This window comes from Cibotium barometz, chromosome 6 (genome assembly GCF_041138505.1).
Source record: "Cibotium barometz isolate CiBa-2024 chromosome 6, ASM4113850v1, whole genome shotgun sequence".
Lineage (NCBI taxonomy): Eukaryota > Viridiplantae > Streptophyta > Polypodiopsida > Cyatheales > Cibotiaceae > Cibotium > Cibotium barometz.
Genome location: NC_141051.1, coordinates 15,578,895 through 15,723,073, shown reverse-complemented (window position 1 = coordinate 15,723,073; position 144,179 = coordinate 15,578,895).

Here is a 144,179-nt window from a genome sequence, read left to right as displayed (position 1 = left end):
ACCTATCGTGCACACAAATTAGGAAGGGGGGAGATATGCTATGCCTACAGGGATCAAGGAGAAGGAATCTGCACAAGATCAGCAATTATTCAAGGCAAACGAACAACATCAACAGGGGACTAAATCAGGTGTATGCAAATCTTAATCTTTATTTCTTTAAGTGCTCTTATCTTTCGAATATATGGTTTGCATGTACACAATATTGGCTGGTTTGAGTTTTTGATTTGTAGTTAAAATATGGTGAGTGAATTCTAGAGTCTTAGAAGACTTAGTAAAAGATATGTCTATCCAAAGACAGTGTAGGATATATACCAAGGGAGTATGCCAAGTACTTATGTCTTCAAGGTATATTAGTTATCCCTAGTGGTAGTTATCTCTTAGATATGAGCTAGGTGCTACGAGTAATAAAAATTTATGAAAATATACCCTACAAAAATATATATACAAGGTGAATTGCGACATGAAGTGTCTACCGCCATGCGAAGTGCTTGGTAGGACCTGGGGATGTCTCAGCACCTTGGGGCCGATGCCTTGGTTTCCATGGGGTGAACACTGATGTCTAGAAGCTTCAATAGAGGACCTTTGAGGAATCTATCGCCTTGATAGATGTTGGTAGGACTCTGGGGTACACTATGGGCCCTTGAGACCGATGCCCTCATCTTCAAGGGGTACTCCTTAGGTCATAAAAGAAAGAAAAAGGGTCTGTCGCCCTTGAGATACTTAGCGGTCTTTAGATTCTCTTGGCGGAGGTCTCTTGGCCATTGCTCGGGTCTCATGGGGATAGAACCTTAATCTTTATCACCTTCTACACACATATCAAAAAAAAAAAAAAAAAAAAACAACAAGAGAGAGCTCCAATCACCTTTGCTCATACTTAGGAGTAGGGTTGCCACTTAGGAGTAACTTACATACTGATAGGACATTGAGACTGCGGTCATAACCGGAGGTGTACAAAGACACTTGCCTTTGCATAGCATTATCTACTACCTAAGTCTCACTTTGACTAGTTTTTACTCACCTCTTTTAGTACTCATTAAAACTTTAATCAGCCTTGCACTTGTATGCTCACGTGTGTAATTATTATTGCTGATTTTTCTTTTCTTTTCTTTTTATCAATAAAGGACTTTACTTGTATCAATTGTTTTTTTGTTGCAGCTCTTGCTACTACCGCGCTCGAGGACGTGCGCAAAATAGGAAGGGGGGAGTGTTGCTTGCAAATGAAGATCAATACCAGGATGCAACAAAAAGGATACTTAGGGCTCTTGAAAAGAGTTCCACTTTGTAGATGAATGTGGGAGAGGGTTTGATAATAATCCCACATGGGGACTTATGGGAGTCCTAGAATTTTTGTATAAAAGGTGGCTCATTTGAGAGCTTTACACACTTTGGGCTTAGTTCATGCAAGAGCTCCTTTGAGAGACCTACTCTCCCTCTTCTCCATAGAGGTGAAGACTCTTCTCTCACCCCATCTACATCTTTGTATGAGATAAATCTCTTCATTGAATCATTAGCAATGTCATGAGTCATTCTCATCCTCTACTCTAATCATTTTACTCTTATGCATGCTTTTAGTATTTCATTTTTGAGTACATGGATTGATTTGAAGCTTTCATGGAAGCTTGATGCTTGAATGTGTGCATGCTTGTAGGAAGATAGGAGTGGAGTGAGGTCTTTCTCTTTGCTTGAGTGCATAGTGATTGTATTCCTCTTGCTTGTATTTGTGAATGAATGGGTGTGTAGGAATGAGGACAAGTTGAGCTTGTGTGTATGCTTAGTCTAGTGTCAAGTGATGGTAGCCATGAGCATTCTCTCCACTTGTGGATAAGCTCTTGTGCACCGGTACGGGTCGAATCCCTAGCTCCGACAGGGATGCAAATCCCATTGGATTGCAACAGCAATTTGGCTTCCAAAATGCCATGGATTGCTAAAGGTAAAAGAGTGTTTCAGAAAGGTTCCAAGAGCCTCCCTTAATTTTCCCCGGCAGCGGCGCCAATGGAGAGACGGAAAACTCTCTCACTTGTAGTAAGAGGAGTACGATCCACGTGTAGCTCAATCCATTGGATTGAGCTACACGTGGATCGTACTCCTCTTACTACAAGTGCAAGGACCCATACAAGAGCAGAACATACCCGCAAACATCTCAAAACTAATCACTAAGTTCGATGTGGGACTGGAGACCCCATACCACATTTAGAGATGTTTAACCAGATCTCTGAAGCATTTGGCCATGTAGATGCCCAAGTCAAGGTGAGCGCCTTTGGCCTCACCCTAGATGGTGAAGCCAGCCAATAGTTTAGGTCTTTGAAAATAGAAGATAAGGTTTCCTTCGAAGAGGTCTTCAAGGTTGGATATTATCGCCAAGGAACTAGATGGAGTCTTGTTGAGCAGCTACATAATGTTGAACAAAAGGATGGTGAAACCATCCGAGATTACATCAAGAGAGTCAAATATCTCCACTCGTGTTGTAGTGCCAGGGAAACGTTCTCTGATGAAAGTCTAATAGGGAGATTTTTGGAAGGCCTAGAGGATGTACCCATAAATAACTCCTTATATGCTCTGGCCCATACCCCTCCTTTGAGCAATGCTATAGGAGTGCTATGGACTTTGAGGATAACTTCAAGGGAACACATTCCTGAGAACTTCATGAGGGTACATTCAAAGCCTCATTCAAGACCACCAACACCAGATCAAAAGGAAAAGGCAAGGATTCCACCTCTAGACAACAAGTTGAATAGTTGGTTACTACATTAATGCATCAAATGACCCAACACTGAAGAACCGGCCAAGGCCGAGATTGGGCTAGCCAACCCCACCTCTATCCTAAGAGGAGGTAGTGTGGTGCCCAATTTGCCAGGCTAACCATACTAGCATGGAATGCCCACATCTACAATACTGTCCCACCCTCTACTGTACATATTGCTAGAGCAGGGGCAACCACGAAATCACCGACTGCTTGGGGCAACCACGAAACCACCGATTGCTTATTAGCAGAGGTCTGCCCAAGCTTGAGCTCTACCTCAAGCCCTGACAGCAAACCCAAGGCAACCATTGGCCTTGCCAGCATGGACGCTTCACAACTTACCTCAACCAAGCCAAGAAGTGGCCCAAAGAGGAGTCCTTAGGGTACTAGAAATGCCCTTACCACCCCCAGTACTCCCACCTCAACCCCCATTACCATGAGTCACCCATGTTCGCTAGCTAACACTGATAGAAATTTATGAAGACAAGGACAAGAGGGAAGCTGCTAAAGGTCCCACATGTGAGCCTCTGGAGCCAAACAGTCCACCCTCCCAAATTTTAAGCCACTATGTGATGGAGGGCAACCAAATGCTCCCAGTATACTTAGCTGCCCCAACTCCATGGCGATGAGACATTAATGCTATGGCCAAACGACCACCCATACAATGCTACCATTGCTTAGGACCTCACCGATTAGCTGAGATGACCACACGTATAAGGATTTTCCACTAAGAACAGATTCAGTAGGAAAAGGTCATGAAGCTAATCCCAGTACTAGCATTAACTTGTTGAGTGTAAGAGATGGCTTCATCCATACGATCCCTCTCAACTCCATGACTATATTGTAGAATAGATAGAGGGCCACAGCTCACGCTGCAGGCACAGGTATCAACCTTGCAAGTTCAAGGACAAGAAAAGGTCTTATCTTCAAAGAATGTCCCTAAACAAGCCCGAGAAACTAGATGCTCGAGAAGAAAACCACAAAAATTGCAAAGGGGATAGCCGAGTAGTTATTATGAGTGTTTCGGAAGATGGCACTACCACACATGCATCAATTTCTTTGGTAAGAAGAAGAACAAATTCTACCTTCATCCACTCGAGCTAGGGAATCGATTGACACTAGCCAGCTCCCTAAAAAGTTTGCTGAATATCTTAATCCCAGCAAGGAAAAGGAAAGACCATCTTGGCTAGCCCATCCCCGTTGGCATGGTCATCAATCGACCTGAGTTCAAAACAAGAAAAGGAAAGACTCTTGGCAACCCAAGAATTGGTCCGAGACTACCAAGATTAGATTGAAGATGAGCCTCCAACTGCTTGCCTAGAGCCATGCCCTTTGGTCTCCAATGTGCAATCCACAACCCACAGATGAGGCTCAAGTATATCATAGTGAGATTCCAAAGCAGTCACCCCCTCATAGGAAGAAACAGACACACATGTCCCCATCCACATACCTTCATCCACATACCTTATACAGATAAGAGCTTGAGGACAGGCCAAAAGGACCTTCCTCAAGGAACAACCTCTTCTCCCACATACATTATTGGTATCTCTTCCTTCCTCTCTTCTCAGGTCTAGATCTCCATTGGCAACTTGCTTCAAGGTAGCCCAAGCTTATGGAAAGATCTGAAAGATTGGATGGAGGGACACCTAGGAGCAAGCATGCAAGAGTCCATGGAGCTAGGCAGCTCTAATGTGATCAAGGAGGATGAACTTATTGAACCCCACAAAACCACTGGCACCCCCACAGTTTGAGTCAATAAACTCAAACAATATTTTGAAGGTGATGAGGTTGCCAGTAAATTTTGATGGCCTCTAGGTCACAATGATCCTAGATGGGGGGCCATGAGTGAGCATTGTTACCAAACAATGTTGGGAAAAATGAGGAGCACCAGCCATGGATAACACAACATTACTGGTAAAACTCAGTGATGTAGCGATAAACTGCCAAACCCATTGGTCTATTGATGGATTTGAAAATAAAGATCCTTGGAACCACCTTCCACCACACTTTTGTGGTGATGAACTTTGGTTGTTGTCAACTAGTTTTATATGAATGCATCCTTGGATGACCTTTTGTAAGGGAGATAAAAATGATCCATGACTGGGATACTCACCACATCTACATTAGAGAAAAGACCAAACAATCAAGATCAGCCACACATGTCCCATCAGTGGTGGCAAACCCTTCGTAGAGGACTCAGTAATAACTACCAGATCCACTACAGCCTATCTGTGCCAAACGTGCCATAAAACATTAGATGATGAAAAGGATAGCAAGGATTGTGCCCCTCTTTTGAAGCCAGAAGAGTCCGAGAATTGAATGTATATCCTTGCCACCTTGGCTTCCAAGGTGCATGGGAACCAAGTTTGCGACGACAGCCGATGGGAAGGAGATCACATCTCTTTACATGCTTAACACTGCATACCTTTCTTGAGGTTTCCAGTCAAGAATCAAAAAAGGTTGATAGGAGGGAACCATCATGGGGAACACGCTCACACAGAACTCTCAAACTCGATGGATTCCTTGGGAAGGAACACTATGTTTTTCCTACCGATTTAGACACTCATTGGTTAAAAAATGTAGGGGGGTTGAAGCACATAACCACTTCAACCAAATATGGCAAAAGGAGTTCGCAAACAACTCCCTCCTTGTCCATATGACCACCTCTAAGCCAATGGAACCCATTGAACCCAAACCCGAATCTGAAAGGCTTTGCCGCTCTATGCTCAAGGCATGCAACAAGAAACTAACACTCATGGAGAAATAAGCCAAGAAACTAGCACGCATGGAGAAATAAGCCAAGAAATTGGTTGAAGAAGAAAGAGCTAAGGCCAAGGAGACCAAAAAGGTCCCAAAGAACTTCAAAACCTTTCAGGTGGCCGATAGATTTGTGCAATATGACTCCGCCCGAAGGTCCCACAATGGGCAGCTAGGAATCTCATATGACGGTCTAGGAAAGGTGAAGGAAATTAACCCAGCAGGACTAGGTGAAGGCCCGAGGCCAATATACATCGGAGATGACCTCTCTATAGAGGAAGAAACTGAGCTCATCTCTCTACTCACAAAATCGAGCTCATCTCTCTATAGAGGAAGAAACCGAGCTCATCTCTCTACTCACAAAATTCCAAGATTGCTTTTCCTGGAAGTACACGGATATGAAAGGTGTACCTCCAACAAGCACACCATTTGATGGTTTATTGTGAGCAAGATGATCGGCCAAACAAAGGGCTTACCCTATGAATCAGAAGTATTCCAAGATGGTATGGAAATAAGTAGATAGACTCATTGATGCCGTTTTCATCTATGAAATAGAGCACACAGAGTGGGTATCACCCATAGTGATAGTGCCCAAAAAGATTGGGAAGGTAAGAGTGTGTGTGGACCTCAAAAAGGTCAATGCCACCGCCGTACATGGGACCACTATCCCTTTCCCTTTATGGAGCATGTTCTTGAACGAGTTGCAAGAAAGGAAGCCTACAGCTTCCTTGATGGATTCTCAAGTTACAATCAGGTGTGGTGGGGCTGATCCCAAGGATCAACACAAAATAGCTCTTGCTATAGAAAGGGGCATATATGCATACCACGTCATGCCTTTTGGGCTGACCAATGCCCCTGGAACCTTCCAGCACCTAATGTGCATGGCTTACAAGGAGTATGTTTGGAAATTCCTTGTCTTTCTGAACGACCTTTGTGTCAACTCCTCTTTGAAGGCACACCTTGATTATTTATGTAAGGTGCTAGAAAGATGCAGGCTATACTGCATTTCTTTGAACCCACTTAAATGCCATTTTGGGTTAGGCATGGAGTAATCTTGCGACACATTGTCTCCCAACAGGGAATCTCCATGAACGATAGCAAGGTGTGGCTTATCCTTGAGCCCAACTTTAAGGGAGTCCAAAACTTTATGGGACATGTTGGCTATTATCGGAGTTTCATTTTTATGTATGCTGATATAGCTTGACCCCTTTACAGACTCTTGATCCTTTTTGTGTGGACAAAGGAATGCCAACAGGATTATACCACCCTCAAGAAAGCCCTTGCAAGTGCTCCTATTCTAAGGTCCCCCAACTGGGACATTATCTTAAATGTCCACATCGATGCCTTTACATTTTCTATTGGATGTGTGCTGGCCCAACCTAGTGAACACAAGATGGATGTTCCCATCAGCTTGCCAATCACCAACTAAACGAGGCAGAGAGAAATTATACCACAACTGAAAGAGAAGGGTTAGCCATGGTTTACACCATTAAGAAGTTTGACCATTATCTTCTCATGACCAAATTTGTCTTCTTCCTAGACCATCAAGCTCTTCTCTATCTAGTAAACAAGCCCTCTACCAACAGGAAGAATCACAAGATGGCTGTTTGCTGATCTTTCTAGAGTTCGACTTCACTGTCATAGTGCAGAAGGGCTCACAACATGTTTTGGTAGACCATATGTCAAGAATCCCCAATGGCAAGCCGCCACCTCATTAAACAGGCGGCCCCCTACCAACTTATTGTAGGACAACATTAAAAGCAGGGGAAAGATAAGACTCTCAGATGTTGTGCCTGAATGGGGTGCGAGGAGGTAGCACATTTTCTAGCCAATGGCTTACTAGTTGACCCCCTCCTAAATAAGGACCGTGCCCCCGCCGCCTCATTAAACAGACGGCCCCCTACCAACTTATTGCAGGACAACATTACAAGCAGGGGAAAGATAAGACTCTCAGATGTTGTGCCTATGAAGACAAATATGTCTTCCTTCTAGAATAGGCTCACTCTGCCTATGCTGGTGGGGGGCACTTCACGGTCATCATCATTGCTCACAAATTTCTCACAACTGAGTTATGGTGGCCCACCTTAATGGTAGATACAAAAAATTTCTCACAGCTGAGTTATGGTGGCCCACCTTAATGGTAGATACAACAAAATACGTCAAGTGGTGTGATGAATGCCAAAATGAGCAGCAATCCCCTGCTTCAAGGACAACATGCCCCTAAACCTTGTTATGTCCTTGAAACCATTCGAAAAGTGGGAAATTGATTTCATTAGACCCATTAGTCCCATGGCTAAGTACACTCAAGCGGGATATATCATTGCTACCAACAATGGACAACTACACAAAATGGGTCAACCCGTAAAGCTAATGCGTGTTCTACCGTAAAAGTCTTGTATGAGTTAATAATCACACGCTTTGGTTACCCCCTTGAGCTTGTGAGTGACAATGGAACACACTTTATTACTGAGGTAATCTAGTTCCTCTTACAAGAATTCCTTAAGTCACTCATAGAAAATCTTCCCCCCTATTTCCTACAAGCTAATGGCCAAGCAGAGAGCACCAACAAAGTTCTGTGTTCCATTCTCACCGAGACTATTGAGGCCACCTACTGCAACAATTGGGAACAAGGGCTGATAGAACATCCTACAAGGTAGCTACCAATGCCACACCCTTTAGCTTGACCTATGGTACTTAAGTGGTTATGCCAATGGTGGAGTTCTTGGTCCCAAGTTTGCGAATTGCTATACAAGAAAAAATCATGGGAATTTCCTAGGCTATCACCTATTTGAGCTTGAAAAGCTTGACAATACACGCCTCCTAGCAGTATGTAGCATGATTGTGGAAAAGCTAAGGCCTAAACAACTGAAGGATAAGTAAATGAACAAGGGAAAAATGCTCCTCCTTTTTAGTACAAGAATATATAAAAAGAAACTCAAGCTTAGAGGCGTAGGACCCTTCCTAGTCACTGAGATAACCCCCCAGGGTGTTGTGCGCATTGAGACACTTGATGGTGTCAAAATGGCGAGATACTTCAATGGTAGCAAGTTAAAAGGCTGTTATGACCCACTAACTAAAACTAGCCTAAGGGCCATTCATGACAAAAAAAAACAAAAAAAGAACCATGAAGGTATGAAATAAGAATCCCAACAAGAGGCTAAAGAGAGGCAAGCCAAGCTTCCGTAGAGAAATGTAGTGGTCAATATGGCCCAGATGGTTGACCTCGAAGAAGAAGATTGGGATGTAAAGCCTACTCGATTATGGTTAGGAATGACCACCCCGACGAGCTTTTCCCAAAAATTAGTTCTTGAATATACAAGGGATAATTACAATATAACGTCTAGCTTTCCCTCGGGAAGCCCCCATTGAAAGAAGCTCTTGCCATGGTCACAACAGTGGCCTCTTAAGTTGTGCACTATTTAGACATAGTCACACTTTTGTTCCACATTGGCAATAATCTCTTGGAAGGGAAGCTCTTTGTGATGCCTGCAGGAACAATGTGCAAAGAGATCCTCCTCAGAAGGGGTTGGATGGGACATAATTGGTGCAACATAGATTGGGATGCAAGGATGGATACCCTATAGCTAGCCTCCGACCAAGTTACAGTCCTCATGATAGATGAAGAACCTGTATCTAATGCTTTCTCATGCCAAGAAGTTACTCCTCCACTCACCGCCATCTTTCCACCCTCCAATCCCCACAAATCCATACCACTAAAAAAAAGGCTACTCATAACTCCAAACACCCACTACCTCACACATCCACCACTCCACCACCCCACTTGGCAGTGGCACAATCCCACATCTCAAAATCCACCCAGGCTGCTGACCCACCACAGAAAACTAACCGTAGTAACACTTCTAAGGCAAGCCTTCTCAACAAAAACACATAAGGCAAGCCTTCTCAAACAACAATGGGTACCTAAAAGGCTCCTAAAGGTGCAAGGGTATTATGAGGGCACTTCTACCTTGTGGATCCAACTATCATCCTCATACATCGGAACCCCAAGCTCCTCGTCCCCCCTTGCAAGAAACCACTTTGATAACCACAAGCCCACAGGGAATATGACAAATGCTAGGCCAAACGCTCTCCAAGTCCCAGCTATCCTTATCACACCCTCTTACGTGCCCAACAACAACCTCCCAGTGGATCCCAAAACCTCTACTACTGGCTCAACATTTCTATGAGGGAAATCGCCCTCGTCACTCCGCAATCACCTACTCTTCAATGAAAACCCAAGGTGGCCTCCAACACAACGAATGCATAGGAGAAGGGGAAGCAAGTGCTTCACAATGAACCCTTGCCCCCCCAACCAGCATCCAACAATCCTTACCAAAGATATACCCTCTATGTTGGCTACTCCTCCACCCATCATTGACCGGCTACCTCGGAGTACTCTCAATCAACCATCAATCTCTTTAGTCTCAGGTACTCCCTCTGCCCTCCCCAAGGAAATCCCAACCTTGCCATCACCTAATTGGAACCGACTACTCCATTTGGCGAATTAGGCATGCAATCAGTACAAAACCCGTAATGGGGTGCTTGCAGCATAGCCCACAGGTACAAAACTTGTTTTCAAGGTGCCCTAACAAAAAAACTATTTGGCACGGCCGTACCACGGCCTTGCCAACCTCCACTTGAAGTGCCACGACCATTCTATTCTCATTCAGAGTTTCCCATGGCTGTACCATTCTCCTGTGCAATTGCCACAGCCGTTCCATCTTAGCTCAAACATGCCACGCCCAATTCATCTTCAACCTCAAATGCCATGACCATTCCATCTTTAGTCTCAAATGCCACGACCATTCCATCTTCAGCCTCAAATGCCACCGCTGTTCCAAGAAAATGCCACCGCCATTCCAAGCAGATGCCACGCCTATGCCATAAAAAGATCCAAATGGTATTCCAAATCAGATGGTACACCTATGCCATAAAAAGATCCAAATGGTATTCCAAATCAGATGGTACACCTACTCCATGGGAATGCCATGCCCATACTATTCAAGTTTCTATGACAGTGTCCTTTTAGAAAACTATATATATGGGCCCCACCCCCTCTTTTCCTTACTTTTAACTTTCAGCCTACCAGAACGCCTGCAAATTTTTTTCTCTCAAGTTTTCCCTTTATGCCATCCTCTCTCACCCATGACCGACACATCTAAATCCTACCTGGAAGTCCTCAAGCACCCTATCCTTAGGAAGAATCACATAGTGGGGGGTGGAGTACGGCCGCAACCCGACCCGATTGTCACACTTGGGCAAAGAACTTATCATTAGAGATGCCCTCCATCTCCCTAACCTCCAGTGCCATTAAAAAAAAGGTGGATGCCTTGATGGACACTACGCGAAACTGCCTAGCCTCGCCAACCCTCCCAAAACCCTGTACTAGCACCTTGACCTCCACGACAGGAACCTGCCTCAACCTCCTACAACATAACATCTTCATCGACAAACCAATCACCCGCACCACCTACACATACATCCTCACCAAACTCCCCCTCCACAACATCGCCCTCCTCACCCCGTTCTTTTTCCAAGGCTTCATCTCCTTCACCCACCCCCAAATTTTCTTCAACCTTCCTACCCACCCTCTCCAGGCAAACATGATGAGTTGGTTGCACCTCCTCCGCTTTTCGGCATGCCCCGCCCATACGACATCATTGATCTCTCAATCTCGGACATCCTCTACCCATACCCCTAACCACCCCAAAAGATGCAGAAGCCATTACCTACCTCTGCCAACACAAGGGTTGGGAGATAGTACATGCTGCGCTTATTGCTCCCTCCGCTGCGCGACAAGCTCCCGCCTTACTCCGTAGTTGGCCTCCTAATCCTCTACCGTCAATGCCACATCCAGATGAAAGTCATGGAAGCTAGGAGCATCGTGTAGTTTGATGACTTGCATGTGGCATTCCCCATAGACTTTACCCCATAGGAAGTTGCGGAGGCCAAGGCCTTCTTTAGAGCACACAGCCCAACATACTATAATGAAGAAGGCACACTAGCGACCCCGACAATGATGACGGCGCTCTAGGAGCACAACTACCCCAGCCTCAACCACCCTTGTCTCCCCACCCTCAACCTCCACCCCCCATTCCCTCTGTAAGATTCCTCCCTCCAGCTTTTGAGGTGTGCAGGTGTAAGAAGCTTCCCTTCTGATCTTATAATTATTCCCCTCTCTGAAATAAAAGAAAGATCTTGTTTTACCCTCTTTTGGCCCTGGAGAGAGAAAATGTCTAGAGGGATGTAATTCAAAATTGAGATATTTTTGGATATAAAAATCCTCCTAGTGTCTAAAATGGTTTCCCATAAAACAGAAATTCAAAAAGAACTTTCCAATGTGCAATTGGAATTAATTGAAAATAGGTATAAAGGACCTTAGCCTAAGGGTCCAAATTTTTAGAAATTTTTAGATTATGGTCCAATTAAGGGACCTATTTACGTATGAAATATGTGTTCAAGTCCACTCTGAGTGGGAAGGCTTCTCGATGGTTGGCAAAATACCCCATGGATCATTTTCATACTTTTGAGGCAGTGAGGACGGCATTCTTTACGACGCTTTCACGTAAGGAATTTTAGATAGATTTATTTTATGATAAAAGGAGAATTCCCATGACATTTGGATTGCACTCATTAAATGAGAAAAAGAGGAATTTTAAGCTTAAAAAAATGGATAATTGTATTTAATTAAAAGATGAATTTTTATGATATTTAAGTAGAGAAAGATTTGAATTAAATTTTAATGACAAAAGAGGAATTTTCACCATAATTCCATCTAGGAAATTAAGGTTGAGAAATTAAATGGTAGAAAGAATATCTTTAGATATTTTATGTGGTTAAATCACCAAAATTGGTATTTGCCCAAAAATAGATTAAATGGAAGAAGAGTATTTCCATTAAAACCTAATATTCTCTAATAAAACCATTTCTTAATCTACTATGGAAAAGAAAGATTGAAATTCAAAAAGTTAGAATTTCCTTACAATTAGAAGTTTAGTAGTTGTTTATCTGAGAAAATCCTTATTAGAACTAAACCGAATGATTTTGGTTAGATTACGAGAGGGACAGACAGTAAACCTACTTGTCCATCTCTTGATCTGAATCAAGCAAAAACTTTGTGACCAATTCCAGTTCTTAATACAAGGAATAGACTGCCGTTGAATTAACCTAGTTTTTCCTTGACCGAAATCACCAAGAATCTAGTTGGACAATTAGACAAATGATGGGTAGATTACCCTGATGAGAGATCAAGGATTCTCATTATGAAATTGGGAAATAAGGAAAAAGGGGTTTTGTGGAACCAATCTCAAACTGGGAATTTTACTTGTAGAGAACCTCTGTTTTTCATTTAAAGGACTGTTTTACGCTTGAATGCTAGAGGAAGCATTTGGCACGTGTTTTACTAAGAGGAGGCTCGTTGCAACAGCTAGTGGGGAGTCGTCGAGTGGGACGTCACTCGCAGTAAAGCCTACCGAGGTCTTGTGACCAGCCTTAGTACGTTTAAAATGGTGCACTTTCGGTACAATGGGCGAGGACCGATGAAGCGGTCCTTGAGTGAAGTGCTAGGACACCTATGTAGGATCCTAGAGGGTCCTGACTAGGTGATGCATGGGCTCGCAGTTGCTAGGACACCCATGCATGCGTCGAGGAAGATTCGGATGGACTAAAAAGAATGACTTTTGTGAATTAAATTTTGATATTGGATCTCATTGGTTGGCCAGCTGGTCTTCAACAGAGAGTCTAGAGGACACATTTTTTAATACAATGGACTCATAATTTTGGAGGATGATGATCAGTAATGTGAGGTCCCTATCCCCACCGCACAACGAATTTAGGGGTTCTAGCAGTGGAAGTAGCACTTCTTGCGTGGGGCAGGGTCCCACACTCAGGGCCTCGCCACGGATACCCGAACAAGAGACTAATCCCTCGGATCTTCCAAAACCAAACCCGAAAAAACTTCCCTTGCCCGAAAAACACGGGTGATTCCTCCAAGATAACTTTTCTCTAATGTAGTCAAAAGCCTTAACTAACTGAATTGATCTGACCAAACTCGTAAGTCCTATAGTCAGATCAGGGAAAAGATTGTACTTGGATCATAGACACCAACGCTTTTTTCCTCATTGAGAGGCACAGCTGTTGATTCTTTTCCATAGAACCATTTTTTTGTCTAGAATTTACTTCATCTATTGAACCCACTATAGTGATGGGATCCAATTAAGAATTTGTTAGGTTTTGTCCCAGGTACCAGGGAAAAGAGTTCCCAGGCTCCCTAGCCGGATATTCATGCAACTTAAAACTAGTCACACCACTTACACACCCAATATGAAATTGCATTTTTCTTAGCATCAGGTATCTTTAAAACAATCATTTAATGAAACCATTCTATCACTGATCACAATCCTCAAAATCTCCGGTTGAATCCTTATTTCCAATCATTCCTTCATCGATGTACCTATGGCATCATTGGCAACCAGAACGCTCACCACCTGTTCACTCAGGGGCCTTTTCGATAGTTCCTAGCTCATAGTAGTAACCGGCAATATATTCACATATCAAAATGGAATCTCCGTTGAAGATTAGCAAGATCAACCAACAACGGATCCATATAAAAGAGCCATGGACTCATCCGTTGAGGACCAGCAAGGTCAACCAACCAGATCCACGCCTGAATTCAGAAAACAATTCTTACTCCTTGTTCCAATATCTTCCCCGACGTACGTGTGGGTATCCTCGGCGACCCAGAGCCCAAGCACCGTATGGTCAGCACCCTCTAGGATCCTTCGCAGGACACCTAGCGCTTCACTCATAGGCCGCTTCCTTGGTCCCTCATCCACTATACTGGAAGCTCACCATTTAAATCAAACCGAGACTGGTCAAGTCCTCGGCCGATCTTGCTACGCGAGACGTCCTCCGTTGCCTCTCCGTTCAGCAGTTGCAACTTTAACAGATAGGCCTCCACAACCTCATTCACAAGACGGTCAAAATGCTTCCCCAACATTCTTGACATAAAATAGTCATTTAAAAATAGATTTTACATACAAATACAGTTCTAACAATATTTCCATCTTTTCTCATCACTCCACATCCTATTCACATTAGTCTCCATCTTTTCTCATCTTCCCACAAATTTTTTATTTCTTCATCGATCCCTATCACATCACATCATTCCCACATCAAATCACATCCAATCGCATCATCCATACATCAATCCACATCATCCATACATCCATCCACATCATCCACACCAATCCACATCATCCATACATCCATCCACATTATCCACACATCCATCCACATCTTCTATACATCCATCCACATCAATCCACACGTCAATCCATATCATCCATACATCCATCCACATCAATCCACATTATCCATACATCCATCCACATCAATCCACATTATCCACACATCAATCCACATTATCCATACATCCATTCACGTCAATCCACATTGCTCACACATCAATCCATATCATCCATACAGCCATCCACATCATCCATACATCCATCCACATCAATCCACATTATCCACACATCCATCCACATCTTCCATACATCCGTCAATCCACATCATCCATACATCCATCCACATCAATCCACATTATCTACACATCAATCCACATCATCCATACATCCATTCACGTCAATCCACATTACTCACACATCAATCCATATCATCCATACATCTACTACCACATCAATCCACATTATCCACGCATCCATCCACATGTTCCATACATCCATCCACATCAATCCACACGTGAATCCACATCATCCATACATCCATCCACATCCATCCACATTACCCACACATCAATCCACATCATCCATACATCCATTCACCTCAATCCACATTACTCACACATCAATCCATATCATCCATACATCCATCCACATCAACTCATCCATCCACATCAATCCACAATACCCACACATCAATCCACATCAATCCACATTCATTTCATAAGTACTCCCATTCTCATCTAATCACATCTTTTTCTATCTCATCACTTATTTCCTTATATTTAATTTAAAAGAAGAATTTTTATGATATTTTAAGTAGAGAAAGGTTTAAATTAAATTTTGGTGACAAAAGAGAAATTTTCACCATAATTCCACCTAGAAACTTAGGGTTGATAATTAAATTGGTAGAAAGAATATTCTTAGATATTTTAGGTGAATAAATCACCAAATTGATATTTACTGAGAATTAGATTAATGGAAGAAGAGTATTTTGATGGAAACCCGATATTCTCATATAGAACCAATTCTTAATCTATTATGGAATGAAATTCATAAAGTTGGAATTTTCCTTATGGATAGAAGTTCAGTAGATTCTTATCTCAAGAAAATCCTTAGGAATCAAAGTTAGAAGTAAACTGAATAATTTTGGTTAGACCATGATTGCGAGAGGGGCGGCCAGTAAACTACTCTCCCATCTCTTGAATCTGAATCAAGCAAAAACCTCATTGATCAATTCCAATTCTTGACATAATCTTGACATAAAGAATAGACTAGCGTTGAATTAGCATAGTTTTTCCTTAACCAAAATCACCAAGAATCTAGTTAGAAATTCAGTCAGATGATGGGGTAGATTACCATGATGAGAGATCATTGATTCTCATTAAAAAAAATTGGATTAATGAAAAAGGGTTTTGTGGAACCAATCTCGAACTAGGAATTCTACTTAGTACATAGAACCTCTATTTTCTTTTAAAGGATTCTTTTACGCTAGAATGTTGGAGGAAGCATTTGGTATGTGTTTAACTAAGGAGAGACTCGTTGCAACAGTTGGCGGGGAGTCGTCGAGGGACGTGGCTTGCGGCAAAACCTGTCGAGGTCTTGACCAGCCTCGGTATGGTTAAAATGGTACGCTTTCAGTACGATGGGCGAGGACCGACGAATTGGTCCCTGAGTGAAGTGTTAGGACACCTAAGTAGGATTCCAGAGGGTTCTAACTAGGTGATGCATGGGCTCGAGGTTGCTAGGATACCCATGCATACGTCGAGGAAGATACAGATGAACCAAAAGAATGACTTTTGTGAATGGAATTTTGATATTGGATCTCGTTGGTTGACGAGCTGGTCTCCAAATGGAGAGTCTGGATGATATATTTTATGATATATTTTGTAAAACAATGGACTCAATATTTTGGAGGATTATTATTAGTAATACTATGATTTCATTGAAAGATTGTTTTAAAGACAGTCGAATCTGTTAAAATGGCAATTTCATATTGGGTGTGTAAGTGTAATGACTACCTTGAATTTTGCTTGAAGCACTAGCTAGGGGGCCTGGAAACTCTTTTCCTCGGTACTCGGGCAAAACATAAAATTTTTATATATAAAGGAATCCCACCAATACAGTGGTTGGGTGGTTGGCTACTAACCCATGGGCCGATAGGCTGGATCGGGGGATTCTTGATTAAGTTACGTTAGTTAGAATAAGTCGTAGGAAGTCCCTTGTTCTGTGGGAGGGAATCAGCGGGGCTGTGCCTTGCTAAAGGAGGAAAAAAGTGGTGATTCTATGGACCAAGTGCAAGTCTCTTCCTTGATCTGACCACCATGTGACTTTTGGGTTTGGTGAGATGAGTTTGGTTAGTTAAGACTTTGACTTGTTGATAGATCAATTCTCCTGTTAGATGATTTTCCTGGTGGAATTGCCCGTGCCTTCCGAGCGAGGGAAGTTTTTCCGGGTTTGGTTTTGGAGGAACAAATGGGCTATCTCTTGTCGAGACATCTGTGGGCAAGGCCCCGAGTGTGGATCCCTGCCCTGCACGAGAGACTGATGCTACTTCCACCACCAGTGCCCTCGGAGGGGGCATCATAGAGGGGGCGAGGGTCTCACAGCTGGTATCAGATCTTTATTAAAAGCTAATAAGGAAAAATGAATTCTTATCTCAGAAACTTATAATAAAAACTCAGAAAGAGCATTTACATATCATATTTTCCTTCCTTAAGCTTCACTAATAAAGATTTTTAATCAAAGAATTTGGTTTTATAGATGGAAGTTCCACACTTATTCGGTATTCGCGATCTCACCCAGTCGCAAGATATGACTGCTTTCGCCTTCAAGCATCTCATCTCTTCCGCTACAACTCAAACGAGGCAAGCAAGACTCGTAAGCCATTTTGAGGATTTATATTTCCTAGCATTAGGAACTCAATGGAGTCTTCTTGGGCCCTTTAATTTGGACGTTTAGTGAAATGCTTAAAATGCTAATCCATCTTTGACCAAGCCTAGAGGCCTAGTCCTAAAAGCATATATTTGATTTTTCACAAAAACAAAGAAAAATAAAAAAAGGAGATATTCTTAGATCTGGCCACCTAGGTGACTTTAAAGCTTTGTAATGGGCTGTCAGTCAGTTATCATAGCCTTCTCTACCTTTTCGAACTCCAAACATTTCAAAAATTTGTCACTTTCTTCCTCCCTTTTTTGTGTGTGCACCAGATCTCTTTCTCTCTCTAAATCCTCTCTCTAAAACGCCCCGCACTCCTTCTCCATGGAAAAAAGCATCTTTCTCTACTCCAAAAGCCATAGCTAGCAGATCTGTACTCCTAAATGAGCCTTCTCTCTCCAAACCCACAGTAGTAGCCATGGCTTGCAAGGAAGAAGCTTACCATGAGCATTCTCTCTACAATACTTGGTCCTCTCTCCATAGCTAGCAGGTCTGTACTCCTAAATGAGCCTTCTCTCTCCAAACCCACAGTAGTAGCCATGGCTTGCAAGGAAGAAGCTTACCAGGAGCATTCTCTCTACAATACTTAGTCCTCTCTCCAAACCCATAGTAGTAGCCATGACTTGCACAGAAGAACCTTTTCATGATGTATTCTCTCTCTATATTGCTTAGCAGCCATAGCTTGCACAAAAGAAGCTTCCCATGATGCATTGTCTCCTTTGCATTTTCGTCTCACCATTGCCAACCCTCTCTATGTTTCTTTGACTCCCTTTCTAGCTTCTTTCTCTATCCACAATGCAGCTCTAGAGAAGCAACCGTCATCTCCATTCTTTCCATTATTTTTGATACCATATCTTGCTCCTTCCACTCCTATTCAACCCAAGCTTACAAGCCTACTTTCTTGTAGATGGCACTACAAGACATCACCAATAAGCCTTCTAAGATCCGCCTTCAGGTTGATTTGGAGACAGAATACGCAACCCTACGCAGTAGGCATGTTGCACCCAATATTTCATATGATCAGCTTCAAATGCAAGGAGCAAAGGCCATTGATCTTTGGATTTTTGAAGGAAATCTTTATCCACCAGATCCAATATCTGGTGCCCCTCCACCATTCAAAAGCATTATAAGTTTTTTTAAGTTTGTTGGTGATGGTTTCAATGGGCTTCTTGGCTATTATAGGAGATTACACATGTTGTGGCTAGATGAGGCAGCTGGAAAGAGGCAAACACAATTTGCCTTAAGCGGCATCGTCTAAGCAGATCAATAGTTTGATGCAGAGGATTAAAGAGCTCTCAGAGGAGCTTGAGGTGCAGAAGAATAATTTAGCAGATCGTGTGCGCACAATAAATCAATTTATCGATAATTATGTTCGTCTTCAATACTCCACTCGTAATCTTCGGCGTCGTGTTCACCATTTCACTCACCTTCCCATTGGATATCACGCAAGGCAAAGAAAATGTAAAGCTGCTGGGTTACTTTCTAAGACAGCAGGCACATGCAAGAGGCATAAACAAACAACCAGGTAAAATTTTTTATAGGAATTATAGTAACTTTGAGAAGCAATTAATGAATAAAGCATCTCTCATGGGTGACTCTTGCGATTGTAGGGCATGTGCAACAGCTATACTAGGATGTAACAATGCTGAGGACAATGTTAATGTCTCCCTTCTTCAGCATGTCCTTCAGGAGAAGGATATCATGGAAATGATAACAGGTTCTGGTAATGATATGTTGCGGGAGACCCTTCGTCAACATTTCTTGAAGGAAATCAAAGAAATTGTCACACCCAAAGAGATGCTTGATATATGTGACTCAACAGCAGGTATTAGCTAGAAAGGTTACAGATCAATCACTTTAGGGTTGCAAGCAAAGGGAGTTACGCAATCCTTGCTTCCAACACTTTATAGCTTACAGATGGCAAAGAAGTGTGCTAATGGTGATATTGCATCCATGTTTAATGGTGGGTACAAGTGGGTGGAGGATATTATGCCAATGCCAACAATCAAACCCTTTGAATACAATGCATATAACAATGTCTACATTGACATGGAAGTGCTACAAAAAGCAATGATTCAGTACTATGGCCTCACACTTGAAGAGACAGGTGGAAATGCCGTGTTTGTCTTGAAGCTGGATGAATGTCGTGGTTAAAGGTCAAAGACTGGAGCATGTTACTTTAACCTTGATGAGCCGAGCACTTAGAGGAAAGCCTTTAGAGACCCAAGAGTTGGATGCAACTGAAGACAGCAACAATAGGGGTCAAGGGCATAAGCAAGACTACTATGGCATTCAATCAGAGAAGAACATCTGGTGGCAAGCAGCATGGGTCCTCCCAAAAGAGAACCATGATACCTTGAGGTGGTATTTTGAACGGTCTGGCATTCAACATGTCGTCTCTTGTCAGGTCAATGGTCAAAAGCTTGATGTTCCCGGGATAGGCTGCTTTTGTTAAGATTCAAGCTCGATGTCAGTGTGAACCAGCTATGCTATGTGCTGGCATGTTAGGTAGGAACATGTGTGTGAGACATAAATGACCGCGTGTCCAGCTGGTCATAATGTGTTGACATTAGGTAGGGTTAGATGTGTGTGGACACAACTCATAGTGTTGTGTGTATTATGGATTATGGCATTATGCTTTGTGTGAGAGTGGAGATGGCTTCCCTCTATGGTTAGGTTTTGCAATATACATTAGGGTTTTCTCCTGTGTGTGTGTCTCCTCCCCCTTTACCATTCTTTCAATATGGTATCAGAGCCTTGTGCTGTTTATTAGGGTTTATGAGTGAGTGAGTGAAGAGGGAGAAGAAGCTGTGAAGCTTGCCATTGAAGCTGTGAAGCTTGGAGCACACCGATTACTATCAGATCTGAGAGCTTGGCCTACCGGGTAAGGTCTTCTAAACATCCTTGAGCAGATTGCAGGTGATACAGGCAAAAACAAAGCAGTTTAGAGCAACTCAAAGCAAAGCAAATTTCTAGTTTTTGGAAGCTTTCCATTAAAGCTTGGAAACATTGATGTATGGTGGAAATACATGTAAATCTGGAAAAGCAAACATGTATCTGACAATGAGAGATGTATTGGCAACTTCTATGCAAGCCCTACTGTGATTTTGGAGCAAGTTACATGCATTTGAATGAGTGAAATTACTGGTTTTTTGAGCTCTCACAAAACAGAGAAAAGGGAGTCAAGATTTGATGCATTTGGAGCATATTTTTAGCAAAAATCCAACCATTGACTGGTTGCACACATACCTAGGTGTCTTGGGCACTCAATACCATCATCAATTGTCAACACAAACTCTCCCAAAACCCTCTACAGGCGGCACTGGCTGGACAGCAGAAACAGAGAAGATTTTGATATTTTTATATTGAGTGGAGGACCCAATTACACTTTGGTGCTTGATGATTTCCAAAATTACTTTAGAAATTGGTTAATACACATACTTGAGAAGAAGGATATGTGATTGGATTGATGAATTATGCCTAATTGAGCTGGGAATGAGCTGATTAAACAGGCTGTCCACTGGTTGCAGAGAAAGAGAGCAATTTTAATTGAGCAATTAATCTTTGGTCTTATACAATTGGATAAAATCCTCTTACATGGACTTTATGGACACTATTGCTAAGCTAATGAATGCCTAGTTGCTCAATTTGGACAAATATTGAAGAAATTAGAGCCAAATTACTACTGGTTTTTTTGGTTTTTCTGTTTTTTCCCAAAATAGAGAAAGGGGTTTTCAAAAATTGATATGTACACATGTCAGATGGTGTTGATACTCTACATTGAGGCTGTTTAGGTGTCAATGTAAGTTTCCCATACTTGATTGCACCACTACATTGTGATTTGGAGCCTTGGAAAGTGCATCGAAGCAGGGTATCCTGGACTGCGTGAGCCAGTTCATCTTAGATGCATAGAGGTTGATTTTCCACATCAAATTTGAAGATTGTTGGCTACATTGGAGTATCTGGAACATTCATTGGAGTGTGGTTGAGCTGAGGAAGGCTCATTTACAGATTTGAAGTGTGCGGAAGGTGTATGCATTGAGCAAATATGTCGGATAATCCAGTTCAGATTGTTGGTGAAAAGCTGGATAGGAAGAACTTCCAGGCATGGAAGTGTAGGATAAAAAGTTTCTTGAAAGCAAAAGGTTTTTGGAATCTCATTACAGGTGCTGAGCCAGAGCCAGATCTACCTCGATAACCTACACAGCAGCAGGTTATTGCTCATAAGCAATGGTCAGAAAGAGCATTCAAAGTGCTGCATTATCTGTCTATATGTATTTCTGATGCTATGCTCATACACATACAGGATGCTGAGAATCCCAAAGATGCATGGGATACTTTGGTCAAGATGTTTGATACAGATACGAGTGCTCGCAAGTCTCAGTTTGCAGATGCATTGGCCACAATAAATGCCCCCATGCCTGATGATGATTTGGTGGATATTACCTTGCGTGGTCTTGGCAAGGAATATAAATCTTTTGATACATCTATCTCAATGAGGAGTACAGGTGTACCAAACTTTGATGAGTTGGTTTCACTCTTGTTGGTTGAGGAAATCAAACTCAGTGATTCATTTCTGGATGCATCTACTAGCCATGATGATAATGGCAGAAATCAGGCTTTCCACCATTAGGGGAAGGTTGAGGTCTATAGGGGCCCTTTAAGATGCCATGTGATTAAAAGGTTATTAAGGAAAAGAGCCAATCGTGTGATGCCATGTATACAAAAATGTTGGGTGATTAAAGGTGGTCAAAAGATTCTCTAGAAGATGCCTTTTTGTACTTTTCATTTCCAAAAAGTGGGGGGGGGGAAAGTTTTTGAAATTTCAGACGTCCATAACTTCTACATATGAGCTCAAAATTTGTCGGAGATTACAGATCCAGGATCTACTCGTCAAGCTCTTTCCATAGATATGTCACATGATATAGTTTTGCTCGCTCGATTTCAAATTCAATTTTGGCGAGAAACTTTGAAATTCAAACTTCTAGCCACTTGAAGAACAAGAAGGTATCTAAAGTCAAAGAGACTTAACGTTTTAACAAAAAGTCATTAAAATCATAATATGGCAGCTTAAAGGGTCCCTATAGATCTCAACCTTCCCCTAATGCTATTCTCAGAGAGGTTTTAGAGGCAGGGGGAGATTCACATCACGTGGACGTGGTGGTAATGGTTGTGGATGGTAGGACAGGTCATCACAACAGAATTTTCAGCCTTCATATGGTGCTAGAGGTGGGCGTGAAACATGAAACATGTTGTGGGTTCTATGACGACAAATGCTGAGAATGATGACACATGGTATATGGACTCTGGAGCATCAAACCATATGACGTGTCATGGTGAATGGTTTGAGCATATGAAGCCTATGGATGTCAAAGGCTATGTGGAAACAGGTGATGATACCCAGCATGTCATTACACATGTTGGAAGTGTACCATTGGTAATGCACAATGGTCAAACAAAATCTATGTCTGATGTATTGTACGTGCCTTCTATCACAAAGAGCTTGGTCAAATGGTGGAACAGGGATTACAGGTTCGTTTCAACGAGCATGGTTGCTTCGTTTTGAGAGGACTTCAAACATGGATGTAGAGTCATTGCTAAAGGCAAGAAAGAAGGCAGATTGTTTAAGCTGGATGCTGGAATTCCTGAGTTAAAATCAGCCATGTTCTCTAAAAGCAGGAATGTGGTACAGGACATTAATATGTGGCATAAGAGGATTGGACATGTCAATATACAGAGATTAAAGAACATGCAAACAAGAGGCATTGTCAGTGGATTGCCTAGATTCAAATATGATGGGAATATGCATGTTTGTGAAGCCTGTCAGTTTGGAAAGCAGGCAAGGTTGAGGTTTCCTAGAGAAGGAAATATGAGTAGCAGGCCACTTGAGATAATACATAGTGATGTATGGGGTCCTGCACAAAACCCATCTATCAAAGGCAGTTTATACTATGTGACATTCATAGATGATTTCAGCAGGATGACATGGATATACTTTCTCAGAGAGAAGAGTGAAGTGTTGGAAAAGTTCATGGATTTCAAAGCTTTTGCAGAAAAGCAATATGGCTATTGGATTAAATGTTTGAGAACATATGGAGGTGGTGAATACACCTCAAAGGCTTTTGAGCATTTCTTGAGGAAGCATGGAATAAGAAGACAGTTGACTTGCAGGTATACACCTCAGCAGAATGGTGTGGCTGAGAGAAAGAATAGAGTCATATGTGAAGTGGCTAGGGCGATGCTTAATGAAAAGAGCATGCCAGATTATTATTGGGCAGAAGCATGTGCCACTGCAGTGTATATACTGAACAAAACACCTACAGCAGCCATTCATGGAAGCACGCCAGAGATGCGGCTTACAGGTTACAGGCCAGACATTGGATATCTCAAAGTTTTTGGATGCATAGCTTATGTACATGTGCCTGATGAAAGAAGAAGGAAGTTGGATCCTAAGGTATAGAAATGTGTATTTGTTGGATATGCACAGGATCGAAAGGCATACAAATGTTATAATCCACAAACTAGACAAGTGGTCATCTCACAAGATGTGGTGTTTGATGAGCTTGCTAGTTGGTACAAAGCAAAAGATGAGGGAGTCATTGAGTCACTTGAGGCTGATGTGCCTGTGAACTTGCCACAAGCAAGTTCTAGTTCTACTACTATGTCTGGGCCAACAGAGCAGAAGCTGAGAGTAGCACTGTACGTCCATGGTCAGGACGTTTGAGACATGAGAGTGTGAGCACTGGGAGTAGTGCTATGGATAAAGGAAAGAAGAAGGTCGAAGAAATTGGAATTATAAACACTATATTCGTGAGTTTGGGAATTTCCCAACTCCCATTTTTCGAATACTAAAAAGGTGGGACCTGGATAACATGCCTATAAGTTTCTTAAAACCATATCATGTGACCTATTGTTGGAAAGCGCTTGGAAAATGGAATCTAGTGAGCTATAGAGCGCTCAATTTGGAGTAACGGTGTTCAAGGTATGATTAATCCAAAGATTTGACCACGTGTCCCAAACTACTGGGAAATTCCCATATTCCCCAATATGGTGTTTATAGGTTATGAGTCATCTAGAGAGAGTTTGGATGAGGAGCTTGGCATACCTGTTTTACGCACACCTGGTGCTAGGCAGGACAGATATGTGCCACCACATGCTATAGTTACAGGTGTACAGAGTGATCCGCATGCATTGCGGAGATCCTAGAGAGTCAGATATCCTGTGTGACAGATTGACATATCGAGATTTTGCTATGCACTATGCATATATGACATCTATGGTGAAGCATGTGGAACCTACATGCTATACAGAAGCTATTGGAGAGCATGTATGGGAGAAAGCAATGGATGTTGAGATGGACGCATTGGTCCATAATGATACATGGGATTTGGTTGCACTACCAAAGGACAAAAATGTTATTGGATGTAAATGGGTTTACAAAGTGAAGTGCAAATCTGATGGTTCTATTGAGAGACATAAAGTAAGATTGGTAGCTAAGGGTTATGCACAGACCCAAGGTTTGGACTATGATGAAATCTTTAGTCCAGTGGCTAAGATGGGCAAAGTGAGAGCAGTCATTGCTATGGATGGCTGGGAAATGCATCAAATGGATGTCAAGAATGCATTTCTAAATGGAGATCTACAAGAGGAAGTGTATATGGCACAGCCAGAAGGGTATGTACACCCAAGATATTCCACTCATGTATGCAAATTGAAAAAAGCATTATATGGTTTGAAACAAGCACCTTGTGCTTGGAGTGATAAGATGAGCATATATCTTATCTCACTTGGTTTTCAGATTTCTACAGCAGATTCTTCACTCTATGTGAAGAAGACAGAGCATGGGATTGTTTTACTCGTCATCTATGTGGATGATTTGATTATCATAGGTGATCATGGTGCAGATGTGATGCATGTCAAGAAAGCTTTGAGTGGGCAATTTGACATGAAAGACCTTGGTGAGTTGAGATACTTTCTTAGAATTGAAGTGGTCAAAGATCATGTAGGTACATGGTTAGTACAGCGCCAATATGCATTGGATATGTTGGCAAAGTATGGCATGATAGGGTGTAAGCCTATGAGTACACCTTTGGAGCAAAATGTGAAGTTGCGGGCTGATTATGGTGATGAGTTGGATGATCCATCTATGTACAGAAAGATGGTTGGTAGTCTCATATACATGACTATCACATGCCCGGATTTGAGTTATGTTGTGGGGTTAGTAAGCCAGTTTATGCAGAGCCCCAGGAAACCACATTTGGATGCAGTGAGATGCATCATGAGATATGTGAAGACCACTGCACATTATGGTCTACTTTATGAGAGTGGTAAAAGCTTGGACATACATGGCTACACAGATGCTGATTGGGCAGGTAGCTCATATGACAGGAGGTCTACTAGTGGTTATGCTTTTACACTTGGAAGTGCCGTGGTGAGTTGGAGTAGCAAGAAGCAACCTACAGTTGCTTTATCTAGTACAGAGGCTGAATACAGAGGTGCAGCCATTGCTACTTGTGAGGCTATATGGTTAAAGAGTCTCTTGATAGATTTTTGTGAACCTCTTGATGGCAAAGTTGTCATTCATTGTGACAACATGAGCAGTATACAGTTGGCAAAGAATCCAGTGTTTCATGCGAGGACCAAACACATAGAGGTCCATTATCATTTTGTCAGAGAGAAGGTGCTAGATGGTACAGTTGATCTTCAGTATGTGAAGACAGGTGGCAGACATCTTTACAAAGCCACTTAGCAGGGAAAAGTTTGAGTACTTCCGTACTATGTTGGGAGTACATGGGATGAGCTTGAGGGGGAGTGTTGAGAGCCTTGATATCCCAAGCTCATCTACATCTTCATCGGCAGTACATCATGAGCTTGAGAGGGGCTGTTGAGATTCAAGCTCGATGTCAGTGTGAGCCAGCTATGCTATGTTCTGGCATGTTAGGTAGGAACATGTGTGAGACATAAATGACCGCGTGTCCAGCTGGTCATAATGTGTGGACATTAGCTAGGGTTAGATGTGTGTGGACACAACTCATAGTGTTGTGTGTATTATGGATTATGGCATAATGCTTTGTGTGAGAGTGGAGATGGCTTCCCTCTATGGTTAGGGTTTGCAATATACATTAGGGTTTGCTCCTGTGTGTGTCTCCTCCCCCTCTACCGTTCTTTCAACAGCTTTAACGTTGAATGGCACTTGGGTGGCGATCTAAAAACCTTAAAGTGTATGTTGGGTTGTAAAACAGGTGCGAATACTATATTCTCATGTGTTTACTGTTGTCATTCCAAGACAGCAATAGACTCAAGAGTAAAAGGGAAACAACCTACCAAAGGCAAAAGTCAAAAACAGGTGGGTGCAAAAAAAGCAATCATTTTTTATGCTGAACAGAGGAAAAGATCAAAGGTATGACATAATGGCATATTAAGTTGTGACTAGAGCAAGCCACCTAGTCGTGACCAGGAGGACAATGCTTGGAACCCAATCTTGGACATTCCACTATGTCAAGTGCATGTGTGCACATTACATGCAAGACTCAGGATTTTGGATAAGCTATTGATGCTCCACATAAACTATGTCTGGAACATGGAGCCCGAAGATCGACGAGAAGAGTCAATACGTGCACTAGAGGGTGTACTTTCCTCTATTGGATTACATGCTGGAGCAGTGGTCTTGACAAAGGACAGAAAATCAAACCCTACACAAGACAACCCTAATAAAATTTGCATGGGTGGATCAAAGGCAAGACACTTGCTATCAAACCACTTGGGTTCTCATAGCCACACTAACTTTGAAATTTGGAAGAAGATATGTGATGTTACGACATATCGAGGAAATGATGCGAGGCTTGGCCTAAAACGTGCACGTGTATGGGAGGTGTGTAATAAAATGGTCGATCTTCTAGAGTGACCTCACCTGGATGACCATGGTATTGAGGCACTTAAACAAGCTACTTGTAGATTTACAGAAGAAATGGTCGAGGCATGGGGAGAAACACACATTACTCACTACATGGTAATGCTATATTTCTTGTCCTTGTAGTATGTTCTTCATACTGTTTGTTGACTTTTTGTAATTTTCTATGCAACATATATTGTATGCACATGGGCCATACTTTCTCGATAGATATGGCTCTTTAGCACTTTGGAGCAATCAAGGCATGGAGAAATCACATTACCAAGCAAAGGCCGTGTATTTTAAGGGCACTCGCCATGGTGGTGGCAAAGTCAAGAGTAATGCGCTCCATGAAATGTTCAACTGGTTCTATCGCGTTCTGGTTGTTGGCAAAAAAAGGCAAAAATCTCGCAGTAATTTGTCTCTTAGGCATCAAATAATGAAAACTATTAATGCAAGAACAACTGAAGGATACAACAGATCAAATGCTAGGGAGAGACTACGGCAGTGGGTAGCAAGCAAGCGTCGGTGTGGTTCCTCATGAGCTTAAACTCTCTGATTATAATCTTTTTGTGTTTTTAAATTTTCTAAAAGTTTTAAAAAATTATATTTATAGACATATTTAAGTCATTTTTCATTTATAACCACCACATTTCAATTTCTTCTTTGTGCTCTACTCTCTCCTGCCCTCCCACTATCTCTCGCACACGTACATACCAAGGCCATGCCAGAAGAACAGGAGCAAGACTTGCGGTTTTTCGATCAACTCGGCCCACTACCTGCTACAGCAAAAAGGACAAATCTGCCTATAGTAACAGAGCAAGAGGCAAAGGAGATGAGAGAAGAAGAGCGCAGGAAGGAGGCTGAAGAAGCGCAACGCAGGAAGGAAGCTGAAGAAACGGAGCCTAGTAGAGAAGCGGAAGAAGAGCGGCGTCGAAAAGAAGCCGAGGAAGGTCAAGGGCAATCACCGGAGATTGTTATTGAGGCCGACACCCTAGAATAGCTAGAGGTTATCTTACAGAACAGGGAGGTCGAGCTTTTGTCCTATGGCATCACGAAAGATACCATTGACAAAGAGTTTGCTCTTGTGATGGCGGCTTGGGAGAGAGAAATGCAAAAGAGACAGCAGCCCAAAGAGGACGCAAGGAGGGCAAGCCAAGCACAGCCACAAGCAGCCACAACATCCAGACGTCCAGTCTAGAGGTGTGGCAAAAGAATGGAGGGCAAGTTTTGAGACCAACAAGAAGAGGAAGAGCGTGTACAGAAGAAAAAGAAGTTCAGGTCTTAACGACCACCGTGGGAGAATCAAAGACCACCACCGCCTCCACCGGTTACAAAGAAGAAGAGAAAATGGAGGCCAGGGACAATCGCGCTACGAGAGATTAGGAAATATCAGAAAAGCATAGATCTTCTCATCCCCAAGGCACCATTCTCTCGACTGGTGAGAGAAACAATGGAAAAATTTACTGACAGGGTTGACCGCATACAGAGCACAGCTCTTGAAGCTCTTCAAGAAGCTGCTGAAGATATTGTAGTTTCTATTTTTGAAGACTCAGTGCTGGCTATGGTACATGCCAAGAGAGTCACTTTGAAGCCTGTAGATATGTCCCTAGCCCTACGCCTACGTTTAGAGCGTAGCCTTCTACCTCAATAGGCTAACCCACTTTGTAATTCTCCCTACAAGCTTTTGTAATGTTCCCAAAATCCTTTGTAGCATTTTCAAACATTAATGAAAGCTTTTTGAGTTGTGTTACATTCTTTGTTGAGTCCAATTTTTTTTGTATGCTCAGCGCCAATGAACATTTCATTAAAAAAAATATAAAAGCACTATACACACAGGAAAAAACACACAAAAACACACACACACACACACACATATATATATATACATATACACACACACACACATATATATATATACATATATATATATATATACACACACACACACATATATATATATATTTATATATACAAAGAAGGTAGAGTCTATAAAGTCACCTAGATTGAGGGCCTTATGAGCCTGAAGACCAAAAAAATCAAAAAAAAAAATGCCATGTGCACTACGGCGCGTTAATCGCCAGTTTGACCAGGTCAAAATACTGATTTACGCGCCGTAGCGCACATGGCATTTTTTTAATTTATTTTTAAATTTTTTGGTCTTGTGAGGCTCAAAAGGCCCGTTAGGTGTCCTAATAGCCCCAAAATCTTATATATTTATATAAGATATTATATATATATATATCTTATAATAGTCCCAAAATCTTATAATATCTTGTCTTATATGTATATATATATATATCCTATATATCACGATCACATTTAAAATGAATCCTAAAATTAATGATGGCTGTAGGCTACAGCTATCCTTTTCTATAAAAAATAGGGAAAAAATTCATATACGTATAAATTTTTTGAGTTTTAGTTGATTTTAAAAATTAAAAAAGAGCCTATTTAGCCTATTATTCTAAGTTTGACCACTACCTTCTAGGTTCTTACAAACCATTGGTTTCAGTCCACATGTAATCTCCCTATTTGTCTATTTCTTAATCACCTCCATTAGGCAATGGCAAATTAAAGGGCCCAAAAAGACTCCATTGAGTTCCTAATGACCCAACGAAGAGACGACAACACAAGTGGTATTAAGGGCAGTATGTCCACACCTCTTGCGACCACCAGTGCGTGTTGCTGAGGGAAAATATCTCGTTGGCCATGATTCTGATGAGGCTAAAAGTGATTCATGGTGTTATTTTATATCACCCTACGCCTCGAGATTTCAGACTTTCCTACCATATCTACAGACTCCTTAGCCGATTTATTCTAAAAGAGAAGATAAAAGCTCCCTTTTGACAATAAGGAAACTTTTGTATCGGGGCATGTCTGTAGCCCAGTATCGCCATCTTATGCATTTTCTGAGGAGGTTTTGATTTTCTGGAGTTGAGATGCTCTATGTACATATTGCAACCTTTATATAAATAAATAAATGTTTTGTGAAAAAATTTCCTATTGTATAAGTGATTGTTTATTATATGACGAATTGATGAAGCAAAATTTGTTACTCAGACATATGTTATAGATCTCTAATAAGATCGTTTATCTTGTTTAAGAAATTATTTTATGAACCTCTTAAGTCTCAGGATCTCATTAACGAAATTAAAATAAAAATTTAATAATGTATCATTTTTGGTAGAATCAGGAGGCGAGCGAATCGTGGCCGACAGCCAGATCCTCTCAGTGATGTGGAAGAGCTTGACCCCGACATTCGCAAGGCTCTTCATAGAACTCAGCCAACCAGGACCCTTCTTCAAATGTGAAGGGGAAAACTTGGGTGAGGCTGTGGAGAAGTGGGTTGAAGCCATGGAGGAATATTTTGATGTCACCGGATACAACAAGAGGAGCAAAATGGCTCTCGCTAGGCTAGAGATTGTGGAAATAACCAGGGTGGCATGGAGAAACCATTGCGACACCAACCATCTGGATAGGAATACCCAGTCCTGGAATGATCTCAAAGCCTATCTAAGGAAGAGATTTTGTCCCCCTGGATTTTTAGAAACCTAGATGAATGATTTCTTAGAGCTAAACCAGGGAAGCAAAACTATTGAAGAATATCACCAGGCATTTGCTCTTCTCCTCAAGTATTCACCACCACTAGACGAAGAGCAACTTATGGCCAGGTTCATTCAGGGAACGAACAAACCTTTAGACACCTTGGGCAAGACAAGCCAGTTTCCATGGCTGAAGTTGTAAGAATGGCGAAGGACTTCGCCAAAGCCTTCATCGCTCGTTAAAGTCCCGCCAAAGCGATCTCCCTCATTCTTCAAGAGATTCTAGACACCAAGAAGTTCTTCCAACCTTCCGACTCCAAAGAGACACCAAGGTCCCAACCAAAATCTGGAGTGAGGAAGTTTCAGGAATGAAGGAAGACCTTTTTCTCGAAGCTCTTTCTTAGGAACTCCGGCAGATATTAAGGCAGCCCAAGATAGGCAAAAGAAGTATGTAGATAAAAAGAGATCAGAGAGAGAGTTTAAAGAATCAAATATAGTCTTCATTCAAGTACAACCAAAAAAAAGTTCCTTATTTTTAAGGAGGAGAAGAAGATCTCTCCTAGATACTGTGGACCATATGGTGTTATAAAGAAGAAGATCTCTCCTAGATACTATGGACCGTATGGTGTTATAAAGAAAGTAGGCGATCTAGCTTATAAACTTCTTCTGCCTCCCCATCTCAAGGTACATAATGTATTCCATGTGAGTTTGCTTAAAAAATATGTACCCACCCCAGCCCGAGTCACGTGCTTGATTATGAACAATTGATTTCTCCAACTCAAGGCCAGATGGTACTCCAGCCTAAAGAAAACCTTGATGTTTAGGAGATGTTTCTTAGGAGCAAAGTCCTCAGAGAGTTTTTGGTGAAGTGGAAGTTCTTCCCTCTAGTAGATAGGCCCTTGTTCTGTGGGAGGGAATTAGCGGTTGTGCCTCACTAAAGGAGGAAAAAAGCGATGATTCTATGGACCAAGTGCAAGTCTCTTCCTTGATCTGACGATGTGACTTTCAGGTTCGGTCGGATCAGTTTAGTTAGTTAAGCCTTTGACTCGATAGATCAATTCTCTCGTTAGATGATTTTCGTGGTGGAATCGCCCGTGCCTTTCGTGCGAGGGAAGTTTTTCCGGGTTTGGTTTTGGAGGAACGATTGGGCTATCTCTTGTCCAGACATCCATGGGCGAGGCCTTGAGTGTGGATCGCTCCCTCGCACGAGAGACTGACGCTGCTTCCACCACCGCCAGTGCCCTCGGAGGGGGCATCGTGGAGGGGGCGAGGGTCTCACAGCCCTTGTTTGGCAAAATAATAGAACTCTATGCTATCTGCATTTTGATTTCTTTGCCAACCATCTCGGCCTCTTTGGCTCCCCCTGCCTCTAGATTGGTCTCGTCCACCTCTCTATGATTAATATGAATCATTGGACTATTGTTGTCTAGAGAATTTTGATCTTCTTGTCGGCCACCACCTTGGCCTCGACCATGGCCTTTACCTCTGCCTCTACCTCAAGTAGAGTAGAAGGCCAGTTCCGATGTGTTCTTGCTTTACGAAGAAGACTCCTCACCTAGTGACTTTTCCTCTATGATCAACATAGACACCAAGTCCCAAAATTTGGGAATATTTTCCTCGACTACAATGGAGGTCTTTAATGGCTTGTACTCTTTGCCAAGCCCATTCAAACAGACACTCACCAAATCATCATCTTCCATCGATACATTGATGGACCCAAGGGATTTCACAATGCCCTTGATCTTTAAAGCATACTGATTGGAAGACATGCTTTTCTTTTCAATAGTATGTAACTCTTGCTTTAGCTGTAATTTCCTTGCCTTTGTGTTGGTCTAGAACATTTGCACACCAGATTTTTCCACGTAACTGTTGGAATGTTGGAATCCTGTATGTGTCCTATCATCGTGTTTGTGACACTAATGGAAAGCCAATACATGACTTTCCTTGCACCCTGGTTCCAATCCTTGAATGCCTTTGTCTATTGGAGTGGCATTCTCTTTAGACAACTCTAGAGACTCCTCATTGTCTCCTTCAACATAGTCCCAAAATCCTTTTTCCATAAGGAAATTGGTCATTCTAAACTTCCAAGCATGGAATTTGTTCTTGTCTAGCTTCTCACTGACAATCTAATTGATTCCGATATATTTTCCTGGACAATAATAAAAAAACTACAACACAATTTTTGTATGCAACCTAATAATATCTTCTGTGACTACTGCGTGATACTTCAAACGTAACTTGTAGGTTACTAGATATGACCAAATAACATTTACATACACCCAATGTCAACAATACATGTGCAAACACTATATGCACTACCAAAATGCATTGCTGCACTATAGTAACTCGATTTCGACCAAAGACAATTCTCAACCATAACTTCCCAAAACTGTCAAAAAATACCTTGCAGTGAATCTGGGCCATCTGGTTGCAATGACCGCTCAACTGTGAAGTCCAGGGATTTCATTAACGTCTTCACAATTTCGTGATCACGTTAACAAAACCTATTGTTAACATATTAAAACTTGTGATCACATTCTATATTCACATGACCTGAGAAATGACCTGCTGGAACCCACTATTCCAGTAACACCTCCGAGCTTCTATCATTCCCGACGGGCCCGCCGGGATACAGAGTTTTCCCGGCGGGCCCGCCGGGAATGATAGAAGCCCGGCGGGCCCGCCGGGAAAAACAAAAAACACCGGCGGGGTATTATTCTGTATATAAACACTGCCCGACACCCATCGTACAACTTTTGGGAAGATAGTCCTTGTTTTGGGGGCGTGATATCTCTCCTCAAAGTACTTGTAGAGCTCTCGAGTTGCTAGAAGTGTCCTCTTGGGAAGAACGTCCTTATTTTAGGGGCTGTCGTCTTTCCTTGTAGGCACTCCTAAGGCTATTGGGCCACTCATCCTTAGTTCTTTGAACTGGGGGCAGGGTGTGGTTCGTAGCTAATACTTGCGGAGATTTAGGGACAAATTTGGAGTCATTCAGCTTTGCATTTGAGCCACGTATGTAATCTACCTCATTCTGCTTTATGAATGGTTTGATGGAGCCAAGAGTCCTGCTTAGGGGCTTGTATTGGTTCTTGATACTTGATATAGTTTAGAGTAGACAAGGGTCTATTGTCCTATACTAGAGTATTGGGCAAGCATAGATCTTTGATTTTTTTTGTGAATGTTAGAGAAGGTCTATTGTCCTATACTAGAGTATTGGGCAAGCATAGATCTTTGATTGTGTAAAGTATCCTTAATTGGGTACAAAAGGCATCCTTCATTGGGGGTGCAATGTGCATGATAGTTTCGAAGTAGTTTTGTAGTAAGACCTTGCAAGATAGTTTGAAATAGTTTTGTGTTATGTGATGATCTTTTGTATTTGTCAAGATAGTTTCGAAGTACTTTGTCTGCAGATGTATGTTTTGTTATACGTGAGTGATTTGTTGTTTTTTCATTTGTGTATTCATTGTTATATGCTTGGTTGAATAGGTTATTTGTTGAGATGGAGGACAATGTTGGATCCAGTGATACCTCCAATAGAGTCCAAATTTCAAATAGCAGGAAAAAAAAGGCACCTGGGATAGAGTGGCAATATGCAATTAACGTTGGTGATCGATTCATAGATTGGGAGTGTAAGCTATGCCATGCAGTAAAATCAGGTGGGGCGCCTCGACTAAGAGAACACTTTTTAGGCGGAACGAAGAAAAAGTCATGTACCCACCCCTCTGCACCTATAGTGGCCAAACGCATAAGAGAAGAAATTCAAAAGAAAGATTCAAGAAAACATCACACTCCTATCGTTAATGTATCAAGGCAGCAAGAACACTGTTGTTCTAATCATCAAACTCCCGCTACATCGCCTACTTGTACCCCGAACGGCAATATGCAGCCAGAAAGTAATCTACCCAGTGCATCTTCTTGCAAGCAAAACTTTGACGTAGGAAATATACCCATGCGTCAAACTTCATTGCAAGAAAGCCTACGTCAAGGTCGACTCGATGATGCACAACTCGTCCTTGCTGAAGCGATTTACTTTTCTGGGAGTGCTATGATGATGGTGGACAGTGAGCATTGGAAGAGAGCATGGAAGAAAATTGATGAGTTTGGACCAGGATTTTCACCGCCTACGTACCATGCTATGCGAAATGATCTATTAGAGAAATGTTATGCGCAGGTAAAAGAACGTGTACAAAGAATAATTCTTAGCAATATAGAGCTTTCTGGATGTAGTATAGTAAGTGATGGATGGTCTAATGTGCAAAGAAAACCATTAATTAATGTAATGGTTATTTCACCTAGAGGTGAGACTTTCATCCGTGCCGTGGATTCAACTGGTTCAATCAAAACTGGGGCTTACATTGCTCAAGTCATTAGCTCTGTGATAGAGGAAGTGGGTGCCAAAAATGTAGTCCAAGTCGTCATGGACAATGCAAAAAATTGTAAAAATGCATCCAGAATCCTACAGCGACAATATCCACATATTTTTCCGGTAGGCTGTAATACTCATAGTTTGAATCTTGTATTAAAAGATTGGTATAAATCTGATGATACCAAATGGTTTGCCTCAATCGTCGACACTGCTCACCAGCTTGTGAAATTCATGCTCAAGAGACAGAGAGTTTTGGATATGTTTCGACCTCGCATGTTAGTTATGTTAAAGCTTCCAGCGGAGACTAGGTTTTGCACTCACTTTTACACTTTTGAGTCTCTTCTTAGAAATAAAGATGCAGTTTGTGAAACATTTACATGCATGGCATTTCATGACTGGGAGAACACTCAACTTGAAAAAGTGAAAGAGAAAATCAAAGTCTTGAAGGGAGCGCTTACGAGAAGAAGTTGGTGGAACAGTGTGATGGATGCATACCATGTAATGATGCCTGTTATGTATGCTGTACGAAGCCTTGATCAAAGAGCGCCTAATCTCGGAAAAGCATGGATGCAATGGTGGACTGTCCAGCGGAGTTTGGAGTGTCCTGAGAAATTAGAGCATTCAGTGGTGGAAAAGCAATGGCGTGTACCATTCTCCAGTAGACAAAGAAAAGTTCTGTTGAAGTACTTTCATGCTAGATGGATTGGAGCGCATTCACCACTGCACAGTGCTGCTTACATGTTAGATCCTGAATATTGGAATATGGATTTGATGTCCAACGTTGAGGTGGTGCAAGATTTTTATAAAGTGGTAAACACTTTCTATAATAATGATGATGATCGTGTACAGTGCATAAAGGAGATGACCTCATTTCGGTTGAAAGAGGGTTTATTTTCCAACTCCCTTGTTTAACAAATGGCTAAAGAGCAACCTGCATGGAAGTGGTGGATGATGAATGGTGGTGAGCATTATGCTTTATTGCGCAACCTTGCGATGAAGGTTCTAAGTCAGTGCTCTTCAAACTTAGGCTCAGAAAGAAACTGGAGCATGTATAAATATATTCATAGTACTATTCGCAATCGACTTCTTGCAGATCGAGCAGATAAACTTGTTTACATGTACTGCAATGAAAAGATCTTGCGAGACATCGAAAGCGAAGAGTATGAAGAAGATATGCCCAGATGGATGTACAATTGTGAAGATGTAGTAGACGAGAACTTTGATGTTGGACGTACGTTGTGCACCACCCTTGAGATAGAAGACAATTTAGACATTGACTTAGATGAGCTTAATTTAGCAGACGAGAGAGTAAACGGTGAAAGAATTTTGGAGCAAGATACTGACATAGAGGAAGAAGTCACTTCATTAATTTAATAAAAAGTACTTGTACAAATGATCATATTTGGAGAAATTATCAATACAAAAGTAGAATTTGTTTTTCTTAGCTCTCATCTTGAAATAAATTGCGAATTGCACTAGGAGTTGCATCTAAAGGTCCTGGTGGTTTATATTCGCTAGCCATGCCGAACACTGTATAAATACCTTGATTTATTGGGACATTGCACAATGCACATGTGGAAGTATTTTGCATTTGTCTCACTAAACATATTAAGTGGTAGTAGTGTCCACATGGTAGTATATACTAGCCGCTCCACCCATCGAATACTTTGTAACATACAGGACATTGGGGGGTGGAGGAACTTGTAGCCTCAGCAGAAACTCCCACAAGATCAGGATGTATCAAAAAATGAGAGATGTGGTTTCCTTGGCGCACAGGAGCAATACGTGAAGAGATGCTCTGCACATCTTGGCTGATCTTTGTTAGCTGCTCTTGAATCCCTCTATTGGCCGGAGTTGACGCTTGAGTTAATCGGTCAGCTTCTTTCTCCTTCTCTGCTAGCTATGCCCCTAAGCTTTCTTTGACCTGGTTTAACTCCAGTCCGGCGCCCTCCACCATGAGAGCAAGTTCTTCTCTTGTGAATGTCACTGTCTCTTCACGTATGTCGTGGGTGTTGACAGTGGCCTCTCTGGAGACGAAGTCCACTGGAGTTTCCAGGATAAAGTGAGCATATAGCATTTTAGCAAAATAGAGTGGAGCGTCGGCGTTGTGGAGAGGACGACCGTACACCTCCAAGAAAATGCGCTCGGCATTAGTTTTGATATCATTGTGAGTGCAACGAGAAATCTTCCATCTTTCCTTCTTAATCTCGCCATCTGGACATGGCCATATTTCCTTTATCATCTCTGTGGTTACGCGTTTGTTTATGTCTTTCCATTGGGCATAAGTTGGATTTGTCCATTTCGATAACCTGCACGCTGTTCTTGTAGCTTCGCGGGCTGTCAGGCCATGTGCAAGGGCCTTCATTCGCTCGTATGCCTTCTTGGCTAACTCTTGATGCTCGTTCGCTTGCGCCTGCTCCATATCTGCATGAACGTAAACGACTTTAGGATTTTAATGAGCTATAAAGATCAACGTAAGATAAATTGACCATTACTCTCAAAATCTTGAAGTCAAACACAACGAGAGGAGATATGTATTACAAAGACTCGATGAGAAATATCCACTTGACTCCAAAAACACTTCAAACAATGCTCGCACAGCAAATTTTGAAGAGAAAACATAAACTTAAACACCACAAGAGGAGAGAGATATTGCAAAGACTCAATGAAGAGAGAAACAAAATTTTGAAACATTGGACACATCAAATTTTGAAGAGAGAAACAAAATTTTGAAACATTGGACACATCAAATTTTCAAATTCCAGAAACTTCATCTCTTGATACTGTATCATTACAAAGTTGGGGTGAATGCCACCGATAGCTCTACAAGAGGACGTTGTGCCCTCGTAGGGTCAGTATTTAGTGATCTAAAAAATTCAACTACTTGCAAAATTGATTTTCGCTCATCGCGATTAGGCAGAAACATCCAATTTTTGACTCTATGAATAATAGTATCCATGGTAACTTTGTCATGGGAACTATTATCCATCCACAACTCTTGCACTTTCTTCCAAAAGTCATATAAAGTTTGTAATAAATATCCCAAGGCAAAAACATCAGATGCAGGAGTGTATGCATCTGCCAAAAATGGATCATAAAGCTCTGGGGCTATCCACGGCCGTTTATTTCGCTCTCTGTCTGCGTAGGAGACTGCCTGTGCCACCTTCTCCGGGTTCTTGTCTGCTTCAAAAACAAAATTGAGAGACACCCGTTTTTTGGGCGCTCTCAGCAGCAACCCCCAATCGATAATACCTATGCGTGGCTTTAGCTCTTTTGTATAATCCAACACTACATTAAAAGGATGTAGGTCGGTATGTACAATACCTGCCATATGCGCTGCCGCTACACCTTCCACCAGGGCATGCATAATATGTGGCATGTTTATTACTACCTCTTTTATTTTTGAAAGTTCTAGATGACCTAAAGGGATATTATCAGGCGGGGGTTGTCTCCATCCTCGATCCAAACAAAAAATGGCTCTGGTGAACTCACTGAATCTGAAGGGAACCTTCAGAAGAGTATCACCAAGAGCGCCGCCATTATAGTACGGGAAAATTGTGATCCAAGGAGCCTCTTTTGTAAAGGCAATGCATCGGACAATCGATGGATGTAGCACTTGCATACCCTGCTCTGCCTGGAAGCTCTCGAACTTCGCGCTGCCTTCTCCTTTGTAGTGCTTTCCGCAAAAAGTGATGTGCTCCGGTAAAAATGATATACCTTTAATTGCATACTCTTTTACTGTTCCAAACACACCGGAGCCTATTGTTCGTCCTTCGTGAAGAGCTTCGTGCGGGATGCCAATAAGATGTGTGCACATAGAATTGTAGATGGTACGATTAATGACACCTGTACCACTTGCATCTGCCTGACTGGACGTTGCAGCGACGTCCTGGGCAATTCGCACTCTTTTGGGGAGGGACTCTGCATCCAACGCCTTCATGCGCTTGCTCTTGGCTCTTTGCTCGCTCCATACAACGTCCCATAACTGTAGACGTTGCATGTTGGCTTCAGGCGGGGCAGCATCTCTAAGATCACTGCATGTTACTCGCATGCTCCCCAAAATGGTTCGTGTTATGTGCTGATGGTTGAAATCTGCTATCTTCTGTCTATCTAGCAGCTCAGCGTTGCCTCCGCTTCGAAGCCGACGCTGTGCATTTTCCCATATTTGGTCTATGAGATCTCGCATGAGTATCTCAGACTCATTGATCTTTTTGACGACATCATCAGTACATTGTGATACCGTGATGACCGCTTCAACGCGAATTGCTCGCAGAACAATTTTACGCTCTTCGGGAGAAAGCATGTTGATCGTCTTTGTAAATCTAGCAAATATCACTAAACACAAAAAAACAGAATATCAAACATTACTGAAATAAACATCAAGCAAGCGTGAGAGAACAGCAACAAGTATATCAATATCGTCAATGTTCATACAAAAACGGAATATCAAATAATTTTAATGAACTCAACATCATCCAATACATCATCAAACGTGAGAAAACAGCAATAAGTGTATCATTACTTATCAATGATCAAACAAAAACAGAATATATCAAACAACATTACTGAACTCAACATCATGCAATACATTATCGAACGTGAGACAACCGCAACAAGCGCATTATTACTTACGAAGTGTATACATTATCGAATGAGAGAGAGAGAGAGAGGGGGAGGAAGAGAGAGAGGTGTGACAGATAGAGAGAGGAAAAATTAAATGACATTTTTTATAGTTTTGTGAGTTTCTAAAGAGAGAAAAATAATGTTTTGTAATCCTAAAGCACTCCTCATCTACATACCTATCGTGATAGAGAGAGATGTGAAGTGTATCATGAGAGAGAGAGAGAAAGAGTTGTGAAGTGTATCATTGCGAGAGAGAGAGAGAGAGAATTGTGAAGTGTATCATGAGAGAGAGAGAGAGAGAGAGGAGAGGAAGAGAGAGTTGTGACAGATAGACAGAAGAAACATTAAATGATATTTTTAATGTTTTTGTGAGTTCCTAAAGAGAAAAATAATGTATTGTTTTAATTTTTAAGTAAATAGAGGGAGAAAAAAGAAATTATTAAAAATTATGTATATTTTAAGAGAAATAAAAAAAATCATTATCTACACATCTATCGTGTTGTGAAGTGAATCATGAGAGAGATAGAGAAAGAGTTGTGAAGTGTATCATGAGAGAGAGAGGGGGGTAAGAAGAGAGAGATTCATATTTTTCGAGTTACGAATCACGATATTATAAAATAAAACGTTTAGACAATATGATGTAAACTTTGATCCATGAAATACTAATGCCGCGTTAGCAACCAAGTATCGCATGGATCAAACACAATAAAAACAATACAAGTCAAATCAAACAAATTTATGATATTTATTCGACCGCGTTAACGATCATATGCCGAAATACGCAAGCAAATTTACGACACTTTTTCGACCGCGTTAACGATCAAATGCCGCAATATGCAAAAAACATTTTATGCACTAGCGGACGACACCAACTTGCCGTGTTAACGACAAAATGCCGCCCGATTCTATGGGAATACCAATAGGATACGAACATACACTGGCCGCGTTACCGACCATATGTCCGCATTTGACAAAGGGAAGGGAAGGGAAGGTGACATCGCCATAACGATACTATGCTTGCCGCGTTACCGACTAGTACCGCTACGGCGTGCCATACTTACCATAGGACACAGACTAGCCGCGTTACCGACTAAGTGCCCCAGGGTAAGCACCATTCCAAAGAATGGCCTTACACACACACACCAGTCGTGTGGCGGGCCACCCAAATCCTGCCGCGCATTGCGACAATGGGCGGCTGCCCGCACGAACTCACCCACACACACATCCCTCGTGTGGCGAACCACCCACATCCTACCGCGCATTGCGACAGTGGGCGGCTGCCCGCACGAACACACCCACATACACACACACACACACACACAAGTTTTCATTACCTGTGTATGCTGTCAGTAATGAAATCCCAAAGGGCCCCCCGGGCCCATATATATAGAAAAATGTACCCCGCCGGGATATGTGACGACCCCTCCGGGACCCGCCGGGCAAAGCAAAAGCCCGGCGGGCCCGCCGGGGTATAGCAAAAACCCGGCGGGATTTTTCCCGGTTACCAGATCGCTTGCCACCGGCTTTTTTGTGAACATGTTAATAACATGTTCACACATGTTATTAACAAAAAAAATTTTGTGATCACGTGAATATAAAATCAGAGGTGAAGTCCAATATAGTCATTTGGGCCATTTGGTCGCAATGACCACCCAATTGTGAAATCCGATATAGTCATCTGAGCCATCTGGTCACAAAAAAATGACCGCCTGACTTTGTGCGCCTGACTTTGTGAAATTTGATACAGTCATATGGGCCATCTGATCGCAATGACTGTCCAATTGTGAAGTCCAAGATATCTAGCATCGTTGCTATCCAATGGGTCATGTGGCATCGTTGCCACCCAAATACAAATCTTGCTCCTTGGGCTATCGTTGCCACCCAAATCCAAATCTTGCTCCTTGGGCTATCGGGCATCGTTGCCACCCAAACTAGAGCATGTCCAAGTAAGCATTATATAAGTAGAATAATGATCAATTCATGTCCAATATATATACAATGAAGAGTGCTAGAGATATAATCCCTCCCTCTTGAATTTGTCTTGATCGCAAGACGTCTATATTTTTACTTCAAATACATCTAGACCAACCACGTCCTCATAAACTCAAAGTATATGTGGACAGTCCTTGAAGTACTTCTCTCACATCCATTTTGCATCCAATAGTGAATAATTCTCGAATTCCAAGAGCAACTTCCACTGTCTTTCCTCTTTTTCTCACAGAATGAAACTCAATCTGTTCTGGCTCTTCCACTGGTGGATCCTTCAATATAGGCTCCTCTAGGGGCAACCCTGGACATGGTTCCAATAAACTATAAAGGAAGGCATTATGTATCCTCCAATGTTCTGGAAAGTACAACTGATAACATACATGGTTGATCTTCTTGGTAAACTAGAAAAAAAAGTCCATATACAATCATTTCCATTCCCTAACTTGGGAAATCCATAGCAATACTCTCCCATATCATATTCAATGGGTGAAATAATGCTGCTAGCTTTTGTTGATTGATCAAAACTTGACCATCTGACAAAACCAAACATTCTAGAACATATAGCTTAATGTCCTTTCTATTAGGCCAGTAGAAGTAGCTTCTCCCAAACTTGAGGTGTAGTCACTTTTTGGCTCAAAATCCTTTGTCTCACATAAATGTCTTTGCATCATAAGTAACCCCTTTTTTATGACATAAGAAGTCACCAAATGTTCATTTTGCAATCTATTCCAAAACATCTTTGAAATCCTCTTTGGTAGCATAAAGTGTTGAAAAATATATCATCTCCAGATGGTCATTTCTATGAGGCCCTGCATTAATATATCTAGTAGACATCATTTAGTATTTTTTTGGCATTTTATGAGTGATTTTTAGGCTATTTATGGCACATTATGCTTACTGTTGTCGGCCTACTACACTTGGTCGACTGGCTCATATGGGAGATATATAAATTGTACTCGAATTTGCTCCACGCGGAACCACTTCCCACTGTTGTTAAAGCTTGTTTTGGCAAGCAACCTACTGCATGCATTTGTCCTTGAATGCGTTGGAAGCACGTTGTAGTTGCGACTTGAAATCGCATTATTAGTTGTGCACTGCCTACTGGGTGGAATCAAGCATGCAAATTGCAGTGTATGTAGACTCAGTGATCTGCAATGTTGCTGAACAACAGCGATCTGCAATGCTACTCAAGGACATGCAATCTATAGTGCCGCCCCGTCTCTCTCGTTTGAACTGCCTCGCCCCTCTTGTTTGAAATTCAAATTTCCCGCCCCTCTCATTTGAAATTCAAATTTCCCGCCCCTCGTTTGAAATTCAAATTAGCCATGTTCCCACACCGTGAAGACACGTCCCATCCATGTAAAAAAAGAATGTCTCGCCTTAATTAGAAACAAAGTGTCCAACCGACCTCGCGTTTGAACCAAACAAAAGGACTTGCGAACCCTAAACATGATTCTGCACCCAAGGAGATTGTGTGTGGTGAGTGTACAGTGCTCGTAATTGCCATTGCGCACGCCATCGTATGCAACAATCATCTCTGTTTCCTGTCTCTGAAGTACTCGCTCAGCCCTGCGTCCTCCTGCGTTTCAAACAGTTTCTTTTCCTTCTGTAAATCGACACGTTTGTGTTGGTTCTGACCTCTGTTTCCTGCAAAACCATCACGCCCACACGCCATCGGAGACTTCAAGCTTCCATCACGTTTGTGCGACATCGGAGACTTTCGTATGCCCATCTGCATTTCGTGTGTTCCCTCATCTAATTGAATACTTTACGCAACAAGTCCTTCTTTAATTGATTACAGTAATCAATATAAACACTTGCTTGATTGCAGGACGCTAAGTGTGCCATTTGTCAATCGTTGCTCATTGTAGATTGTTTGCACTTCTTGTTGCTCTCTTTTGTATCTTCACATATGTCGAGAACCTGTAAAACTGATCTTTGTGCACATTATATAATCTAAATGACAAGGGTTCCCTATATAAACCCTTAACGCTCGAACTTCAGATTGAGCCTTCGTTCTCCATGCTAGTGCACCCCGGTCTTAAGGCTCGAACTTGAGTTTCAGCCTTTGCTCTCCATGCTAGTGCACCCCGGCGGCCTTAAGGCTCGAAATTTAGATTGAGCCTTTGCTCTCCATGCTAGTGTACCCCGGTCTTAAGGCTCAAACTTGAGTTTGAGCCTTCGTTCTCCATGCTAGTGCACCTTGGCCTTAAGGCTCGAACTTCAGATTGAGCCTTCGCTCTCCATGCTACTAGTGCGGCCTTAAGGCTCAAACTTCAGTTTGAGCCTTTGCTCTCCATGCTAGTGCACCCCAGTCTTAAGGCTCGAACTTGAGTTTGATCTTTTGCTCTCCATGCAAGAGCACCCCGGCCTTAAGGCTCAAACTTCAGATTGAGCCTTCATTCTCCATGCTAGTGTACCCCGGCCTTAAGGCTGGAACTTGAGTTTGAGCCTTTGCTCTCAATGCTAGTGCATCCCGGCCTTAAGGCTCGAACTTTAGATTGAGCCTTCGTTCTCCATGCTAGTGTACCCCGGCCTTAAGGCTCGAACTTGAGTTTGAGCCTTTGCTTTCCATGCTAGTGCACCCCAGTCTTAAGGCTCGAACTTGAGTTTGAGCCTTTGCTCTCCATGCTAGTGCACCCCGGCCTTAAGGCTCGAACTTCATATTGAGCCTTTGTTCTCCATGCTAGTGTACCGGCCTTAAGACTCGACTTTGAGTTTGAGCCTTTGCTCTCCATGCTAGTGCACCCCGGCCTTAAGGCTCGAACTTCAGATCGAGCCTTCGTTCTCCATGCTAGTGTATCCCAGCCTTAAGGCTCGAACTTGAGTTTGAGCCTTTGCTCTCGTTCTCCATGCTAGTGTACCCCGGCCTTAAGGCTCGAACTTGAGTTTGAGCCTTTGCCCTCCATGCTAGTACACCCCGCTGTTAAGGCTCGATCTTCAAATTGAGCCTTTGTTCTCCATGTTAGTGTACACCGGGCCTTAAGGCTCGAGCTTGAGTTGGAGCCTTTGCTCTCGATGCTAGTGTACACCAACCTTAAGGCTCGAACTTTAGATTGAGCCTTTGTTCTCCATGCTAGTGTACTCTGGCCTCAAGGCTCAAACTTGAGTTTGAGCGTTTGCTCTCCATGCTAGTGCACCCCTAGTATCTGAGTGCACAACTTGGATATAGACCCCACCTTAAGATCGAACCTCCCCTACATGGAACTTATGTGTTAAGGCTCATTCTCCATGCTTAACTTTACATGGAACTTGGCCTTAAGGCTCCAACTTGAGTTCGAGCCTTGCCTATCTATGCTAGTGTATCCCTAGCATATGAGTGCACAACTTGGATCTAGGCTCCAGCTTAAGTTTGAGCCTCTCCTACATAAAACCTGGCCTTAAGGCTCAAACTTGAGCTTGAGCCTTGTCTCTATATGCTGGTGTACCCCTGTCATATGAGTGCACAACTTGGATTTAGGCTCTAGCTTAAGTTCGGGTTTCCCCTATATGGAACTTGGCCTTAAGGCTCCAATATACTAGTGTACCCCTAGCATATGAGTGCACAACTTGGATCTAGACTCCAGCTTAAGTTCAAGCCTCCCATACATGGAGCTTTGCCTTAAGGCTCAAACTTGAGTTTGAGCCTTGCCTCTCTATGCTAGCGTACCCCTAGCATATGAGTGCACAACTTGGATCTAGGCTGCAGCTTAAGCTTCTGTATGGATTAAGTAAATGCAAATGAGGCCCCCGCTATTCAAGAAAATGAAGTGAAGCATCAATAATTGTAGCATGCATTAAGTTTCTTAAGTTTGATAGGTTTTGATTTGATATGTAGCATTTAAATCCATTTTTTCTAAGGTTTTGAAACTTTTTTTGTGCTTCACAGGAATGGAAGCTAGCAAAGCGCCCGCTACCTCGCAACCACATGGTGCACCAATCTTTACTTTGGATGCTCTCAAAACAAAAACTCAAGCTAAAAGTGTTACTCCTAAAATTAAGGTGGATAAAACCTTCGAATTGAGTAACAAAGAAGGAGTAAAATGGTTTGTGGATAGCTACAATGCTAGTGCAAACTTCAAAGGAGTCCTCCATTTGTTTCTTTCTCAAGGTGATACATCATATGGAGATATGGGGATTGTGGTAGGTGCTAAAGTATGATGTGGATGCAAGAGCAAACCCATGCTTCACATGCAATGTATTGCCAGAAGGAGAAACTACAAAAGCAAAAAAGTTTTGCTTATCATTGGACACTTTTCACCCAGCAGAGATGACTGGCAGTAAACTAGGAAAGGACAATTCTATTGTAAAGCTAGGATTGAAGATCATTGACTTTTCCAATCAAGAAGACTCAGGGGTGGATAATGTGGAGGACCTGGTGAAAGCGGTGAGGCATGCAAAGAAGGCTTTGGATTCACGAAAAAAGTCCATACCTGAAAAGGAGACAACAACCACTCAAGTTAGGAAAATTGTGGAGAAAAAAGGCAGGGCCATAGTGAAGAGTGCACTTGAAGCATCTAGAAATGCTGGTGCAACTTCTTCAAAACATAAAAAGGAGGGTGACAAAAAAAAGTCCTTAATGTAAGCACAATAGCAGCTGAAGACATGGCAGGCTCTCAGGTGCAAGAAGAGGAGCAAGCACTTGCAAATAAGAGAAAGGCAAAGCACTCTACAAAGGTTCAAGAAATCTCTTCAAAGAGGCAAAGGACAAAACTAGCAACAAGTGGTTCAAAGGAGATAGATGCGTCCGATGACGAGCTAATGGAGGTTGAGACTCCAAACAAGGGCAGCAAAGCAATGATCTCATTAGAAATAAAGAAGGGATATTATCCCTTTGGTCTAAATGAGGTCTTCAGCATTGATGTGATGAAATGTTATCCTGCTCCTTCAAACTATGTGTATAGAAGGTTAAATAAGGATTGGGTTCATATTTTGACCCAAGACTTTATTGAGGACCCAAAGCAAGAGGAGATACTTGCAATTTTGATGCCCTGTAATCGTGCTACGAAACAACCCCTTGATAAACTCGCAAAAGAAGATATTCATAAAGTTAAATATTGGATTATCTCTGGTCAACACTCCATTAGTGCTGCAAAAAGCTTGCAGGCTCTAAATATGGCTAAAGTGACCCCTCAACTGTGTCACCAATTTAGGTTCAGGAGATCAAAGATAATTGTAAATTGCCCGCCGAAGATTTCTCGTGACATTTCCAAGGATGGAAATTTATCTGTTGCAAAGTCAATGCAAAAGGAGCCATTCCTCGATCAACTTCTACAAGCTCGAGCATAGTGGCATGCAAATGCTTGTCCTAGTAAACCTTTGCCTGGTGTCAATCAACCCAAGATGGACGAACACCATATTGGAGAATATGGGAATTTCCCACAAGTTTGGGACACGTGGTCAAAAGTTTGGATTAACCATAACTTGAACACCACTAATCTAAAATGAGCGCTTTATAGCTCTTTAGATTTCATTTTTCAAGCGCTTTCCAACGATAGGTCATATGATAGGGTTTTGAGAAACTTACAAACATGTTATCCATGTCCCCTTTTTTAAGTATTCAAAAATGGGAATTGGGAAATTCCCAAATTCACTAATATGGTGTTGACGAGTCTTGGAAGGTACTCTTTTGATTCTTTGCTATATCTTGGTAAATCATAGACATACATTACTTCTTCTTTACTTTTTATAATATCTTTTACAGATCTATAGTTTCAAGTGTAGCAGTAGCATAAGAAAGATGCATGTGAGGCTTCTTCTCAAACTGCATAAAATTAATAGTTTGGTTTGAAATCGAGCTTCAAGCCTCACCTCTCTGTGATGGTGTAGCACTTGCATTTCTAATTGTGGCTCGAACTTAAGTTGGAGCCTCACTTGCAAGTGCTAGATTTGTATACGGAGGTGATGCTCAAACCTTAGATCGAGCATCACCATTATATACTAGTTTAGCACTAGCAAGTGAGGCTCAAACTCAAGTTTGAGCTCAAGTTTGAGCATAAGCTCCAAATGATTGAAAACCCATAGATGCATGATTCCTCCTAATATTTTGTGATATCTATAGTAAGGGGGCTAACTTCTTACTTTGCAACTTTGCAGGCCTTTGTGGAGACCACAGAGCACACACTACATAAGAATTTTGTCAAAAATGATTTACACTTGCTTCTATGTGATGATGATGTATGGCAGAATTGGGTTAAGATCATGAGAAAGGCTTGCTACCAAATACAAAGGGCGAAACTCAAACTAAAGGTCTTGATCAAAATCCCAAACTTCCAACTTTGAAGAGGGGGCAAATTCAGCAACCAGGAACAGTCACGCTAGGCCCAACGTTATTTAGGTGCATTTTAGGCCTTCAAAAGAGTGACGTTTTGGACATTCAAACAGCACTTCTTGACAATAGAATATTGCTTAATAAGGGAAAGTAAACCCATCAAAGAATGGATATGGAGGAGATGGCTTGAAAGCTAAAAACAGATCGAGTGCTCAAAGATGCAATAACCGCCTTCTATTTTGATCTGACAAGGGAAAAGATGACTTGGGAACAGGTGTGTGAGACATATAAGCTAGGGGAGTTTGAGTATAATCGATTGAGGAGCTACAGCTAGTCCTCCTTTGTTAGGGACTCCTTCACTTCCAAAAAGTGTAGTAACTTTACTCAATCACCTATATAGAGCATCTATGGGTATTGTATCTCAACAAGAGTCTATTCCTTCAATAATTAGGGAGGTGGGTTTTGATATGACAAAGATTATAGCCTTCTGTAGTGAAGAGCATGTACCATTTCAACTGGCAATCATGGACCTACATGGTACAAAGGAGCAACTCTCGTCAGAATTTTTCTCCACATTGGCACTTGCTTTGAACACACTAAACTCACAACATGAATATATTGTTGTGTGTTTTGTTGATTTCATCACCATTGGAATGCTTATTGAAGGGATTTCTAGCCATTCAACAAAGGTGCACTATGAATTTGGCGTGATCCACACACAAAAAGATGATGCCTGGACATCTAGAACAGTTGAGATTGCAACTGTTAATCTTTTCATCAGCAAGGTTGACAAGTTTGAGGCCATTGATAAGGTTCTCACAAAAAATGTATTCATCTCAGGCTCTAGTGGCCAAATAAGAGAATTCATCGGACGACAAAGGCTTTATTGACGGTCTCATCACAGGGTTTTGTCCTAAACACAGCTATGTTGTAGAGATATATTGTGGTGGAGTTGTGCTAGAGGAGAGCTTGCTAAAGAAGAGACGATGTATTGCTTTATGCAAAGATGATTTGGAAGCGATGGCATTAGAATCAGAGTGCTCTGCTCTTTTAGACGGTCACCCGTCCTTGCAAGAGTGGTGTGGTGCAAGTGGCGGCACAAAAAAGCAAACACTAGATGATGCAGAAAAAGAGAACCTTCAAAATCTTCACATTGACGACCTGCCAAGTACAGAGGAGGAAGACGAAGGTGATGATATTGACAACAAAAATGACACAGATGATGATAAAAAAGTTGGGGATGCTATAGACTTTGAAGATGCAGGGCAAAGGAATGAAGAGAACCAAGGGAATGATGCTCTATTGAATGAGGATGCCGAAGACAATTTTGAAGATATTGGAAGGCATGAAAATTGTAAGATTCTTCCCCCAGCCTCCGAGGTATACAGGAGTAAGAACCTCCCTTTCTGATCTTATAATTATTCTCTCTCTAAAATAAAAGAAAGATTCTGTTTAAAAAAAGGAAGAACCTTTCCCCAGAATACTTCTCAGGAGTTCCACCTGTTTTAAGGATTCAGAACAATGAGTTCAGAAGTGAGAATCGATGTTTTGGATATCAAGGTTTTGGTCTTCATTCGAGTACGGCCCAAAAGAAGTTCTTTATCTCTTAGGAAGTATAAGAAGTTATCCCCCAGATATTGTGGACCAAAGAAAGTAGGTAACTTAGCCTACGAACCTCTTTTATCTCCTCATCTCAAAGTTCTTAATGCCTTCTATAGAAATATGTGCCAAACCCAAATCATAGAATGACAGTAAAACTTCAGTGGCAAGATACCGTTGGCTTCTAAGTTACGCTAGCTCCTTCCTTTATATAAGTCGTAACTTTTACTTGTCGCTCACATTAATCTTACTCCCATCGATCTCCTTTCCTTCTTAATATCCTTCATGGCTTGGCAACAAGAATTAGTTTTATCCATGATGATTTCTCACCTTCAAGACGCAAGCGAGTATGTGAAGAAGGATTTTATAGAACAGTATGAGTGCTCACTTTTCCCTCACTTGGAGACTTCTGTAGCTCAGACCAAATGGCGGACCTATCAAGACATAACTAGGGTAACACCCTGGTGGAATGAAGGGATGTAATGCATGAAAAATATGAGTAATCACCATGTAAACATGATGCCTAAGTGTGTTTAGTCTCTCACCAAGAGAATGGAAATAGCCTTCCACAAGCCAAGAGAGAAGCCATGAGCTCCAAGAAACATAAGTTTCCATTTCTAAAAATGATCATCAAAAGTTACAACCATGGTCCAAGTCCCCTCTTTTATACATGGACTTGTCCCATTATTAACCCTATTGAATAAAGTTCCTACTTTATTACAAACCATCCCTTCCCAAAGATTTTGTCCTCAAAATCAATAACATGTACAATCTCAAAGTATGAGACTCTAATGTAATCAATGGGAAGTGGTTAAGAGTTCTCAAGTACATCCAAAGCACATATACAATGAAAATCCGGATGTATACAAGTCCACAAAGCTTCAAGCCCAAAGTGTATGAGTGGGACTGTTATGACAGCCCTTCTAGTCGATGAAGACCCTTGAAAATCCTTCATTTAGACTCCATATATTGGGCTGAAAATGATATGTACACTCAGCCATATGTAGCCCACATCATAATCTTTCATTAGGATACGCCATGAAGCTTGTTGGAGTAGAAAAATAGGCCCAATAGTAGACCTTCCCAAAGCTGTCCAGAAATTACAGCATGTATACTTCTCCTCATATTACCCAATTTGCTCAAGTAAACCATACCACTTGGTCACGGAAAGTCATCCACAAGTAAGCCATGTTGTTGGACATACTCCAATGATTGCCAAGTAGCCTCATCCATGGGTAATTGCTTCCATTTGACAAGGTATTCATCAATATTCCGATTCCTCAACTCTCTTGTCCTCTTGCCAATAACCCTCTCCGGCTCATAAATGATCTCACCTTCTTCATTCATGGGTGGAAGCTCTTCCATCTCTTGAGGCAAAGATCCCATAAACCTCTTAAGGTTAGATACATGAAACACATTATGGATCCTTGTCGAAGAAGGCAAATCCAACTTGTAGTCCAAATCACCAACCCTCTTGATAATCAAGTATGGTCCATAATACCTATGAGCCAATTTTGAGTTGGTTACACCTTTGAGAGTGTTATGCCGACTCTTGGGAAGCTTCAATAGCACATAATCACCCTCTTCAAACTCCACATTCCTTCTATGAACATCCGCATTAGCCTTCATGACATCTTGAGCCTTCTTCATATTGTCCTTGCAAAGTTGAAGAAGTTGTCTCATTCTTTCCAACTCTTCTTTTGCCAATGGATTGACCACTTTGTCTTCATGGAAGGCTATCGATGGCACATGTACTTGATATCCATAGAGAGCCTCAAATGGTGACATGCCAATACTCAAATGCTTGCTTGAATTATGGCAAAATTCAGCAAGATAAAGCCACTCATCCCAAGATGTTTGCATGTCATGACAATAGTGCCTCAAGTACACCTCAAGCCATTTGTTTGTGCACTCCGTTTGCCCATCCGTTTGAGGGTGATAGGCCGTAGATGGAGTGATTTGAGTACCCAAGCTCTCATATAATGACCTCCAAAAAGTCCCCATGAACTTGGTATCTCGATCACAAACTATGTTGAGTGGCAAGCCATGTATCTTGAATACATGTTCCAAAAATTGCTTGGCAATATGAGATGCTCCATAAGTGGTCTTTGAAGCAATGAAATGGGCTGATTTTGTAAGCCTATCAATCACCACAAATATTTGATCCCATCCATGCTTTGTCTTTGGTAGACCCGTGATGAAGTCCATAGAAATGTGAGTCCATTTACCATCCGGAATAGGTAATGGATGAAGTAAACCACTTGGAAGTTGATGGCTATCCTTATTCTTTTGATAAGAAGCACATTCCATCACAAACTTCTTCACATCTCCCCATATACCTTTCCAATAAAAACTCTTGCTCACTTTATCATAGGTTTTGAGTACACCAAGATGGCCCGAAAGTGGTGAAGAATGCATCTCATGAAGCACCTTTGGTATGTAGAATGAGGTAGGAACCAAATACACCTTATCCTTGTACCACAAGAGACCATTGTGAAGCTTGTAATGAGGAAACTCTCCACCATCACCTTGCTGTAATTTGGTATAAATATGGGCAGCACCTTCATTGATGAGGTATTCCTCTTGAATCCCCTTGATCCATTCACTATATACCTCCATGATTGAAGTTGTAGCGCATGCCCACATTCTAGACAATGCATCCGCCACTACATTGTCCTTCCCGAGTGTGTAGGATATCTCAAAATCATATCCTTGAAGTGTGGCCAGCCATCTCTTTTGCTTTGGAGAAAGATTTGGTTGGGAGAGGAAAAATTTCAGCACCCTATGATCACTTCTCACCTTGAAATGAGCACCATAAAGATAGTGATGCCACTTCTTGATGGCATGAAGTATGGCTAGCATCTCTTGCTCATAAACATGAAGCCCCATCTCCTTTTCGGTACGCTCTCTGCTTTCAAATGCAATGACTCCATGCTCTTGATACAAAACTGCCCCAATTCCTCTACCACTTGCATCCGCCCTCACATAAAATGTCTTTGCAAAATCCGGACATACAAGTATAGGGGCTGAAGTGAGCAACTCCTTGAGCTCATTGAAGCTCTTGTTGGCAATGGAATCCCAAAAGAAAGCCTCCCTCTTGAGCAAGTCGGTAAGAGGTGCCGCAATGGATGCATAATGTTGCATGAATCTTCTATAGAAAGAAGATAACCCCAAAAATCCTCTCAATTGAGTTGTATTGCTTGGTGTTGGCCACTCTTTGACACATGCCACTTTCTTAGGATCAGCCCTTATGCCATTCTCACCCACCAAGTGTCCAAGATATTCCACTTCATTGACCATGAATGTGCATTTGCTCTCCTTTGCATAAAGCTTGTGCTTCCTCAACACTTCAAACACTTGCTTCACATGACATAGATGTTCCCCTTTGCTCTTGCTATAGATCAAGATGTCATCGAAGAACACTAGCACAAACTTGAAAAGAAGGGGAGCCAATATCCGATTCATCAATGCTTGAAAAGTGGCCGGAGCATTTGTAAGACCAAAGGGCATCACCATGAAGTGAAACAATCCCCTTTCCGTCCTAAATGCTGTCTTCTCTTCATCACCTTCCTTCATCCTTATTTGATGATATCCCGATCTCAAATCAATCTTGGTGAAGAACTTTGCCCCTTTGAGCTCATCAAGAAGATCATCAATGCGAGGTATGGGATACCTATTCTTGATTGTGACCTTGTTCAAGTCACGATAATCAATGCACATGCGAAAGGATCCATCCTTCTTCTTCACCAAGAGAACGGGAGATGCAAATGGAGATTGTGAAGGTTGAATAAGACCCATAGCAAGCAAATCTTGCACTTGCTTAGCCACTTCCTCTCTTTCTACCTTAGACAAACGGTAAGGAGGCTTGTTGACAACCTTTGCATTCGGTTCAAGTACTATGGCATGGTCAATCTCCCTCTTAGGTGGTAGACTCTTTGGCACTTGCAAAATATCTTCATACTCCTTAAGAAGAGTTGCCATTTCCTCATCTATGTGCTGTCCACTGCCTTCCATCCCCTCTTGGGTAACATGTAACACATAGATAGTGCCAAAAGCCTTAATCTCTTTCTTGAGTCGCCTTGGAGTGATCAAAGAGAGCTTCTTAGGTGCATTTGCAGCAAGTACCACTTGTTGCCCATGATGTAGAAAGCTCATGAAACCTTGTTGAAGGTTCATGTGAATGTCACCAAGTGAAGCCAACCAATCACACCCCATGATAATGTCGATGGGACCCATATCCAAAACCACCAAATCACCTTCCCAAGTGTATGAAGAGGATAAAACCACTTTTGTAGAAGGGCAAACCAAGCTAGTCTTCTCACTTTCCCCATTTGCCACTTGCACTTGGAATGTTGTAGGTGTCTTCTTTGTGTTGAGTTTGAGAGAGTTGATGGATTTAGAGTTGATGAAACTATGAGTGCTCCCGGAATCCACAAGAATATGTGCAACCCTCCCATTGATGGTCCCCACCAACCTTAGTGTGCTTGGGTTCTTGCAACCCGCCAACAACTCTTGTGAGATAGAGCATATGCAAGCTGAAATTTCTGCATTTGTAGGCATGTCTCCGTCCACAAGGCTTTCCTTAACTCCACCTCCCGGATCAAACGGAAACTCACCATCCTCCGTGATGAAAGAATGGTCTTCAAGTGACTCCTCATGTGCTTCTTCATTGCAATCCTCCCATTCCTCAATGTCATGAGAGTCATCCTTGTTCTCTTCCTCATCCATGAGGATCATAGTGGCCACAATCTTCTTTGATTTGCACACATGCCCGGGCGACCACCTCTCTTTGCACTTGAAACATAGCCCTTTGCTTCTCAACTCCTCAATCTTTGGATCATCCATTCTTTGAGTCTTCTTGAAGGGTTGAAAGGGCTTCTTCTTCATGAAGTCACTACTCTTTTTGGCATCAAATTGATGTATCCCATTCTTTGGCTGTCCACCCCCAAATGATGTAGGAGTTCTTGGATTAGAGGATGGTAATGTAGAGGTAGGACCTTTCCCAAAATTGTAAGAAGTAGTGGTTGGTTTGAGTGTGTCTTTGGTGAAGGTCATGGGCTGAGACCTCTTGTACTTTGGCTCATAGAGTTCGGCTAACCTCATAGCTTCTTTGAGAGAGCTAGGCCTTTGAGCCGACACATCCGCCTTGATGAAGTGTTCAAGCCCATGCACAAACTTTTTCATCTTCATGTCTTCACTCAAGCCTTCCACGTACATTGAAAGCTTCAAAAATCTCTTGATGTAACCTCTCACCATCATCCCCTTTTGAGAAAGCTCATACCATTCTTCATGGTATCGGTCAAGCACTAAGGGTGAAGGCCAAGTTCATCTCCCGCTTCAATCCTTCCCAAGTTGATGGCGTGTTCCCTTGTTTGACCAAGTGCCTCCACCATTGATGAGCATAATCTTCAAGATGTAAGGAGGAAAATTGTACCATATCACGCTCACTTTTTGGGTAAAGTTGGAAATAGGTGTCAAGCTTGGTAGCCCACTCTTCCAACTCTTGCGGAGATGACCCGTCACCTTTGAACTTTGATAGTGAGATTTTGTCTTTGACATCCTTGGAAGATATGTGGGATGGGTTATCATGTTGGGTAGAGGGCTTGAATCTTTGCATCTTCGAGTATGACTCCATAAATTGTGCAAAGTCTTTGTAATCCCTCTTGATGATATTCGATAATTCCATCCACTTCTCGTGAGCATCCCTTTGTCTTTGGGCAAAGGACATTTGATTCCAATCGAGTGCAATCTCCTCATCATTCACAAACACCCCATCCTCTTCCCTTGAATGCATTGCCCTAGAAGAGGTAGGACCCTTTGATGCATTGAGGTGAGACAAACCCGAATGAAAAGAAGGAGGAAACATCTCCTTGACAAGAGGTCTCCGTGCATCCGCCATGAATCCCCGAGTGGATGCTCCCACTGGATCCTCTTGTACGGCCTTCATGGAATCCTCATTCAAAATGCCCTTGCCTTTTCTTTGCTCATAGTCACCATAATTCCCATGCTTTTCTTGTGCTTGAGACTTCCCAAACTTGTCCTCCATCACACCAATCCGTGAGGATAATGTTTCAAAATGAGAATCAAGCTTGGAGTCTAAGGTCTCCAACCGTTGTACAAGCATTTGCATGAGGGTGTCATGGTTAACTGCCGCTTGTGTCCCTTGAGAAATTTGATTATGTACATTGCCCCCATTGTCTTCATTGATGAATGCATCCCTTGCATCCATATTACCTTCCATGTCCTCATCACCAATGATCATTTCTTGCACAACATCCCCACCCTTGCGAGGTCTTCCCTTCGGCATAGTGAAGAAATGCAAGATGTTGGTAGAATGCCCAAATGATGTCGGAATTGGACAAAAGAAGGTTCTATGGGTAGGTAATGGTGTCTACTATCCTCCCAAATGAACACAGTAAGAATTAGGTGTGGGCAAGTACTCTCTGTTTTAGGGTTTATGCGGGACAGCTGAAAGTAGTAATTTGGCTCTAAAATGCAAAATATATGTCGGAATTAGGATTTTGACGGTTCTATAGAAAGCTAACGGAAGATAGAACCTACCCCTAAAAGCATTTTGATTCAATCAAAGTGGAAGTATATTCTGTTTGACTTTGACCAGAAAGTCAACATGACTACTTTGACCGAGATTGTGATATCCGATTAAGGGGTTCTATGGCTCATTTGAAAACTCTCAAGGAGTAGAATAGAGTCGTGTAATCACTCGGACCTAATCCCAAAAACCCTAGGACTGAATTAGGGTTTTGTAAAATCCCAGAAATTCCCAAAATTCGGTCCCAAAGCTCAATCCGGCTACAAATGATTGGTGTTTCTCCCCTTGGTAGTTGTGAATAACTCTTCAAGTGTATCCATGGGGTAAATCTCCAATCAATAAGCTTGTTTGGCTCCCTTCCGCCAGAGTCTCCTTTGTAATTGGAACCAAATCTCAAATGAAAATGCAACTTCTCAAATCACAATGCAATACTCTTTGTATCCCACAATGTCATGAAAGATCATATGCACTCTTTGTCCATCCAAGCATTTGCAATATCCACACAATATGACGGAAAAGGGGCCCCATTGCCCAAATGCATCCACAAAGTCGATGGTGAGGATTGTTGAGGACGCGCGTTGAAGCTTGCCGATCTCCCAGCCAAGCTCTTCTCACCCCTTCACCGAGTTTTCCTCCAAGGTGAAGGTTGAGGCCATTTCTTCACACCGGTGTACCTAATCCCCCTTTGTACCGCTTTTCCAAGGCAATCACGGCACAAAGAGTTCAAGACATTCTCCCCTTGGCCTCTCCAACCAATGCCAAGGTACCCTCACACATTGCTAGATTCTATAGAAACTTGCAGTGGTAGCAATGGTGAGTGTAGGTACAAAATGATGTGGATAATATCAAATGATAGAACAAGTTTGTTGGCTTACAAGTATTGAGCATGACTCATGCCCTTTTACAATTTAGAACTCACTAATAAAGCATGGACTCATGCCTCAATCCATCATCCAAAAGCTCCAACACAAGCCAACAATTCACAATGCCCTCACCATGGCATTTGCATAAGCATTTGTTAACCACAATCAAGGCATTTGCAATTGCATTCCAACAATCCCTTTCACATCATATTGACAAATGCATGCTTCCAAATGCTCCCTTATGCCCATGTGTAAAACATAGCATTGGCATGGCTATGTATAGCATCCATAGTGTCCATATGGCATCAAGATGAGCATGAGGGACTCCAAAAACATTGCATAAGCTTGCTATTCCATCAATGGCATGCCAATTGAGACATAATGAAGAAAATCCCCCAAAAATGTGATCTATGAATTGGCCAAGCTCATGTGGAATCAATTCCTTTCACCATTGCCATCAATAATGCATGGAGAAGCAATATTGGCATGTGAATGGTCAAGCTTTAATGGTTAATTTCTGAAAATTAGGGGAGTTTGAATGTGTCCAACCCTAATCCATTCCCAAGCTCCACCAAATGCTTCAAACTTGCAAGAAATTGATCAAACCACTCACCAATGTCATCCGGAAAGCTTCAATGGTAGAAAATGTTGAAGAAGCCTCTTGTTGAAGAAAAACGTAGCCTCTCTTTGCTCTGAAATTTGCAGCCAAATAACACCTCCCATGTGCTTGAACAAAGCTTGAAAATGTGCTCCAAACAATGGCTAAGAACCCTATTGAAAGGCTTCCAACTCATGAGGTAGTAGAGCTAGGCTTCACCTAGCTCTCCCTCCACAAATTTCAGCGTAGATTTCAGGCGTGAGCATGCTGCAGCCTGCCGTTTTCTGCTTCTTTGCCTCCTTCATGAGATGATTAGACCACCAATGATGCCTATGAAGAGTGTACAAGCTTAGCAATGAAAGATATGGTTCATGGAAGGTAGACTAAGCTCAACTTTCAGCCATGGAGAAATGTTCACAAGCTCCCAAATCTTGAGAAAAAAATTTGCAAGAAGAGGCTCAAATGAAAGATCTCAGTGAGCTCTACAAAAACCCTAAGGTTTGGCATCAAAACGGGTAAAGGAAGAGCATCCCATGGCTATGGAAAGCTTGAGGAAGAAGAAGATGATTACTAAACATGATTAGCAGAAAAGTTAATTGCAATTAGTCACTTGCCCTAAGTTTTGGCCCGACTGCCCCAAATTTTTGGTCCAGAGGCCCAAAATTTGGTCCAAAAATGGTAAAATTGGCCAAAATCACTCAAAATTCAAGCAATTTCCATGATATGCTCACCATCTCCATGAGATTAAGCAAGATTAGAGAAGATTTGTCAAGAATCACTCAAGGATTACAAGAAAATGAGAAAAAAAATGAAAGAAACTCAAATTTTCAAGCAAATTTTCCCAACAACCCATGCATGTCCATGATGATTTCTCACCTTCAAGACGCAAGCGAGTATGTGAAGAAGGATTTTATAGAACAGTATGAGTGCTCACTTTTCCCTCACTTGGAGACTTCTGTAGCTCAGACCAAATGGCGGACCTATCAAGACATAACTAGGGTAACACCCTGGTGGAATGAAGGGATGTAATGCATGAAAAATATGAGTAATCACCATGTAAACATGATGCCTAAGTGTGTTTAGTCTCTCACCAAGAGAATGGAAATAGCCTTCCACAAGCCAAGAGAGAAGCCATGAGCTCCAAGAAACATAAGTTTCCATTTCTAAAAATGATCATCAAAAGTTATAACCATGGTCCAAGTCCCCTCTTTTATACATGGACTTGTCCCATTATTAACCCTATTGAATAAAGTTCCTACTTTATTACACCTGGGGGCAGCAGCACTTTCGTAATAATGTCCACTTGGCCATGGTTATTGAAGCTTTGGGTTTGGGTCCCCGATACTACTGCGTCATGAGATCAAGGCATCTTGGGTTTTCTGAGCGGGTCTTCTTACTGGCGTGTTTTCTTCCTCATCAGAAGATATGCCTTTATCTCATTTTTGGCTTGCCTCTCAGAGGTCCTTTTGTTAGATCACCTCATACCAGTGAGATAGGTGCGGCAATAACCAGCAGAATTATTCCCATAGATGAGCTACCTTATACTTGTGCAGCTTGTGAGTGCTGCTTTTGTGACCATATGATGGACGGGCTTATGGAAGTGTAAAGAGTTCTTCTATCTTTACTGTATAAGTTCCGAGAATGAATAAAGTTTAAATCTTGTTCTTATCTTGAATCTTGCTCTCTTTGAGACTTTTCTTGGTGGTTAATCTTGATTAAAATTTTTCTCTAAGTCTCATATTCGTGCATCTTGCGAAAATACCCCAGTTTGCGAGATGAGGACATCTCGCGTTTTTCAAGTGGGAGAGAATGTAAGATTCCTCCCCAGCCTCTCAAAATGTCCAGCATATTCCCCTGTAATCAATCCCTCTTCACAAATATAAAGACCTTGTTTCTAACTGTTTTAACCTAGAGAGAGAATATATTCTAGAGAGAGAATATTCAGATTTTGAATATTTTTGGATAGAAAAATATCTCTTATAATTAAAATGAATTCCCCTGAAACAAAAATTCAAAAAGAACTTTCCAATGTGCAATTGGAATTTATTGGAAATGGGTACAAAGGACCTTAGCCTAAGGGTATAAAGGACCCTATTGGAATTTATTGGAAATGGGTATAAAGGACCTTAGCCTAAGGGTCTAGATTTTCAGAAATTTTTGGATTATGGTCCAATTAAGGTTCCTATGGGCCAATAGCATCAATCCATGTGTAGGGAGGAGATAAATCCAATTTGTAAAAGAAGATACCCAAAAATGAGTAAATGCTCACATAAGATGAAGAGCTGAAAATGTACAAGGTTTATTAGTAAAAAACTATGAGCAATATTATAAATATGAGATATTTTGGGTATAATGATTCCATTTTGACACATATGTAAGGACGGGGAGTTCTTTAAAGGAGGTGCATATTTCACATGCTTGAATGAGTTTTAAACTAAAAAATAATGTGATATTTTTATCTCTCCTCTCTCTTGAACCAAACCAAATCAAAATGGAACCAAACCGAATCAAAAAGTAACCAAACTAGGTTCAAATCTAGTCCAAATTCAACCAAACTGAATTTGGAAAATTCTAGAATTCAGTTAGCTTTGGTTAGAGCTTCCCTCTCCTATAAATAGAACATGAGTCCTTTGAAAAAAATAGAAGAATTTTACTATACTAGAGTTATGCTGAAATAATGCTAATTTCTACTATTCTCTAAAATTCTCTCAAAATTGAAGAAATTGGAGCTTCCCTCTTTCTTCAATCCCCATTGGTGGCTCCATCAACATACTTAACCAATTGATTGGTTGGGGGCCTCTACCGTGAACAAAGAATCAAGCAATTTGTAAGGTAAATGGTGAATTTTGATCTTTTCTATAATTTCTCAATGCTTCTCTCTTCTCAACCCCTCTCAAGCTTGAGAAGCTTAATTGGAATGGTTTTTGAATGCTATTGAAGTTAATTGATGAATGGTAGTGAAGAGTTACATAATTTGATGAATGCTATTGAAGTTAATTGATTAATGATAGTTAAGAATTACATAAATTTCCATTTATGCTTAATTCAAATGGTTTTTATGTAATTTCTCTCTCTCACTCAAGAAATGGTCATACTCATGACCCATTCTCAATCCAAATGAAGCTTTTCATAAAGCTTTTCCTTAATCCAAGATTAATCTATGCTTGAGGCCAAATTAATGGCTTTTTTCTATGCTGTTAGTTTATGTATTTCATGAATATTGATGATTCAATTCATTATGGATTAATGATCTAATTAGAGATCATTCTAATTATTTCCTTAATGATAAGCTTTATCCCTTAGAAAAATTGAGATTTATCAGTCATAGCAGTGGAGCTATGGCAAAATTTTTATAAAAATTACGCATAAAATAATTTCATTCAAAGCATAAAAAGAGGACTTCCTACCATATTCTAGGAATTATCATCCTAGATTAATTGAAAGATATTCATTGTAATCATAGAGAAATTGATTTTTATATTATGCATAATTGATTTTCATGCATAGAGGTATGCATAAAAGTTGATTATTTTATTATAAAAGTGTTACTTTTATCACAATTGAATTTCATGCATAGAGGTATGCATAAAAGTTGATTATTTTATTATAAAAGTGTTACTTATATCACAATTGAATTTCATGCATAGAAGTATGCATAAGAGTTGATTATTTTATTATAAAAGTGTTACTTTTATCATATTTGGATTTCATGCATAGAAGTATGCATAAAAGATATTCTTTTTATACTAAAAGTGTGATTTTCATCATAAAGGGATTTTTATGCATAACTTAGATGCATAAGAGAAATTCTTTTATTCTAAAAGTGCAATTCCTACCAAATTGAATTTATGCATAGGAAGATGCATAAAAGATTGATTCAAAAGTGTCATTCTTATCTAAATTGAATTTATGCATAGGAAGATGCATAAAAGATTGAATCTTAATTCAAGTGTCATTTTCATTTAAAATGAATTTATGCATAGGAAGATGCATAAAAGATTGATTTTTACTTCGAAAGTATTAATCTCCTTAAATAGAATTTATGCATAAATAAATGTGTAAAGAAATCTTATATCAAATATAAGAATTCTCTTGTATTCTATAAATAGATATGAGATGTGATAGGATGTGATAAGAGGTGTATAAGATGTGATAAGAGGTGATAAGATGCTTATAAATAAGTTAGGAGGTGATAAGATGAATTAAGATGTGATAAGATGTGTATGGGATGAGGTAAGGCGAGAATGGATGTGATTTAAAAGATTAGATGTGAAGGCATATGGGGTTATATGAATGGGAATGTGGAAATGGATGTATGTATGTGGATGTGTGGATGTGGAGATGGGAGTGTGGATGTATGAATGTGAAAATGGATATTTACGTGAAGATGTATATGCATAGATGTGAATGTGGATGTAGATGTGGATGTATAGATGTGAATGGAAATGTGGATGTATAGATGTGAATGGGAATGTGGATGTAGATGTATGTGAATGTGGATGTAGATGTGGATGTATAGATGTGAATGTGGAATGTGGATGTGGATGTATGTATGTATGTGGATGTAGATGTGGATGTATAGATGTGAATGGGAATGTGGATGTGAATGTGGATGTATAGATGTGAATGGGAATGTGGATGTGGATGTATGTGAATGTGGATGTATAGATGTGAATGTGGAATGTGGATGTGGATGTATGTATGTATGTGGATGTAGATGTGGATGTATAGATGTGAATGGGAATGTGGATGTGGATGTATGTATGTATGTGGATGTGGATGTATGAATGAAGACGTGATAATGGATGTATGCATGTGGATGTGGATGTATAGATGTGGATATGCATGTGTATGTATGAATGTGGATATGGGATGTGGATGTATAAATGAGGATGTGAAAATGGAGGTAAGCATGTAGATGTGGATGTATGGATGTGAATGTGGATGTGGATGTGGATGTATGGATGTGGATATGGATGTGAATATATGATATGTGATGTGAAGGAATCTGAAGTGAAGAGATGGAAAATGATGTGATTGGATGAGTACACATATAAATGGAATGTGGAATAAGTAATGTGGATTAATGAGGGATAATGTGGAAAAATGAGAGTTAATATAGAAAATGTATTTGTAAACTGTTTGTAAATGGCTGTTTTATGTCAAGAATGCTGGGGAAGCATTTTGACCGTCTTGTGATTAAGGTCGTGGAGACCTAACTGACAAAGTTACAACTGCTGACAGAGAGTCAATGGAGGACGTCTCGCGTAGCAAAGTCGGCCAAGGTCTTGACCAGCCTCGGTTCGATTAAAATGGTGAGCTTCCGGTACGGTGGATGAGGGACCAAGGAAGCGGCCTATGAGTGAAGCGCTAGGTCACCTGCGAAGGATCCTAGAGGGTGCTGACCATACGGTGCTCGGGCTCTGGGTTGCCTAGGATACCCACGCGTGCGTCGAGGAAGATATTGGAATAAGGAGTAAGAGTTGTTTTCTGAAACCGAGCATGGATCTGGTTGACTGACCTTGCTGGTCCTCAACGGATGAGTCCATGGCTCTTTTATATGGATCTGTTGGTTGATCTTGCTGATCTTCAACGAGAGTCCATCTTGATGTTTATAAGTGATTATATTGCCGAGTATTATGGGCTAGGAACTATTGAAAAGGCCCCTGAGTGTGCCAAGATATTTGCAATAAGAAGAATACATTGCCTATTGATGATAGTTCCCCTTTCAAGGGATGCGTTAATCCAAAAGACAAGTATCTCTTCCCTAAAAGTTTTCAAGGAGGGCACGACTATGTACTGTGCAAAATGACCTTCTACCCTACCTTTTAAATCTAAATAATACAAATGACATTAGGTCTATTATTTTGCTTAATCGGCTATGTCAATCTCCTATCACACATGGTCATAATTTATTTATCGATTTTCAAGATGTAATGGAAGAATGGCTCCAATTCACCTCTCAATTTTTGCGAGAAGAGCTCAACGAATATTCAGATGAAGTGGAAAACTCATCTTGTGCATCTTCACACTTACCATTGTATGGTGATAAGCTAAAGTATGTCCAATCAAGAGGGGACAAAAGAGAAGTAGAATCCATAAGCAAGGATCTAGCAATGTTGGCATCCAAAGCTGGAGTACCATTACTATCCAAAGACTAGCTAAGCTTGTTAAAAGTGTGTTACAAAACAAGGATTTTGAGTGATCAACACACTATTGCTTATGCTACTCGCTTGGGATATGATCGTGGTCATCTCATAAGTGGAGTTGCAGCAAAAGCATACATATCAAGGCTTACTTGAGCTTATGGGTAGGATAATGTCTGGTTTCATTAAACATTGAGTGACAGTATAATCAGATTCCAACCTAACCCATACTAGTTGTTGCTGCAGGTCAAAGGAAACCATTGCTGAGGTGTAAACGTGCAGTTTGAAGTATGGGATTTGCACAAATATCAAGACTTGTTGGGTGCAGAATGTTTGGAGCCATTTTGTACTATAAGCCCATAAGATAGACTTAGGCTTTGGCCAAAACAATGTGCTTAGATGGGTTTAATTTTTGGATTGTACGAGCCAAATCTTTACACTATTGTATCAAGCAATCAAATGCCATTGTACTCCAAACTTACTGTCATTTGATTACCTCTTTTGTTAATATTTGCAATTCGATTGCAATGAAGATGTGTTTGTTTTTTAATGAAGATATTGCCTTGTCAAGGTGTAAGACTATGAATATTATAATTTAATTTGGATAGACTCAATTATCTCAACAGTGAAAATCTTTTATACATCATATTCAATAAATTTGATGAAAGTTAGCATTGACAATATACTCGCTCTTTTTTTTTGGTTGAACTTCTGAGGTATTGGAGCATTTGTCTATGAAGGTTTATGTAAGATCCCTGTCCCCACCGCGCAACAATTTCAGGGGTGCTAGCAGTGAAAGTAGCACTTCTTGCGCGGGGCAGGATCCCACACTCGGGGCCTCGGGCGATTCCTCCAGGATAACTTTTCTCTAATGTAGTCAAATGCCTTAACTAACTGAACTCATCTGACCGAACCCGTAAGTCCCATAATCAGATCAGGAAAAAAGACTGTACTTAGATCATAAAGACCAAATTATACTTTTTTCCTTATTGAGAGGCATAGCCGTTGATTCTTTTCCATAGAACAATCTTTATCCACGATTTACCTCATCTATCGTACTATACAGAAATTGAGTCTCGATTTACAGATCCATCAGTCCAGCCTAATCCCATCCAGTCCCATGGGTTAGCCAACTGCCCAACCACTACAGTGATGGGATCCAATTAGGAATTTGGTTAGGTTTTGTCCCGGGTACCAGGGAAAAGAGTTCCCAGGCCCCCTAGCCGGATGTTCATGCAAACATAAAACTAGTCACACCACTTACACACCCAATATGAAATTGCCTTTTTCTCAGCATCAGCTATCTTTAAAACAATCCTTTAATGAAACCATTGTATCACTGATCACAATCCTCCAAATATCTGGTTGAATCGTAATTTCCAATCATTCCTTCATCAGAGTATCTATGGCATCATTGGCGACCAGAACGCTCACCATTGGCGACCAGAACGCTCACCACCTGTCCACTCAGGGGCCTTTTCAATAGTTCCTAGCTCATAGTACCCGGTAATATAATCACTTATAAAATCAAAATGGAATCTCCGTCGAAGATCGGCAAGATCAACCAACAAATCCATATAAAAGAGTCATGGACTCATCCGTTTGAGGACCAGCAAGGTCAATCAACCAGATCCATGCCCGGTTTGAGAAAACAACTCATACTCCTTGTTCCAATATCTTCCACGACGCACGTGTGGGTATCTTCGACGACCCAGAGCCCGATCACCGTATGGTTAGCACCCTCTAAGATCCTTCGCAGGTCACCTAGCGCTTCACTCATAGGCCACTTCCTTGGTCCCTCATCCACCGTACTACCGGAAGCTCACCATTTAAATCGAACCGAGGCTGGTCGACCGACCTTGCTATGAAAGACGTCCTCCATTGACTCTCCGCCATCAGCTGTTGCAACTTTATCAGGTAGATCTCCACGACCACATTCTCAAGATAGTCAAAATGCTTCCCTAGCATTCTTGACATAAAATAATCATTTACAAACAGTTCACAATATAGTTTCTATAATGAACTCACGTCTTTGCAGATTGTTCCACATCAATCCATATTACTTAACCCAAATTTGAATCATATGTGTATCCATTCTTGACCAGATACATCATTTTCCATCCCATCACATCAGATTCATTCACTTCACATAACATCCATTCCTATCTTTCTTGATTTACATTACGTCTCATCACATCCATTTCTCATTACATCTCATTCATTCATATCGACTTCATATCCATTCACATACATATTCGCATTCATTATTCTTCCACATTCACATTCACATCTACATCCATACATCCATTTTCACATCCACATTCATACATCCACATCCACATTCATACACCCATACATCCACATCCACATCTAATCCATACATCCATTTTCACATCCACATCCTCATTCATACATCCACATCCACATCCAGTGGGATCTGCTCGTAAGACAAGATGAATTGTTCACGTAGTTGCGTGGATACTAGCCATAATGGAGACTGAGATCCTCGCTACAAACAGTCGCGTTGAGCCCATATCTAAGTGTAATTTCCAAGATCAGTGTTATACAAGGATAAGTAACGGTACAGCTACCTTTACAAATGTAGAGCATCATGCAGAGAAGAACTATTCACTCAACATAGATCACCGGTGGTGGTGTTCACGCGACGATAATTCTCAGAAACCTGCGAGTGTAGGTTTATTAGCAAAGAGACAATTATAATCTCCACAGTACTCCCTAAGAGATCCATTTACTTGAGCGGCGAATTGCGTTCTCCAGCAGCAGACTACCGATCTGAATTGTGGCCTCAGCCCTAAATCGAACTGCTTCTCTCGTGCTGGAGCACCGATTTTCGAAGTCGTCAAGTATCCAGTGGTTGAATTGGATGGACTTGCCTGACGTATTTGCACCACCAGATCCGTTTTAGTGTGTGCAACATGAACGCAGTGTGCACTACGCATATGATAGGAAATTGATGCCCGGTCGGGGCTTGATTTGAACAATGCCTTGGACCTTAGTGACTCCTCAAAGGAGTTTGACATGCATCTCCCCCTATTCCGCCGGCGGAATAGGGGGAGATGCATGTCAAACTCCTTGGACAAAGACCTTTGAGTTCAAGCTCTTCGAAACCACCTGCCAATCTTGCATATTGCACATGCCTCCAAAGATTTGTGTGGGTGTTGCTCCTTTCGACCATGGCTAAACTCCACAGAGAGTCCGTAGCCAATAGACTTTCTCTCTCAGCTCGCCTGTTGCACACTCCTCACTCCAGACTCCATAGCCATACTCTCTCTCCCCCACTCTGCCACTTGTGTGCATCCCTTGCCAGCCCCCCCGTCCCTTTCTCTGCCTCCTTGATTGAAGGCTCGAGGCTTGCCCGAATAGATTCCTGCCCTTTCAAACTCTAATCAAGATCATTCACCTCCTCAGCAGATGTAGATTTGGAGCTCCAAACAAACTGATCAGGAAGATGATTCACCTCCTCAGGTCAATCACAAGATGTGAGAGAGAGAAACACAAAGGAAGGGGATGGAGAGATCTGACAGCAAAAGCCATAGCTCTGCTGTGCTAGAGCCGTAGATTCCAGCTCCACAGAGGCCTCATCCTTTCAGTGAAGACTTAAAGAAGATCATCCCAGCAGATCATCTTTCTCCTCTGTTGGATGAATCCAACAAGATCATCTTTCTCCTCTGTTGGATGCCTGCACTATTGGATATCACAAGCACTGTTAGCCCGCCACCCTCCTAAACATCAAAAGGAAGTCCTCGTTCACATAATCCGAAAAACACAGAAAAACAATGCCGAGATGACTCACATGATGACAAGGAAGGAGACCATGCAGAGAGCCCTGCGTTCAAGCTCTTTGTAAGCTCTTCGTCCCTCCCCTCTCAGTTAGAGCTTTTGTAGCAGCCTCTCCTTGTAAGCGCTTCCCACCTCCCCTCTCAGTTTTATGAGCTTTTCATAGTAGTCTCTCTATGAATCATCATGCCCTCAACTCTACTTGGCAATCTTTCATGAAGCAAAGTGGAAGTGAGCTTACAAGATCTGAGGACAAGATCTGAAGCATGGGCCAAAAGTAGAAGCAGTTCACGAACCAAAGCCAAGGAAGTAGCAAGAAGCCGGCGTAGAAAAAGTTACGAGCCTGCGAGAGGACCGTCAATGGTAGGCTAGAGAGGCTCTTACACACAACGCTGTTTTTTGGATAGTGCAAACATCTTGGTGGACACGGCTAATTTCGCTCATAAAATGGATGGCTAGAGTTTGATGAGAGTGGAGAGCTGCTCTTAGAGACCGTTTGCTGCAGTAGAAGACCACTTGTCGTAGCTTTGGCATGATGATATCGAATGGTGGAGGTTGAGTAAATGCATGTCCACTCCATCATATGTACAAAAATGGGCGTTTCTCGAGGTTGATGGTTTCAAATCCAGTGCTCGAGCATGGACATTGTAGTCACATGCATTATTGGAACGTTATCTTTCTCACTCTGAAAAATGATTTATACCAAATTTATAATTGTCTTGGATTAATTATCAATGCAAATGAATTTCATATTATTCATAATTTGAAATAAAACATTTATCATATCAAAATATAATATTTAAACAAAAACAACGCAAGCCATACACTAAGTTTTGAGTCAATTTTATTTAAATGCAAAGTTGATAGATTTAAAAAATAACATATTCTACATCATTAGCTAAATATTCCTTAGTATTTATGCAGATGTATGTGATCAATCTTTCACATTGTCATCTATCTTTTGTAAAACATGCATTATAATATGTTTTTCAATCACCCCCTTAAAATTTAGAAGAATACATGCATTTAAAAGTATATCCAATCCTTTCATTGGTGGCACACACTTTTCAAGATCGTGTTACTATATCACTACTCCACCACCTTTCATGGCATTTATAACTATACCAACACCTTTCATGAGTGCCATGCAATTTAAGAATTGTCATCATACTGAATCACTACTCTAGCACTTGCCTCCAAGTTTCATAGCTCTGTTCGCACCTGCCTCCATGTTTAACTTCAACCATCATTTTTTCTTGGGTAGCTCCACATAGCATTTGAGGTGCGTGTTTCACGTTCAATACTACCTGGACCACTTATTTTTGTGAGCTGCAGTCGTTCTTGTTCTCTTTCTTTGGCACCATTGAACTTCCCTGGCATGTGAGGTATCTCCACCTTCAAAAACTTTCCCTTCCTGTGAGATCCATGTTCCCACCGCGTAACGGATTCGGGATGCTAGCAGAGGAAGTAGCACATCTTGCGAGGGGCAGGGTCCCACACACGGGGCCTCGCCCCCACGGATATCCGGACAAGAGACTAATCCGTCGGTTTATCCAAAACCAAACCTGGAAAAACTTCCTTTACCCGGAAAGCACGGGCGATTCCACCGGGATAACTTTTACTCTAACGTAGTCAAGACCATTTCTGATCAAGTTGATCTGACTGCATCTATGATCAAGATACTTGGTCAGATTAAGGAAGAAACTTGCACTTGGATCATTGGGATCAACGCTTTTTTCCCCATCAAGAGGCACAGCCGTTGATTCCTATCCATAGAACAATTACTATCCGGGATTTATTTTATCTATCGTAGTAACAGAAATTGAGTCTCAATTTATGGATCCATCAGTCCAACCTAACCCTATCCAGTCCCATGGATTAGCCAACCGCCCAACCACTGTAGTGATGGGATCCAATTTAGAATTTGATTTTTGTCCCGGGTACCAGGGAAAAGAGTTCCTAGGCCCCCTAGCCGGAAGTTTATACAAAAATAAAACTAGTCACACCACTTACACACCCAATATGAAATTGCCTTTTTCACAGATTCAACCAGTTTTAAAACAATCCTTTAATGAACCATAGTATCACTGATCACAATCTTCCAATTATCCGGTTGATTCTTAACTTCCCATCATTCCATCATCAGAGTATCTATGGCATCATTGGCAACCAGAACGCTCACCACACCTGTCCACTCAGGGGCCTTTTCAATAGTTCCTAGCCCATAATACTCGGTAATATAATCACTTATCAAGATGGACTCTCCGTTGAAGATCAGCAAGATCAACCAACAGATCCATATAAAGAGCCATGGACTCATCCATTGAAGACCAGCAAGGTCAATCAACCAGATCCATGCCCGGTTTCAGAAAATAACTCTTACTCCTTGTTCCAATATCTTCCTCGATGCACGTGTAAGTATCCTAGGCGACCTAGAGCCCGAGCACCGTATGGTCAGCACCCTCTAGGATCCTTCGCAGGTGACCTAGCGCTTCACTCATAGGCCGCTTCCTTGGTCCCTCATCCACCGTAGCGAAAGCTCACCATTTTAATCGAACTGAGGCTAGTGAAGACCTCGGCTGACTTTGCTACGTGAGACGTTCTCCATTGACTCTTCGTCAGCAGTTGCAACTTTATCAGTTAGGTCTCCACCACGACCTTAATCACAAGACGGTCAAAATGCTTCCCCAGCATTCTTGACATAAAACAGCCATTTACAAACAGTTTACAAATACAATTTCAATATTAACTCTCATTTTTCCACATTATCCCTCATCAATCCACTTTACTTATTCCACATTCATTTTACATGTGTACTCATCCAATCACATCATTTTCCATCTCGTCACTTCAGATTCCTTCACATCACATATCATATATTCACATCCATACATATATCCACATCCACATCCACATTCACATCCATACATCCACATCTACATCCATGCATCCATTTTCACATCCACACACATACATCCACATCCACACATACACATCCACATCTATGTGCATACATTCACATCCAATTTCATACATCCACATCTACATGTACATTCACATCCATACATCCACATTTATATGCATATAATAAAATAATAATCTTTTATGTATACCTCTATGCATGAAATCCAATTATGATAAAAGTAACACTTTTACATTAAAATAATAATCTTTTATGCATACCTCTATGCATGAAATCCAATTATGATAAAAGTAACACTTTTACGTAAAGTAATAATCTTTTATGTATACCTCTATGCATGAAATCCAAATATGATAAAAGTAACACTTTTATGTTAAAATAATAATCTTTTATGCATACCTCTATGCATGAAAATCAATTATGCATAATATAAAATTCAATTTCTCTATGATTACAATGAATATCTTTCAATTAATCTAGGATGATAATTCCTAGAATATGGTAGGAAGTCCTCTTTTCATGCTTTGAATGAAATTATTTTATGCATAATTTTTATAAAATTTTTGCCATAGCTCCGCTGCTATGACTGATAAATCTCAAATTTTCTAAGGGATAAAGCTTATCATTAAGGAAATAAATAAAATGATCCCTAATTGGATCATTAATCCATAATGGATTGAATCATCAATATTCATGAAATTGGATCATTAATGATCTCTAATTGGATCATTAATCCATAATGGATTGAATCCATAATGGATTAAATCATCAATATTCATGAAATACATAAACTAAAAGCATAGAAAAAAGCCATTAATTTGGCCTCAAGCATAGATTAATCTTGGATTAAGAAAAAACTTTATGAAAAGCTTCATTTGGATTGAGAATGGGTCACGAGTATGACCATTTCTTGAGTGAGAGAGAGAAATTACATAAAAACCATTAGAATTAAGCATAAATGGATTTTTATGTAATTCTTAACTATCATTAATCAATTAACTTCAATAGCATTCATTTTTAAAAATTATGTAACTCTTCACTACCATTCATCAATTAACTTCAATAGCATTAAAAAACCATTCCAATTAAGCTTCTCAAGCTTGAGAGGGGTTGAGAAGAGAGAAACATTGAGAAATTATAGAAAAGATCAAAATTCACCATTTACCTTACAAATTGCTTGATTCTTTGTTCACGGTAGAGGCCCCCAACCAATCAATTGGTTTAGTATATTGATGGAGTCACCAATGGGGATTGAAGAAAGAGGGAAGCTCCAATTTCATCAATTTGGAGAGAATTTTAGAGAATAGTAAAAATTAGCATTATTTCAGCATAATTCCAATATAGTAAAATTCTCCTATTTTTTTCAAAGGACTCATGTTCTATTTATAGGAGAGGGAGGCTCTAACCAAAGCTAACTGATTTCTAGAATTTTTCAATTTCAGTTTGGTTAAATTTGGACTAGATTTGGACCTAGTTTGGTTCCTTTTTTATTCGGTTTGGTTCCCTTTTGATTTGGTTTGGTTCAAGAGAGAGGAGATATAAAAATATCACAATATTTTTGAGTTTAAAACTCATTCAAGCATGTGAAATATGCACCTCCTTTAAGGGACTCCCCTTCCTTACATATGTGTCAAAATGGAATCATTATACCCAAAATATCTCATTTTTTTTAGTAATACTCATAGTTTCTTACTAATAAACCTTGTACATATTCAACTCTTCATCTTATGTGAGCATTTACTCATTTTTGGATACCCAATTTATCTCATTTTTTTGATATTACTCATAGTTTTTTACTAATAAACCTTGTACATATTCAACTCTTCATCTTATGATGTGAGCATTTACTCATTTTTGGATATCAAATTTATCTCATTTTTTTTATATTACTCATAGTTTCTTACTAATAAACCTTGTACATAGTCAACTCTTCATCTTATGTGAGCATTTACTCATTTTTGGGTATCTTCTTTTATAAATTGGATTTATCTCCTCCCTATACATGGATTGATGCTATTGGCCCATAGGGACCTTAATTGGACCATAATCCAAAAATTTCTAAAAATCTAGACCCTTAGGCTAAGGTCCTTTATACCCATTTCCAATTAATTCCAATTGCACATTGGAAAGTTCTTTTTGAATTTTTGTTTCAGGGGAACTTATTTTAATAAGATGAGATAATTTTCTATCCAAAAATATTAAAAATCTGAATATTCTCTGTGTAGAATATTTTCTCTCTCTAGGTTAAAACAGTTAGAAACAAGGTCTTTTATATTTCTGAAGTGGGATTGATTACAGGGGAAGATATTAGACATCAAAAAGGGGTTGGGGGAGGAATCTTACATTCTACCCCACTTAAAAAACGCGAGATGTCAGTATGATCTCTTTCATCTTCTTCTTTTTCTTCAATCACTTCCAGCGTTACGCCTTGGAAGTGGACAGTCGATTTTTCCCTGGTATTCTGTTGGAGTATGGATGACTTGAGAACTCTCGGTTAAGCCCTTGGTTTTCAATTGCAGTATAGATCTGCCCTTTTTTCCTCTTCTACTTCATCTGAAATTGTGGCTGCTCTGGCTGCTGCAGTTTGAGGTGGAATTCTTTCTCTTTGGTTGCCCCTATTCTGGAAAGGATTTCTGAGGTTACTCTGGACAGAGGCAGATGGTTGGGTTGGAGTTCTTCTGGGGTTACCCTGGCTTGGGCGAGACGGACCCTGATTAGACTGGTATGAAGGGATTGGTCTCTGAATTCGGGGCCCTAGACTTCCCTGTCCCCTTGACATGGCACGCGTTGGGCAGTCTTTTAACTAATGACCAAAACCTTGGCATCCAAAACATCGGTTCTCACTTCTGAGTTCATCGTTCTGAATCCTTAAAATAGGTGGGCCTCCTGAGAAAGTATTCTGGGGGAAGGGTCTTCCTTCACTTTCGAATTATCCTACATCCTGATTCTGAATCGGCGCTTGCTGCCTCTTTAGGGGTGGAAAGTTTGAAGTACTTCCCTGGGCTTGGAATCTTTTAAAGTTAGAGGGTGTAGGCTTTGGCGGGACCTTTATTACAAAGGATTTGGCAAAATCCTTTGCCATTTTTACTGCTTCAGCCATGGACACTGGCTTGGCATTTTTGACCAGTGTGTCCAAGGGTTCGTTCATTCCCCGAATGAACCTGGCCATGAGTTGTTCTTCATCTAGAGGTGGTGAGTATTTGAGTAGAAGAGCAAAGGCCTAGTGATATTCTTCAATGGTTTTGTTCTCCTGTTTTAGCTCTAAAAATTCATTCATTTTGGTTTCCAAAAATCCAGGGGGACAAAATCTCTTTCTCAAACAGGTTTTTAGGTCGTTCCAGGATTGAGTATTTCTGTTCAGGCGGTTGGTGTCACAGTGGTTCCTCCATGCTACCCTGGCTGTTTCCACTATTTTCAACCGGCCAAGAGCCATTTTGCTCAGCTCATTATAACCTGTGACGTCAAAATACTCAACTCATTTTGCTCAGCTCATTTTGCTCAGCTCATTATAACCTGTGACGTCAAAATACTCTTCCATGGATTCCACCCATTTCTCCACAGTCTCACCCAGGTTCTCCCCTTCTCCTTTGAAGGGTCCTGGCTGAGTCCTATGAAGAGCCTTGCGAACATCAGGGTTAAGTTCGTCATCTTCAGAGACAGGGTCTGGCTGCTGACGGCCACGGTTTCCTCGTCTCATGATTCTGTCAAAAAATTTATATATTAGAGAGAGAATAGTTATAAGATCAAAAAGGGAGGTTCTTATTTCTGAATACCTCAAAAGCTGGGGAGAAATCTTACATTCTACCCCACTTAAAAAAGTGCGAGATGTCCTCATCTCGCAAGGTAGAGGACAACTCTTTATCTTAAGATCTAATTTATTCTGGGGTTCCTTATATTCTGATCAACCCAACAGAATACTGAGATAATATCCCTTATATAGAACTCATCATTAAATAACAATTCATTCAAATCATATCATTCATATCTTTAACACGATAATGGTCCATTAGACCGAAAAATTTCTTTATGAACATTCCTCCACGGGAATTTCAGACAAGTAAGTTCTCAATTTGTCATCCCTTAACTTGATCTACCATGTCAAGTATTAATAGTAGCAATTTTACAGCACAATCCACTAATCTCATAGTGATTTGCTGAAATCATTATCATCATTCTAGTTATAAATATCATCACAGGGACTCGTCCCATTCCTCCTCATTGTGGTTTCGCTCAGCTTATTACATTTCAACTAGATTTCAAAAATCATCATTTTTCAATCAGAATCCAAATCAATTCGTCAGTTCTCAAACAGAATTAAAAATCATATCAACCACATTCGAATTCATCAACTGGATAACATTAACGCTTATAATTTCAAGTCTTAGATTTACTCGTATATACTGTCAGTAAAGAGCTACAGTTATACTCTCGGTATATACGGGTAGTCACGGCCCTTAGAATTATAAGGTAAATACCATCATGTCTAGGCCTCAAGCAAGTCAGGGATTCTATATAATTGCGGTACTTCCATCTGAAGACCCAATTACCAAATTATGAATTTCAGTTTGAATATCAAATTGTATGAATTATATCACACAATTACAATCTTTTTGTGCTTCTTCATAAATTTTTGACATATTTGGCTTCTCAGTTAATCTTTATTAGCCAATTGGCTCTGATACCAACTGTGAGATCCATGTTCCCACCGCGTAACGGATTCGGGATGCTAGCAGCGAAAGTAGCACATCTTGCGAGGGGCACGGTCCCACACTGGGGGCCTCGCCCACGGATATCCGGACAAGAGACTAATCCGTCGGTTTATCCAAAACCAAACTTGGAAAAACTTCCTTTACCCGGAAAGCACGGGCGATTCCACCAGGATAAATTTTACTCTAACGTAGTCAAGACCATTTCTGATCAAGTTGATCCGACTGCATCTATAAAGATACTTGGTCAGATCAAGGAAGAAACTTGCACTTGGATCATTGGGATCAACGCTTTTTTCCCCATCAAGAGGCACAGCCGTTGATTCCTATCCATAGAGCAATTACTATCCGGGATTTACTTTATCTATCGTAGTAATAGAAATTGAGTCTCGATTTACGGATCCATCAGTCCAGCCTAACCCCATCCAGTCCCATGGATTAGCCAACCGCCCAACCACTATAGTGATGGGATCCAATTTAGAATTTGATTTTTGTCCCGGGTACCAGGGAAAAGAGTTCCCAGGCCCCCTAGCCGGAAGTTCATACAAAAATAAAACTAGTCACACCACTTACACACCCAATATGAAATTGCCTTTTTCACAGATTCAACCAGTTTTAAAACAATCCTTTAATGAACCATAGTATCACTGATCACAATCTTCCAATTATCCGGTTGATTCTTAACTTCCCAGCATTCCTTCATCAGAGTATCTATGGCATCATTGGCAACTAGAACACTCACCACCTGTCCACTCTCAGGGGTCTTTTCAATAGTTCCTAGCCCATAATACTCGGCAATATAATCACTTATCAAGATGGACTCTCTGTTGAAGATCAGCAAGATCAACCAACAGATCCATATGAAGAGCCATGGACTCATCCATTGAAGACCAGCAAGGTCAATCAACCAGATCCATGCCCGGTTTCAGAAAACAACTCTTACTCCTTGTTCCAATATCTTCCTCGATGCACGTGTAAGTATCCTAGGCGACCTAGAGCCCGAGCACCGTATGGTCAGCACCCTCTAGGATCCTTCGCAGGTGACCTAGCGCTTCACTCATAGGCCGCTTCCTTGGTCCCTCATCCACCGTAGCGGAAGCTCACCATTTTAATCGAACCGAGGCTGGTCAAGACCTCGGCTGACTTTGCTACGCGAGACTCCTCCATTGACTCTCCGTCAGCAGTTGCAACTTTACTCAATTAGTTCTCCACCACGACCTTAATCATGAGACGGTCAAAATGCTTCCCCAGCATTCTTGACATAAAACAGCCATTTACAAACAGTTTACAAATACAATTTCTATATTAACTCTCATTTTTCCACATTATCCGTCATCAATCCACTTTACTTATTCCACATTCCTTTTATATGTGTACTCATCCAATCACATCATTTTCCATCTCGTCACTTCAGATTCCTTCACATCACATATCATATATTCACATCCATACATATATTCACATCCACATCCACATTCACATCCATACATCCACATCTACATCCATGCATCCATTTTCACATCCACATACATACATCCACATCCACACATACACATCCACATCTATGTGCATACATTCACATTCAATTTCATACATCCACATCTACATGTACATTCACATCCATACATCCACATTTATATGCATACATTCACATCTACATGCATACATCCACATCCACATTCATACATCCACATCTACATGCTCATTCATGCATCCTCATCCATACATCCACATCTACATGCACATTCACATCCATACATCCACATCTATATGCATACATCCACATCTACATGCATACATCCATACATACACATCCACATTCACATTCACATCCATACATACGCATCCACATTCACATCCATACATCCACATTCATGCATCCACATCTACATGCATACATCCATACATACACATCTACATTCACATCCATACATCCACATCCACATCCACATCCACATTCGCATCCATACATCCACATTCACATTCATACATCCATTCTCACCCTATCACAACCCATATACATCTTATCCCATCCCATACACTTCTTACCTCATCCCATACACATCTTCTTATCACATCTTAACTCATCTTATCACATCCTAACTCATCTCATATGCATATTATCACATCTTATCACATCTCATACACCTCTTATCACATCCTATCACATCTCATATACATCTTATCATATCCTATCATTTCACATATCTATTTATAGAATACAAGAGAATTCTTATATTTGATATAAGATTCCTTTACACATCTATTTATGCATAAATTTCATTTAAGGAGACTAACACTCTCGGATTAAAAATCCATCTTTTATGCATCTTCCTATGCATAAATTCATTTTAAATGAGAATGACACTTTTGCATTAAAATCAATCTTTTATGCGTCTTCCTATGCGTAAATTCAATTTAGTAGGAATTACTCTTTTAGAATAAAAGAATTTCTCTTATGCATCTAACTTATGCATAAAATCCATTTATGATGAAAATCACACTTTTAGTATAAAAATTTTCTTTTATGCATACCTCTATGCATGAAACTCAAATATGATAAAAGTAACACTTTTATAATAAAATAATCAACTTTTATGCATACCTCTATGCATGAATTTCAAATAATGATACAAGTAACACTTTTATAATAAAATAATCAACTTTTATGCATACCTCTATGCATGAAATTCAATATGATAAAAGTAACACTTTTATAATAAAATAATAATCTTTTATGCATACCTCTATGCATGAAATCCAATTATGATAAAAGTAATACTTTTACATTAAAATAATAATCTTTTATGCATACCTCTATGCATGAAATCCAATTATGATAAAAGTAAAACTTTTACATTAAAATAATAATCTTTTATGCATACCTCTATGCATAAAATCCAATTATGATAAAAGTAACACTTTTACATTAAAGTAATAATCTTTTATGTATACCTCTATGCATGAAATCCAAATATGATAAAAGCAACACTTTTATGTTAAAATAATAATCTTTTATGCATACCTCTATGCATGAAAATCAATTATGCATAATATAAAAATCAATTTCTCTATGATTACAATGAATATCTTTCAATTAATCTAGGATGATAATTCCTAGAATATGGTAGGAAGTCCTCTTTTCATGCTTTGAATGAAATTATTTTATGCGTAATTTTTATAAAAATTTTGCCATAGCTCCGCTGCTATGACTGATAAATCTCAAATTTTCTAAGGGATAAAGCTTATCATTAAGGAAATAAATAGAATGATCCCTAATTGGATCATTAATCCATAATGGATTGAATCATCAATATTCATGAAATACATAAACTAAAAGCATAGAAAAAAGCCATTAATGGCCCCAAGCATAGATTAATCTTGGATTAAGGAAAAACTTCATGAAAAGCTTCATTTGGATTGAGAATGGGTCACGAGTATGACCATTTCTTGAGTGAGAGAGAGAAATTACATAAAAACCATTAGAATTAAGCATAAATGAAAATTTATGTAATTCGTAACTATCATTAATCAATGAACTTCAATAGCATTCATCAAATTATGTAACTCTTCACTACCATTCATCAATTAACTTCATTTAAAAACCATTCCAATTAAGCTTCTCAAGCTTGACAGGGGTTGAGAAGAGAGAAACATTGAGAAATTGTAGAAAAGATCAAAATTCACCATTTACCTTACAAATTGCTTGATTCTTTGTTCACGGTAGAGGCCCTTAACCAATCAATTGGTTTAGTATGTTGATGGAGTCACCAATGGGGATTGAAGAAAGAGGGAAGCTCCAATTTCATCAATTTGGAGAGAATTTTAGAGAATAGTAAAAATTAGCATTATTTCAGCATAATTCTAATATAGTAAAATTCTCTTATTTTTTTCAAAGGACTCATGTTCTATTTATAGGAGAGGGAGGCTCTAACCAAAGCTAACTGATTTCTAGAATTTTCTAATTTTAGTTTGGTTGAATTTGGACTAGATTTGGACCTAGTTTGGTTCCTTTTTTATTCGGTTGGGTTCTCTTTTGATTTGGTTTGGTTCAAGAGAGAGGAGAGATAAAAATATCACAATATTTTTTAGTTTAAAACTCATTCAAGCATGTGAAATATGCACCTCCTTTAAGGGACTCCCCTTCCTTACATATGTGTCAAAATGGAATCATTATACCCAAAATATCTCATTTTTTTAGTAATACTCATAGTTTCTTACTAATAAACCTTGTATATATTCAACTCTTCATCTTATGTGAGCATTTACTCATTTTTGGATACCCAATTTATCTCATTTTTTTGATATTACTCATGGTTTTTTACTAATAAACCTTGTACATATTCAACTCTTCATCTTATGATGTGAGCATTTACTCATTTTTGGATATCAAATTTATCTCATTTTTTTTATATTACTCATAGTTTCTTACTAATAAACCTTGTACATAGTCAACTCTTCATCTTATGTGAGCATTTACTCATTTTTGGGTATCTTCTTTTACAAATTGGATTTATCTCCTCCCTACACATGGATTGATGCTATTGGCCCATAGGAACCTTAATTGGACCATAATCCAAAAATTTCTGAAAATCTAGACCCTTAGGCTAAGGTCCTTTATACCCATTTCCAATTAATTCCAATTGCACATTGGAAAGTTCTTTTTGAATTTCTGTTTTAAGGGAACTTATTTTAATAAGATGAGATAATTTTCTATCCAAAAATATTAAAAATCTGAATATTCTCTCTATAGAATATTTTCTCTCTCTAGGTTAAAACAGTTAGAAACAAGGTCTGTTATATTTCTGAAGAGGGATTGATTATAGGGGAAGATATTAGACATCAAAAAGGGGTTGGGGGAGGAATCTTACACTTCCTTTTTTGGCATTATTTATGGGGCATCGGCGGACGGTAGATGCTTCCTGACTTCTACAGTCTACTACAATTGCTTTCACAGATTTTGAAGCTTCTTCTGTAAAAGGAAAAGCATTTATCCTTGTTTGAAAGCTTTCTTCTGGAAATGGAGAGTAGTGCTTTGCTTCATGACGAGAATGGTGTTTTGTTACTACAAAAGGTCGCTCAAAATGGTGTGTGCATGCTTGAGGAGAATGAAATAGTTTCGGTCTTCAGTTTGATTTCTTCTACCATCAGGATTCACCAGTGTATGGATGTGTCACAGCAAGAGGTTGTGTTTGAAGTGCCATTTTCAATGAGAGGAGATGGGAGGGAATATACCTTGGACATTCAATTCGAGAATAAGTTCATTGTGACTGGGGATAGATTGCCTTCAACAGAAAGAGACAAAGATAAGCCATTCCACAGTGTCGTTGACTTGTTACGTAAATTGCCACCTTCTAATTCTCTTTTTATTTCTTTCCAAATGGTCTCTTCAATTAAATTTGTCAAGGAGCTACCTAAGTCATATGATGGAAATATTCTGTTCGAGCTGCCTCCAACATTCCAGGAGCAAAAGACAGTAGGATTGGAAAACAAGTTTGATGGTCATGTCTGGAGTGAGGATGTTACAACAAATATTGCTAGCTTCAATGGGATAGTTAGATTGAGGAAATGTGTAGGTCGATTGCAATGTGATAGTAAAATGTGTCCTTTCTTTCTGAGATCAGGTGTTAGAAATGAGAGTCATTGGAAGGGACGATTAATAAAGATTCTAGAGATCCACCAAGTCACAGGTGGTACTCTCAAATGCTATCATTGCAAGACTAGTCCACTTTGTATTGCCAGCTGTCCTTGCAAATTGTACATATGTCTTCCAAGAGACACCATGGAGCATCCAGTGAGTAGATGTGCGATTCACATTGGTTTTCATATGCATGTGGTGGCAGAGGGATCATCTAGGAGTGAGTTGGATGAGTTGAAAGGAACTAAAATGGTGGAAAGTAAGCATCCTTCTAGGCCTAAGGCTTTGCAAAAAATGGTGGCGGAAGAGATGGTGTTGGAAGCTATCATTCCAAACAATGATCAATCCAATCCTTTGACTGACACTGAACTGGATTCGTTGCTAAAAAAGATGGAGCCTTTGCTTGACAATAAGAGGTGAGGTGTTCATCAGTACTTTTTCATTTCTCTTCTTCTTGAATGCACAGTTCCTACCTTTGATTTTAACGAGTTCAGTTTTGTGCCTGTGTGTAGGGTGTCTAGATGGAAGAAGGATGTGGATGAACAAAAGGGTGGAGGTGAACAAAGCCTTGATAGTATTTTGGAATTGAAGTCAAGGAGCATATACGAATACATCCAAAGTATTGTTTTCCCAGGATAGTTATCTTTTTCATCCTTCAATAGATGCCACATTTTCAAGATGTCTACAAAGGGTCCTGGTTCTGGTGTGGACCTAGTCAACAAGACGCGACCCAATGGAGAGCTTGGGTAGTGCTGGGTTTGCTTTGATCATGTGAAGAGGATTTGAGGTTGGTCATGGCTTGCCATGTTTACAACCCTCATCTTCAAGAACTCCAAACAATAGCCATTGGGGATTTCAAAGGTGAGGACTTAGAGAGTCAGGTGATTTTTTGGGAATTGTTGAACCAAGTCATGGGGAAAGAGGGTTTTCATAAAGCATAGTTTCATGGTTTCATGGGGGATGAAGCTCAAGCAAATTGGAGGGCTGTTAGGATTGTCTTTAATGGGGGCCCAGAGAATGTGATGATGGGAAAGGAGCGCACTTGCTTGTGGCACAGTTTCATGGTTTCATGGGGGATGAAGCTCAGGCAAATTGGAGGGCTGTTAGGATTGTCTTTAATGGGGTCCCAGAGAATGTGATGATGGGAAAGGAGCGCACTTGCTTGTGGCATTGGGAGGATAATCTTCATAAGAATGCTACAAAATGCATCCCACCTCATGAGCAAGAGGAGTTCAAGATGAGATGTAGACAATGGAAGAATTCTCCAACCAAGGAGGCTGCCATGCATGCATTCAAATCATTGTGTGAATGGCTTGAAAATGGTCATGCAATCGAGGGCAACATCCACTTTATCCAGACATGGCTCATGTGGTGGCACTCAAGAGTTTACCACTGGGGAGAATACATTTTGAAAGTGAGTGACTTGAAAATTTTAACATTGTTAATCCATTAAAAATCTTGCATCACTGCTTCCTCATTACCAAAGTTGATTTCTTATTCTTGTGTAGGAGATGGAAGCTGAAGAACGTTACCTTGTTCCTAGGACTAACCTGTCTGAATCAATCCATGGTAGTTGGTTGAGCACAAACAATGGCATCAAGTATGTGTCATTGTATGATGCATGCATCACTGACATGACTGTAGCAATCTTGCAAAGTAGTAAACAAGGATCCTACATGAGAGGCAAACATATTGGTGAAGGTTCGACAGTGCAAAAACTGAGAAGAAGAGAATCTATGTGGAGTAAAAAATCCTATTCGAAAAGAAATTTCATTGACCTTACAAATGATGTGGCTACAAAACTTGGAGTGGCACACGAAGTTGGGATTGACCTTGGAGATATTAGAACAGTACGGAAGAAAAGACCAAAATCCATGTCCTTTGCAAACCATAAAGATGACTCCCACAGACCTGAGCATCAAACAGCTAGCACACCAGTGCCAAGAAGAAGACATTCAGGTTCAATTGTGATTGACAATAACAATCTTGATGGTTGTGAACAAGGTGTGGGAGAGGTGCAAATACATCAGACAAAGTGGGCGATTTGACGTACGCAGGTAGGGAGTCAAGTCCGCTGCCAAGGGTATCTACATCGAAGGGGGGGAAGTGTAACAAGTTAATTGACTCAAAGGGAAGAAAAGGAGCTTTGGGAGTCCCTGCACCTTCATTTTTTGGGAGGATTAGAACACCGATAGGTGTAAAGTTACAAATGATCTGGTTCTGTGGGGATAGCGTGGACCACTCTTGGAATCCAACAACAGCAATTGAGGCGCTGCAAGAACCAGCGCCAGCAAAGTGGAAGGTTGTTGAAGGAACTAATATCAGCTTGGAAGAGTTGCATATTCTTATAGAAGGAGGATTTGTTCTGGAAGAACCACTTCAAAAAGGGTCAAGGAAATTTGAGCAGGGCCATAAAAAACATTTGGAGAATCAAGCGAGGCCTGAATTTTGAGAGGGCCAGAGAGTTATCTTTAGAAAAAAAATAAGTAAAGATATGCAGGCAAGGATGGATTCAACAAGGGCTATGGAATGTGAGGTGCTTCATGTGAATGAGGTGGAGCCTAAGGAGCATGTGGAGTTTATTGTTGGTACAACTGGGTCTCGCATGAGGGGGCTTCAATATACAGTGACCATATCTGTTTTTCCATCTTGCACTTGCGAAGACTTCCTATTTAGGTCTGGAAGATTGGATCGTTACATTCCTTGCAAGCACATTTACTACATACTATTGCAGTACTTGGGTCTAGATGCATAAAATCACAAAGAGGTCCACCAAGCATCAATGACAAAACAAGAGCTTTACAATGCACTTTCAAGAATCCCGTGATGTGGACATACGTACCTACTACTGTAGTCTTCTATGGATAGAAAACATTTTGTGTCGAGGCACTGCTCACCACATTGTGGTTTTGTGTACTCTTTATGGTCATGACATGTTTGCATGGGTCTTTCGCTCTGCTATAGTTTTGCTGCACCTCAAATTGTCACTATGTGAATGGTGCAACTGAGTTAGTGTCTACATGGCATAATTTTTGACCGTTTTGTCATTTTATAATATAGCTCGATTTGGTAAATGTGTTTTAAACATATAACAATGAAAGATTCCCTGACATTTTTAACTGCTGGTTCTTTGATATTTTTGTTATCTTGTAATATTGTTGGGTTTGGTACATGTGTTTTAAACATATCACGATCAGAGTCTCCCTCACATTGAATAATTAAATAATAAATATACATATTCCTTGGAATAATATTGGTGACGTGATGTACTACATTTAGGTCCAAGAACAATGTTTTTGGCCATATTCTCTGACATGCCGCTTGCCGCTCGGGGATTTCTGCTCGGAAAATGGAAACCCCCGAATTCTTTGATGAGCGCCTCTAGCATTAGGACATTTTGGAGGTCATTTAGAGGGCCTTTTAGAAGAGAGAAAATAGAAGCCCACCAATCACCAAGAGGCCAACGTAACATTGGAAAATAGCTAAATGAATATAAAAATCTATTAAAAAAGTTATAGTATATTAAAAAACCATTGTTTTCATCTTAAAACTAGTACCTTTTTGAAGAAAATGACTGCCAATGGCATTGAAGAGGCTTGACAAAGTATAAAGAAGGAGGGAAAAATATTATAGAGGAGGGAAAAATTTAAATGTTTCTTCACGTTTTCTCTCCTTACTATTAGCCTATTCTTCTCTCTTTTTTAAAAAATGCTCTCCCACTCTTTGACCTAGGTGCAAACAAGAAGGAGAAAGCTTTCACTCTTCTTCTTCTTCTCTCTTTTTTCAGAAATGGAACTAGGAAGGAGAAAGATTTCAGAATAAAGACTTCAAGGTAGAGCTTGGGAAAACAAATTTTAGGAGGTTCTTGTGTAGCTTATTCCTTCTCATGTTTGCATTCTCTCATTCAGGTGTTCAATGTTTTTTGTACGTAGATGTGCATCCCTCCTCCTATGAAGAGTGGCAAGTAATTAAGTGCAATATTAGGGGAGAAGGGCAAGAAGCCTTGTAGAGACAAGTATTCTTCTAAATTGACCACTTCTACACTCCGTTGGTCATTAGAAGGAGTATACCCACACAGGTATTCTTTCTTATGACCACTTTTATTCTCTAAGGTATACCCACACAAGTAGTGACAATTGTCTTGTACATGCCAGTAACATTTTTTGCGGAGCTATTCAATGTTTTTCAGGTGGAAAGTTCAAAGTAAAGATTTCTTTGCACAAATTTAGAGGGTACTTTCTTAAACCACTTGATGAGAGCTGGGACATGAAAGCACATGCAGGAAAGTACATATGATTACGTAGCAACAAAGACATTTTTATTTTGTTATATATGGTACAAATGTCATTTTGGAGCACACATCTTACTGACAGACATTTCACTCTTTATCTATAATAACCTTGTTCCAAAATTAATCCCTCTCTAACTATAAAATCCTTGTTGCAACAGTAGGCACTTATCGGAACAACAGGCACTTATTGGAACAAATTTATTATGTACTCTCTTTTGTTACTCCCTTTTATTTTTGTAACAAAACAATTATATGCTTTAGCTTTGATCTAGTAGAATCAATAGTGTTATGTACATACATATAAAGAGTTATGTACATTTGGCACTGACCAAAGCTTCCAAATAAGGCTAAAGGCTTTGTTCCAATCTCGGACTTTTCTCTATTCTGCGCGGCATGGTTCTATCTATTTCGTGTCCATTCTGTGTTCATTGCATTCCTATCTTGACATTAACTCCTATCCAAAATCATGAAGGACCTAGGAACTAACTTGTGTGTAGCCACATGACTAACTCCCCAAGCTTCGACCGACTGGTAGGTCAGAATGCCAGTGTTGGCTTGTCGCATGGGGTATAGTTGTATTACTCCATCACTGCTCTTTAGGAGTCGACTAGGTGGTTAGGAACCATGTAAGTGCCAGGTCTTGATCGGACATCGACACTTTTGAGTGTCAAACGATATCAACTTTACCCAATGCCACCAGCCGTTGAGCTACATGTCTGCCTAAGCTTGAGGAGGAGTTAGTCATGACTACACGACACATGTTAACTCATGGGTCTTTCATGATCTCAAATAGGAGTTAACGTCCAAAAAGACATGTAATTAACATAGAATGGACACATAATAGAGAGAACTATGTAGTGCAGAATAGAGATAAGACCCATGAGACATTTTTCAATATTATCTTGGACTCTCCACAGTACAATGAGAGTACAATATAGTAGCAATGACTCAGCTCATGAAATCTCTAAGCTCTACCAACTATTCATTCGTCTATCTCCTTCTCCCCTTTAGTAATGATTGCCTTTACTTCTTACATCAACCTAGGTACTAGCCGTTCCCAAGAGTCCATTAACAAAAGTTGTTACAACAAGAAATATGAACACATAATAGTTTTTTACGCAATGGGACAATTTGGCGGATTTAGGGCCATATCTCCTTAGGCATAGCAGATAGCACTAGGGATATTTCTATTCATGGAGAAAGGTATATGGCCATATGCAAATATATCCCAATAGGCTTAATGTTTGAAATTGCCATGCATTTACATCTCCCAACAATGAAGAGAAGAGCTCATGCATGTAAGAAATTGTAATGGGGCTTCCTTGAGAAATGGGTTAAGTAGCCTAAAATCTCTGGCTCAAGAGCCACATCTTTCAAGAGCTCACCAAGCTCCAGATTTAGTGCCACATCTTCTCAATCACCAAAATATATGCATATCCCTATATTTATTTGTGGTCAAAAGCTTCAAAGTTATTGTGAGAGAGTTTAACTTATAAATCCCTAATTTTAAACACCGTGAAGTTGTGTATCTTGAGCCATAAATTTTAGGCACCCATAGATATGTGGCACCTTCTTTTCCAAAACTTCAATAACTTAAAAATTGTGGCAAGAGCTTGTGGCTCTTTTCAAGTACTTCAACAACTTCAAGTTATGGCTCTAGAGCCACATTCTTTAAGGATCCATTTGATAGTTACAGCCATGGCTTCACATTCTTTCCATTTGATAGTTATAGCCATGGCTCCAAGTTTATAATTATGTAGCCATGGATCTCTCTCAAGGTCTTTCCAATAGCTTTTCCTTCTCTCCTGCCTTGTTCACTTTGTTGTTTTGCATCCTGTACTATCCCTATTTACTTTGTTTTGCAGTTTCTCATACTGAAAGAAAGCTTATGTCTTCAAGATTAAGCTTTGTTCAGTCATTGCCTCTCTCTCTCAGTTACAGAGCAACTCTCTCTCTCTCCCCCATAGTTACAACAACTCTCTCTCTCTCTCTCTCTCTCTCTCTCTCTCTCTCTCTATCCCTCCCTCTCTCAATTCGCAACTAAATACTCTATCAGCTCTTTCTCTCCCTCTCTCTCTCTCAATGCACAACTGAACACATTCTTTGATTCAAGTATGATTATCTTTGTTGTTCTCTCCTCCTTTTGGCTGCAGGAGAGTTGACTTGCACCTCTCTCTCTCAATACACAGTTGAATACGCTATCACGGCCAATGTTTATCGTCGCTTGAACTCCACATTCTATTGAAAGGTTTTGCTTCTCCCAATTTTAATTTTTTATTGAATGTTGTTCAGGTTTTATTTGTTTGGGTTGAGGCTCGATGAGAATATTGCCTATATTCCAACACAATTACGTCAACAAAAGTCTTGTAAATGTAAGATCGCTGCATCAATGGACTGTACACAATGTGCTATGAAACAACATGGGATGATAAGGGAGTATGAAGCAAAGAGGAAAATAAAGCAACTTGTGAAAGAAATATGAAGATATGAAGGCTACATATAGGATGATGTTGACGACAAAAAGAGATAGAATATTTCTCACAATATGGCTATATATTTTCAAAGACAGACTCTTGAAATGGATGAATAAATCAAAAGAAACATTTTCAAGAGATTGATTGGCCATCTCTCCTTGAGAGGCTTATATGGGAATGAAGAGAAAAGTGTTGAAGAGCAGATCTCCTACAGGGTGTATGCAATAGCCTTGCTATGGTGAAGCGGCAAAAATCTACGGCTCAATTATTTTTTAAATGGTCCAGTTTAATGATGTTAGTAAATGATACATAAAAGGAGTCCTCTCAACCAAACTTGGCTGCCACATCAAGGTTTTTGAATACTTTTAGGAGAAGCTTGTATTTGGCAAAATCTAGGGTGCATGACATGGCCAATGAAGATTTTCCCCTATCCCATCATGCAAGCGACAAAAATGGGGCAGTTCGATTAACCAAGAGGTGAAAGAGTTGGTGTTCGCCTTTTGGTCATCACACAGACGTGTGTCACCAAACAAGAAGGATGTGTGCCGCAAAAATGGATAGGGAGGAAACCATTTGTGCAACACCCGATTCATTTACTTCAAGTCCCTCAAGTATGCCTCTTCTTCACACAAATACTAGTTATGGGTTGATTGTTGATAGGACTACTAGTTGTTAGACTACTTACCACTAGACTGTTATGAACTACTATTTAGGAGACTGTAGTACTAATTAAAAGACTGGACAATGATTTAGTAGACTGGACTACTCATTATAGTAGACAAGACTACTAATTAGTAGACTAGACTACTGATTGTAGTAGAGAAGACTACCAATTAGTAGAGTGGAGTACTGTTTAGGAGATTGAACTTTTAATTAGTAGACTAGACTACTATTTCAACAATTGAACTACTTACTAGCTACTAGTTAGTAGAGTGGACTACTAATTAGTAATCTGGACTACTGTTTAGGAGGAAACTACTAATTAGTAGACTGCACTACTGATAATAGTAGACATGATACTAATTAGTAGTTCAGTCACCAAAAAGTAGTTCAATCTACTAATCAATAGTCCAGTCTACTAATTAGTAGTCCAGTCTACTAATCAGTAGTCCAGTCTACTAATCAGTAGTCCAGTCTACTAATCAGTAGTCCAGTCTACTAATTAGAAGTTGCCTCCTAAACAATAGTCCAGTCCACTAATTAGTAGTCTAGTCTACGAATTAGTAGTTCAATGTTCTATACAGTAGTTTTATCTACTAATTAGTAGTCTTGTCTACTATAAACAGTAGTCCAATCTACTAATTAGTAGTCATGTCTCTTTGGATGGCTAATAATATTTTATGCTAATTACCTCTATTTCCACATTATTATGTAATGTAATAAATGCAAAATTTTCTATTATTGTAGGTAGAACTTTTCTTGGAATTCAAAGGGAAACACCCATATATTGCAATTCAACAATGCTCATTTGAATACTTGAAGCCTTATTTTGTAAGGAAGTTAAAAGATAGATATACATGTTGCTGTATTTAGCATGTACAAATGATCTTCCTCAAAGATTCAATGTGTGACAACCTAGTAATGGTTCAACATGCAGATGTATTGATCACACCTCCAAAAGTGTTGCGTCTATTTGGGAAATTGTGCTATGCGAAAAGCCTATAACTTCTAGTTTTTACATCATATGGATTGTATAATGGGATGATGTAAAAAGTGTGGGCCAAAGTGAGATTTCTAACAACTAAATGATTATCCCAGTGAAGGTTTTTGAGTATGTGGCATACAAGGGTAGGGGTGGAACAACAAAGAAAAAGAAAGAGTTAATCAAACAAATGAGCTGCTGCTACAAAGAATTAGTACACTTGTTTCGGACTCACCTTGCAAAGTTTATTGGACACAACTTTATATACAAGTGGCAAACTGAGCACTTTAAAGAGTATGTGATGTATTTTCCATCTCATGTTGTTGTGTCTATTGTTGACCTTGTTGAGAACTACTCACTTCATGAGAAAAATGAGATTCAGTCTATGCATTGGTATATTCAAAGCAGGTAACTATTCTTGTGCACATAACGTACATTCAAATTGAGGGTGAGATTCAAAAAATTGTCCATTTCTTCATCTCTGATGATATGAAGCATGATACTTTGTTTGTGCAATAGTGTTTTATGTTGCATTATACGTGGTTGGAGAAACAGGGAATACTGTTATGAGAGCACTATGTTTGGTCAAACAACGCAACATCCCAATTCAAGTCAAAGAGACCATTTATTTTGTTGGCAGATATCCTGGTTTGACGACTGGCTTGAAGATGACATGAAATTTTTTTGGCTCAGGATATTGTAAGGGTGAGCATGATGGAGCAGGGACTGTTGTGAAGAGAACCCTCACACATGAACAATTGAAAGTGCATGTTGTGTGACGAGTGTGCTTTTGACGTGGTCAAATTTCTTCAGTCAAATTTGTCAAATGTAGCTCAAGCTTCCTACCCATCAAAGGAAATACCTGTGGCTAGATTGCTTCGGGAGGTGAAGGCTACAGGGATTGACATATTAGTTTTGTGGGACTGCCAGCCTGTTGATAAAACACATTCTATACATTGCGTTAATGGGTTTTCAAGGACTAAAAACACGAGCATTAGAGCATGAAATTTATCATATTTTTGTAGCGCTTTCATGCATGGTGCATGGAAAAGATGTTGCAACAAAGCATATGTGCAACAATGGGAATATCATATCATCGAGCCCATAGCACCAGGTGTCCACACGAATGATCACATCTTTGATGATGCCACCCACCATGAGATTCTCAGTGATGCTATGAGCATTGGGACAATTTTGCTATTAATGCATAGGTTGGGAATTATGAGGGTGTGGGGTTTTACATCAAAAGTGTACTACTGCAAAGTTTAAGGTAGAAAGAACATTACACAATGGATGGAAAAACATGTAGTCAAGGGTATATACTACAACCGACTTGATGTCCATACTTATTGACTTATTCATGACCAACCTAAAGTTTTGACTTACTCGCACACCTTATTAGGGCCATCAAATTTCCAATGGTTCAGATGGAATCAGTCAACGATGAAAGGAAGGTTTTTTTTATTTCAGATGCAGTGTACAAATCAATATATAATAATGCAGCTTGACATACAACAAACCTAAACTTTGATTGAGTTTAAGAAACATTCAAGATTCAAATTATGATTATTATACTCTCTTCCTGTCTGTCTTATCTTTTCTACTATCTTGTATGCGATTGCGGGTCTCTCCACCACACACACGTACACTCATGAATAGTTCATGAGTGTACTCAACTATTACTATAGTGAATTATGTACATTATGTCATCTAATAAAAATAACTTTACTAGTCTAATTGTCTGATTTGTTTACTTATAGTATTCTATTAGACCCTTATAGTAGTCTATTAGTAGTATATGTCTATTCTACCCTAATAATGACCTTATGTAATAGACTAGTAGTATCCTACTAGTACCCTATTAGTAGTAGGTTCCTTAATAGTAATCTATTAGTACCCTATAAATAGTCTAGCAATAGTATTACCCTAATACTGACCTACTATTACCCTAAGAATAGACTATTAGTAGTCTAATAGTAAAATGCCTATTTTTACTAGGTTTTATCTATTAGTACTCTGTTAGTATCCAATGAGTGAAGTACACTAGTAATCATGCATTCCTTTCCCTTCATCTTTAGTTTCCCATCTGATTGTATTGAATGATCTTCTTCATGATTGCTATCGACTCTTTGTTTTTTGCAGTATAGTGCATGCTCCATGCATGATGTGTACTCTCGATGGTCCTGTGATTGAAGCCATAGAAATAATTAGGGCTGCACATTCTCAATTAAGAACGATTGGACTTCTTAAACATCTTGTAGCTCAAACTTCAAAAGTACTAACCAAGTCCCAAATGGGTTTTGGCACACCTTATATAATGAGTCATCCAAAATGATAATTTTTCTTCAGTTAGCCAGCTAAAGTGGTTCCAGATGCATTGTAAATTCTTAAAAGATAGGTTTTTTATTCACAAGAAAGCATGCCTCATCACACTCAACCTGTGTTGCCAGAATTCCGGTAATCTTTCTCTTCTCGCATGGAAAACATATATCTAGAATTATTTTGACTTTCTTTAGTCAAGAAGTTCTCCAAATGAATACTTCAAACCACAGAAGATAAAAATATAAGAAAGTAGAAGCATCTCTTCGTACAAACACAGTGTCCTACTCTCCTAAACTCTATCCATTTATGGTGTACACGGTAGGGGTTCTTGTCCATGAGTGTACTCAACAACCTTCACCAAGAGTCGATTCAAATCCAACACAATTTCTCTTCTATCATCTTCTACAGGTCTCCGCACCATCTTTGCTGGGCGTGGAGGGAGACAAAGTAACTCTTGGTGATCCATCAATAGGATGGCACAACTAGTCCAGATTGCTTTACCTCTAGTCTATCCACAATGTCTAAAATCCGAGCACAGATCTGGTCCCATTTAGCATGATCCATCCTCTTCTACCTTATCATGTTTGATGTTATGACCTTTGGTTGTGCATGTTTATGTATTTTACTATTTATATAGATAGATAAATGCCATTTTTTGCATTGTGGTCACCCCAACACAAACCTAGTATCCGAAAGCACATGGTACTGAACATGAAATTAATATCATCATTCAAACACATCAAATATGGATAAAAAAGGGACAATAATAACCAATAAAAAAGTGACACAAGTGTGGGAAAAAAAGAACGTGTTCCAATGAACAAGTATTCTAAAGTTTAATTAAGTCTATTACACATCCTTGAAAGGACTTGGAGTACTTTGCTGATTACATTGAAACATTGACTACATTTGCTTGCATGCTCTAGGTCTAGATGGTGCAATAGTAGAATGTGGTGAATATTTTTTGGGTTTCTTGAGTGTATTGTTTGTCCGTGTTACTTGTTTGCTTTCCTTTGCATCACATTGTCGAGATGTAAACTTCTTAGGAGATACCTGAGTCTGAATATCACCTCCAATATTGGCTTTAGTCTTTGGTTTCTTCCTCTTTCTTACGAAAAATGTTTGCAACATACAACCTTCATCCTTGAGGCCTTGTCTTGCGTCTCAATGCCTACTAAGAGTCATGCAAATAAACAAATTTGAAGCTATGAGACTGAAAAAAATGCATTAGAATACCAATTTGAAGATATGAGTGACAAAATAAATTGACCCTTGGCAACATATGAGGGGTAATGCAAGGTTAGTATCAACGTACTAATATACTATTGACAGGCTACTATTAGGGAAAATGATTGAAATAACAAAATATTACCAAGGGCAACATGCTCATTACATACAATAGATCTTGTCACACTGATTGACCTTGAATGGAAACTTCTAGAATTTTATTTGCATAAACATTCAGGAATGGTTACTAGAAAGCTTACTATGTAAAATATCTTATTATGGATGTATCAATGATTTTTCTTCTTACCTACAGACTTAGAGAGAACACTATTAAAGTCGAATTGCAGAGAGGGCTTATACACATCAAATGTAGCATTGGATGGAGTTCCATCTGGTAAGAGAGGAAAAGACAACATAACAATATTAAAAAAACACAAAAAGTCACCTAGGTTAATAGTAGAAATACTTTAATAAAAGCATACCTAATGACTTATAAGTATTAAATTATTTAGTATATATTGTCGTAATAGTACTATTAGTACTAATAGTACTACTATTATAGTCCTAATAGTACTAATAGCTCATAAATAGTTTTAATAGATGAATAGAGTCTTACTAGTAGTAAAAGTACTAACGGAATCCTAATAGTACTAGCAATAGAAGTAGTGAGACTCTACTCATAGAATCTTAATAATAATACTAATAGTAGTGGATACTAATAGTGTGAACTACTAATAGTACTGACGATTAAGGGAATCCTAATAGTAATAACAATCTTAATACTATTGATTACTAATAGAATACTATTAGTACTGACAATACTAGTAGTAGTGAATACTAATATATTCTTTATAGAATCATAATAGTACTGACTACTAATAGAATCCTAATAGTACTAATAGAATATTCATATTACCATTAGTTTTAGTAAATGACTATTCATAATAGTTTATTATTAATAGTCCTTATGGTGCTACTAGTAGTAACAACACAGCCGATATCATAGCACCAATAATACTACTACCAACATCGGCAATATCATAGCATATGAATATCATGATAGTTAGTTGTTTAATACTATGAGATTGCTAGTTCAGAAACCTAACAAATCTAGCAGTATGCATTCTTGAGGCATGTGAAACTATGAACCTCTTGGAAGCTATAGGTATCTTCTACTAACAACAATCTACTTCCACATATGTATCCACATCCGAACAAATGTTCCCAAAACAAAATAAGTGATACACATGCCTACAGGGGAGGATCAAGTAGTGGGCTTCCTCATCACTGAATGTCATGCCACATGCTGAGCAAGCCTTTACAACTATATAAGTAAGGCCTTTCTTGTCTCCAATGTTTGGCAGCTCGAGTATGACTATTGGTCATTCTTTAGTCAAGGAAACTGAAGCAATGAACTTTTTGTGCACTTTTGCCTCCTCGAGTACCATTTTCTTCTCTGCAAAGGTCACCTAGGAATCAAGCAACCTAAACCTAAACCTTGGATTGAATGCCAAAATAGGTAAACTATATGAACATACCGTCACAAAGATGCAACCTTTTCTTCCATGTTTGCCATCTCATTTGAGTGCCCAAGTACTTGCAATGCTGCACAAGTGTAATCACTTGAGTATCAAACTCACATCTTTGCATACCAATGTTCAATCCATCTTTTCCCCATTAGCCCCTTGAACTTCATGCCATAAGGGTAAATCTATGGGTTGTAACTTTAGACTGCACATATATTTTATATTGATTGTGAGATCCCTGTTCCCACCGTGCAACAGTTTCGGGGTGCTAGCAGCGGAAGTAGCAGTTCTTGCGTAGGGTAGGGTCCCACACTCGGGGCCTCGTCCACAAATATCTGGACAAGAGATTAATCCGTCGGCTTTTCCAAAACCGAAACCGGAAAAACTTCCCTTACCCGGAAAGCATGGACGATTCCACCAGGATAACTTTTTACTCTAACATAGTCAAAACCATTACTGATCACGTTGATCCGACTGCACCTATAAAGATACTCGGTCAGATCAAGGATGAAACTTGCACTTGAATCATTGGGATCAACGCTTTTTTCCCCATCAAGAGGCATAGCCATTGATTCCTATCCATAGAACAATTACTATCCGGGATTTACTTTATCTATCGTAATAACAAAAATTGAGTCTCGATTTATGGATCCATCAGTCCAGCCTAACCCCATCCAGTCCCATGGATTAGCCAACCTCCCAACCACTGTAGTGATGGGATCCAATTAGGAATTTGGTTAGGTTTTGTCTCGGGTACCAAGGAAAAGAGTTCCAAGGCCCCCTAGCCGGAAGTTCATGCAAACATAAAACTAGCCACACCACTTACACACCCAATATGAAATTGCCTTTTTCTTAGCATCAGCTAACTTTAAAACAATTCTTTAATGAAACCATTATGTCACTGATGACAATCCTCAAAGTCTCTGGTTGAATCCTTATTTCCAGTCATTCATTCATCAGTATACTTATGGCATCATTGGCAACCAGAACGCTCACCACCTATTCACTCAGGGGCCTTTTCCATAGTTCCTAGCTCACAGTAACCGGCAATATATTCATATAACAAAATGGAATCTCTATGGAAGATCAGCAAGATCAACCCACAGATCCATATAAAAGAGCCATGGACTCATCCGTTGAGGACCAGCAAGGTCAATCAACCAGATCCATGCCCGGTTTCAGAAAACAACTCTTATTCCTTGTTCCAATATCTTCCACGACGCACGTGTGGGTATCTTCGGCGACCCAGAGCCCGAGCACCGTATGGTCAACACCCTCTAGGATCCTTCGCAGGTGACCTAGCGCTTCACTCATAGGCCGCTTCTTTGGTCCCTCATCCACCGTACCGGAAGCTCACCATTTAAATCGAACCGAGGCTGGTCAAGACCTCGGTCGACCTTGCTACACGAGACGTCCTCCATTGACTCTCCGTTAGCAGTTGCAACTTTATCAGTTAGGTCTCCAAATGCTTCCCCAGCATTCTTGACATAAAACAGTCATTTACAAACAGTCACAAAATACAGTTTCTATATCAAACTCCCGACTTTCCACATTATCCCTCCTCAATCCAACATTACTTATTCCACATTCCCTTCATATGTACTCATTCTCATCCATTCACTCATATCGACGACACATTATTTCCCATACACATTCACATTCATTATTCTACATACACATCCATGCATACATCTATTTTCACATCCTCATTCATATATCCACATTCACATTCATGCATCCACATCTACATGCATACATCCATACATACACATCCACATTCATATCCATACATCCACATCCACATCCACATTCACATCCATACATCCACATCCACATTCATACATCCACATCTACATGCATACATCCATACATACACATCCACATTCACATCCATGCATCCACATCCTCATTCATACATCCATACATACCCATCCACATTTACATCCATACATCCACATTCATGCATCCAAATCTACATGCATACATCCATACATACACATCCATATTCAATCCATACATCCACATCTATATCCACATTCACATCCATACATCCACATCCACACATCCACATCTACATGCATACATCCATACATACACATCCACATTCACATCCATGCATCCACATCCACATTTATACATCCATACATACACATCCACATTCACATCCATGCATCCACATCCACATTCATACATCCATACATACCCATCCACATTCACATCAATACATCCACATTCATGCATCCACATTCACATCCATATATCCACATTCATACATCCACATCTACATGCATACATCCATACATACACATCCACATTCACAGCCATACATACCCATCCACATTCACATCCATACATCCACATCCACATTCATACATCCATACATACCCATTAACATCCATACTCTCACCCTATCACAACCCATATACATCTTATCCCATCACATACACTTCTTACCTCATCCTATACACATCTTATCACTTCTTAACTCATCTTATCACATCCTAACTCATCTCATATGCATCTTATCACCTCTTATCACTTCCCATATCTTTTATGCATACCTCTATGCATGAAATTCAATTATGCTAAAAATAACACTTTTACAATAAAATATTCATCTTTTATGCATACCTCTATGCATGAAATTCAATTATGCTAAAAGTAACACTTTTATAATAAAATAATCAACTTTATCATCTTTTATGCATACATCTATGCATGAAATTCAATTATGCTAAAAGTAATACTTTTATAATAAAATAATCAACTTTATCATCTTTTATGCATACATCTATGCATGAAATTCAATTATGCTAAAAGTAACACTTTTATAATAAAATAATCATCTTTTATGCATACCTCTATGCATGAAATTCAATTATGCTAAAAGTAACACTTTTACAATAAAATATTCATCTTTTATGCATACCTCTATGCATGAAATTCAATTATGCTAAAAGTAACACTTTTACAATAAAATATTCATCTTTTATGCATACCTCTATGCATGAAATTCAATTATGCTAAAAGTAACACTTTTACAATAAAATATTCATCTTTTAGCATACCTCTATGCATGAAATTCAATTATGCTAAAAGTAACACTTTTACAATAAAATATTCATCTTTTATGCATACCTTTATGCATGAAATTCAATTATGCTAAAAGTAACTCTTTTACAATAAAATATTCATCTTTTATGCATACCTCTATGCATGAAATTCAATTATGCTAAAAGTAACTCTTTTACAATAAAATATGAATTTTCTTTTACTAATTTCTAAAAATTTTGCCATAACCTCCTTTGTATGGCTGACCATTTTTCAATTTTCTATGTCTTTAAAACTAATTTAAAGTACACCCATATTGAAATTATCCTAGAGTAAACATTTTTTTCCACTTAATTGAGATAAACATTATAAGAATTTGACATTAATCACTTAACCATTCACCTAGGATAGAGAATGGTTGGTTTTGTTAGAGAAGAGAGGGGAATGCCTTTTGTAATGAGGCCTAACATTATAGAGAAGACATAAAGCATAAAAACCATTTAAAAACCATTTAAAAACCATTTAAAACCATAAAAATCCATAAAATAATTGAAGGAAAGAAGAATCACCAACTTACTAATGACTTTGATTGCCTTCCTTTGGCTTAATGGTTTGAGGGTTCAACTCTTGTTTGAACAAGAGTGGCCAACCAATCTTTGGAAGAGGGAAATGTCAAAAACTAATGAATTATTAACAAATTCATAGTTCTTGGCTTGGGTGGAGTAGAGTAACAATGCATTAGACATTGTTAAGTTTCAACAAAGGGGAAGGCCTCTATTTATAGGAAAAAGTGAGCTCCTAACCAAACAAACTGATTCTAGAATTTTTCAACTCAGTTTGGTCAATTTTTGACCATTTTTTGGTCAGTTGAGCTAACTTTTTGCAACTAGACTTGAATTAGGAGAGAGGAGAGATAAAATATCACATTATTTATGAGTTTAAAACTCATTCAAGCATGTGAAATATGCACCTCCTTTAATGGACTCCCCTTCCTTACATATGTGTCAAAATGGAATCATTATACCCAAAATATCTCATATTTTTAATATTGCTCATAGTTTTTTACTAATAAACCTTGTACATTTTCAACTCTTCATCTTATGTGAGCATTTACTCATTTTTGGATACCCAAAATATCTCATATTTTTTTATATTACTCATAGTTTCTTACTAATAAACCTTGTACATAGTCAACTCTTTATCTTATGTGAGCATTTACTCATTTTTGGGTATCATCTTTTACAAAATTGGATTTATCTCCTCCCCACACATGGATTGATCTTATTGGTCCATAGGAACCTTAATTGGACCATAATCCAAAAATTTCTGAAAATCTAGACCCTTAGGCTAAGCTCCTTCATACCCATTTCCAATTACTTTCCAATTGCACATTGGAAAGTTCTTTTTGAATTTCTGTTTGAGGGGAACTTATTTTAATAAGATGAGTTATTTTTCTATCCAAAAATATTCATAATCTGAATATTCTCTCTCTAGAATATTTTCTCTCTCTATGTCAAAACAGGCAGAGACGAGATCTCTGAAGAGGGAATTGATTACAGGGGGAAGATGCTGGAAATTTTGAGAGGCTGGGGAGGAATCTTACATTGATAAAGCTATGTGTGCTCTTGATATCAACAAAAACATGTGCCAACCTTCCATTTATGCATTCCTTAAGCGTTAATGTACTTGCACCCTTGCAACCAGCATAGGCATCACCAGAGATATTTCACAAAGTGGCCATATTGTCCTTGACATCACAAACACACATAGGCAACGTTAATCCATCATCATAGTTGAATTCTATCTTCTTTGACCTACCTAGATCAAAGGGAAATTCATTATTATTCTCTACATCTTCAACTTCATTGTTGGCATCTTCAAAGAAATCCTTGTACTCACCCACATCATCTTTTCTTGCTTCATTACAAGCTTGATGAGGATTATGCTTAATGTCATCTTCTTGGCTTTACAAACCTTACAATGATCCTTGTACCATTTGTCACCACACTTGAAGCACAAACCCTTGTTCATCAAGTCTTCGATCTGATATTCACCAATGACCTTGCTCTTGTTGGCTCATGTAGTAGCATCAACATGCTTCCTATCAAAATTTAAAGGTCTAGAAAGAGATGTACCAAATCCGAAATTTCCTACACTTATTCCATACATGGTAGGGAATCTAGGAGGCTTGGTATGAGGTGCAACACCACTTGAATATTTCAACATGGATGGAGTGTTTGAATCAACCCTTCCTCCTTGCCTTGCTTCCTTTAGATATGCATATTTTACCTCATAAATCTTTGTAAGTAGCATGGCCTTCTTGATGGTATCAACTCTTTGAGCATCAACATCAACTCAGATGTTGTTTTTCAACCCTTTTATGAATTTTCTTAATTTAAAATCCTCACTCAAGCCTTCCAGATGTAGTGAAAACTTCATGAACTTATGCACCTAATCTTTTACATTTCCCACTTGAGTGATATCATCCCATTTCTCCCACCACCCTAGATTGGCTTAGGGCTGAAATGAACGTATGTCTCATTACATTCTTGAAATGAATGTACGTCTCATTTCATTCTTGAAATCCACCCAAGTAGTTATCATGTAACCATGAGAATTTTAGTGCCACCACCATGCATGAGCATTTAAGTGACGCCCATCACATGAGCATAATATCCCTCAAAATGCTCATGAAACCATAAGCATTCTAGTTCCGCTTCCACACGAGCACTGAAAAGCTCATGAAACCATGAGCATTTGAGTGCTTCCACCACACAAGCATATCCCTCAAAATGCACTGTAGCAAACAAAACTTTATCTTGATCAATACAAGGACCAATCTCAAAGTAAAACTCTATCTTGTTGATCCATTATTAAAACTCTTCATTAGAAGAGCCTTCACCTTTGAACTTTATAAAGGTAATTTTCTCCTTTAGCACTTTAAACTTGTCCCCATCACCCCTATGATTCTCATGCAATCTAGCATGATACGCTCCAAACTCACTGAATTGATGCATCGACCATAGGTGTGGTGCCTTCCAAGTTCCATCCACAATTGGCTCATCGAAAGATAAACCCTTACCCTTGTCAAGGTTTCTTCCTTGCATTGATGAGGATGAACCTTGCATCATAGTTTGTTTCATAGGCATTCCATACGTGCGTGGCCCACCATGGTGCATCGATTTTGTGGAGGTAGACTTTCTTTCCCATGTGTAAAACCATGATGACCATGGTCAAAAGGAAAACTAGCTTGTAGAGCATTTGATCCATCCGTGTGCCTTCTTGCAACCTCAAATGACCTATGGGCTTGTGTCCCACTAACTGGCATTTTATTTTATGCATAGAGTGGATGGAAAAGACATACAAAATAACCCAATATCATGGGGCTTTTCCCAACAGCACTTGACATCATAAATAGTGCAATCAAGAGAACCAATTTATCGTGGCCTAACTCACAAATTCAAAATTGGGATGTGTCACTCACCTCGTAAAAGCGGGTTTTCTTAGGATTCTCGTAGTAGGTAGCATTATTACCGCACATACTTGAGAGGTCCACTCCCCACTTCCGCACACCAATGGAAGCTTGATCCTCCTCACATCTCAATCTCACACACTACCCTCTCTCACACATGCAAGCCAGCACACATAAGAGCTCAAACAAGCAAGAGGCAAGAAAGCTAGCAATAGCATACCAGAGTGGAGAAGAAAACCACCCCAATTACATTATGCATAAAAGAATGAAATGTTTTGATCTTATCTTATTTCTATTTAGGGTTTACACCCTTGGGCAACCAAAGCTTAAAAATCGGGTCCTCAGGCATCCTAAGCCTCCTAGGCTAGCGTAAACACTCATCAAAAGGTAATAACCTAAACTCCTTGATCCCATGGTGTGCCTTTCATAGATAAGTGATGATCACACACATAAAATATAAAATACATAGGTTTCACGTGAATTTTGGCCATTTCGGTGCCTGTGGCCCATAGGAGGTGAAAATGATACAGTGGTTAATATCCATGCTATTAGAGGTCTCCGGAAAGGGTTAACATGCTCCCCTTCTTGGTGCAAATTCTATCCTTGGAATATCCTTGGAATCTGTCGATGAAGATGTATCAAGGTTGCATGCTAGATGGGTATTTTGTTGTGTGCTGATGTTGGAAATGTTGAAAGTCTTGTAATATCTTCAAGGAAACATAGTATAGCCAGTAAGGTGTTCCAATAAAAAATAATTGAACTTCAAGAACAATAAAAAATAATTGAACTTCAAGCACAATGAAAGCACCTAATCAAGGAGTGTGAGAAATTATTGTTATGACTGGTCAAATTTTCCTAGCTATTACAAGGGTAATAATAAGGATGGTCCAAACTCTATCTAAACCAAAATTGAACAAAGAATATACCTTGGTTTATGACCTTAGTCCTCTCTACACACTTTTGTGAAAACATCTCTAGCTATCATCTAACCTCATAAATGATTCTAAGATAAAAAGTAGGGCACCACCCTATAAAGACCCAAACAATGGTCTAGATACTTGCTTCAAGAGTATCTAAGAATCGCTAAGTATCATAGGCAATAGTGATGGTTTTTTTCCCTTTATTGGTACATTTTTAGCCACACGGTACCATCCCATGAAGATCAAGGCCACATTCTCAAGGCTCTATCACTACTAGGAGCCAAAAGTCCTACCAAGATCTCATATGGCTATGGTTATCTTCTTAGTCCTTTGTTTTGTTTTTTTTTACTACTTCCACTTTCACAAGTCACTTAGAGGGCTCTACTCTAACTAAAGTGGGCACACTAAGGAAGGTAGAGTACTTGGCATATTCATTTGGCAAGGTCCATCTAAGTAAAGATTATATTTGTAATGTTGAGAACTTTCCATTGCTTTCTTTGAACCTTAAAAAAATCTTAAAATCATTGCATTAGATATCCATAATGAATATACACTGAGTTGGACTTAGTGTCACTAAGATCATCCTCCTCCTCACGGTTTGATTCTAAAATATATGCCTCCTCTAGTGTACAAGGCAACGTTCTAACTACATCCTCACTGTTATATGGCATGGGTACTATATAGGCAAGTGAGCTACGTAGCTACCACTAGATAAGCTTTGAAGGAAATGACCCATCATGCTCTAGAAGGGCCAATGAGTCGGTAACATTATTTTATAGAATGATGGTGTAAGTGTGTAAGCTCTTATCCTCCTCCCTTACACTACGAGCATCTCCTATAATGCATTCCTTACTTGATAGGGTCCTCCCACTTGTTGGTAAAGTGCAATCACATCATCATGTCATTGTGGGGTCTCTCCTATCATGAACTGTAAGAGTCGTATCCCCCATAGTGCCTAAAATAATTTCTATAGTGCCAACATAAGTAGTATGTTGTGTATAACATGCAATGCTCACAACTAAAACATGGTGCAAGGGGATGAAACTGCAAGTATAATACATCCACAAATGTGTCTCCACATAACATCGATCCCCTAAGGCTACATAAAAATATCGTGAGTGGGTTTGGAAAGGAGGAATAATTAGCTCCCCATGATAGTACCAATCTAAAACATTCCGGTCCAAGATAGGGTCACACATATCAATCTCGACAAAAAGTCCATGCTCAAGGCTTGTAGAGTAACAACAGAGATGTACTTTCATTCTCTTATTTTGGTATGTGTTGTTTCTCATCATCTTTTTAAATTTATATTATTATTTGGATTTTTATCATGTATATGTGCTATATTTTTATACATGTTGGTGCAAGCTATACTGTCATGCGGCTAGCTTTTCCCAATAAGCTCCCTCCTGATATGGACATGAAATTTATTGGTGAGTAAAATGTGAGAGTAGAAGTGATAATATTAGTTTAAATCCCCACTTCCTACATCTTGTCATACATTGAACTCACGAAAGGTATTGTAGGTTTTATGTAACTCCATCAATGTTTTTTGGATACGAGCACCCTTTTTTAATTGTTGTTGCAGCATATCAATTTCTAGATTTAAGGTCATTAAGTGGCTTAAATCATAAGACTGTATGGAGCTTATGGGTTCCTCCATATGGATGAGAAATGGAGATGACACTTGCAAGCACGGAAATTTCTATTTGCATAGTGGATCGCTCCTCTAGGGAAATAAATGGGGTTTGGGCTTGGATAACCAGCAAAGATTTTGTAACATCTTGTGAAGTAGAAGCTTCCCCATAAATCACTTTGCCTCTTGAGATGGGGTCAATCTTAGTGATTCATACTTGTTTGGGTGATGGTGGTGAAGGTTCAACTACCTACAATAGTCTTCCCTTTTTTTGAATTTGAGCCTATGAAGTCTTTGTCCATCACACTGAGGAGACTTGGGAATTGGAAAGCAGAGACAATGAGGCTAGTGGTATACATTTATGTTTTGGGGTCCAAATACAATGGTTACCCTCATAGTAGCCTTGAGCTTTCAAAAATAAGCATTTAGGTATCCATTTTTGGGTAGCTTGTACTTTGGACTCTCTGCACACCGACAATTTTTATGTTAAGGCCTTCATCACTTGGTTGGTTAGTTGGTTGTGGTATAGATGGAGAAATCTTGGGAACCCATTTCAAGGTAGATTTGGGTTGCCACTTTTTGGCCCATACGGTATTGGTTGGTCCTTTTGATATGGAGGTGTTTGACATGTTGAGGGAAAAGAATCAAGAGTCCTTTATCAAGAGTCCTTTGAATAGCAAACAATGAAGTGGAGGAGGTTTCTTTAGATTTGGTTGATATTAAAGCTTCCTCCTTATTGTGAATTTCGACAAGAGTGAGAGGTGGTAGGGGGTTATGAGTAGAATGTTCAGCCGGGCTTCACCCATAGAGACACACCCCATCTACCATTAAATCATAGATTCTGTAGCCTTTATCCATGTGAGACCACGTATTACTTGTTCAAGTAATGTTCTTGTAGGCATAACCAGAATGTTGCCCACTAGGTTCTTGTTATTACAATATATTTCAATCTGTAGTAGTCCAAGAACATTGGTTTTCATACCATTGATACCTTTCACTTTTCAAAGAGGTGGCTACGATTTAAGGTTTCCCCACCTTGTTCCATGCATTTAAGGAAATTAAATTATGACTAGCCCCCGTGTCAAGCAATGCTTTGTAGAGCACTTAAGGGCTAGACAATTGAATGGATGTTCATAGAGGTGCTATATGTGCTCCTTTTTTTCTCCTTCAACCTCTCCAACAAAGTCTTGTGCAGATCCAAGGATAGCTTCTTGTCCTTTTGCTAGTGTATTTGCCTTTCTTTAACTTCTTGTCAAGCTTCTTGTCCTTTTGCTAGTGTATTTGCCTTTCTTTAACTTCTTGTCAAGCTTGAGCTTTCTTTGAGCGCTTTTTCCTTGGCTACCTTGTTATCATCATGTGCAACCTACAAGTCTTCCTCGATAAGAGGACCATAATACTTTTTGAATCTAGGGCCATTAAGGAAGCCTATGGTTTCAACCATGTCAAGGGTTTCAACATGTATGGGAACTTGAGGTGTTATTTCGTAGACTTGAAATAGTCCTTTTCTGTTATACGTGAGTTTATTTTTTTTGTTGGCGGACTCCGTACATAAGTACAAGGTCATTGATTTCCTTATCCTTGTGATTTTTATCAAACCACTTTTTTTTGGCAATCCTTTTTGTTAGCATGTTCTACATAGCAATTTGTCTTTATGCCTCTAGTTGTTGAAGAATAAATAGCCAATCAGCCAACATGTTACTTTCAAGTTTCTCAGCCCACTCCTACCCTTAAGCTGGGTATCATGAATTCTCAAGGCATTACCGCCTCAACCCTGTATACCATCTTAAATGGCATGCAATCAATTGCAAGTTTGTAAGAGGTTCACTAAGCCCAGAAAGCTACTATGAGTTTGTTCTAATCATTGCATCGAGCCTTAACAATTTTTGTTAATATGGAAATGAGGACTTTGGTGGTGCTCTCGGCTTGACCTTTTTCTTGTGGGTAGCATGGAGTGGACTTGAAGTGAGATCATGAACGTTGTGGTGAGATGTTGAATTAGATTGTTTATAAAGTGTTTCCCTTGGTCACTCACCATCTTGAAAGGACAACCAAATTGGTAATGATATTCTCATAATAAATAAACTTAGTTGTAGCTAACATCCGCTTTTCTTGAAGCTCTTGCACAGCGGCCCATTTTTAGTGACATAATCCATAGCTAGTAAAGTGTACCTTGCTTGGATGCTACATGCAGCAGGACTAATGGATCCCACAAAATCAATGCCCCATTTCATAAGGGGTTCTAAGGGCATCATGTCCTTATTTTGTAGTTTAGTGCATTGTTGGCACTCGTCACATCCTCTGATAAATAGTACACAATATTTGAAGAGCGCAGGCCACCAATATCTTTATTGGAGTACTTTTCTTGGAGTAATATCTGTTGAAAAGTGTTTACCACAAGCTACCCCTTGGTGTTCTTATTCAATGATGTATAAGTATTCCTCCTCCCTGGGAGAGTGTCTCAATATGTTATCCTTACCTCTTCTATAAAGAGTTCCAACAATCAACTGGTAAGGTTCTGCTTCTTGAAGGAAACTCCTTGTTGCTAGATATTTTCTTAGCTTCTTTACCTTTAGAAAACCATTAGCTAGAAATTCAATGATTTTCTCACTCCATGCTGGTATAGGCACAACTTTAAATAGTGTAGAATAAGGTAGATCATCATCTACTCCAATTAGTGCTTCACCAATTCCACTAGGTATGCAAGATAGATGAGGACATGTTTCTTACTAACATGTCTTACAACCACTATGAAATCAAATTCAAAAAGAATCAACAAAACCACCTAATGATTTTCCTTGTGGATCAAGGTTAATAACAAGGTATAGCAAGGCTTGATGTGGTCAATAAAGAAAACAAATTTATTAGCTAAAAGGTAATGTCGAAATTTCTCACAACATATGCCATTCCTAAACCTTCACGCTTTGTGGTGGTGTAATTCATCTTAGTCTCACACAACTATCTGCTAGCAAAACTTATAGGGTAGTCAACTGGGGCTGAGCTAGGACGTATCTAACCAAATGAAAAATTAGAAGCATCAATATGCACATGGAAGATAACATCCCAGTTTGGCACTCATAATATGGGAGCACTATCCAAAGCTTGCTTTAACATTGTGAGAAGAATCTGAATCCTCTCCCAAGCATGGTATATAAAAGAATTAAATGTACATATGATGATGTGTAGTCAATCATAGTTGGCAAAAATTGATGAAAAATAGATCAAGAGAGAGGGAGCACACATAGAAGAGAAAACCCTAATGTATATTGCAAACCCTAACCATAGAGGGAAGCCATCTCCCTTCTCACACAATGCATAAAGCCATAATCCATAATCTACAACACACACTATGTGTTGTGTCCACACACACTGCTAACCCTAGCTAATGTCCACACAACTATGACCAGCTGGACGCGGTCATTTATGTCTCACACATGTGACTACCTAACATGCCAGCACATAGTGCAACCGGCATAAGCTGACATCAAGCTTGAATCTCAACAGCCCCTCTCAAGCTCATGATGTACTGCCATAGATGCAGATGTAGATGAGCTTGGGCTATCAAAGCTCTCAACACTCCCTCTCAAGCTCATCCCATGTACTCCCAACATAGTATGGAAGTACTCAAACTTCTCCTTGTGCTAAGTGGCTTTGTAAAGATGTCGGCCACCTGCTCTTTAGTCTTCACATATTGCAAATCCACTGTACCATCCAACACTTTCTCTCTAACAAAATGATAGTGGACCTCTATATGTTTGGTCCGCGTATGAAAAATTGGATTCCTGGCCAACTGTATGCTGCTCATGTTGTCACAATGAATAACAACCTTGCCATCAATAGGCTCACCCAAATCAGCCACAGACTCTTTAACCATACTCCTTCACATGTAGCAATGGCTGCACCCCTGTATTTAGCCTCTGTACTAGATAAAGCAATAGTAGCTTGCATCTTGCTGCTCCAACTCACCACTGCACTTCCAAATGTAAAGGCATAACCACTAGTAGACCTCCTATCATACAAGCTACCTGCCCAATCTGCGTTTATGTAACCATGTACATCCAAGCCTTTACCATGCTTATAAAGAAGACCATAATGTGCAGTGGCCTTTACATAGCGCATAATGTGTCTCATTGCATCCAAATGAGATTTTCTGGGGCTCTGCATAAATTGGCTTACTATCCCCACAGCATGACTGAGATCCGGGCATGTGATAGTCATGTAAATAAGACTGCACCATCTTTCTATACATAGATGGATCATCCAACTCTTCACCAAAATCAGCCCGCAGCTTTACATTTTGCTCCAAAGGTGTACTCATTGGCTTACACCTTGTCATCCCATAATTTGCCAACATATCCAATGCATATTGGCGTTGCACTAACCATGTCCCTATATGGTCTTTGATCACTTCAATTCCAAGAAAGTATCTCAATTCACCCGACTTTCATATCAAACTGCCCACTCAATGCCTTCTTGACATACATAACATCTGTAGCATGATCTCCTGTGACAATCAAGTCATCCACATAGATGACAAGTAAGACAATCCCATGATCTGTTGTCTTCACATAGAGTGAAGAATCTGCTGAAGAAACCTGAAATCCAAGGGAGATAAGATATCGGCTTATCTTATCACTCCAAGCACAAGGTGCTTGCTTCAAACCATACAATGCTTTCTTTAATCTACATACATGAGTGGGATACATACAATGCTTTCTTTAATCTGCATGAGGTGCTTGCTTCAAACTATACAATGCTTTCTTTAATCTGCATACATGAGTGGGATACCTCAGGTGTACATATCCTTCTAGCCATGCCATATAAACTTCCTCTTGTAAATCACCATTTACAAATGAATTTTTCACATCCATTTGATGCATTTTCCAACCATTTGCTGCAGCCATAGCAATGACTACTCTCACTATTCCCATCTTTGCAACTCGACTAAATGTTTCATCATAGTCCAAGCCTTGGGTTTGTGCATAAGCCTTAGCTACCAACCGCGCTTTATGGCGCTCAATGAAACCATCTAATTTGCATTTCACCTTATAAACCCATTTGCAACCATTTTGCCTTGTGGTAAGGCAACCAAATCCCATGTTTCATTTTGAACCAATGCGTCCATCTCAACATCCATTGCCTTCTCCCATACATGCTTCCTAATAGCTTTTGTATAGCATGTAGGTTCCACATGCTTCACCAAAGAGGTCATATATGCATAATGCATAGCAAAGTCACGATATGTCAGCCTGTCATGCCTTGCGATCCTGTGCATACCCAACAAAAATGCACTTTTTCAGCCTTAGGATCCAACTTCCTCCTTCTCTCATCATGCACATGTACATAAGCTATGCAACCAAACACTTTGAGGTGTCCAATGTCTGGCCTAAATCCTGTAAGCCGCATCTCTAGTGTGATGGGAAAGGGTTACTAGGACTACATTGAATCTGAGCATAAAGAGGCAGCACCAGAGATACCGGAGATCAATCCAACTACTGCAGATGTGAAAGAGTTCAAGGATTGGAACCAAGGAACCAAAAAATTTATGTATTGGCTCTCTATCAGTATACAGGACACCATGATTGGGCACATACAGGATGCCAAGTCCCCCAAGGAGGCGTGGGACACCTTAGTAAAACTCTATGAAATGAATACCAAGGCACAAAAGATACAGTTAAAGAATGAACTTCATACTATGGAGAAAAAGAGTATGTCTGTGAATGACTATGCATTGAAGATCAAGGGTATTGTGGAATCCCTTGCATCTATTGGTGTTTCAGTAGATGATGATGATAAGGTGGAAGTCTGTCTACGTGGTCTCGGGCCACAATACAAGGCATTCAAGATGTCTATTTAGACTCGGGAAAACATTCCCAATTTCACAGATTTGGTGTCTATGTTGATTATAGAAGAGAAGAGCTTGGGTGAAGACCAACAGCCTTCACAAAACAAAAACAGTTCAGAGCAACACGCCTTCTACACAAATTCAGGAAGAGGACAAGGTAGAGGAGGCTATGGACCTAGCTAAGGAGGTGGCCGAACAGGTAATCAGAATTATGGCCCAGCACCAGCAACAACAACACTCCCAGAATTCACAACAACAACAACAAGCAGGTGGAAGAGGCCAATTCAGAGGCAGGGGGAGTCAAAGAGGTCATGGAAATCAGAAAAGGCAGTATAATGATACACGTGGATGCATTTATTGTGGTAAGCCTGGACATGTGCAGGTAGATTGTTATAAGAACCAGGCTGACATGCAAAATGGAAAATTGCAGCAAAACAACTATGCATCCTCAAGCAAAAACAATGAGGATAATGAAAGGTTATTTGTTATGCAGCATGTCGTTAATGCCATGTCTGAAAATGTTGAAGCAGCACATAAAGATGATGTATGGTACGTTGATTCAGGTGCTTCGAACCACATGACAAGTCATGGGGAGTGGTTCAAGGAGATGAAAAACCTTGAAAGACCAGGTTTTGTGGAAACAGGGGGTGACACTGCTCATCCAATTACCCATGTTGGAGATGTGACATTGTCAATGCTGCAGGATGGCAAAGTGAAGTACCTTGTAGATGTACTTCATGTTCCGAACATAACAAAGAATTTGGTTTCAGTTGGCCAGATGATTGAGCAGGGTTTGCAGGTTTGGTTTAACCCTGATGGTTGTTATGGTTGAAGACTTTAAAGACAAGTGTAGGTTGGTTGCAAAAGGTAACAGAGTGGGCAGAATGTTTACATTGAATGTAAACATGCCTGAAGTGAGTGCTGCAATGTTTGCAAATGGTTCAGAAATTGTTACAGACACAGACATTTGGCATAAAAGAATTGGACATGTGAATGTGCAAAGAATGAAGTCTATGCAGACTAAAGGAATTGTGACAGGGCTGCCAAAGTTTAAAGTTGAAGGTATGCAGAAAATATATGAAGCATGCCAATTTGGAAAGCAAACAAAGCATGTATTTCCATGTCACAGAAATGTGAGCAGAAATACACTAGATGTTGTGCATTTAGATGTATGGGGTCCTACGAAGACCATGTCTAACACAAGGAAAGTGTGGGTATACTTCATGAAGGAGAAGGGTGAGGTGTTCACTCATTTTCAGAATCTCAGAGTTATGGTTGAAAAGCAAACAGGGAAATATGTAAAGTGCCTAAGGTTAGATGATGGAGGGGGAGAGTACTTCTCCAATGAGTTCTTTGAATTTTTGAAGAAGAATGGTATTCGGAGATAGTTTACATGCAAATACACTCCGCATCAAAATGGAGTTGTTGAGCAGAGAAACAGGCACATTGCCTGCAGATACACGCCACAGCAAAATGGAGTTGCTGAGCGGAAAAACAGGCACATTACTGAGATTGCACGAGCATTGATGGGAGAGAGGAATATGCCACATAGCTATTGGGCTCTGAGGCTGTTTCTATAGCAGTTTACATCATGAACAGGACTCTAACTGCAGTCGTACACGATGTAACTCTAGAGGAGAGGTTTACTAGCAAAAAAACTGATTTGTCTCATCTAAAAGTCTTTGGATGCATTGCATATGTGCATGTGCCAGATGAGCTGAGAACTAAGCTGGATCCAAAAGCTGAAAAATGTGTGTTTATTGGTGTTCCCTTGAGCAAAAGGAATACAGATGTTATAACCCTACTACACGTGAGTTGAGGGTAAGTAGGGATGTTGTTTTTTATGAGATGAGCAGCTGGTATGCTGCTGAAAAAGAAGTTGTTGGGGGGCTAATGTGAGTGGAAATGTGGTTGCACAGAATGCAAGTCAGCAATCACAGTCTTTGAGTGGACCAGGAGAGTCCTCATCTAGTGGTTCAGTTGATAGACCATGGAGTGGCAGGCTACGTCATAAATGTGATTATTACATCACATAAAGGCAAAGAGAAAGTGATTGAGCCCCTTAGTATGCCTGACATTTCTGCAGGGCATTCTCATGTTGATGGAGAGTCTAGTGGCTCAGAGATGAGCCTTGATGAGGATCTTGGGATACCAGCTATGAGAACACCTAGTGTAAAGAAGGCTATGGAAGACATGAATGCAAAGTTGCGAAGATCTGGGAGAGTGAAGAATCTTGTGCAGAGGTTTGCCTATGATGGTTATGTGGCACATCACTATGCATACATGGCAATACAGGTTGTAGAGCCCACATGCATTGATAAGGCTGTTTTTGGAAATGTGTGTTGGGAGAAAGCTATGGATGAGGAGATGGATGCACTATATGGAAATGATACTTGGGATTTAGTGCAATTGCCTGAAGGCAAGAAAACCATTGGGATGCAAGTGGGTGTACAAAGTAAAACATAACAGTGATGGAAGCATAAACAGCTACAAGGCTATATTGGTAGCCAAAGGATATGCGCAGACATATGGCATTGATTATTAGGAAACTTTCAGCCCAGTTGCCAAGATGGCAACAGTGAGAGTTGTGATAGCAGCGGGTGTGTCAAAGCAATGGTCTTTACATATCAGATGGATGTAAAGAATGCATTCTTGAATGGGGATTTGTAGGAAGAGGTGTATATGTTGCAGCCACCTGGTTATGAGGATGTGAGTCACACCGAGCATGTTTGCAGGTTGAAGAAAGCCTTGTATGGCTTAAAGCAAGAACCAAGAGCATGGTCTGACAAGATTTTTGAATATCTTATCACAATTGGCTTTCATGTAGCCAATGCAAATTTCTTGCTGTATGTGAGACACAGTGATAGAGGGATTGTGCTTGTTGTCATCTATGTAAATGACCTGATCATTACGGGGGACCATGATGCAGAGATCTTTGATGTAAAGATCTTGCTTAGACAGAAGTTTGAGATGAAGGATCTGGGAGGACCTCAGATATTTCTTAGGCATTGAGGTGATTAGGTCACCACATGGTATTGGATTACTGCAAAGACAATATGTCTTGGACATGTTGTCCAAGTATGGTGTGACAGGCTGTAAGCCTATCTCAGTGCCATTGGATCAAAATGGCAAGTTGAGTGCAGATTGAGGAGAGATTTTGGAGGAAGTAGGAAGCTTGATCTACATGATGATCACCAGGCCAGATTTGAGCTATGTTGTTGGGTTGGTGAGTCAGTTTATGCAGGTTCCTCGGAAGCCGCATTTGGATGCATTGAGATACATACTTAGGTATGTGAGGTATACTTTGCATTGTGGACTATTTTATGAAACTAGGATAGAGATATGTGTACATGGGTACATAGATGCTGATTGGGCTAGTAGTATCTCAGATAGAAGATCTACTAGTGGCTTCATGTTTTCTTTGGGGAGGAGTGCTGCTGTCACTTGGAGCAGCAAGAAGCAGCCTACGGTTGCTCTATCCAGAACAGAGGCCAAGTGCTGTAAGATTCCTCCCCAGCCTCTCAAGATGTCCAGCATCTTCCCCTGTAATCAAATCCCTCTTCCGAAATATAAAAGATCTTGTTTCTACCAGTTTTGGCCTAGAGAGAGAAAATCTTCTAGAGAGTGGTAATTCAGTTTTTAAATATTTTTGGATAAAAAAATACCTCATCTTATTAAAATAAGCTCCCTTGAAACAGAAGTTCAAAAAGATTTTCAGAAGGCGCATTAGAAATTAAGTATAATCTGTTCAAGAGGCATTATCCTAGAGGTCAAGATTTTTTTGAAAATTTAAATTAAGGTTCCTATGGACCAATAAGATTCATTCAAATGTAGGAAGGAGATAAATAGAAGAATACAAGGAAAATCCCCCAAAAATAAGTAAATACTCACATAAGATGAAGTGTTGACTAAGGACAAGGTTAATAGTTAAAAAAGAGAGATATTTAAAAGTAATGATGCATTTTTGACACCTGAATATGGGGGAATTCCCCTCATGAATGAGGTGCCTATTTCACATGTGTGGGAGAGCTTTAAACTCCCAAATAATGAGATATTTTTATCTCTCCTCTCTCTTGTTTCAACTAGATCCAAAAAGTGGACTAAACTGACCCAAAAATGGTCAAAAATTGACCAAACTGATCTGGAAAATTCTAGAATCAATTAGATTGGTTAGAAGCTCACTTTTTCTTATAAATAGAAGCCTTCCCCTTTGTTGAAACTTAATAGTGTTTTTGCACTGTTACCCTGCTTCTCCCAAGTGCCAAAAACTGTGAATTTTACTCATAATTCATTAGTTTTTGACCTTCCCTCTTCTAAAAGATTGGTGGCCACTCTTGTTTCAAACACGAGTAGAACCCTCAAACCATCAAGCCAAAGGAAATCTCTCAAATTATCCATGTAAGTTGGAGATTCTTCTCTTTTCTATTTTTTTTATGGTTTTTTTATGATTTTTGTCTTCTCTAAAATGAAATGATGTTATGCCTCATTGAAAAAAGGCATTCCCCTCCATTCTTTATCCTAGATGAATGATTAATGGATAAAATCAAGTTTTTCATAATGTTTCTCTTAAATAAGTAGAAAATGTTTACTTTAGAATGATTTAAATACTCTTGGTGAACTTCTAATTAATTTTAAAGAGTAAAAATTGAAAAATGGTAAGCCATACAAAGGAGTTTATGGCAAAAATTTTTAAAAATTTAGAAATAAGTATTATCTTTTATTATTCTAAAAGAGTAATCCTTATGGTTTCTATATTTTAAAGTGTCATTTTCATGCATAGAAGATGCATTTTGATTATTTGTATAAAAGAAATTTATTTTTATTATAAAAGTATTACTTTCATTATTATTGATTTTTATGCTTAAGTGGATGCATAAAAGAAATTTATTTTTATTATAAAAGTGTTACTTTTATCATTATTAATTGTATGCATAAGCATATGCATAAAAGATATTTTTTTATATTAAAAGTGTGATTTTCATCATAAATGATTTTTATGCATAAAAGATATTTTTTTATATTAAAAGTGTGATTTTTATCATGAATGATTTTTATGCATAAACATATGCATAAAAGATATTTTTTATATTAAAAGTGTGATTTTCATCATAAATGATTTTTATGCATAAAAGATATTTTTTATATTAAAAGTGTGATTTTTATCATAAATGATTTGTATGCGTAAAAGATATTTTTTTATATTAAAAGTGTGATTTTTATCATAAATGATTTTTATCCATAAACATATGAATAAAAGATATTTTTTTAATATTAAAAGTGTGATCTTCATCATAAATATTTTTTATGCATAAATGGGTGCATAAAAGATTTTTATATATATTAAAAGTGTGATTTTCATACTAAATGATTTTTATGCATAAACATATGCATAAAAGAAATTCTTTCATGTTAAAAGAGTAATTTTCATCATAAATGATTTTTTGTGATGATAAAAGTGTGACTTTCATTAGAATTAGATTTTATGCATAAATAGATGCATATAGAATGATTATATTTGAATAAGGGTTCTCTTAATCCTCTGTTTAATTTTTGCAAAAATTAGAAAAATAAATAAGTAGATAATCTGTGAGAAGAAATGCTACCGTTTCATATTCACTAAGATGGTAATGAGGAAATTCAATTAAACTATCGAAGTCGGAGATCAAGATAAATGATTATTTTATTCCTCATAAGAAATTTTATGTTTTGGAAATCTGTAAGCAAATATTCGTCGAATGAAATTTACAAAAAGAGAAATTGAAATAGTACCTTTTGAGAACGATAGTTTAGGAATAACCTTTCCAGACCCAAACTCATGATTCAGACTATTGACCAAGACCTTATTCCCTCGTCAATTTCAATCAATGACGATGTTCCCAATTCAAGAAAAATGTACTCAAATCTCCCACGAATCTGAAATTAAGTTAAGACTTTTGATTTTGATCTGAGGATCAAGTTAACAGAATTCGAGGAATTCTGTTTGGAATTCAGACCTTTAAAGGACTGTCTTACGCCAGAATGCTGCTGGAGGGAGCATTTGGCATATATGTTTATCTAAGGGAAGTTCGGTTGCAACAGCTCACGGGGAGTGTTTGAGGGACAGCTCATGCGACAAAAACCTGCCCAGGTCTTGACCAGCCTGGGTATGGTGAAAAAAGGTGTGCTTCCGGTACGATGGGCGAGGGCCGACGAAGCGGTCCCTAGGTGAAGTACCAGGACACCTAAGGAGGATCCTGGAGGGTTCTGACCAGGCGATGCATGGGCTCGCAGTGCTTAGGACACCCATACGTATGTCGAGGAAGATATATATATGTATGATTGACGAAATGATTATTGTAATCTGTTATACTGGATCTCGTTGCTAATAACTAGCTGGTCAACGGAGAGTCCAGATTAGTACTGTTTTTTGTGAAACAAGGGATTGAATGGAAATTTTGAATTATGAAATCTATGATCATATCTGTTTTGTCAATGGATTATTTTTATATTAAAGTTTTAAAGAGGAGTGTGTGCATATCTGTTTTCTAAAGCTAAAGTTAAGAATGGCATTTCAATTATGGGTGGGTGAGTACTTGTTTGGATCTACTGATTCCAGGCAGGGTGGTGGCTAACCCATGGGCCGGATAGGCTGGAATCAGTGGAGTTTTAATAATCAAACTGAGAAAACGTAGGATTACGCCAGGATTCAAGTAGCTAGTTAATTCCCTGATAAATTTCTCAATTGAGTGGATCAATAGCTGTGCCTGATCTTGATTAGGAAAAAAGCGTTGAAAGTACTCAAATGATCAAATTATATCAGCGATAGTTTCTTTCTATCTGGATTATTCACGTGAAGGATAGTTTAAAATTGATCTCGTTATAGAAAAAAAACTCGTTAAAGAAAATTCAAAAAGGTGGAATCGTCCCCGCTTTTCGGGCATGGAAAATTTTCCGGTTTTGGTTTTCGGAGTGACCACCGGCCTAGTCTCGTGCCCGGACATTTGTGGGCGAGGCCCCGAGTGAGAAACCCTGCCCCGCGCCGCATGAGGGGGCTACTTTCGCTGTCAGCTATACCGAGAGTCCGGAGGGGGCAGAGGGATCTCACAAGTACAGAGGTGCTGCTATGGCAGCATGTGAGGTAGCTTGGTTGAGAAAGCTACTTGCATATTTGGGTGTATCAGTGTGGTGGATAGACAAGTTATCATTTTCTGTGACAACATTACCAGTATACAGTTGGCCAGGAACCCAGTTTTTCATGCTCGCACGAAGCATATAGAGGTCCACTACCATTTTGTCAGAGAGAAGATTTTGGCAGCAGGAGACGTTAACCTTGTTTATGTCAGCACACAGGATTAGGTCGCTGACATCTTCACCAAAGCATTGGGTACAGAGAAGCTCCGTAGCAGATTCAGGGCTTCGCTTGGGGTACTTGAGATGGAGCTCGAGGGGGGGTGTTGAGATATCGAGCTCATCTAGTGAGGCGGTGGTTAGACACTGATGACCCGCCTAGAGGATAGGCCCCACACTGATGACCTGCCTAGGGGATAGACCCCACACTGATGACCTGCCTGGGGGATAGGCGGTGGACACTGATGACCCGCCTGGGGGATAGGCCCCACACTTACACCACTGGCATGGTTGGTGAGATCATGGGTGATATGCGGCCAGTGGGATGACAGGCTATGTGACAGCCATTCTAGAGACTGGCATGGTTATAGCGCCAGCTCATTTAGTTGGGTTCACACTAAAGAGAACCCTAGTATGTATTTGGTTGAGTACCTTTCATATTGTGTGTACTCTTATCTTTGTATATGGTGTGTTGTGTGTTGTGTGAAGAAGAAGAAGATTTTCAGCCTCTCACCTTGTGTGTTCTCTTTTAGGGTTTTGTGAGTGTGTGTCTCTGCTTGCAAGAGCTCAAGCTCTCTTCTCCCCTGCATTTTTTCAAAAACTTTGTATGCTCTCTCTGGCCATTGCTTATAAGCTACAACCTGTTGTTGTGTAGGTTGTCTGGGTAGCCAGCTCTGGCTTTGCACCTGTAATAACAAGGTTCCAAAACCCTTTTCCTTTTAGAAAGCTTTTGTAAGATTTCTCCACAGCCTCTCAAGATGTCCAGCATCTTCCCCTGTAATCAAATCCCTCTTCAGAAATATAAAAGATCTTGTTTCTACTAGTTTTGGCCTAGAGAGAGAAAATATTATAGAGAGTGGTAATTCAGTTTTTAAATATTTTTGGATAGAAAAATCTCATCTTAATAAAATAAGTTTCCCTGAAACAGAAGTTCAAAAAGATTTTCAGAAGGTGCATTAGAAATTAAGTATAATCTGTTCAAGAGGCATTATCCTTGGGGTGAAGCTTTTTTTGAAATTTTAAATTAAGGTTCCTATGGACCAATAAGATTCATCCAAATGTAGGAAGGAGATAAATAGAAGAATAAAAGGAAAATCCCCAAAAAATGAGTAAATACTCACATAAGATGAAGAGTTGACTAAGGACAAGGGTAATAGTTAAAAAAGAGAGATATTTGGAAGTAATGATGCATTTTTGACACCTCTGCATGGGGGAATTCCCCTCATGAAGGAGGTGCCTATTTTACATGCTTGAATGAGTTTTAAACTCCCAAATAATGAGATATTTTTATCTCTCCTCTCTCTTGTTTCAACTAGATCCAAAAAGTGGACTAAACTGACCCAAAAATGGTCCAAATTGATCTGGAAAATTCTAGAATCAGTTAGCTTGGTTAGAAGCTCACTTTTTCCTATAAATAGAAGCCTTCCCCTTTGTTGAAACTCAATAGTGTTTTGCACTGTTACCCTACGTCTCCCAAGTGCCAAAAACAGTGAATTTTACTCATAATTCATTAGTTTTTGACCTTCGCTCTCCACTCTTGTTTCAAACAAGAGTAGAACCCTCAAACCATCAAGCCAAAGGAAAGCTCTCCAATTCCTTCGTAAGTTGGAGATTCTTCTCTTTTTTAAACTCATTTTATGGTTTTTATGGATTTTTATGGTTTTTTATGATTTTTGTCTTCTCTAAATTGTAAATGATGTTATGCCTCATTAAAAAAGGCATTCCCCTCTCTTCTTTAACAAAACCAACCATTCTTTATCCTAGATGAATGATTAATGGAAAAAAATCAAGTTTTCATAATGTTTCTCTTAATTAAGTAGAAAATGTTTACTTTAGAATGATTTAAACACTCTTGGTGAACCTTTAATTAATTTTAAAGAGAAAAAATTTGAAAAATGGTCAGCCATACAAAGGAGGTTATGGCAAAATTTTTCAAAACTTTAGAAATAAGTATTATCTTTTATTTTTCTAAAAGAGTAATCCTTATGGTTTCTATATTCTAAAGTGTCATTTTCATGCATAGAAGATGCATTTTTATTATTTGTATAAAAGAAATTTATTTTATTATAAAAGTATTACTTTCATTATTATTTTATTTTTATGCATAAAAGTATGCATAAAAGATAAATTTTTTAATTATAAAAGTGTTACTTTTATCATAATTGATTTTCATGCATAAAAGTATCCATAAAAGATTATTTTTTTATTATAAAGTGTTACTTTTATCATATTTGATTTTTATGCATAAAATATTAATTTTTAATTATAAAAGTGTTACTTTTATCATAAATTATTTTTATGCATAAATGATTTTTATGCATAAATGAGTGCATAAAAGACAAATTTTTTATATTAAAAGTGTGATTTTCATCAAAAATATTTTTTATGCATAAATGGGTGCATAAAAGATAAATTGTTTATATTAAAAGTGTGATTTTCATCATAAATAATTTTTATGCATAAATGGGTGCATAAAAGATATTTTTTAATATTAAAAGTGTGATTTTCATCATAAATTGTTTTTATGCATAAACATATGCATAAAAGATATTTTTTAATATCAAAAGTGTGATTTTTATCATAAATAATTTTTATGTATAAACATATGCATAAAATATATTTTTTATATCAAAAGTGTGATTTTTATCATAAATGATTTTTATGTATAAACATATGCATAAAAGATATCTTTTTATATCAAAAGTGTAATTTTCATCATAAATGATTTTTATGCATAAACATATGCATAAAAGATATTTTTTATATGAAAAGTGTGATTTTCATCATAAATGATTTTTATGCATAAAAGATATTTTTTTATATCAAAAGTGTGATTTTTATCATAAATGATTTTTATGTATAAACATATGCATAAAAGATATGTTTTTATATTAAAAGTGTGATTTTCATCATAAACAATTTTTATGCATAAAAGTATTTTTTTATAATAAAAGTGTGATTCTCATCATAAATAATTTTTATGCATAAACTTATGCATAAAAGGTTTTTTTATATATTAAAAGTGTGATTTTTATCATAAACAATTTTTATGCATAAAAGGTATTTTTTTATATATATTAAAAGTGTGATTTTCATCATAAATTAATTTTATGCATAAATGGATGCATAAAAGAAATTCTTTCATATTAAAAGAGTGATGTTCATCATAAGTGATTTTTATGATGATAAAGTGTGACTTTCATCAGAATTAGGTGATTTTATGCATAAAAAGATGCATATAGAATGATTATATTTAAATAAGGGTTCTCTAAACCCTCTATTTAATTCTCGCAAAAATTGGAAATATGAATAAGCAGATAATTTGTGAGAAGAAATGCTACCGTTTCATATCCACTAAGATGGTAAATGAGAAAGTTCAATTAAACTATCGAAGTGGGAGATCGAGATAAATGATTATTTTATTCATCATAAGAAATTCATGTTTTAGAAATCTGTAAGTAAATATTCGTCGAACGAAATTTAGAAAAAGAGAAATTGAAATAGTACCTTTCGAGAAAGATAGTTTAGGAGGAACCTTTCCAGACCCAAACTCTGATTCAGACTATTGACCAAGACCTAATTCCTTCGTCAATTTTCATCAATGACGATGTACCCAGTTCAGGAAAAATGTACTCAAATCCCCACCGAATTTGAAACAAAGTTAAGACTTTTGATTTTGATCTGAGGATCAGATTAACAGAATTTGAGGAATTCTGTTGAATTTAGACCTGGATCTAGAAGTATTGGGATACGGAATTAAGATTATTCATGGTTTTCAAACAAAATCAAAAATAAAAACTTGCATAGAAACCCTGTTTTCTTAAAGGACTATCTTATGCCAAAATGCTGGAGGGAGCATTTGGCATATATGTTTATCTAAGGGAAGTTCGGTTGCAACAGCTGGCGGGGAGTGTTCGAGGGACAGCTCACGCGGCAAAAACCTGGTGGAAAATGGTGCGCTTCCAGTACGATGGGCGAGGCCCGATGAAGCGATCCCTGAGTGAAGTGCCAGGACACCTAAGGAGGAGCCTGGAGGGTTCTGACCAGGCGATGCACGGGCTCGCGGTGCTTAAGACACCCATTCGTATGTCGAGGAAGATATATACATGTTGATGAAATGATTATTGTAATCTGTTACTGGATCTCGTTTACTGACCAGTTGGTCCCAACGGAGAGTCTAGTGTAGTACTGTTTTTGTGAAACAAGGGATTGAATGAAAATTTTGAACTATGAAATCTGTGATCATATCTGTTTTGTCAATGGATTATTTTTATATTAAAGTTTAAAGAAGAGTGTGTGCGTATCTGTTTTCTAAAGCTAAAGTTAAGAAAGGCATTTCAATTATGGGTGGGTGAGTACTTGTTTGATTCTACCGATTCCAGTGGTAGGGGGCTAACCCATGGGTCAGATGGTGTTTGGCTGGAATCAGTGGAGCAATCCAGGAAAAACATATATGGCATGCGTACATGAGATCAAGATTTTGTTGCCAATAGAACAAAAAATCAAAGGTAAATCCTTTTCTCAGGGTAGTTACAAGCCAAAACCAAAGTCATCGGGCAAGCCTGCAGACAAGGAAGGCGATAAGCCAAAGAAAAAAGGTAAATGCAACTACTATAGGAAACCTAGTCACTACATTAATGAGTGCAAGAAATTGTTGGAGAAGGAGAAAAAGAAAGACTCGGGTATGGTTCTATAGCTGATGCATCAGCACCCAATGTAGAAAAAACAAAGAATCTACCAATTATGCACATGATGATTGGGCTTTCCCTGTGCAATGCAGTAAGATCCTTTGCATGGTTGTTTTACAGATGTACATGTTTGGTATTTTGAGGTGCTAGTAAGAACATTACTTCTCATCACAATTTGTTCTCACCACTTGAAACTGCTCCACAGGGAAACACTGTAACATGTGCAAGCAACTGTTCATATCTTGTAAAAGGAGTTGGTAAAGTTGTTCTCACTACAAATGGTGGAACAATCACACTTTTAGATGTATTATATGTACCAGGGATCAAGAAGAACTTGTTATCTGGCTCTGCCATTACTAAGACTAGCTTAGTTGTTCAATTTGAGGATGACAAATGCATTATTCATGATCACAATGATGGCAAGACAATTGTTGCTTCTGGTACTTTTTTTCATGGAAGTCAATATTAGATAATTTGGGAATCAATCACTCCATTTAATTTTGGATATATCTTAAACATGCTAACTCCAAATTTGTCGGAGATTGTAGATCTAGATTCTACTCTTCAACATCTTTCCAATGATATGGCACATAAGGGGGTTTTGACAAACTTTTGGACAAGTTCACCATGATCTTATTTTTCAAATGGGAATGGGGTTTTTCCCAAATTATCTAATATGGTTTTATGGCCTTTATAGGCCAGATACATATGAAATACATATGGCCTTTATAGGCCAGATACATATGAAAGACAAAGGCATGGTGCATGTATAGTTTCTGCCACAAAGGCAATGGGTGATGTTAAGTTGAGGCATGCACATTTTGATCACTTGGAACTTTGGCACTTTGTTGCGTTTGCATAAACATGACAAGGTGTCTAAGCTGCCACATATTGAAGCCCCTATCAAACATGTTTGTGAGGGCTTTATTCTTGGAAAAATGCAGCAGGTATCATTTCCTAAAGATGGTTCAATAAGAACTACCAAAAAATTACAGGCTATACATAGTAATGTATGTCGTCCTATGAGGACACCATCTATTGGGGGCTACCTCTGATACCTAGGTATATCCATTGAAATAAAAATCAAAGGTTTTTATGTGCTTTAGGTACTTTGCTCTGCTATGGTTCAAAATGCTACTGCATGTAAGATTGTTACCCTACGTGTACTGATCGAGGGGGGGAGTATATGTCTAAGGAGTTTCATGCATACATGGCTAATAATGGGATAAAACACCAATGTATTGTGCCCTACACACCTGAGTAAAATGGTGTAGCTGAACGTAAAAGCAGGTCTCTCATGGAGATGGCACATTGTATGGTCAAAAGTCAGGAGTTACCTCATGGTTTTTGGATTGGGAGCGTTTCTTATGATTCAAGGTTTAAGACCATCCATATCATGGATGAATTATGTTGTTGGTACATAATATATTTATTTAAAATTTTGAATATCCATTAACCATACATTTTGTTTTCAACAGGATATGTTGAAGCATATAGCTTTGATTTCAAGTGTACAGAAAACTTACTATTGAGGTGGAACCAATCATTGGTGACTCATGTACCTAGAAGCAAAAGAGTTCCACCACCCCCAGATACAATAAGGAAACAAAGAAGAGTATTGATACTTGAACTCAATGGTGTTTTACTTAAGACCATTGAGATGTAACATGGTGATGTATGTCCAAACTGGGCCAAACATATGCATCTTGTGGAAGAGAATACAAGTGTTTGGCATTTGATTCGCAAAGATGCATTCACTTTCCTTGATTTTTGTATGCAATGGTTTGAGGTATGGATCTCGAGTACTAATAGACTACAAAGGACTCGACGCATTCTTGAGTTGTGCTTTCCTCGGCACCATCAAAAGTTTAAGGTCGTAGGCAGGCAGCATGTCAAAAGACGGATCTTCTAATTGGATATCGATTTGTATACCACAAAAACTTGGATGAAACATGGAGAATTTTTCATGACTTGGATGGAAATAACACGCTAATTTTTTATGATACCCTCTACAATGTAATGTGGAATATGCCCGGAACCTACTTGATTTTTCCAAAGATGTGGAATCAAAATATAGAGGAGCTTCAAAGTTTTTTGGAGACAACAATCAGCGCATGGTTACTTGGTTGGATTTATGCAAAGAACAAACGGGAGTATACTTGCAACACTTTAGTAAATGAAGCAGCTTATGATAGAGAAACTTTGTATGTATTGGAGCAGTACATGAGAAAACGCTATGTTTGATATATAATTTGTACTCAATTATTATCTTGACAAAGTGTCTACGAAAGGTTTTTGTCTTCAGATGAATTGTAAACTTGAATGTAACAATCTCATTGAAATTTGATTGCTTCTGGTGTTTCTAAACACCACACTCTTTGGAGATCCCTCAATTCTAAGGTTCCTTTTCCAAGTGTTCTTTGGCATTATTATCCCATGTTTTTACTTCAATGTCCCTCAAATTTGAGCATATATATCATGATTTATAATCTTGATATAGTGTCTAAGATGGGTTTTTATCTGTGGATCAATCGTAAACTTAGCACATTGTTACTGTCTTTGAGATTTACTTTTTGTTTTGTTGTTTCTAACACCACACCCTTTAGAGATCTCTCATTTCTAAGGTTCCTTTTTAAGTGATATGTAGAATTCTTTTGGCAAATTAAATAAAGCCCATGTTTTGCCTTCAATGTCTCAAAGTGGAGATAGTATTTAACATTATCTTCTTCATATGAAACGTGTTGTATAATCTCAATTAAGTTTAGTGTCATGTTTCCCTTGTCCTTCCAATATTGTTGCATTGATGTATGTATCTATACAACTACAAACAAAGACATCAAATAGTTGTGTCAAGATATAATCTAATGGCACAAAAAGTGTACCAACAAATAGATGTTAGCTAAAACTACACAAAAATACCGAGTTTCCAACCAATCCTATAAGAAATGGGACTCGAATAATTCCCAAAATTCTAAAATTTATCTTTAATTGAAGATTTTGCAATGATCATCTTCTTCCCATCCTTCACTTGTATTGACTTACTCATTATGAAGATAACAAATTGAGTGACAATTTGAAATGTTTTATTTCATTTGAGCATTTTAACAAGAATATTACAATGAAATCTCTGGGTTTACTCTTGATGATAGTGGTTCAAAAAGAACAGTGGTTGGGGGGCAAGCATTGGTTTGTTCAATCCTCCTATAAACATTTATGCCATTAAGCTTGAACAGAGTTTGTATAGTCAAGAAACTCAAGTGAGTCTCATATCTTTTAATGTCCATTTAGCATTTACACAACAAGCTTCCTAGGGTCTGAGAATGGTGAAACCTTTATCTCAAGCTCAAACTCTGGATAATTTTCTTCAGAGTCTAGGAGCACCCAGCTACCTAGACATTTCCTCCACCTATAGTCTCAAGACCTAAAACCAATGATTGACGAGAAACATGGTAGGAAAGGGCCAATTAACTGGGACTAGCTTTGCACCTTATAGTGTCATCTAGGTGAAACCTTTCCCTTGATTTCCAGCATTCTCCACAGATAGTGTCCACAGAGTGTCCATGTCATGCTCAGCCAGTCTTCTTTTCCGCCACATAGTCTTTGTCTTTTGCAAGTCCAAGGACCTGAAACAAGTCACAAACACATTTGTAAAATGATAACTTTGCATGTAAGCTAAATGCTACTCATATATTTTAAAAACTTGATATGTGCACAACACTTACAATGTTCTTGTGGAGGTGGTTACATTGTAGGGTTCAAAAATAATTCCTTGGACATGTAAACATGCTGAACTTTTGCAAACCAAACCTCTTTTGTCACTTTGAATGTTGTAATGTGACCTTTCCAATGGTTCTTGATGTTGTCTCGTTCGGTTCACTTCACTCTGTGAGAGCTCTTGCAAGCTACTAGCATTGTTACTACCCAGTCATTGACATGAAAGGTGAGTGGCTTCCAAAGGCCATCTTCTTTGGTGTGTTAACGCATGTACAGGAAGTAATGGCATGAGGAGGGCACCTAGAAGAGGACATTGAAGCTTCAACAGGAAGAAGGAATAGCAAAAAAATTGCTAATAGGAGGTGAGGTGAGTGTAACATGGGGATGAATTCGACAAGGAAAGAGAGGGAAAGTATTGGAGTTCAAAATTCTTAGAGCGAAAATGAGAAGAATAAATGCATCTTGTTCTTTGGACCACACAAAATAAGATGTTCAGTTCACCATTCAAACTGTAATATTCTCCTTGTTTTTAGTGCATTTTGGTCAAGTTAGAGGATAACGAGCGGTTTTGATTTAAAAATTAGCCCGAAATCCCCAAGATAGAGGAGATAAAAATGTCATATTTGTGTGCATGTGGCGGCTCTCTATTTGCTAGTTTCTTAATCAAAATATTAAGAAAGGACCCTTTTTTAAACATTTTTGGCCCTAATGATCATATGAATGCAAAGGTGAAACTAGAAAAGTGCAGGGTTGAGAATATGGTGCAATGGATAAAACAATATCTTTCACTTCCTTTGTGCAATTATACTTTGTTCCTTGAAAATAACTTTTGATTTTATAGTTTGAAGGAGGAGCACTCAATTTAAGAGCATGCATAAGCTTTTTGGAAATAAAATCATGTGTACTACCATCATCATGCAATATATTTACTTCCTTGCCCTTAATTTATCTTGTTGTTTTTAAAAGCATATAGGTGAAACTTGCTTTTCAAAAGGTTTAGGCATACCTGGATCATCTGAGAGATCTTCATTTTTTGAAACACCCTCTTGCTTGGGAGAGAAGTCATCATCCTCTACATCTTCAGAACCATCAATCATGTTGACATATTGTGCGGTTGTTGACTTTTCTTCTTCTGTGAGCAATTAGATGTAATGTGTCCTTTTTGTCGATAACTGTAACATGTCGCCACTCGAGGTATAAAATCTTGTTTCTTCTTTGCATCATCCTTCTTCTTCTTGGTGTTGTTAACACCACGATTGTTATTGTTGTTTGAAGCAACACCTTGGTATCATTAGTGTACTTGTCAAACTTACAAAACGGAACAAACTTTCTAAATTTATTAGCATGAGAATCCTATTGTTGTTTGTTTTCCTTTGGTACTCTAATCTTTCGGTCACAATTGTAAGCTGAAAAGATTTCTATGTAGAGAGAATGAGGTTGAAACATATTGATCTCCACTCCAAGAGGTGGTTTTAATCCAACAATAAATTTTTATTTTTGCTCCTTTTGGTTTTTATGGTTTCATAAGAGAGATCTATCCATTTCTCCAACGTCACCTCCAAGAACACTATATCAGTATCACATTGGCACCTCACAGATCTACCTTTACTCACTCATGCATCAATGCTCTATTCACAGCATCCCGAGCTCCATCGTGCTCCCACTTGCCATGCCCAAATCAAAAGAAATTCCACATCATCTTTAAGACAGTGAGCCTGTTGTACCATGCAACAAAGTAGAAAGGCCAATTGCTTTGAATTAGCTAGCAGTAGCAAAGCATCTGGCCAGACCCAATGCTATTGAAATTGTACTCTTTGTTCTAATATCTTGTTATGATGTAGCACGAAACATTGTTAACAAAGTGTCATGAACCTTGTCATAAAAAATGTAAAAATTGTAAGTTTTATGTACCTCACCTTGTTCATTCGAGATGTGAAGAAGAATGGTGACCTGGTTTGAATGCTAATACATAGACTATATCTCATTCTTCTTCTTGAATGGGTAGCTCTCTATAAAATGCACCACAGACACTAGAACATCTTCAGGAAAAGTATGCACACATGATTTATATTGTTGAGCTTACCACATGTATATATGAAGTTATGGTCAATGATTTTTTAAAGGTGACTACTAAACAACTTTAACAGGACACTGTAACTCATTTTCTTGATTATAAGTACTCTCCTTATCTTCCTTTTTCCCTTGACATCAACATCTTGTGTTCCTTTTTCCCTAGATATCAACATCGATAGGTCACATCTTCGAACATCTTTACGAAAATATGATGATTAAGTCACCCTTCACTTGTGAGAAAGTTTTCTTTTTCTTGGGCCCACAACTACCACACCCCCCCATGAGGCATTTAAAGTGATGAAAGGCACCATCTATTGGTGGCTCACACAATAAACCCATCCACATAGATGTAACACTAGTGTATGCATGATCAAAAGCTTTATAAATAGATGTCGCATGGTCAAGCTCATATATTTCACAGTTGTGGGCGGTGGATAACTCACTTCATGAAGGCCCATATTGGGATGACACATTTGGTTAATTGAATCCTTAAGAAAGCCCATCTCTAGACATATTGAATGAAATATTATTTATATCTATCCTTTAGTTTCCAAACAAAATAGGGTTTAAGAAGCCTAAATGAGTGGTGTTGCTGGATTTTGATATTGGGATAGACCGTCGTGAACTTAAGAAAATGCTCAACCTAAACATTGTACAATTAAAAGGTTAGCATTTTTAAATAAACATGAAAAACATTTCGAGGCTAAGAAAGAACATTTGAAATTGTAGGACTGTCAACAATTACATAGTAGTCAACCCATAAATTTTTAGCACTACCTAAATAAATTAAGGATAGTGATTTTCACTGCTAATTATCCATGTGGGTATTAAACAAAAATCTAAGAGCTATAGCTACTAGCAACCAATACATAGTGCTAGTTAACTAGTGTATGAATTGGTAGGTAACTAGCAGTACAAGCTATCCAATTGCTACTATTTTTAGTATGTACTAGCACTAACTACTACTACTAGAATTTTTCAGCACTAACCACCACTACTGATTACTTTTGGTAGCACTAACTACTACTGATAGCAAATTGTCAACACTAATTAGCACTTGTTAGTGTTAGCCAACACTAATTACTTTTGGTAGCACTAGCTAGTAGAGGATGTACTAACTACTGTTAGTAGCACTTTTGTCAACACTAGCCAACACTAATTACTCTTGGTAGCACTAACTACTGCTTGTGCACTTGTCAGCCCCTTGTGAGCACTAATTAGCACTACCTAGAAGTTTCTAGCTAGTGCTAATATTGGTAGCACTAACTAGCAGTTGCTACTATTATTAGCACTAACTAGCATTTGTTACTATTTTTAGCACTAAGTAGCACGACCACATGAACTGTAAGACACTAGAGCACTACTGCTATGATAACTAGCAATCCAAGTGGTGCTACTTTTAGAAGCACTTGATAGGATTGACTAGCGTCTCTTAATGACTTGATAGAGCACTGACTATAGCACCACCTAATGAATTGTAAGGCACATTTCCATGATAACTAGCAGTCCAATTACTACTAGTACTGCACTTATTAACACTAACTATATGACTACCAAAAAATAGCACTAACTATATGACTACCAAAAAAGAGTTATAAAACACTAGAATATAGTTTTCATTAACTACCTATGATAATTTAGTAGCACTTATTAGCACTAACTAGCACTACCTATTGAGTTTTGAGGCACTAGAATACTACCATGATAACCAATAGTCCAAAGGCTGGTTTTAGTGGCACGACTTGTTTTAGCACTACCTAGCACCAATTACTATACTATGAGGTACTAGAACACTGCCGTTATAACTAGTAGTCCAAAGGCTATTTTAGTGGCACTTTTTAGCACTAGCTTCCACCATTATGTGAAGTGAAAGGCATTAGAGTACTACTATAATAACTAGCAGTCCATTTGATATTAATACCAGCACTTATTTTAGTAGTACTATCCAGGTGATCTGGCACAAGGACACTGCTATGATAATTAGTAGTCAAGATACTTGTTTTACAAGAACTTGTGCACTACCTTCTAAACTTAAAGACATTGAAATAGTAATAGTAGCAAACCAGTTTCTACTAATAGTAGCACTTGTTAACAGTAACTATAGTACCTTCTACCTAACTACATAAATGTCTAAAACACTACTATGATAAACTACAAATCCAAATGCTAGTTTTATTGATAGTAAGTGTAGGACTACAAATCCAAATACTAGTTTTATTGGTAGTAGGCAAGAATACCAATCCAAATGCTAGTTTTAGTGGTAGTAGTTTGGAGTAACTAGCATTACCACATGAATTATAAGGCAATAGAGTACTATCACCACACTTCCATACTATAAAAAAAGTTCTTCAAGGATCCTTATATTGTTGATCCACCAACCTAGGCCATATTGAGAAGATGAATTGGGTTCCAGATAGGACTACTAATATAAATGCTAGTTTTAATGCGAGTATTTAGGAGTAGCTAGCACTAACACCATGAATTATAAGACAATAGAATACTACCACCACATTTCCATACTACAAAAAAAATGCTTCAAGTATAAGGATAATGTTAATCTACTAACCTAGTCCGTATTGAGAAGATGAATTGGGTGTTGTACAAATGATTTCTTTCCTATCCTTTTTTTCATGAGGTCTTATTCCATTCCTAGTCGCACACGGGAATTTCACCCGGCTACACACACACACACACACCATACTAATCACACACACACTCGAGTACCACGAGGGGGTACCATCCTTTCCAAATATTGGCCACTTTATAGGTAGTGGACAAGTCGGGAGATGCGCCCCACAAGTTAGTCGCTTAGCCAATTGGAGTGAACACCCTACACAACTTTAATAGAATTTGGTGTCCCATGCTCAAAAAATAAAAAAACTTCTAAAAGGGAAATTATAAACAACCCCACAAGTTATCTCTTGGGGATAGCACTTTATCATACATACACCCCTTGTTACCATTGGATTTCATATATCCAATGCATATTTTTTTACTTTATGTGAAAAAGATAGATAGAGCGATTATAATGTTAGTTATCTACATTGATGCCTTGATTAACATTGGTGATAGTGTGATGCTGAAATAAATGATGTTAGAATGCTTTTAAAGTAGAAGTTTAAAATGAAAGATTTGGGTTCACGAGCTATGGTATTTTCTTGGTATATAGAGGTGGTGAGAAAACATGATGGCATGACCTACCTAGATAATAGCTTTTGCACTTATGCCTTTGGCACACTTGGTGAGATCGTGGTTGATATACTGCCAGTGGGATGAGGCACTGTGTGACTGACGTGGGAAAACTATCCAAGGGGACTTGGTGCCTTGAGGGTATGCTAGCCTGCCCCGAATATAATGCATCTATATGGGGAGGAGGTGCAAGGAGAGGCAAAGCATGGACCCATGGTAGGCACCTTAGGAACGCACTCACGCACCGGGTACTAAAGACAGCAGCCTTAGTAACCAACCCTATCCTTAAATTCCCATATTTTACCAAACCTTGATGTGAAGATATTATCTTTTGTGACAGAGGTTCACCTTGATGACAGATCATCAACGTCCGAAGTGGATCTTCACCCAAAGGGATCTCAACATGCGTCAATGGAGATGGATGCAAACCTTGCAGGAATTTGATTTTGAGATTAGGTATCGGCCAGGGAAAGAAAATGTGGTGGTAGATGCACTCAACAAAAAAGCCTCCTTGCTTGCAAAAAATGTTTTTACTTGCTAAGATTATGTTTGAAATGAATTCATAAACTGAATTGGATTTTCAGATGGATACCCCAAATCTATCTAGCTTTCCTGGACTTTCCTAGAGTCAGGATATGATCACCTTTGCCTTTGAACATCTCATCAACTCTACTACAACGCGAGAAAGTAGAGTGAGGCTCGCTCGTCAATTTGAGGATCTATACTTCCCTGATCCTGTAGAGAGACATCAGCACATGTGGTTCTCTAGAGGGTGATGTATTAACGTCAATACCAACAATCAACTTCAAAGACTCAGGCAGAATATCTCTTTAGCCATGATCTTGATAAGGCTATGAACTGTTCTTTATGTCCAACTCTTTAATCATTCGCCCCATAATTTTAGAAATTCTTGCCAAATTTTTAGACTTCTAAGTCACTTTATCCCTAGAAGTAGAATTACAGCACCCTTACAGTGATGGATCGTGTATATCATAGCATGTCTCCATCGCAGTATCGCCTTTATCCCTAGAAGTAGAATTACAGCACCCTTATGAGTGATGGATCGTGTATATCATAGCATGTCTCCATCACACTATCGCTTTTTTATGCGTACGCTATTGAGGCAGTGACTTTTGGAGCCGAGATGCTCTATGTATATATCAAAAACTTTTGATAATAAATGATGTTTTGCAAAAGATTCCAAATGGTTTTCGTGGTTTGGGAATATTGGTTAATAAAATTATCAGAGTGAATCTTGTTTTCAAATTATGATGGAATAATTATTGTTAAAGAAATAAATCTCCAAAAAAAAAAGTAATAGTCATAAATCTAATGACGAAGTTAAGTTGACAAAAATCTCGTTTTGTCAGAATCCTGAGGTGCGCGGCCCATGCTAGGCAACCGAATCCTCTTACCGATTTGATGAAGAGTTAGATCCGGACGTTCGTAAAGCCTTGCACCGATCCCAACCTGGTCCATTCAAGGGTGAAGGGGAACAGTTAGGTGAAGCAGTGGAAAAGTGGATTGAGGCAATGGAAGAGTACTTTGATGTAACCGGTTACAATGAGAGGAGCAAGATGTCTCTCGTCAAATTAAAAATTGTGGAAACGGCCAGGGTCGCATGGAGGAACCATTGCGAGACAAACCGCCCAAAATACCCAGACCTGGTCAGATCATAAAGCTTACCTCAAAAAGAGGTTCTATCCTCCGGGCTTCCTGGAAACCAAAATGAATGAGTTCTTGGAATTGAAGTAGGATAGTCGGACAATTGAAGAATACCATCACGCATTTTCCCTTCTCCTCTCAAATATTCTCCACTTTTGGATGAAGAGTAGCTGATGGGCAGATTCATTCGAGGAATGAACGAGCCATTGGACACTTTAGTGAAAAATGCCAAACCAGTCTCAATGGCGAAAACTGTCAGAATGGCAAAGGACTTTGCCAAGGCATTTGTTGTCAAGGTCTCGCCAAAGCTTACACCCTCAAACTTTAAAAGGTTCAAAACCTTGGGAAGTGCTTCAAACTTTCCACCCCCAAAGAGGCAGCAAGGTCCAAATCAGAATCAAGATGCTGGTAGATTCAGAAGTGAAGGAAGATCCTTCCCAGAACACTTTCTCAGGAGCCCCACCTTTCTCAAGCACTCAGAGGGATGAATTTAGAAGTGAGAACAGATGTTTTGGATATCAGAGTTTTGGTCACCAACTTAAAGACTGCCCGACTCCTGCCATGTCAAGAGGACAGGGAAGTCAAGGACCTAGAATGTAGAGACGAGCCCCTTCCTACTACCAGTCACCGTCTTGTCAAAATCAGGGAAATCCGAGGAGGAATCCAGCTCAGCCATCTGCCTCTGTACAGAATAATCTCAGAAATCCCTCCCAGAACTGGGGTAAACAAAGAGAAAGAGTTCCACCCTAGTCTGCAGTAGCCAGAGCGGTTACAATAGCAGAAGTAGTGGAAGAGGAAAGAAGCCAGATTTATGTCGCAATTGAAAACCAAGGGCCAAATCGTCAATTCTCAGTCATCCATACTCCAGACGAGTATAAGGGTAAGTCATTCAAACTTTTGATTGATTCAGGCAGTACTCATTCATTTATTTCCCCTGGATGCTTGCGTAAGCTAGTCTTAGATTAGAAATCAGGGAAACCTATGCAAGTTGAATTGACCAGTGGGAAGATCCTTTTCATTCACCATGAGACAGATTGTATTTAGTTCAATCTAGATGGGAATATAACTAACTGTCAGTTTGGAGTCCTACCTTTGGGAGTTGTTGACGGCATCCTTGGAATGGATTGGCTCCACAAAAATCAAGCTGACATTTAGTGTCACAATGGAACCATTTTCTTCCGTGACCTTCACGGAAACAAAGTTCAAGGAACCGGAATTTCACGATCCCCAAGTCTTCAATTAATAAAAGCTTCTAAGTTACTGAAAGGACTTAGAAAGAACTGAAAGGACTTAGAAAGAAGCACCTCATTTATGTTGTCAAAATGAATCCGGTAGACGCAAAGTTAAAAGCTAAAGAGCCAGAATGGTTAAGTGAGTATGATGATTTATTCCTAGCAGAGCTAACAAAGATGCCTCCAATTCAGGAAGTAGATCATGTGATAGAATTGACCCCTGAGCTCAGCCTGTAGCCCAGCGCACGTATAGGATGCCAGTCCTTGAAGCCATTGAACTCAAGGAACAGCTTAGGCAGCTGTTAGAACAAGGGTTTGTAAGACCCAGTGTTTTACCTTGGGGAGCACCAGCTCTGTTTCAGAAAAAGAAAGATGGAACGCTAAGACTTTGTGTGAACTACAGAGGTCTCAATCACTTCACCTAACAATTAAGAATAAGTATCATATCCCCAGAATTGATGAGCTTCTGGACATGCTAAGTGGATCCCAGATCTTCACAAAGATATATCTCAAATCATGGTATTACCAGATCAAGATTAATGAGTAAGATATCCTAAAGTCAGCCATCAATACTCGATATGGGCACTATGAATTTACAGTCATGCCGTTTGGATTGACAAATGCCCCAGCTACATTCAATGGCCTAATGCAGAACATTCTCAGAGAATACTTGGATGATTTTGTTCTTGTTTTCTTTGATGATATTCTGATTTACTCAAAGAATGGAGCTGACCATGAAGCTCACGTCCGAAAAGTTCTTGAGATTCTAAGGAAGCACCAACTCTTTGCTAAAAAGAGCAAATGCACTTTCTCTGTTAACCATGTTGAATACTTGGGCTTTCTAGTATCCAAAGATGGGATTTCTCCAGATTTCGCAAAAGTCCAAGCAGTCATAGATTGGCCTGAACCAAAGACAGTGAGAGAAGTCAGAGGATTCTTGGGATTAACTGGTTGGTATAGAATTTTTATATCTAAGTATGCTCTCATAGCTTCCTCCCTGACTGTGAGATCCCCCTGTTCCCACCGAGCAACGGATTTGGGTACTAGAAGCGGAAGTAGCACTTCTCGCATGGGACAGGGGTCCCACATTCAGGGCCTCGTCCATGGATATCCGGACAAGAGACTAATCCGTCGATTTTTCCAAAACCGAACTCGGAAGAACTTCCCTTACCCGGAAAGCACGGGCGATTCCACCAGGATAACTTTTTACTCTAGCATAGTCGAGACCATTACTGATCAAGCTGATCCGATTGCACCTATAAAGATACTTGGTCAGATCAAGGAAGAAACTTGCACTTGGATCAGTGGGATCAACGCTTTTTTCCCCATCAAGGAGGCACAGCCGTTGATTCCTATCCATAGAACAATTACTATCCGGGATTTACTTTATCTATCGTAATAACAAAAATTGAGTCTCGATTTACGGATCCATCAGTCCAGCCTAACCCCATCCAGTCCCATGGGTTAGTAGCCAACCGCCCAACCACTGTAGTGATGGGATTCAATTTGGAATTTGGTTAGGTTTTGTCCCGGGTACCAAGGAAAAGAGTTCCAAGGCCCCCTAGCCGGAAGTTCATGCAAACATAAAATTAGCCACACCACTTACACACCCAATAGGAAATTACCTTTTCACAGATTCAACTAGTTTTAAAACAATCCTTTAATGAAACCATAGTACCACTGATCACAATCTTCCAAATTATCCGGTTGATTCAATTTCCCATCATTCCTTCTTCAGAGTATCTATGGCATCATTGGCAACTAGAACGCTCACCACCTGTCCACTCAGGGGCCTTTTCAATATTTCCTAGCCCATAATACTCGGCAATATAATCACTTATAAAAATCAAGATGGAATCTTGTTGAAGATCAGCAAGATCAACCAACAGATCCATATAAAGAGCCATGGACTCATCCATTGAAGGCCAGCAAGGTCAATCAACCAGATCCATGCCCGGTTTCACAAAACAACTCTTACTCCTTGTTCCAATATCTTCCTCGACGCACGCGTGGGTATCCTAGGCGACCCAGAGCCTGAGCACCATATGGTCACCACCCTCTAGGATCCTTCGCAGGTGACCTAGCGCTTCACTCATAGGCCGCTTCCTTGGTCCCTCATCCACCGTACCGGAAGCTCACCATTTTAATCGAACCAAGGCTGGTTAAGACCTCGGTCGACCTTGCTACGCGAGACGTCCTCCATTGACTCTCCTTCAGCAGTTGCAACTTTATCAGTTAGGTCTCCACGACCTTAATCACAAGATGGTCAAAATGCTTTCCCAGCATTGTTGACATAAAACAGTCATTTACAAACAGTTTACAAATACAGTTTCTATATTAACTCTCATTTTTCCACATTATCCCTCATCAATCCACATTACTTATTCCACATTCCATTTATATGTGTACTCATCCCATCACATCATTTTCCATCTCATCACTTCAGATTTCTTCACATCACATATCATATATTCACATCCATACATATATCCACATCCACATCCACATTCACATCCATACATCCACATCTACATCCATGCATCTATTTTCACATCCACATCTACATGCACATTCATGCATCCTCATCCATACATCCACATCTACATGCACATTCACATCCATACATCCACATCTATATGCGTTGTCGTGCCATGGCATGTCTATGGTGTGAAACCATGCATATGACGCCATTAAATGCAAATCCAGATGCATAGGATTAAGTGCCATGACTTGAGCCATTATATGATGCCCATGTACATATGTTCATATTGTGAATGAGGTTCACTAAGACGAGCTGAGGCTGAGTCAGGTCTCAAAGCTTCTGTACATGTGTTGCTTTGTTATGGAGTCCCCAGTGGACTATGCATCAACAGATTATGTAGAGGGTTTGAAAGAGCCTTGGATGTGCCCTTTTAATCCAGGTGGACGGATATACTGGAAGGATTACCAATGGGGAGAAGACAATTGGGAGTTTTTTGTTGATCCACTTTTGACCCTGGGACAATAGTTTGGCGGGTGCTTTAAGGCTTGTCGCTTGTGTTTGAGCTCAAGTGTTGGTGTTTGCTAAGCTTATGAGAGATGTGTACATTTGCATTGTATCTATAGCATATAGATTTCTCGCATGCCCAAGATTACTTGAGGTGGTAATGATAATGGCAACATGTATAGCCTTGATAGTTTTGATGGCAGCTTACGTGGGAAAAATCCGAATCTAAAGCTACATAAAAGGTGGCGCAGAGCATTGGCAAGAAAGGAAAATTTGTGAAAATAGCTGCAAAAGGGCGTGCACCCGATTTCCTTACGGGGAAGGGGAGAAAAACCAGGGAAGCAGTGGGCGTAGAGGGGAGTGTGCAGAAATGGAGAACCAGGGCGTCTTCGACCAGAGATTTTAATATCAAATTAGCAGCTGCTGTATTAAGCATGTTGGGGTTAGAATTAAAGAGGAAAATGAGCACTATCTAAGGAGATGGTTTTCAAATCATACCTACTCTCTGCCTTGCGCAGTCTGCAGCGAAGCGACCATATAGGGATTAGCAAAAAATCAAGAAAAATTCGCCTTGTTTACTTTCAGGTTTTCCGAAGATAAAGAGACACCTTGAAATGATGGAATTGGTGTCACTTGATGTATGTAATGTAAATGGTCACATGAATGTGGGAAATTTTTGAAGATTATGTCATGCCTACATGTGATTGGTTTGAGGGATTTGGAAAAAGGAGCCAGTTAATCTATGCTTGGAACGGGACAAGCACTTGATACACAATTTATGTGCAATCATCGGGCTGAATTCGGGGATGTAATGAGGTGAATTGGCACATGTTTATGTCATCAAAAATGGAGATGTCTTATGCTCCTTGGAGAGTTATGTGTGTGAGTTTCCTTGTGGGAATCAGAAGTTACTCTCACAGCTAGAAGTCTCGTACTTTCCCAGCTACATCACCCACGTCACGACAGCGTACATTCACATCTACATGCATACATCCACATCCCATCCATGCATCTACATCCACATCCTCATTTACATCCATACATCCACATTCACACTCACATCTACATGCATACATCCATACACACATCCACATTAACATCCATGCATCCACATCCACATCCTCATTCACATCCATACATCCACATTCATGCATCCACATCTACATGCATACATCTATACATACCCATCCACATTCACATCCATATTCTCACCCTATCACAACCCATATATATCTTATCCCATCACATACACTTCTTACCTCATCCCATACACATCCTATCACTTCTTAACTCATCTTATCACATTCTAACTCATCTCATATGCATCTTATCACATCTTATCACTTCCCTTATCTTTTATGAATACCTCTATGCATGAAATTCAATTATGCTAAAAGTAACACTTTTATAATAAAATATTCATCTCTTATGCATACCTCTATGCATGAAATTCAATTATGCTAAAAGTAACACTTTTATAATAAAATATTCATCTCTTATGCATACCTCTATGCATGAAATTCAATTATGCTAAAAGTAACTCTTTTATAATAAAATATTCATCTCTTATGCATACCTCTATGCATGAATTTCAATTATGCTAAAAGTAACTCTTTTATAATAAAATATTCATCTCTTATGCATACCTCTATGCATGAAATTCAATTATGCTAAAAGTAACACTTTTATAATAAAATATTCATCTCTTATGCATACCTCTATGCATGAAATTCAATTATGCTAAAAGTAAGTTTTTTATAATAAAATATTCATCTCTTATGCATACCTCTATGCATGAAATTCAATTATGCTAAAAGTAACTCTTTTATAATAAAATAATCATCTTCTATGCATACCTCTATGCATGAAAATCAATTATGCATAATATAAAAATCAATTTCTCTAGGATTACAATGAATATCTTTCAATTAATCTAGGATGATAATTCCTAGAATATGGTAGGAAATCCTCTTTTCATGCTTTGAATGAAATTATTTTATGCGTAATTTTTATAAAATTTTTGCCATAGCTCCGCTCTGCTATCACTGATAAATCTCAATTTTTCTAAGGGATAAAGCTTATCATTAAGGAAATAATTAGAATGATCCCCAATTGGATCATTAATCCATAATGGATTGAATCATCAATATTCATGAAATACATAAACTAAAAGCATAGGGAAAGCCATTAATTTGGTCTTAAGCATAGATTAATCTTGGATTAAGGAAAAACTTTATGAAAAGCTTCATTTGGATTGAGAAATGGTCATGAGTATGACCATTTCTTGAGTGTGAGAGAGATATTACATAAAAACCATTAGAATTAAGCATAAATGGAAATTTATGTAATTCTTTACTATCATTCATTAATTACTTCAATAGCATTAAAAAAAACCATTTCAATTAAGCTTCTCAAGCTTGAGAGGGGTTGAGAAGAGAGAAACATTGAGAAAATATAGAAAAGATCAAAATTCACCACACTTACCTTACAAATTGCTTGATTCTTTGTTCACGGTAGAGGCCCCCAACCAATCAATTGGTTTAGTATGTTGATGGAGCCACCAATGGAGATTGAAGAAAGAGGGAAGCTCCAATTTCTTACAAATTGGAGAGAATTTTAGAGAATAGTAAATATTAGCATTATTTCAATATAGTTCTAGAATAGTAAAATTCTCCTCCTTTTTTTCAAAGGATTCATATTCTTTTTATAGGAGAGGGAGGCTCTAACCAAAGCTAACTGATTTCTAGAATTTTCCAATTTCAGTTTGGTTGAATTTGGACTAGATTTGGACCTAGTTTGGTTCCTTTTTGATTCGGTTTGGTTCCTTTTTGATTTGGTTTGGTTCAAGAGAGAGGAGAGATAAAAATATCACATTATTTTTGAGTTTAAAACTCATTCAAGCATGTGAAATATGCACCTCCTTTAATGGACTCCCCTTCCTTACATATGTGTCAAAATGGAATCATTATACCCAAAATATCTCATATTTTTAATATTGCTCATAGTTTTTTACTAATAAACCTTGTACATTTTCAACTCTTCATCTTATGTGAGCATTTACTCATTTTTGGATACCCAAAATATCTCATATTTTTGACATTACTCATAGTTTCTTACTAATAAACCTTGTACATAGTCAACTCTTCATCTTATGTGAGCATTTACTCATTTTTGGGTATCTTCTTTTACAAAATTGAATTTATCTCCTCCCTACACATGGATTGATGCTATTGGCCCATAGGAACCTTAATTGGACCATAATCCAAAAATTTCTGAAAATCTAGACCCTTAGGCTAAGGTCCTTCATATCCATTTTCAATTAATTCTAATTGCACATTGGAAAGTTCTTTTTGAATTTCTGTTTCAGGGAAACTTATTTTAATAAGATGAGTTATTTTTCTATCCAAAAATATTCATAATCTGAATATTCTCTCTCTAGAATATTTTCTCTCTCTATGTCAAAACAGGCAGAGACGAGATCTCTTATATTTCTGAAGAGGGAATTGATTATAGGCGAATATGCTGGACATTTTGAGAGGCTGGGGAGGAATCTTACATTCTCTCCCACTTGAAAAACACGAGATGTCCTTATCTCGCAAACTTGGGATAATTTCGCAAGATGCACGAACATGAGACTTAGAGAAAGATTTAATTAAGATTAACCACCAAATAAAAAAGTCTCAAAGAGAGTAAGGGTCAAGACAAGAACAAGATTTAAACTTTATTCATTCTTGGAACATATACAGCAAGATAGAAGAACTCTTTACACCTCCATAAGCCCGTCCATCATATGATCACAAAAGCAGCACTCACAAGCTGCGCACGTATAAGGTAACTCATCTATGGAAATAATTATGTTGGTTATTGCCGCACCTATCTCAGTGGTATGAGGCGATCTAACAAAAGGACCTCTGAGAGGCAAGCCAAAAACGGGGTAAAGGCATATCTTCTGATGAGGAAGAAAACACACCAGTAAGAAGACCCGCTCAGAAAACCCAAGATGTCTTCATCTCATGACGCAGTAGTATCGAGGACCCAAACCCAAGGCTTCAATAACCATGGCCAAGCACACATTGTTACGAAAGTGCTGCTGACCCCAGGGTGTTACCCTAGTTATGTCTTGATAGGTCCGCCATTTGGTCTGAGCTACAGAAGTTCCCAGGTGAGGAAAAAGTGAGCACTCATACTGTTCTATAAAATCCTTCTTCACAGACTTGCTTGCATCTTGAAGGTGAGAAATCATCATGGATAAAACTAATTCCTGTTACCAAGCCATGAAGGAGATTAAGAAGAAGGGAGATCGATGGAAGTAAGATTACTGTGAGCGACAAGTAAAAGTTACGACTTATATAAAGGAAGGAGCTAGCGTAACCTAGAAGCCAACGGTATCTTGCCACTGAAGTTTTACCGTCTTTCCATGATTTGGTTTTGGCACATATTTCTATAGGAGGCATTAAGAACTTTGAGATGAGGAGATAAAAGAAGCTCGTAAGCTAAGTCACTTACTTTCTTTGAATTCAAATAAGGCTCACAATATCTCGGGGATAACTTCTTATACTCCCCAAGAGATAAAGAACTTCTTTTGGGCCGTACTCGAATGAAAACCAAAACCTTGGTATCCAAAACACCGATTTTCACTTCTGAACTCATTGTTCTGAATCCTTAAAACAGGCGTGACTCCTGAGAAGTATTCTGGGGAAAGGGTCTTCCTTTTTTAAACAGAATCTTTCTTTTATTTTAGAGAGGAAATAATTATAAGATCAAAAAGGAGATTCTTACTCCTGTATACCTCGAAGGCTGGGGAGGAATCTTACATTCTACCCCACCTAAAAAAGTGCGAGATGTCCTCATCTCGCAAGGTAGAGGACAACTCTTTTTCTTAAGATCCAATTTTATTCTGGGGTTCCTTATATTCTTGTCAACCCAACAAAATACTGGGATAAATATCCCTTATATAGAACTCATCATAAAATAACAATTCATTCAGATCATATCATTCATATCTTTAACATGATAATGGTCCATTAGACCGAAAAATTTCCTTCTGATGAACATTCCTCCACGAGAATTTCAGTCAAGTAAGTTCTCAATTTGTCATCCCTTAACTTGATCTACCGATCAAGTTTTAACAGTAACAGTTTGACAGCACAACCCACTAATCTCATAGTGATTTGCTGAAATCATTATCATCATTCTAGTTATGAATATCATCACAGGGACTCGTCCCATTCATCTTCATTGTGGTTTCGCTCAGGTTATTATATTTCAACTAAATTTCAAAAATCATCATTTTTCAATCAGAATCTAAATCAATTCATCAATTCTCAAACAGAATTAAAAATCATATCAACCACATTCGAAATCATCATCTGACACTTATAATTTCAAGTCTTAGATTTACTCGTATATACTGTCAGTAAAGAGCTGCAGTTATACTCTCGGTATATACGGGTAGTCACGGCCCTTGGAATTATAAGGTAAATACCATCATGTCTAGGCCTCAAGCAAGTCAGGGATTCTATATAATTGCGGTACTTCCATCTGAAGACCGAATTACCAAATTACGAATTTCAGTTTGAATATCAAATTGTATGAATTATATCAAATAATTATAACCTTTTTGTGTTTCTTGATAAATTTTTGACATATTTGTCTTCTCAGTTGATCTTTATTAACCAAATGCTCAAATACCAACTGTGAGATCCCCCTGTTCCCACCGAGCAACGGATTCGGGTACTAGCAGCGGAAGTAGCAGTTCTCGCGCAGGACAGGGGTCCCACATTCAGGGCCTCGTCCATAGATATCCGGACAAGAGACTAATCCGTCGGTTTTTCCAAAACCGGACTTGGAAAAACTTCCCTTACCCGGCAAGCACGGGCGATTCCACCAGGATAACTTTTTACTCTAACATAGTCAAGACCATTACTGATCAAGCTGATCCGATTGCACCTATAAAGATACTCGGTCAGATCAAGGAAGAAACTTGCACTTGGATCATTGGGATCAATGCTTTTTTCCCCATCAAGGAGGCACAGCCGTTGATTCCTATCCATAGAATAATTACTATCCGGGATTTACTTTATCTATCGTAATAACAGAAATTGAGTCTCGATTTACGGATCCATCAGTCCAGCCTAACCCCATCCCCAGTCCCATGGGTTCGCCAACCGCCCAACCATTGTAGTGATGGGATCCAATTTGGAATTTGGTTAGGTTTTGCCCCGGGTACCAAGGAAAAGAGTTCCAAGGCCCCCTAGCCGGAAGTTCCAAGGCCCCCTAGCCGGAAGTTCATGCAAACATAAAATTAGCCACACCACTTACACACCCAATATGAAATTACCTTTTCACAGATTCAACCAGTTTTAAAACAATCCTTTAATGAAACCATAGTACCACTGATCACAATCTTCTAAATTATCCGGTTGATTCTTAATTTCCCATCATTCCTTCATCAGAGTATCTATGGCATCATTGGCAAGATGGACTCTCATTGAAGATCAGCAAGATCAACCAACAGATCCATATAAAGAGCCATGGACTCATCCATTGAAGACCAGCAAGGTCAATCAACCAGATCCATGCCCGGTTTCACAAAACAACTCTTACTCCTTGTTCCAATATCTCCCTCGACGCACGCGTGGGTATCCTAGGCGACCCAGAGCCTGAGCACCGTATGGTCAGCACCCTCTAGGATCCTTTGCAGGTGACCTAACGCTTCACTCATAGGCCGCTTCCTTGGTCCCTCATCCACCGTACCGGAAGCTCACCATTTTAATCGAGCCGAGGCTGGTCAAGACCTCGATCGACCTTGCTACGCGAGACGTCCTCCATTGACTCTCCGTCAGCAGTTGTAACTTTATCAGTTAGGTCTCCACGACCTTAATCACAAGACGGTCAAAATGCTTTCCCAGCATTGTTGACATAAAACAGTCATTTACAAACATCATTTACAAACAGTTTACAAATACAGTTTCTATATTAACTCTCATTTTTCCACATTATCCCTCATCAATCCACATTATTTATTCCACATTCCATTTATATGTGTACTCATCCCATCACATCATTTTCCATCTCATCACTTCAGATTCCTTCACATCACATATCATATATTCACATCCATACATATATCCACATCCACATCCACATTCACATCCATACATCCACATCTACATCCATGCATCTATTTTCACATCCACATCTACATGCACATTCATGCATTCTCATCCATACATCCCATCCACATCTACATGCACATTCACATCCATACATCCACATCTATATGCGTACATTCACATCTACATGCATACATCCACATCCCATCCATGCATCTACATCAACATCCTCATTTACATCCATACATCCACATTCACACTCACATCTACATGCATACATCCATACATACACATCCACATTTACATCCATGCATCCACATCCACATCCACATCCACATCCTCATTCACATCCATACATCCACATCTACATGCATACATCCATACATACCCATCCACATTCACATCCATATTCTCACCCTATAACAACCCATATATATCTTATCCCATCACATACACTTCTTACCTCATCCCATACACATCCTATCACTTCTTAACTCATCTTATCACATCCTAACTCATCTCATATGCATCTTATCACATCTTATCACTTCCCATATCTTTTCATTAGGACCTCAATGGAGTCTTCTTAGGCCCTTTTATTTGGCAGTTTAAGGGAGTCAAACCTTTTC